At 42.1% G+C, this 144,179-nt stretch overlaps 2 protein-coding genes across 10 annotated transcripts; one reads left to right on the top strand and one right to left on the bottom strand.

Moving 5' to 3' along the window:
* The first annotated feature begins 58,600 nt into the window (after nucleotides 1-58,600).
* On the top strand, nucleotides 58,601-88,595 carry LOC137255934 (sodium- and chloride-dependent creatine transporter 1-like). 8 transcript variants are annotated; one of them, XM_067793542.1, is made up of 17 exons: nucleotides 58,615-58,638; nucleotides 58,834-58,953; nucleotides 60,199-60,294; nucleotides 62,571-62,673; nucleotides 73,070-73,197; nucleotides 73,571-73,702; nucleotides 76,379-76,628; nucleotides 77,609-77,741; nucleotides 78,447-78,581; nucleotides 79,051-79,154; nucleotides 80,296-80,420; nucleotides 80,847-80,959; nucleotides 81,538-81,666; nucleotides 82,729-82,828; nucleotides 84,833-84,933; nucleotides 85,671-85,841; nucleotides 86,116-86,317. In XM_067793542.1, the coding sequence occupies exons 5-17, from the start codon at nucleotides 73,083-73,085 to the stop codon at nucleotides 86,137-86,139; spliced, it is 1,632 nt and encodes a 543-aa protein (XP_067649643.1). In that variant the 5' UTR covers nucleotides 58,615-58,638; nucleotides 58,834-58,953; nucleotides 60,199-60,294; nucleotides 62,571-62,673; nucleotides 73,070-73,082; the 3' UTR covers nucleotides 86,140-86,317. The 8 variants fall into 8 exon arrangements, with proteins under 8 accessions (XP_067649638.1, XP_067649643.1, XP_067649635.1 ...); XM_067793538.1 differs by lacking the exon at nucleotides 86,116-86,317 and adding an exon at nucleotides 88,077-88,595 and having other exon boundaries at nucleotides 58,631-58,733; XM_067793537.1 differs by lacking the exons at nucleotides 60,199-60,294; nucleotides 86,116-86,317 and adding an exon at nucleotides 88,077-88,595 and having other exon boundaries at nucleotides 58,601-58,638.
* Nucleotides 88,596-95,530: 6,935 nt separating this feature from the next.
* Nucleotides 95,531-142,748, bottom strand: LOC137255656 (uncharacterized). 2 transcript variants are annotated; one of them, XM_067793132.1, is made up of 6 exons: nucleotides 142,485-142,748; nucleotides 141,756-141,849; nucleotides 99,296-99,417; nucleotides 98,469-98,556; nucleotides 96,884-96,956; nucleotides 95,531-95,890 (listed from the first exon to the last, which is right to left on the bottom strand). In XM_067793132.1, the coding sequence occupies exons 1-6, from the start codon at nucleotides 142,625-142,627 to the stop codon at nucleotides 95,880-95,882; spliced, it is 531 nt and encodes a 176-aa protein (XP_067649233.1). In that variant the 5' UTR covers nucleotides 142,628-142,748; the 3' UTR covers nucleotides 95,531-95,879. The 2 variants fall into 2 exon arrangements, with proteins under 2 accessions (XP_067649233.1, XP_067649232.1); XM_067793131.1 differs by having other exon boundaries at nucleotides 96,808-96,956; nucleotides 142,485-142,741.
* Between the last annotated feature and the right edge of the window lie 1,431 nt (nucleotides 142,749-144,179).

Here is a 144,179-nt window from a genome sequence, read left to right as displayed (position 1 = left end):
TTAGCTTTTCTTGGATACACCATGTTATTCGTTTCTGAGAGATACAGTGATTTATGTCAAACTAATCAAGTAACTAGCAGACAGAATTATAACAACATAGAAGTTAGACAAGAATCGAATGGTCGACTAATAACTACCATATTTTACGTATGTCTAGTTTCTGCATATATTCCTTTCGGTGGTTTACCTTTTGCTTACAGTGGGTATCTATCTGTGTATGGCGTTGAAGGTAGCCTTCATCTCAGTATACAAAGGATGGCTACCATGATATCTGTATTCTGGATGATGTTCACGTTTGGCAGGGTTCTAGGAAGTATCGTCAGCCTGTATATAAGACAATCAGTATTGATTTACACCTGTCTGATTGGGGTGCTGGCAGCATCGGTGTTAGTGCTGTTTCTGAACGAGCTTAATGAAGTTTGGCTATGGATTGGATCGATGGCCATAGGTCTATTTAGCGGTCCTCTTTTGGCTGCGTCTCTGGCCTGGTGCAAGACCTGCGTCTCCTTGACGCCAGGTGTGATTGGGATATGCACTTTAGGAGATGTATCCGGAATATACCTTTTGCAGTACTTTACAGGCCAAGTCATAGGTCACTGTGGCTTATATTGGTACTTGTATTTCATTATGTTCTTGTCCCTCTTGGAACTGGTGATATTTGTAATTCTCACAGCTCTGGGCTATTACATAACATAAATCTTTACAAAATAAGAATTTTACATACAATAAAAGCATAGTGTATCTTAAACAGTATATATTGGACAAACATTTGCGAATCAGTGCCGAGTTTGTCATTTTTACAGTTATCCACGTTTGAACTGGAATTGCGCCCAGCAAAAACACTATACTTCAAAACCGGGTACAAGTACGATGTATGCCAACAGCAACCTTATTTTCGTAAGGTGACAAAATGATTGCAACTACCGACAGACATGCCCACATCAGAAGACTCGTAAAGAAAATTCTGGAAAAAGAGGTGGGGAACATGACTCAATATTATGCTGATCTTACTCCTGGAGGTATTATATATAATTACTATAACATTATATTGAAAACAAAGCTGTTTCTACAATATAATTTCGTTACAGATATAGATCGTCTTGAAACAAACAATCTGAATAAGTTTGTATGGCTTTGATGAACCGTCAAGGAAGTATCGCTGCGTTGACCAGCAACTGACTTTTCAGAATCAGAATTATCATGGCTCAGTAAAGGGTACGTAGCTATCATTGCCAAGTGTTAACTTTCACAGAAGGATTTCCAAAATAAGTGCATCTCGTACAACAAAGCCTTTATCTTCAGCAATTTCAATCTCGTTATTGAATCACATCATTTCAAATGTAAAGAGATGCTGAAATATTTAAAGAATCACCTCTTTTCCCATCAACTCCTCATAGACGTGTCCTCTGTGAAGGCGAATGGCATGGCTCTAGACCATCTGGCATTCTTTTCAAGCTCACTGAATAGCATGACTATCAATGCTACATTCTATGACCCGTGAAGGTCCAGGGTAGAATAGGCCTTCAGGACCCGGGCTTGCCAGAAAAGCATGAGCATCGATTGGGAACCGATGCTGTCAACCAAATCAGTGAGCTTGACCAGCCGATCCCGTTAGTCACTCTGACGACAAGCATGGGTTAACGGGGGCCAACATTCTAACAGTTATAAAACTGTTGACGATGAACAGTATAACTACCAGTGTATCACAAATGGAGATATAAACTAGCATGAAACTTAAAACCTATACTAGAATTCAAAACAATACAATATAAAACTGGACTAGACATCCCCAGTACATGAAGGTAGATCATACCAGGGTCCTTAGAGACTTACATTACTTTTGATTACTCTTTTTGATGTTTGTTATCGCTCTTTGGTGTTATTGTTAATCATCATACTCTCGTGTACCCTGTCTATAAACTGTTACATCTTGTCATCCTAAACCGAAACGTGGCCATTGTGAACATTAAAATCTTATCTAAAACGTTCCTTGCGTCATGTAATCTACTGCTAAAAAGTATACCTAATATGGTATGTTACTTTCACTGATTTTATTGACTTACGAATGCCTCTTGACTATAACAGTTATATCTGTCATGCCTTTCGTTAACCTTCCCTGACCACAATTTCACAAGTCACAAGTCACATAAATGTCACCTTTGTTCAAAACATTCAACTGAAAGTACAAACAGAAAATTACTGGGTACCTACACGGTCTACATTACGAACTATACTAAGAGAGCGATGAAGTATGTATTTCTAACTGTAACTGCTGCCTGCTGTCAGAGATGAAAGAAGTCTTTGCTCAGTCACACAGCTGAAAACTTGTTCTGGTTGAGAAAAGCAGCACTTGAACCCCACCTTCAAACATAATCCATAACCCACACTCTAGTCTCCAGAGTCTATCTTCCGGTACTGAAAGGCCACAGGCCTGTACTACAAAAAACATTATTACATCGATATTTACACGCACATAAAATATACTTGAAAAACATACAGTAATCAACTGTAGGTTACATTGTGTTCTAAGATATAGTTTGTTCTAAACAACATGGCATAGTAAGCAAACATGGATAAGTTTTCAAGAATAGTACCGTTTGCTTTATTTAACAAAGCTGCAAATTTATCTAGGTTTGGATGGACAGAATAATATTTCTTAATATACAACTTCCTCGTGGAATTATAAGTAGAACAAATTAAAAGGAAATGATACTCATCGCAAGTTCTGTTTTCTGTTATGACATTTTCAAATCTTCCACTTTCGACAAATAAATCATGTGACGAGCATCTCAATCGGCTTAACGCTATCCTATATTTTTTTTATATTCAGACATGAAAGATATGTTTCGGCATCACAAGTACATTTAAACATCTTATAATTCAAACATTTACCGGAAAGTGTTGTTTTGCAAACCATTCTTACAAATATATATCTTTTAATCTTTATGTTAGGTCTAAAATAAACTTACCCTCAGAATCAACATACTGATCGTTCCATATGTACCCAAACCCTATCGAGAATAGAAAATGCCTAACAGAAGAAACCCAATTTGTATGTCCATTTTTATCGAATAGTATCAACATATTGTAACATTTCTTTGGTAACCTATAAGAAGGCATCGTCAGTAGTTTTAACCAGTATTTTATAACTCTTATATTCGTATACAAGTGCATCGGGTATTTACCACATTCTCCATACACCACTGTATTCATTGTATTGGACTTAACACCAAGACATTTTTACATGCTTTCAACTGGACTCTTTCTGTATCATTGTAATAATTCAAACCCCATATTTCGGCACCATACAATATAATCGGCTTAATGTTTGCATCACATATTTTAAAATAAGAACTGAAATGTATGTCTCCAAGTACATTTAGTTGTTTGAAGATACCTATCATGACTTTTTTGTGCTTGCAAACAAGCGTAAGTAACTTGTGCTGTCCAAGATAAACAGTTGCTGAAGAACATTCCCAAATATTTGTATGAACTGGTGCATTCTATTCCATTACCTTTATATAACTATTTCTCGGTTTTTGATAAACGCCCACCTTTTTTAAAAACTACTACTTTAGTTTTATTTCTGTTTACAGTTAATTTGTATTTGTCACAATAAGACTCACGTTCTTGTATAAGCCACAGTAAACCTGCAACATTATTTGAGAATAGCACGATATCGTATGCAAAAAGCAGAAGAAAAATCTGTACTAGGTCTGGGTGTAACTGTATTCCATACTCACAATTGCTTTCAATTTGGTTTGCTAGTTCATTTATGAAAAATGAGAATAAAAATGGGCCTAGTATGCAGCCTTGTCTTACCCGGTGTTGTAGTTCAAAGGAATCTGAGAATTCATGGTTATTCTTAATACAAGCTTTAACATTTTGATACATATTATGAATCATTTGTTTCATCTTAGGACTTAGACCATGGAATAGACCAGAACGTTTGTCTGTCGACTGAATCAAATGATTTTTCAAAATCAACGAAATGTGTATAGAGTTTACCCCCCTTTGGTGTTGATGTATCTCTGTATAATACTTTGTAATATAAACATGTTATCTGTAGTCGTATATCCATGTCTGAATCATGCCTGGGATTCATTTATTTTATTCAGTGCCACTCCCCAATTCACTAATCTTCTATTAATGATAGAAGTGAAAACCTTGCTAAAAATACTCAAAAGAGTAATGCCTCTATAGTTATTTGGGTTATCGATACTGCCTTGTTTATGGGGAGGGACAATAATACCGATTGGCCAGTTAGTTGGAAAAATACCATTTTCGAAAATTATTTTGAACAATAATTCTAAATACGGTGCTAAAATATCTGACGAATTCTTAATTAACTCGGTCATGTCATCAATGCCTGGTGATTTATTGGGTTTTAAACATTTAATGCTGTCCAAAATCTCGTCTCCAGAGTCATGTTGTTCCCTGTTCTTCAATGCACATAGCTGTCATACTGACATGGAAGCTCAAGGACTTGCCCACAAAGTGAGCCACATGTCTTCTTGCCAGACCGGAGACTGGTTACCTAATTCAACTGGTGTCTGTGTAATCCCCCGGTGTAGGCTGGCACCAGATTTGAAGACATTGGGAGCAACAGTCCAGTCTATGGGATATCCTGTTTGATATAAAAGTTTCGACAGTGCTCAAATTGTCGTGAGGTCTGTGTAATCCGTTCTAAGTGGGCTGTCATAAACCTTGAAGACATTATGTGGAACACGTCATGAGATATCCCGTTAACAAGAAACGGGACGTACGTACGAACAGACGCTGCTGAATACATGTTTGGGGCACAATACCCCATTTCTACTGTAGGTGCGGGTAGTGTGAGAGCATTTGATGCACTGCAGAAGACTGCAGGCGTGAAGAGAGGCCTTTGAAAGAAAAGTGTACATCGTCCCACTCAGTGTAGAAGCAAGAGAGAGAAGTGCATACCGTGAGACAGGATAAAATATAAATGCACAAATTAAATTTTTCGATTTGTATTTAGAAGTAATGATGAGTACTAGTGGATTTCACTTTTACCATTTTTTATGTATTTATTTATTTATTTATTTTTGAGGTCACAATGGCACATTGAAATATGCGACGGGTTATGACGTCCCCCTAGTGACAATGTCTGTTCGAATACTGGAAACAAAGTTTTCGTGAATTGAACTATTATAGCTTTATATATATATATATGTGTGTGTGTGTGTGTGTGTGTGTGTGTGTGCGTGCGTGCGTGCGTGTGTTATAACGCGAGTGTGTTTTAGGATGGTTCATAACCTGCATTAGGAATAAACATTGCATTTAGCGAGCCTTGGCGAGCTAAATACATAGTGTTTATTCCTAATGCAGGTACTGGTGAAAGCTTAGCTGGGGCAATGTTTAACATGATTCAGGTAAATGCTTCAGATCTTATCGTGAATGTTGTCAGCTCCTGTTGCTGTATCATGAGCTTGATTAAGGGCAGCATGGAGCTCTTTGCCATTCAGTTAAGTAAATGATCAAGGCAATGAAGACTATAAGCGCATTCGTAATGTCAAAGTGGAGACAATGAAGAGTATCCCTGCAAAGATTAAGGCAGGTTTCAAGAAAAAGTTGCACTAGAGCGTGCTCTTAAATACATAAATACATAGCCTCTGATATACATCGGTGAGTACATTCTTGATACCTAGGTTCATCACACTTTGCAAAAGGCTCCAGTAAGGTAGGGTGACCTTGACTTAAACGTTATACCTTTCTCTGAGAGATATCTAATGGACCCTTCATCAGGTTTTCTTCCTATACCACACCACACGCAGAAAACAGTTATGGTGACGTTCACTTAATTTTCAAGGTCATGACGATACTTCAATGATTTTTGCATGTATAAGCGAGATACCCCAAGAACTACTCATTGGACTCTGATCATACCCAACACCCAGGATTATCGGGAAGACATACAGTGTAGGGCCGATTTTGGTGATCTTAACTTTCAGTATCACTCTAATAGTAATTTTAAATATTTCAGCAACTTTATCTGCATGTTAAGAGTGTCAACGAGTTACTTCAAAAACCATTCACTGTACTTTCTTTTGATGTAACTTTATTACATCTAAAGACGTTGCAAGGCCTAGCTGATATTTTTGTTACCTGCACATAATCTCAAGGTCATGGCGACACTATGGAGATTTCAGCATATTTTCGTGTTACATTCCAGTCACCTAACAAGGGGGATAACTGAACTGGCAACTTTGCTTTGAATGAAATCCATGTGATGATGCATTCCCAAAACATCAATTATTATTGTATCAACATTGATTCAATCCTATATATCTCCCAATTTCGCAACATCATAAAAGTTTGAATCGTCATGTTTTTTTGTTGATATTTAACGTCATCTTATAATACGACCTTCACCTTCGTTAGTTATAAAACGACCTTCACTTTCGATAGTTATAAAACGACCTTCACTTTCGTTAGTTATAAGTTTAAATTGATAATATACAGCGAGGGATCATGTTGCCCTAATGACAATGCTTGTCAAATGTTCTGCCCCTTTTGACCACAGTGTGATCGGCAAGAGTAAGGTTAAGCATGGTTAATTTACGGACCTCGCATTTGAAACAGCGTTCGAAATAACTTCGAGGCCCAGCGCATAATGTTATTGTTTCGGGTCGGCTGTATCAAATATGCACAGGCCCTTATGGCCTTCAGTAAATAATCTGTCAATTAGTTTGCAACTGGAATGTTTCCCCTTTCTCTTTGGAGAAAGACACCAGCTTAAAGCAAAAACTAATTTTATAGATCTACAACTGAAAACATGCCAGAGGGATTAATGGCACTTAAGATAGGATTAATAGGATTAAAAACACTCCCCTCTGCCTGGTTATTCCAGTAGGTCACATCCCACTCAGTATAGTCGGTATTTCATTGGCTATTATAGGGCATACCAATTTTAACGAGCCATAATCTATTTTATGGTTTTAGTCAAGATAAACATTTCACCGATTCCAATTATTAAACAGAAGGGTTTAGACTCCAAACTCAGACCAGCTCCAGCTCCAGCCCTCAGGACAGAGGGTTTTACTGATTCTTATTCTATTTCTTGTTTAAAAAATTGTAATTAGCTTCTCTGGACTTCGGACTCTTTGCTGAGTTAATTCACCGACGCAGACCACCATGCCAGTTAAAAAGGGACTTCACTGGAACCCTCACTTGGACCCAAGACCCTTATCATAATACTACCACGGATCACCAAGGGTCGAAGTAAAGAATAACCCAAGGGAGACAACATTGTTCTGACTTTGATCCTTACACGTGCGTCTACGAGTGCTGCTCAGTATAGTTGCTAAAGCATTCGCTCCTCACACCTAAGAACCCGAGTTCGATTCCCCGCAGAGGTACAGTGTGAGGAATCAAATTCAAAGGTGTGTGAAAAACCACACTAGCATCCAAGGTCTGTGCCGTGCATGACATTGGAAGTGCAATCTCTGAATCACGGCCTTTACTCATGTCATGAATACTGATGTATTGAAATATGTCTTCAGATGAAGCACAGTTACATATTTCCGTTTGGATGCACCAGAGCAACATGAACACCTGCTAAAGATGAAGAGTGTAATTCGTTTCAGTTATGGTACTTCAACACATTTCATAACTTTAACGAACTTGTCACCTTTATCCTCTTTGACTATATGTAACCAAATACCATACAATGTCAACTATGACTGTGCCTTGCCGTCTTATTTTCATATTTTACTTTGATACTCGGTACATGTTACCATGACGATACAGATGACTGTTCATACCTGAGCTTTAATTACTTTCACCGACTGTGACGGTTCTGGTTCTGCCCTTGCTTCAACCAAAGTCGCCTGATTTGAGACGTGTGGTGGCTTGAACTGATTTCCATCACAAGTTCATCACTACATCAGAATTCTAATAAATACCACCTTCGCGGGAACAGCTGTGGTGCTACTTGAAGGTGAAGCGTATGACAAAGCGCGATTTCATTCTGTGCAAGACCTGCCCTTGATTACATCAGTACACGACCGTGGGTCATATTCTATTTTGACAGAGGTCTCTCAACACTCTCTGAACACATCTGTGAGTATTGCATACCATTTTCCTTACACAAGGTGTCATCACTGATTTTCAAGAATTCATTCATATAATTTTCAAAGGTGTTTGTTTTCCCTTTACGCCGAACAGAATTTGTCATTACTGATTTTCACGAATTCATGTATATAATTTTCGAAGTTATTTCCCTTTTGCACGAAAGAGAAATTGTTTCTGAGGATAGTAAATATATTTGAACCTTAATACCTTAAACAAATATTATCATGTAGTTTAGGAAGGATGAGGAAAGGCATGTAGCCAAGTTTACTGATCAGGTGACAGAGAGACTGTTTAAAGGGATGACGATTGGACACATTTTATACATCTGTTCTTAATCTAACATGTGTGCAGCTTATAAGGGCTATCCAACAATAATATCTGATTCGCATTCTTGCCCGAAAAGGCACCTTCAGATGATACAAACTCTTCACTTACAAATAACAATAAACTTTGAAAACTGGTAGAGATAACAATTTCTGTTCCATCCATACCAAAGACTCGTTTCTTGCTAAACCAAATAAATGGACGAAACTTTCAGGCATCTTACTTCGGCATTCTTGAGTTGGTGTCAAGTGTGTAGTGCGTGAGTGAGAGAGTTAAAATTTTACATCGCATCGGCAATATTGCAGCCATATTTCAAGGTAAACAAGGTAATTAAAAATAAATGTAAAATAGCTGCCGACAAAGGACAGTAAAACCAACTAGTGTATCGCAGATGTATATTAAACTAGTAATGAAATCTGAAATACTTCAACTGTAGAAGACAATATACAATCATGCTACATGTCGCCAACAAGTGAAGGTAGATCACCACACTAGGGACCATGGGGACTTACAGTACCTTTGCTACCTGCATGGATCCATAGGCAAACTGTACCGCAACTGGGTCGCGCAGCATGGAGAAAATGACCAGTCTTCTTATATACGTGCGAAGCGAGCAAAGGTTGTCAACGTACATTCCTCGCTTCGGTTCGAAGAATATTTTTCATGTCCAAATAAAATATCGCCACCATCAAAGGTATACATCCATTTCTTTACTTGGTTGTGCTCTCACATTTCCAACCCCATGTTGAACAATTATTCACGTGAAATATTCTTTATTCAGCATTTAAGCGCAACTCGTGGGTATATCAGACCGTTCTTCGCCTCAATTACCCCAGCCAGCTTCCGGTTCAAAGGAGTGAAGGAACAGGAGGGTATTATTCTATATGGAATACTTACAGTTATCTCCCCTGCTCATTTGCACACTGCGCAAGAAGTGGTTTTATGTAGAATAAATGTTACGAAAATTCTAACAATAGCGACGACAGATAAGACAAGTAAACTCCAACAGGTTCATGATAAAATTAGGCAATATGGTATTTCTTTTTAATTTTTGCTTACTCTTGTAGTCCGTTCAACCGGAAGCTGGCAGGGGTAATGGAGGCGAAGAAAGATCTGAATACTATGAGTGGCGTTTCAAATGTTGATTAAAACATATTTCGCGTGAGTAATTATTAAACATGGGGTAGGAAATGTGAGAGCAGAACCAAGTGAGAAAATGGAAGTGTACCTTTGATAGTGGCGATATTTTATTTTGATTGAAGACTTGTCATATTCTATATGCTGCGCAACCCCATTTGCGCTACAGATTGCCTGTGATCACAGGGACTTGTATCACTTAGAAACAGCGCAAAATCATGGATCACCAAATACGGCGAAAACTCACCTTTTAAATTAGTTTATTAATTCCAGACACGTTGACAGCACCAGCGCTGGGCTGGATTCGATCGGCCGCGGTATTCCGTGGGTCGGAAAACTTATTGCAACATCTACATGTCATTTTCTCGACAGTAAGCAAGCATTTTCACCAAAATCGCTGGCAGACCTACTCACTTGTCGGCCATAAGTGACCTTGACATTCAATGAACTGAGCAGATCCGCGCAAACAGACTCGAGTCATCCGATTGGCCACTGCCACTGTATATTTTTTTTCCCACCAATCGGATGGCCCGAGTCTGTTTGCGCGGATCTGCTCAGTTCATTGAATGTCAAGGTCACTGTGATGGACCCTAGCTAGATTTACATCATTCCGTCAGCTGGTGATTTTAAGAGACGCTAGCCATAATATATAACAAAAGAAATACTACGTTAAAATACCCTGTAAGTTTAAATTGACTTGGTAAAATGTTAGGACTTACGTACGCTCTCAGGAGGACAATAATTTTACAATACTTCACCCCGCTTTGAGGGTACAGCCACTAACAATCTAAGTTACTAACCTAAACCACGAATAGGAAAATCATTATCATTCAACACATCTAATTCTTATAAAAATGCAATAATTAAATGACGACTGATGTTACTAAAAACATCCTTCATAGTTCGTGCTTTAAAATTGTTATCCCTTGTGATGGAATATCAACAGTCTATCAATACATGCTTGACTGTGATTGTTTCATCACAAGGGATGCAGAACGGAGGGGCCTCACCTTTAAATAGGTATTCATGAGTATATTTTGTGTGACAATACGACATCGTCGCATGATTAACTCTTAAAATATGGACTGACAACCCAAGTAGATATAACCAACATAAGATTTTATTACATGTAATGTATTCACACCTACTTGGGTGTCCCACTTCTTCTGCATCAGATGACGGATATACGATCCAATTGTAGCTTTATAATCAGAGTATGGAATACGAAGTGGTGTCACAGATTTGTTTAATGTTGCCTTAGCAACCAGATCGACCACTGTGTTACCAGAAATGCCAACATGACTAGATAACCAACAAAATACGATGTCATATTGGCCAGTAGCAAAATCATTATAGTACTCAATAATTTCTATTAAAAGTGGATGTTTGCAAGACAAAGTTTTAATAGGCTGAAGACAAGAAAGAGAGTCAGGAAAGAGTACATTGTTCTGGATCCAATAGCAGTGACACAAGCGCCACCATCCTTGGATCCATCCGTAAATAAGGATATGTATGCATTGTATTTATGTTTTAATTGACTAAATTCTTGTTTATATCGTAATTCGTTAGTTTGTGACTTTTTAAAAGTAGTCACTGTAACGTCAACTTGTGGCCTTACTAATTGCCAAGGAGGAGAAGAAAGAAGGCAGACAGGAGCTATATTTTCCAGCTCAATGCCGGAAGCAGAAATGAATGGCTGAATTCTGAGACCTGTAAAGGTCCTCACAAAGAGGAGTAAACACTCAGTTATAAGCAGGGCTGGACTTAGAATATAGTTTTATGACATATTGTAATGATAATTCGATACGGCGCTGTATTAGGGATGGCTCATCAGCTCTCACATAAAGACTGTCAATAGGAGAAGTACGGAAAGATCCAAGACAGAGTCTGTAATGTTTGTCAAAATTTAATTCATATAACAGGGTGTTTGTAGGATGTAGCATTGCTCTGCGAAAGGTTCAAACTTGGCAAACAAATTCATAAACATTGCACACAATAGCGAGTAGTGTATGCACTCAATGTAAAAGAATGTAAATCCGATTTGTGATTCATTAATATGATCCAGATATCTGAACAAATGTTATTTTAGTTATGAAAGACGCTTGACGTGACATATACACATGTACACGCCACAAAGAAAATTGTAAACTAATTTTATTTCTCAAATTTAAAATTGTGTCCACTAAATATTTATTTGGTGCTGAGATTACGAGACAGCGCGTTTAATGTCGATCGCAATGTCGTTACGAATGTCAGGGCATCACAAGGGTAAAGCGACAACATCACAAAGAGCAACAACGTCACAAAGAGCAACAACGTCAATACCGGGTATAACCACTGTAAGGTAAATCGACACCGCACCGCTCTAGTCTATCACACGGGCTTACTGTGATTGTGGAATAGCTTGCATCGTTCATGTCTGGCTGAAATATTATAAAGGGGTCGTCAAATTGTATTTAGCTTTGTCGTTCAAGAACCTCTTGCTGTAAAGCACGGTATTTTTGGGTCCAGCTTTGATTATTCAGAGACTTTTGACCTGAAGTATTAACTACTGCGCCTTTACAGAGAAAACAAAAAACAAAAAACCACACTATACTTTAGATGCGCTCCGTAGTGTATCTTGAACTGCTCATCATACAACGAAACTTGTGGTGCGTGGAACATATTTTTATGTTCGTCATATAGCATGCAAGAAAAAATAAACAATTAACATGCATCCGCGAGTAACGACGCTCACGCATCCATACTCCGTTATATCATGTGCAAACTGCGACTCTGCTTGTCGTAAGAGGCGACTAACGGGATCGGGTGTTGTTGGTCACTGGATTGTCTGGTCCAGACTCGATTATTTACAGACCGCCGAAGTATAGCTGGAATATTGGTGAGTGCGGCGTAAAACTAAACTCACCCACTCACTCACTCCTTCACTCACGTGCAAACTATTTTGTATATGTATATTTTGTCATCTGAACAGGTCACGATTATCCTTCAATCTAACTACGGCAGCTATGATATCAACTGCAACAACGAAAGCGATAAAAGTGTCCTTGTGGATGTATGTTCTCTTTCTTGTTGTAAGTAACCGTAATTTGTTTTGCAACTGCAAGTACATGGATCACAAATAGTGAGTGACAACCGCTTCAAGGTGTCATTTGTATACTTGTATATACGGTAATTACACATGTGACTGTTACCCATTAATCACTACTTGCGTCATTCTGGATGGAATTGAAACCTTAGTATTTACAGAAAGCTAACAGATGTTGCCAGTATATTAGAATGAACAAGCGACTTTTTTCGACCAGAGTCGATTTACGATTTCGGCCTTATCATTAGCATGTGTTAGTATGAATCACTTTCAAATTGTTTACCATTTGAGTCATAATGGCTCAGTTGGTTAAGGCAAGTATAAGCTCTCTTTAATATTATTTTCACCACTTGTCCCCTTCATATTACAAGAGTAGTTGCAACTATGAGTAGTTGTAAGGATATGAGGTTTTTATGTCAGTGAGTTCCGTCTTACGCCGCACTCAGCAATATTCCACCAACATAGCGGCGGTCTGTAAATAATCGAGTCTGGACCAGACAATCCAGTGATCAACATCATGACTATCAATCTTCGCAGTTGGGAATCGATGGCATGTGTCAACCAAGTCAGTGAGTCTGGCAACCCGATCCCGTTAGTCGTCTCTATGGCAAGCATGAGTTGCTGAAGACCTGTTCTACCTTCACGGCTCTTTATTTTATGTCAACCCTAATAAGAAACGAGATAAGTCGGTGTATTTAAGTCATCATATGGTTTATGCTGTATGCTCATGTTGGTGCTAGTGAAGGCAGTTTGTGATGTCTAAAGTAAAGGTTAGGCAAAGTTATTCACTTATTTGACAAATCATCAAGACGAAGTTTCTTTTTCTTTTAATCATTTATCGCACTTTTTTATAATTTAGGTTTTATGACTGTTTGAGATCTGTGCCCCGTTGTTCAAAACAACCTTAGCTAAGATCAACCTTAAGCACTAAGGTTAGAGTTAGATCACCTTAAGAAAAAGATACGCCTGTTGCACAAAACAACCTTAGGGCAACCTTAACTTGAGGTCCAACCTAAGCGTAACCTTAACCCGTGGATGCCGATTTTTTTTTCAGGCGCACATTTTCATAAGGTTTGAAAAGTGAACGTTGTGCGAAAATTGCGCTAGCGTGGTCCTGGATCTGTGTACGGCTATAAAATTACACAGAAATGTAGAATATTTAATTTCCTATCCGTTAGTGTAAATATAACTGCGACAACCTCAGGGATTTGAGAAATAGATACTGCTAAATGTTGTCCAAAACTTTTGTGTGCATTAAAAAATCATTAAATTTCTCCGCTTTCATCGTGTACCAATAAAAGCACTCGCCTACGATTTTTTAATTTTATCATCTTTACGAAAAGTGTGAGCGAAGAAAATACAGCCTAATGTCAGAACTACATAAGTGTATATGAAATGGATTTATGTGTTAATGCACAACATTGTACGCTCAATATTAAAAATGGCCCGCCATAAATGTCAAAAATGGATTCTCTTCTATGACGTCCACAGGGAGACGATGCACGCATAAAGATAAGGGGGCATAACCCCGCTATGCTTTACATCAGGTCAGTGTAACTAAGATCACATGGAGAGAATTTGCTGTGAATATGGACAGTATATTTTCGTTATGTTTTGTACACAGTGAACAAACCTATTCCAATACAAAGTTCCCCAATGTGAGGGGAGACCTTTTGGTAGTTTCACAGTTTATAAGGAAAGATACCAATGTACTACATAAGAAATCGATTTGGATGGCAATAGATAATTTAGTTGTCAGATTCCAAATTCTCCTGTTTGTGTAGATGTATTTTGATTGATTTTGCATCACTGTTAACGGAGTAACAGACATATCTTTAAATGTAATGACATTTTATAACAACAGAACTGAAAATGATGCAACATTTTAGTTGACGTCATGGCATGTTTTGTGCATTTTGTGACGTCGGAAAAAGACGAGTCGGATTGCTGATTAGTATATATCTCACCTAATTTCCATTGAATATGTCAAAGGTCTCGGCTTCTATGCCAGAATTCAACACTCTTTAGACAAAACGAAATAATGTCCTGAATATATCAACAATTAGACGGTTTTACTATGTATCTTATTGTGAGCAACACGTGCACCTGCCTAGCATCAATTTAGCGTAAATGAATATTTTTTCTTTGTTTACATTTGAAATGCACAGTCTTTCGAGCACCGCGTTCGTTCTCGTTCGTTTTATGTAGACAGTTGGTGTTGGTGACAAAGACCATTTGTAATTTGATTCTATGATGTGTGGAGAATTCAATGATGCATTTGTCGCAGCAGACTATGAAGTATACGTGATATAATAGGCGTCTCAATATCGGCCTAGTCGAAACGTGATTTTGTAAACACTATCCAATATGGCGGAAACCTCACTTCGGCGTTCGTGTAAGTGTATTTTCGAAAACATCCCAACCTATTCTTGGTTCATCGGCGACGTTTCAGAATTATCATTATTGGTTTCAAGAAAACTTGATATCAGTGATCATTAATATGCTATTTTTGACATTCCCATTTCTGTACATTCTCTGCTTCCTCAAAATAAAAGCAGCTGCCATATTCCCTTTCCAACCTTAGAGACGCTAAGGTTGGGTCGAACCAACCTTAGTTATCAACCGTAACTTAAGGTTAACCTTAGTTGAGGTTGTTTCGTGCAACGGGAGGCTAACCTTAGTAAAGGTCTAAGGTTGAAATCTTAGAGATAAGGTTGACCTTAGAGATAAGGTTGTTTTGAACAACGGGGCACTGGGTCACTAAAATTGCCTTAGAATTCAAATTCTGTTCACAAATTTTCTGAAATAGTAAGCTTCCTGTTCATCTACAGCAACTAAGGTATGGTTTTGCATATTTTATCTGTGTAATTTCTAGGTTTGTACTGCAGTTTACATTGCCAAATGATGTAGTAAATGTGCAAGTTCAGGGGAAAGTGATAGCCATACACTAGGATCTCTCTATTCATTAAAGTCATTATAACGTTTGAACCTTAAGACACAAGAAAACAAAACTGAAATTGTGTATTGTTATCAACAGCAAGTCCCTGGGAAAATACCTGTCCTAAATAGAGGTGATCGAGTTGCTCCTTTCAATAAAGATGTGATTGGCAAATACTTTTGTGCTACAAAATCCAATCCTCGTCCGAAACCTACCGTAAAAACCAGAAATGCAGACAGGCGTTAAAATGGAAACTTCAATTTTCACTTCAGTGGAATTTATTTTTGTTTTCCAAAGGGTATCTTAGGTGGCGCCTTCGGACCAACCTTGCTCGATCTCACGGATGTCTACCATACCAGTCTTTTAGGAACGTCAGACATATTCCTTATACTTGGTATCGCTGAAGGTGCTGGTTGTCTTGGTTCGATGTTTGTCCTGAAGTTTCTGGATTCAAACTTAGTACTCATGGTGTGCATGTTATTCCTGGGGACAAGTGTTGTTGTGTTTGCAATGACGCCACAAATCAGTGCAGCTTTTGTGGCATTTGGAGTTACTGGCCTAGTCACAGCATTTGGCCTGAATTGTAAGTATACATTGTCATTTTTACACAGACCGTCAAAAAAAATACATTTGACATATAATGTGGGTGAATGAGAGAATTTAGTTTCACTCCGTACTCAGCAATATTCCAGATATATGGCGGCGGTCTCCAAGCACTCGACTTACCAAGGACTCACAAACAATTTCACTATCGACGTCCAGTCCCTTTTCATTTTGGGGAAACAACTGACTATGTTTCCAGAAGCCTTACCAAAATATTAACGGACGGGATCGGCTGACTCATCTGCAGACCACCCTCACAAGTGGAATGTTGCTGAGTGAGGCGTGATGATGCCCACTATAACTTGGCACGAACTGTCGAAGCAGAGCGTGTTATTTGTTATTCTTCGCTTTAGTAGAGCAACATTTGCCGATATCTATCATACAGTAGACATTTAATATTTTTGCTTCTTTGTACTACTGCTGTGTTTCAGGTATTGTCCACCAGTGTCACCTAACATTCCCTGCAAACTCAGCCATCATGCATTTCGTGTTCATATCCTCGTCTGTTGGAGGCATCGTTGGTCCTCTTGTTGCAGAGCCTTTCCTCGAAGTACGAAGAAGCACAAACCTGGATTTGCCTCAGAACGAAACACAACAGTCCGGTGGATTATCAAAGGAAAAAATAACTGGCTCCTTCACTGGCATAACAAACCTCTCAACTCTACCGACACGGGACAATGGACTGTATCGAGAGTTCCCGCTGACTACACCCAAACATATTTTAACAAATTCAACAATGAACTCTGGAGAATCGCACGTCTACATTCTCTACATAATAATAGGCTCGTTTCATCTTTTAGCTTTTCTTGGATACACCATGTTATTCGTTTCTGAGAGATACAGTGATTTATGTCAAACTAATCAAGTAACTAGCAGACAGAATTATAACAACATAGAAGTTAGACAAGAATCGAATGGTCGACTAATAACTACCATATTTTACGTATGTCTAGTTACTGCATATATTCCTTTCGGTGGTTTACCTTTTGCTTACAGTGGGTATCTATCTGTGTATGGCGTTGAAGGTAGCCTTCATCTCAGTATACAAAGGATGGCTACCATGATATCTGTATTCTGGATGATGTTCACGTTTGGCAGGGTTCTAGGAAGTATCGTCAGCCTGTATATAAGACAATCAGTATTGATTTACACCTGTCTGATTGGGGTGCTGGCAGCATCGGTGTTAGTGCTGTTTCTGAACGAGCTTAATGAAGTTTGGCTATGGATTGGATCGATGGCCATAGGTCTATTTAGCGGTCCTCTTTTGGCTGCGTCTCTGGCCTGGTGCAAGACCTGCGTCTCCTTGACGCCAGGTGTGATTGGGATATGCACTTTAGGAGATGTATCCGGAATATACCTTTTGCAGTACTTTACAGGCCAAGTCATAGGTCACTGTGGCTTATATTGGTACTTGTATTTCATTATGTTCTTGTCCCTCTTGGAACTGGTGATATTTGTAATTCTCACAGCTCTGGGCTATTACATAACATAAATCTTTACAAAATAAGAATTTTACATACAATAAAAGCATAGTGTATCTTAAACAGTATATATTGGACAAACATTTGCGAATCAGTGCCGAGTTTGTCATTTTTACAGTTATCCACGTTTGAACTGGAATTGCGCCCAGCAAAAACACTATACTTCAAAACCGGGTACAAGTACGATGTATGCCAACAGTAACCTTATTTTCGTAAGGTGACAAAATGATTGCAACTACCGACAGACATGCCCACATCAGAAGACTCGTAAAGAAAATTCTGGAAAAAGAGGTGGGGAACATGACTCAATATTATGCTGATCTTACTCCTGGAGGTATTATATATAATTACTATAACATTATATTGAAAACAAAGCTGTTTCTACAATATAATTTCGTTACAGATATAGATCGTCTTGAAACAAACAATCGGAATAAGTTTGTATGGCTTTGATGAACCGTCAAGGAAGTATCGCTGCGTTGACCAGCAACTGACTTTTCAGAATCAGAATTATCATGGCTCAGTAAAGGGTACGTAGCTATCATTGCCAAGTGTTAACTTTCACAGAAGGATTTCCAAAATAAGTGCATCTCGTACAACAAAGCCTTTATCTTCAGCAATTTCAATCTCGTTATTGAATCACATCATTTCAAATGTAAAGAGATGCTGAAATATTTAAAGAATCACCTCTTTTCCCATCAACTCCTCATAGACGTGTCCTCTGTGAAGGCGAATGGCATGGCTCTAGACCATCTGGCATTCTTTTCAAGCTCACTGAATAGCATATGACTATCAATGCTACATTCTATGACCCGTGAAGGTCCAGGGTAGTATAGGCCTTCAGGACCCGGGCTTGCCAGAAAAGCATGAGCATCGATTGGGAACCGATGCTGTCAACCAAATCAGTGAGCTTGACCAGCCGATCCCGTTAGTCACTCTGACGACAAGCATGGGTTAACGGGGGCCAACATTCTAACAGTTATAAAACTGTTGACGATGAACAGTATAACTACCAGTGTATCACAGATGGAGATATAAACTAGCATGAAACTTAAAACCTATACTAGAATTCAAAACAATACAATATAAAACTGGACTAGACATCCCCAGTACATGAAGGTAGATCATACCAGGGTCCATAGAGACTTACATTACTTTTGATTACTCTTTTTGATGTTTGTTATCGCTCTTTGGTGTTATTGTTAATCATCATACTCTCGTGTACCCTGTCTATAAACTGTTACATCTTATCATCCTAAACCGAAACGTGGCCATTGTGAACATTAAAATCTTATCTAAAACGTTCCTTGCGTCATGTAATCTACTGCTAAAAAGTATACCTAATATGGTATGTTACTTTCACTGATTTTATTGACTTACGAATGCCTCTTGACTATAACAGTTATATCTGTCATGCCTTTCGTTAACCTTCCCTGACCACAATTTCACAAGTCACATAAATGTCACCTTTGTTCAAAACATTCAACTGAAAGTACAAACAGAAAATTACTGGGTACCTACACGGTCTACATTACGAACTATACTAAGAGAGCGATGAAGTATGTATTTCTAACTGTAACTGCTGCCTGCTGTCAGAGATGAAAGAAGTCTTTGCTCAGTCACACAACTGAAAACTTGTTCTGGTTGAGAAAAGCAGCACTTGAACCCCACCTTCAAACATAATCCATAACCCACACTCTAGTCTCCAGAGTCTATCTTCCGGTACTGAAAGGCCACAGGCCTGTACTACAAAAAACATTATTACATCGATATTTACACGCACATAAAATATACTTGAAAAACATACAGTAATCAACTGTAGGTTACATTGTGTTCTAAGATATAGTTTGTTCTAAACAACATGGCATAGTAAGCAAACATGGATAAGTTTTCAAGAATAGTACCGTTTGCTTTATTTAACAAAGCTGCAAATTTATCTAGGTTTGGATGGACAGAATAATATTTCTTAATATACAACTTCCTCGTGGAATTATAAGTAGAACAAATTAAAAGGAAATGATACTCATCGCAAGTTCTGTTTTCTGTTATGACATTTTCAAATCTTCCACTTTCGACAAATAAATCATGTGACGAGCATCTCAATCGGCTTAACGCTATCCTATATTTTTTATATATTCAGACATGAAAGATATGTTTCGGCATCACAAGTACATTTAAACATCTTATAATTCAAACATTTACCGGAAAGTGTTGTTTTTGCAAACCATTCTTACAAATATATATCTTTTAATCTTTATGTTAGGTCTAAAATAAACTTACCCTCAGAATCAACATACTGATCGTTCCATATGTACCCAAACCCTATCGAGAATAGAAAATGCCTAACAGAAGAAACCCAATTTGTATGTCCATTTTTATCGAATAGTATCAACATATTGTAACATTTCTTTGGTAACCTATAAGAAGGCATCGTCAGTAGTTTTAACCAGTGTTTTATAACTCTTATATTCGTACAAGTGCATCGGGTATTTACCACATTCTCCATACACCACTGTATTCATTGTATTGGACTTAACACCAAGACATTTTTACATGCTTTCAACTGGACTCTTTCTGTATCATTGTAATAATTCAAACCCCATATTTCGGCACCATACAATATAATCGGCTTAATGTTTGCATCACATATTTTAAAATAAGAACTGAAATGTATGTCTCCAAGTACATTTAGTTGTTTGAAGATACCTATCATGACTTTTTTGTGCTTGCAAACAAGCGTAAGTAACTTGTGCTGTCCAAGATAAACAGTTGCTGAAGAACATTCCCAAATATTTGTATGAACTGGTGCATTCTATTCCATTACCTTTATGTAACTATTTCTCGGTTTTTGATAAACGCCCACCTTTTTTAAAAACTACTACTTTAGTTTTATTTCTGTTTACAGTTAATTTGTATTTGTCACAATAAGACTCACGTTCTTGTATAAGCCACAGTAAACCTGCAACATTATTTGAGAATAGCACGATATCGTATGCAAAAAGCAGAAGAAAAATCTGTACTAGGTCTGGGTGTAACTGTATTCCATACTCACAATTGCTTTCAATTTGGTTTGCTAGTTCATTTATGAAAAATGAGAATAAAAATGGGCCTAGTATGCAGCCTTGTCTTACCCGGTGTTGTAGTTCAAAGGAATCTGAGAATTCATGGTTATTCTTAATACAAGCTTTAACATTTTGATACATATTATGAATCATTTGTTTCATCTTAGGACTTAGACCATGGAATAGACCAGAACTTTTGTCTGTCGACTGAATCAAATGATTTTTCAAAATCAACGAAATGTGTATAGAGTTTACCCCCCTTTGGTGTTGATGTATCTCTGTATAATACTTTGTAATATAAACATGTTATCTGTAGTCGTATATCCATGTCTGAATCATGCCTGGGATTCATTTATTTTATTCAGTGCCACTCCCCAATTCACTAATCTTCTATTAATGATAGAAGTGAAAACCTTGCTAAAAATACTCAAAAGAGTAATGCCTCTATAGTTATTTGGGTTATCGATACTGCCTTGTTTATGGGGAGGGACAATAATACCGATTGGCCAGTTAGTTGGAAAAATACCATTTTCGAATAATTCTAAATACGCTGCTAAAATATCTGACGAATTCTTAATTAACTCGGTCATGTCATCAATGCCTGGTGATTTATTGGGTTTTAAACATTTAATGCTGTCCAAAATCTCGTCTCCAGAGTCATGTTGTTCCCTGTTCTTCAATGCACATAGCTGTCATACTGACGTGGAAGCTCAAGGACTTGCCCACAAAGTCAGCCACATGTCTTCTTGCCAGACCGGAGACTGGTTACCTAATTCAACTGGTGTCTGTGTAATCCCCCGGTGTAGGCTGGCACCAGATTTGAAGACATTGGGAGCAACAGTCCAGTCTATGGGATATCCTGTTTGATATAAAAGTTTGGACAGTGCTCAAATTGTCGTGAGGTCTGTGTAATCCGTTCTAAGTGGGCTGTCATAAACCTTGAAGACATTATGTAGAACACGTCATGAGATATCCCGTTAACAAGAAACGGGACGTACGTACGAACAGACGCTGCTGAATACATGTTTGGGGCACAATACCCCATTTCTACTGTAGGTGCGGGTAGTGTGAGAGCATTTGATGCACTGCAGAAGACTGCAGGCGTGAAGAGAGGCCTTTGAAAGAAAAGTGTACATCGTCCCACTCAGTGTAGAAGCAAGAGAGAGAAGTGCATACCGTGAGACAGGATAAAATATAAATGCACAAATTAAATTTTTCGATTTGTATTTAGAAGTAATGATGAGTACTAGTGGATTTCACTTTTATCATTTTTTATGTATTTATTTATTTATTTATTTTTGAGGTCACAATGGCACATTGAAATATGCGACGGGTTATGATGTCCCCCTAGTGACAATGTCTGTTCGAATACTGGAAACAAAGTTTTCATGAAGTGAACTATTATAGCTTTATATATATATATGTGTGTGTGTGTGTGTGTGTGTGTGTGTGTGTGCGTGCGTGCGTGCGTGCGTGCGTGTGTTATAACGCGAGTGTGTTTTAGGATGGTTCATAACCTGCATTAGGAATAAACATTGCATTTAGCGAGCCTTGGCGAGCTAAATACATAGTGTTTATTCCTAATGCAGGTACTGGTGAAAGCTTAGCTGGGGCAATGTTTAACATGATTCAGGTAAATGCTTCAGATCTAATCGTGAATGTTGTCAGCTCCTGTTGCTGTATCATGAGCTTGATTAAGGGCAGCATGGAGCTCTTTGCCATTCAGTTAAGTAAATGATCAAGGCAATGAAGACTATAAGCGCATTCGTAATGTCAAAGTGGAGACAATGAAGAGTATCCCTGCAAAGATTAAGGCAGGTTTCAAGAAAAAGTTGCACTAGAGCGTGCTCTTAAATACATAAATACATAGCCTCTGATATACATCGGTGAGTACATTCTTGATACCTAGGTTCATCACACTTTGCAAAAGGCTCCAGTAAGGTAGGGTGACCTTGACTTAAACGTTATACCTTTCCCTGAGAGATATCTAATGGACCCTTCATCAGGTTTTCTTCCTATACCACACCACACACAGAAAACAGTTATGGTGACGTTCACTTAATTTTCAAGGTCATGACGATACTTCAATGATTTTTGCATGTATAAGCGAGATACCCCAAGAACTACTCATTGGAGTCTGATCATACCCAACACCCAGACATACAGTGTAGGGCCGATTTTGGTGATCTTAACTTTCAATATCACTCTAATAGTAATTTTAAATATTTCAGCAACTTTATCTGCATGTTAAGAGTGTCAACGAGTTACTTCAAAAACCATTCACTGTACTTTCTTTTGATGTAACTTTATTACATCTAAAGACGTTGCAAGGCCTAGTTGATATTTTTGTTACCTGCACATAATCTCAAGGTCATGGCGACACTATGGAGATTTCAGCATATTTTCGTGTTACATTCCAGTCACCTAACAAGGGGGATAACTGAACTGGCAACTTTGCTTTGAATGAAATCCATGTGATGATGCATTCCCAAAACATCAATTATTATTGTATCAACATTGATTCAATCCTATATATCTCCCAATTTCGCAACATCATAAAAGTTTGAATCGTCATGTTTTTTGTTGATATTTAACGTCATCTTATAATACGACCTTCACCTTCGTTAGTTATAAAACGACCTTCACTTTCGATAGTTATAAAACGACCTTCACTTTCGTTAGTTATAAGTTTGAATTAATCATATACAGCGTGGGATCATGTCACCTTAATGACAATGCTTGTTAAATTTTCTGCCCCTTTTGACCGCAATGTGATCGGTAAGATTAAGGATAAGTATGGTTAATTTACGGACCTCGCATTTGAAACAGCGTTCGAAATAACTTCGAGGCCCAGCGCCTAATGTTATTGTTTCGGGCCGGCAGTATCAAATATGCACAGACCCTTATGGCCTTCAGTAAATTATCTGTCAATTAGTTTGCAACGGGAATGTTTCCCCTTTCTCTTAACGTTCGGGAATCATACACGATCCACCATGTTACGATAACTTACAGTCTTACTTCCTGGTGAAGGCGTAGGAATGTCACCACCAGTCTTACGAAAGAAAACTCCTGTGTCTCATTGGCTTCGTTTGATTCTGTAGAAACAGTGTGAAACTGTATACAATGTTTGTCTAATTTGTTTTAATGGGTTTGACGTTAACGTAAGGGGCCTGCAGATTTCGTTCGGGGCATGTTGATTTAAAAGCCTACAGGTAGCAGCAGGCCCTGAAGCCATCTCTTGCATCCCAAGTACTTTGTCGTCAGGATCCCCATTGTTTTTTGTACTTTTATTTTGTACCTGCTGACCGCTTGGAGCAGCTGAGAAAAGTGTCGGGAACACAGACCGTCTACTACTCTAGATAATGCAGATGTCTGCCGTGTTGGGGAACCTTAATATTCTCCGGAAAGTCGTTGGTGGGTTGACTAGGTAGCTTTTCCATTCGCTGTCTAGGCTGCGTGTAGAGCGGGTCCGGGCACTGAGCCGATGAAGATGAGCATTACCAGCCTGACTGTGCCAGGATCAGCTGAACCCTCTATGCTGCATATTATCTTAATTTGTGTAACAGACCCGTAAAGGTCCCGGGATAGAATAGGCCTTCGGCAAACCATGCTTGCCATAAAAGGGGACTCTTGTCGTAAGAGGCGACCAACGGAATCGGGTTCTCAGGCTTGATGACTTGGTTGACACGTCATCGGTTCCCAATTGTACATACCGATGCTCATGTTGTTGGTCACTGGATTGTGTGGTCCAGACTCGATTATTTACAGACAACCGCCATTTAGCTGGAATATTGCTGAGTGCGGCGTAAAACTAAACTCACTCACTCAATGTGTAATATAAGAGGATATTCATAAACTCATGGGCAAAAGAAACTTATCACTTTAAAATTTCCATTTACGCTTCTAAACAAAACTGAACTAGGTAAAACATACTGAGAAAACATTCGCTAAAACACATTTTTAAGCTGAGTAGCAAGCAAAAAACCCGAGATATTGTGATTTTCGTGAAAGCACGAAAAACAGTGAAAAAGGTTTTTTGAGTGTAACCAAAAGTTCTCGTGCACATTGGTTGCATAAATACAGCTGTTCGACAGTGCAATCATGCATTATCAAAAAGCATATCAAAGTTATGCCACGACTGTCATCGGAGCAACGCAATAGGGCCATCGGTATGGCCCATATGGGGGCGTCACAACGTCAGATTGCCAGAACATTCCACTGCAGCCAGGCAACAATCAGCAACCTCCTGAGACGTTTTCAGCAGACAGGTCAGACCACTGACCGTCCAAGATCAGGTAGACCAAGGGTTACGACGCCCGCCGAAGACCGCCATATCCGTACGATACACCTACGGAACAGATTCGTCACAGCGACGTCAACGGCGACCACAGCCTTGGGACACCGCATCAGCAGACGAACCGTACTAAGACGTCTCCGTGCTGCTGGTATCAGAGCTCGCCGTCCATTCCGTGGAATGCCCTTGACCCGCCAACATTGTCAACGTCGGCTGCAGTGGGCACGAACAGTACGTCGGTGGCAGCGACGTGACTGGCAGAGAGTGCTCTTCACTGATGAAAGTCGTTTCAACTTGTACAGAAATGATGGCCGAGCCCGTGTATACCGACGTAGAGGTGAGCGATTGGCGAGGAACTGCATTCAAGAGGTGCACCCATTTGGAGGAGGTGGTATCATGGTGTGGGGTGGGATTTGTGCTGATCAGAGGACACAGCTTGTCATCCTGCATGGAAATCTGACAGCCCAAAGGTATAGGGACGAAGTCTTGAGGCCAGTTGTTTTGCCCTTTGTGCGTCAACAGCCAAGAGGTGTTCTTTTGCAACAGGACAATGCACGTCCGCATACTGCCAGAATCGTTGAAGATTACCTCAACAACGCCAACATCAACGTTTTGCCCTGGCCAGCACGTTCCCCAGACATGAATCCCATTGAACACCTCTGGGATCATCTCGACAGACAGCTAAGACAACGACAGCAACCACCAGCAAATCGCCAACAATTGGAGCAAGTTCTCTTGGAACTGTGGCAGAGGATTCCTCCTGACGTCATCAGGCGTTTGACGACATCAATGCGGAGACGTGTACTAGCGTGCATTGATTCAAGGGGTGGACACACTAGGTACTGAGTGCTCAGACACTTCCAAGATTCAGTTTTCCACACACTCTGTGAATGCAATCCTCTGTGTAAACTTTCACGTCCACCCCATGTGTCATCTACCTCACTTCCTGCATGCATGAACATTGACAGGGCATCAACAAATACAGTTTTTGCTGTGTAAATGGCTTATCTTTCTTATATAAACATTCTTTCTGACATTTTTTTGTTTTTGTCGTTTTTAACACAAATAATGTCGGGTGATAAGTTTCTTTTGCCCATGAGTTTATATCCATATTTACTTTTCGTTTCCGACCAAATTAAATTTAGTTTTCTTGGCTAAATCTACCACATACGACTTACTGATACGGCTTTGTTTATTTTCCAGCTGTAACAATGTCCTTAATAATAATAACATCCTTAATAACATCCTTTAGATGATGCTTGTTATAACGTTCCAAATCGCAAACTTATCTATTTTTGGTTCTGTTTTGAGTATTATATGGACGTTTCACATGATTATTTGCACTATCTAGAAGGCACCAGACGGAGTTGTCTACCCGATAAGCGGGGATGTCGGCATGGTGTTGCTGTATTCGTGTTTCATTCCAGGGAGTTATCAGGGATAAGCTAGTATATGGAAAACTACACTTTTCACGTCTGTTTAACCATGGTCCTTCATGGATTTGCTTGATGTTTTGAGTAGATTTGAAAGCTTGCTGTACTCCTTTTCCCTACCTAACTCTTATCAAATCCTTCTCACGACAGTTTCTTAATGTATTCATTCTATTGTAGCATTAAGATAAAGGTGGGGCATTTGTCTAATGTTGCTAGATTTTGCTTTCAGCGTGTTCATCGTAACACTGCAACTATCAGTTTTAGCGTTGTGAATCCAGTAATTGTTGCTCTGAACATAGTTGGCGCTTATTACTCATAAGTGATCAGTACTTGCATTTATCATCATTTTGCATTTTACCACGAGGCAGCTTTATACATCACAACATGTAAGTTTAAAAAGAGCGAAAACTTCACATAAAGAAGACAGCGGTTGAAATATTGTCATACAAACACTGCTCAACTGCATAAATGATGGTTGTTAATTTCTATACTAATTCGTGGTGTTGAAGGCCCGTACACATTTTCCATTGTACAGTGTAGCATGAGTTCATGAGATAATTATAAATTAGTACATGTTATCAGACTTAGCCCAAGACGTCGTACTTAAACATATAAATTGCACTCACCTGCTACGCCTCATGTTGGTTTGCCGGAGTCACACCCGGTCCGAATTGATTACCTCGATTACTTTCTTTCTCTCCTTCACCAGTTATGCTAACTGCAGACATTCTCCTTAATTAGCTTTTCTTTTCTTGCTCGTATCGGTATCGGCAATGCTAACAGTTGTTTTGGTTGTTTTGACGTTTTTTGTGTTTTGATTTGTTTTTTGCGGGGTTTTTGTCGTCAGCGGTCCGTTGAAAGGAGGGAATCCCCGGCGTGACGTCACTTTTTCTTGCAATGAAAAGCTCCACCGGAAGTTTTCCGCTGCCGGTATTTTCCCCATTTGCAACGAAGTTTTTGACTAAGAGTATTCGGGAAAATGTGAATGTTCTCAACGTACTGAGTACGTCTATACGGTGGCATAATGGGGCCATCTGACTTTCTCTTTTTCCCTCTGACAGCGGTGTAAATCCAACTACCCAGTGGGCACATAAACGTTGTTTCGACGTTGACAGTAGGTAGGTTCCAACGTAGAAATTTGTTTGAGAATAGGTTGGAAATGAAAGCTTTTTGACGTATATATCCAACGTGGAATCAACGTTGATGATTTACCTATTACCTTGCAACATTGATAATAGGTTGGATATGAAAGGGTATTAGACGTATATCCGACGTCGAGTCAACGTTGATGATATGCACGTTAAAAATAGGTTGGATATGAAAGTTTTTATCACGTATAACAGTTATTTCACCATGAAAGGAGTCCAAGATGACCACGTGTGACACCTGAAGACAGAACATAACAAGTATCTTTTTATAAAATCTTTATTAACAAGAGTCATCAGAAGGTGACATATCCCGCAGGTGAAACCAGGAAAAATAAAAATGCCAAAACATTGTAAATAGCGAGATGCACCACTGTGTTGTCTGCCGCAAATATCTGCCGAGTTTTGCTGAAAGATATTAAAAGGTTTTCGAGTTGTGCTCCGCAAACGAAGCCCATCCTCCACTTTGAGACTAAGTCCGAAACGTTTCCATGGAAACTGCGAAATTAATGATAAATCACAAAAATCTGTAAATAGCAAAAGGCACCATTTTAGTGTCCCCCCCCCCCCCCCCCCCCCCCAAAGTGGGAGAACCCCTCGTATGAAGTATACGAATGCCTACAAGAAAGACAGGAAACATTGATTGTATTCATCTCATTAGTTTATTTCAGTCTTTGTTTTCATCATCCTAATGATATCATCAGGACATCATCAACATTTCTTATCTCAATAGATGATTTCTTTTTCATGATACCGTGATATGTTATATACAGCAGATACACGTTGCAAGAAGTTCATGTTCAGTGTCAGTCATTTGGACTTTCATGAAAGCTGAGAGGAACTCCATTGGTGTGTTAATGCCAGTTGTCAGCTGTCCATTCAGTCTTGTCAGTCTCTGATCGATCTCTGTGTAGATCCTCTTAAGGGGTGGTGGACGGGCACCATGCAGCACCTGGACCAGCTTGTTCCTCTCTGACTTCTCCATCTTCTGCAGCACTTTCACAAATGCGAAAATGTTGGGCTTTCTGGACTGTCTTGTTGAGATGGGAGTGCCATCTCTCGAGATGGTTGTCTTCCGAGGATGGCGATCCAAGCGTCCTGGACCACTGTCACTGGAAGGAGGGGGAGTGCAGCTGTCCTTCGCACCCATCTGTGGACTTCTGGATCCTGCTGGTAAATGTCACTGAGGCCAATATTCTGCCCCTTCCTCCACAGAGCCTGCGTGTAATGGGAGTTCCACGGATATCGCATTTGGGAAAGACGGTTTCAACAGCGTTGATGGCCGCAAGCTCGAAGTCAGTCTGGATCACTTCAGGCTGAAGGGGTGATCCTGTGATCTGTACCTTGTCTCTCAGCAGGCGTAGAAGATGTTCATACGTGCGGCGTTGACAGTTCTTCTTCACGTTGCAGAACTCTATTTTGAAATCCTGAAGCAAAATAATCAGGATAATAATGATAATGTGTCTGTGCGCGCGCACGTATGCATGCTTGTATTTGAGTGTGGAAGGTAAAGGGATATACATTAATTGAATTATTTTGTTTCTTTGATACAAAGTAAACCTTTCTCTTTTGTGATTTGTCCTTTCAAATATTTGGGGGCCGGGAGGGATATGTCATCTTCTGATCGATGACTCTTGTTCACTTTTCATTGTGGAGACCTACAGTTGTTGCATACTATCATCAGCTTTTCAGTCACAGGATAGACACCAGGGGGTGAAGCATAATACAAATAATGGAAATAATAAACAGCAAACCAATAACAGTTGGTAAAATGATGTGCCTGCATGTTTTAAGGTGGCTTCCAATAAATAAAAGTAAACTGAAAGCAAAACATCAAATAGAAACAAGAAAAAAAGACAGACGTATCATTTGATATATATAATAAACTAAAAACTACCAAACTTACAGTTTCTCCACAAATTAATCAATTTTGGGGTAGTGAAATTCACATTGTCTGATTTTCAGTAATAAACATGTGACACATGCTGAACAAAACTGCACACAATGCATCTTTTGTTTTTAATCACTGACAAAACTACAAATCTCAAAGTGTCTGCGACAACTTTCTATGCAAAGTTGAGAGTTCAAACCACATGATACTCCCCATATACCCAGATTGTTTTCGAACAAACAAGAATAAAGACTTTTCACCTGTGATACTTTTTTCAAGTTTGCAAGTGATGCAGACATTTGGATACATTTCCACCCACTTCCTATTCATTACCACCTTCCAAACCTCTTGACAATTGAGTTTACACTTTGGAAATGTAGAACTTACGAGCATCAGTCATCGGAAATCTTGGTTTCTCATCACCATCATCGCTGTCTGAAGGTCTGTGACGAGATGTGTCGCGGTTGAACACATCCTTTCTCCTGGACTCATGTCGAGGACTGTCCTCTCTAATATTGCCCTGCTCATGACCCTGTCTGTTGTCAGTCTGGGATTCCTTTTCTGTAAAGGCTATGGCGATCTTGATTTTGACATCAGATGTGGCTCCAACAATGAATCGTTCATAGGACTGGGACTAGGGCTGTGACTAGGGCTGTGACTGCGACTACACCTTCCTCTATCTTGTGATGGAACAACTGTCTTGAGTGCTTTGTACAGTGCCAAAGTTGATCTTTTTACATTGTTTCTTTTTTCTGGAACACATATTGAAATATAAATGTTTCATTATTTAAAACATGCAAATGAATTGAGAGTCACCGATTCTTTATGAACTTCCAAACTGGGATAAATAAAGGTATTTCCTATTCATTGAAGACTTCTTGTTATTGGGAATAAATAACGTGAGTAAGTTGGGTTTTGCGCCTCAATATTCTAGCTATTTGGCGGCAGTAAATGATGTGTGATCAACAGCATGAGCATATATCTGCGCAATTGGAAACCAACCAAGTCAGTGAACCTGACCACCTGATCCTGTCAGACGCCTCTTACCACAAGCATTGTCACCTTATATGGCAAGCTTGGGTTGCTGAAGTCCTGTACAACCTCTGACCTTCATGGGTCTGGTCAATGTTCAATGACACTTCTTCCAGTATTTAACAGAGAATGTTATATCATACCATACTTACTTAGTGTTGATTTATTGTTGTCCTTGCCGGCACTAAACACCTTTTCTGGGGGTTTAGGAAATGACTGCTACTGTAATACATCATAAGTTCCCTCAGTGAATATTCATGGTTTAGTGAGGTATTTGTGCTAAGGTTTGGAAAGTAATGATATTTTGCAGAGTGTCTTAGGTACAAATCCAACCAGAAGCTCGGCATCTTTGCAACTGGTCAAGAACAGTTTAATACATTTTAGAGATATGGTGCACTGTTGTGAAAGCATAGCACTCTTCTTAGGAGGTACATATTGTTAACAGGCCTTTAAACCCCACACCCAACTAAACGTTTCTGTAATTGCAATACAAGTTAATAGAAACAGGTAGTCCTTTGTGGTTTTCAAAAACGTACCCTCAGATTCATCAGGATTATTATCACTATGGGTGCCCTGCTGTTGAGAAATGGATTTCATGAAACCAGTTAATGTTTTATTGCAGATTAATACTGTACATATAACATTTAAAATGTAGCTGTAATAAAGTCTGTGTATTGTTTCTTTTTGTGTTGTCGTTTTGGAATACCTTCAACCTCTGACAGGTCTTCGGTAGTGGTGTAGTTGCATTCCTCACACTCTTGATGTGAATCTGTAGATACTAAGTTGAAATATAGGGAACACAACTGGAAAAAAACCATGGCAGAACTTTTGTATCAGTATGTGAACTACACGCCTGAGGTCTTTCAGTACCAGATGACTCAACCAACCAGTAAAACATAAAGTGGAGGTTTTTCTGAAACTCTGCAATACCGAATGAGTCATGTTCACAAATAGTGTCATTTTCTGTCCCTCATAAACAAACTATTCATTTTGTTATTTATCTAACTATTTGAAGTTTTGATAATAAATACACCATTGAGAGTACATATTAGAAGTGCACAACAACAATTTTGTTTGATATTTTAACTTTTTGGGAGGATGTTTGTGTTTTACTGAAACCAAGGTGAGTTTTCAATTTTTCTCACTTCCTTTTTCTTAGATATGAAAGCAGATTTTCCTGAATGGTTATACTGCCATAAAGTAAAACATACACTGTAACAAGACACTTGAATTTTATTTTTAAGATTTTATCTGACTTTATGTTTGTCTCACAGAAAAGTGTCCTTACTGTTACCAGAAGGAAAACAATTTAATAACGATACATCTCCAGGCCAGACACTAAAGCGATTCCTCTCTTCAACCTTCCAGTTCATATCTTTAAAATGGCACGGGATATGTTTCGTTGTATAGAATAAGTTTATGAAAAAAATCAATATGCATGTTAACATGTGCTTTTAAAGGAGTTGAAGGGAGCATCCACTAAATATGTAATTGTTTCTAAAGAATTGTCCTTACTGTTACTGTCCTTATTGTTACAATATGCTCAAGTAATAATAAGGGCAACTTCAGTAACAGCAGGGAATTCATCTTTTTAATTAAGGATTTCAAAGACATTTTGCCACTGTGGTTTGAATCCTTCATTGATATTATTTAGAATAAACATTTGAAACGGTTTTTCTTGTGAACAAAATAAAAAAAATCACAAAAAGTTTGTTGATTTTTAAACACACTCTAACAGTATGGACAAATGTCTACAAAAAATGATTGAAACTGAAAATCATTGCTATTATTTACATACCAAGTTATCTATGACCCTATATATATACCTCATGTGCCGCTACATTACAAATGATGTTCTTCAATGCTCTTGATTTTGTCAATAGTATGATACCAGAAAGGTAACTTTATTTGGACAAATTTAGTCAAAAGCAACATTTTTTATATACAAAACGCTGATAACATTTGAATTCAGCTGATACTTTTACATAATCTACGGACAGATCATCATTACCTCACAATTATATGTTCTGCTTTTCAATTTTCAGTTTTAAACTATTTGTGATAATGACTAAAACAATTTCAAGAAAGTGTCTATATGATATGTTATGACTATCTGCTCTAGTATCATAATCACTGAGTCCAGGAAAACACTGACCCACAGGCCCAGAAAACATTCACAGTGATGACAGCATGACATGAAAAGTAAAACACTCCAATTGAGGCTTGGTTCCCGCCTCTTTTGTCAGAGCTTTCTTTGCATTTCCACCATTTGGCCAGAAAACATATTTTCATTTGACCCAAGAACTTAGAATCACTCCTTCTTCTTCCTGTGGTTTTTCCTGCCACACTGCTAGAACCCTTAACTTCTTAGGCTCCATAGCATTCAACGTAATGAAGAACTAAACTAGGAAAAATTTACATAACTTAGCATTCTGAACATATTTGGCTTATGAAAATAATTCATAACTATATCATAGATAAATAAAGTTAGAAAAATGAAAAGTCTGTTGATGGAGAACAATTACACTAGTGCTTTGTAGCACAGATATCCACTTAAAACTAGTAATTTAATCGACAAACATTTTTACTAGAAATGATAAGACAAAATAAAAGCAGGCTATACAACTGAAGTTAAATCACCATACTGGGAACCATTGTGATTACATAGTCCATAGCGGTATTTCCAATATCCCTTCAACTGTTAGCAATCCAGGAACATATGACCATGCAAGACACATATTCTACAGTGAAAAAGAGTGGATAGATTTAAATAGACTTGGAAGGATATGTGACTTTTGTGTCCTCTCTATATGACACTTTAACCCCCATCATGAAATGATAATTCATACCAAAATTCATTATTAATTGTAACCAGTACAAGCAATACATTAGCATTCAAATATTAAGAAAATATAAATATAGAATATTAGTTTCATCATGTATCAGTAATAGCTTAGACAAAGACTCCTGTCAAAAGCAGTAAAACTTATCTCACAGACATCCTATTGAAAAAGGCATAACTTATGACCACACAATTTCCTTGCCTGAGGTAATCAGAACTCCACTGTAAGACAAACCATTCACTAAGACAAGGGTTATGTCTAGACAGGTTAACAAACTGCTTTGATGAGGTAAACATGCCATCACCTACAGTAAAATAACAATATGCAAACACCAGTTAAGGGTCGTTAAAGATACAGCACAGAGTAAGCAATCAATCATCCAGTAAATGTGCCGACAAGATAAATGCCACTTAGGATAACATTAAAACATTAAGTACTTCCCCAGTCTGGTCACTGAAGTTGTTCTGGTAAGACACACCCCATTTTGTTTATTCTGTATTTCATTGGCTATTGTAGGTTACACCCATTTTTTTATCAGACAGCAAATCAATCTTTGTATTGTTTCAGTATTAGTTAAAACTTAAGTAGTCTCCACCTCCATTTGTCATATCAGTTGGGTTTAGTTTCACAACGCAGGTCAGTTCTAGTCCTCAGCCCAGAGTTGTAATTAGATTCCTGTGACGTCGCACTCTTTGCTGAGTTACTTCCCCCAAGTATACCAGCACGCCAGTTAAAAAGGGATTTTCACTGGTACCCTCACTTGGACCCTAGACCCATATCATAACACCCCTTTGAGGATACAACCACTAACGATTTCAGATACTGATTAAAGCTTCCAATTATAAAACAATATATCAAACAATATATCTATCTACAACACACATGACTCTAAATTTATCAAGCCATTCAATTTCTGCTAAAAATTTGTTAACAGGTTTGTTAATCACTGTGGCATTTTTTCATTTCTTTAAGGCACAAATCTCTCCATAGCACGTTGTGCTTTGACATGGGGACATTTCCAAACAGTGAGACTTACCCCTGATTAACGTCTTTCAAAACCATGTAGCAAATGAAACAGGAGGACACTCCCAGCATTTGGTAGACACGCTGCTTTTCTGTCAATGTCCGCAGCAGTGACTAATTGCCTTTTGGTATGTCTGGAAAGGGTACTTGCTATGCAATCACATGGGTACTGAAAGAAACTTCCCAGATTTCTAAATCCAATCACATCACAAACATGCTTCTTTCCTGGTCTTCTCTCTTTGACAAAGGCACGTTTTTGATTTCTGAATAAAACACAAATGTCTTTCCTCTTTGTAGATATAAAAGAATTACTAATTGGTAGTTTTGACTGGAATCGAAATTTTGAATTTTCCATTTCTATGCAATAGGATTTTGGGAATCCCGTACACTTTTTTTGAATTTATGCAAATGGTTTTCAAATTTGAATGCGGATATGTCATTTAATGATGTTTTAAAGTGATGGACATAATGTGCTAGATGGATTAAAGAATGAACAAGATAAGAATGAGGGACCATAAATATCCTTAGTGTTTTTCACAAAGTAGCACAACAGCTCTCTTGCATAATCCAAATAGGCATTTCTGGTATCATTGTTGGCATCAAGCAGAATAGATAATGCCACAGTCAGTGACGGAAAAAAATGTACAACAATGTACAAGAACAAGTGGTCCAGTATACAGTAAAAATTGTCTGAATTCTGCCGCCTTCCATCGGTCCAGTTCATATAAAGACCGGAGTGATGTATTCGATTTGTTTCAATATTTCATCAATTCGCAATGACGATTCACCTTGCAATTCATCAAAGACAAGCCGTCCTTGCCATGACCCTCTTGCAGTACATCTTCAACAGCCAAAATAAAAATTGTGTCCTTTGGTACACTTTAGAAATGCTCGAGCAGGAGCATAACATATGAAAGCATTTAACTTGACGGCAATAGTTTGTTCGCCAGAATCAACACCAGTTGAAATCAAGCTTTCCATTTCTGTTATAAAATCTGAAATAAACTCATCCACTGAAGTTGGTTTTCTTTGTCCATAGTATATGGCAACAACAAAGGGTTCAAAAGTATTCACACTACAAAGAATCGGCCAAAGTTTACCGTTGGATGATTTTAACAAAGGAACGCCATCTATATATACATTTAACAGTGCTTCTTTCTAATGTTGGAAATAATTTGTGTACAGCGCTACTAGCTTAAGAAGCCCCTTTTCTATTCCTAGATACAAACACTGTCCACCACATGTTTTCTGTGCTTTCAATGAAACGTGGTGTCTGAAGAATGGATCTTAGAATCCCATGGTGAACGATGCCCATGTTTCCTTCTAATGCCACATTCATAAGCAATTACTATTTTTATTGTCAAAATCGATAAACAAATTTCATAACACACAGAGGACAGTCAGCAAATAACAACACTATCGCTACACCACACCGTCAGACCATTTTTATTTCAAGCTACGTAACTGTTTCAGAATTCGCGTGACAGGAAGTTGTGGCTCGCACTGCGCTTTCATATTTTTTTATATTCTTGTCAAGTTCCTGCACACCACACAAATACTCTCGGAACGACTACTATTTCAAAAACGCTCAGGTTTAGGGTGCATTTTCATTCACATATGTGTCAGACGACTCCAGTCGTGTCGTGCACTGCCGCAGTGCGGAAAGCTGTTCTTTAAGGGCCACTTCCGCGAGTTGATGACTAGGGAGAGTATGTTGAGTTTAGAGGTGGAACTTGTAAGAATAATCAAAGTGGACTGAAACAAGGTGGCAAAGTTTCATTCCGGTAAGTTGTACGGATTTAGGACCCGAAAACATTTTGTCAGGGAAAATGAGAAAATATAAGTTAGGGAAATGTTTGTTACACTGGCATGTTAGGACGTTTTCTTAATGTTCGGTCTTAATAACAGACGTTGCCATGTGCATTTACCTGTCAATTTCTGACCTTTTTAATGTAAGACAATGATGTGTTCCGAATGGCATGTTGTTTACTCATACTAAACTCTCTTTACAGACAGATAAGGCAGTACGCACAACCTACGAACAGTAGCTGCTACATCACACTTCTTCGCAGCTATCTGCTATTTATACCGGAGTTTCCACCGTCGACCACTGTTAGCAAAGGGGGACCGGAGCATTCGCTTTCCACAGCAGAAAGATGGGGTGCATACGTTTGATAAGTTGCTCCGCAACATGTGCTTGTCAGCTGGTTTAGAGGAGAGACATACCCGCCATTCGGGAAAGGTACTGTATCTGTATTGTGCAAACATTTGATAATATTCACCTTGCCTGTCATTTGTGTTTCATGTCTCATACCTGTAAAACATATAGCAGACCACTGCTACTAGACTCATCAACCAGAAGGTGGATGAAGCCATTTGTGATGGAGAGGACCGGCCACCGGAGTTTACACGCCTACAGGGGGACATCGTCTGATATATTGCAACCACCATGTCGGAGGAAAAGAATGGCAACTCCCCGAAGCCAAAAATCACAAAGATAGGGACAAGTTCAGCAGTTACCCCAGAAGTGTGTGTGTGTATTAAAGATACACCTACACTTCTGACATATGTGTCGGTCAATACACCTACACTTTTGACGTGTGTTGATCAGTACACCTACACTTTTGACATGTGTGTCGGTCAATACACCTACACTTTTGACGTGTGTTGGTCAGTACACCTACACTTTTGACATGTGTGTCGGTCAATACACCTACACTTTTGACATGTGTTGGTCAGTACACCTACACTTTTGACGTGTGTTGGTCAGTACACCTACACTTTTGACATGTGTCGGTCAATACACCTACACTTTTGACGTGTGTGTCGGTCAATACACCTACACTTTTGACGTGTGTTGGTCAGTACACCTACACTTTTGACATGTGTGTCGGTCAATACACCTACACTTTTGACGTGTGTTCGTCAGTACACCTACACTTTTGACGTGTGTTGGTCAGTACACCTACACTTTTGACATGTGTGTCGGTCAATACACCTACACTTTTGACGTGTGTGTCGGTCAATACACCTACACTTTTGACGTGTGTTGGTCAGTACACCTACACTTTTGACATGTGTGTCGGTCAATACACCTACACTTTTGACGTGTGTTGGTCAGTACACCTACACTTTTGACATGTGTGTTGGTCAGTACACCTACACTTTTGACGTGTTGGTCAGTACACCTACACTTTTGACGTGTGTGTCGGTCAATACACCTACACTTTTGACGTGTGTTGGTCAGTACACCTACACTTTTGACGTGTGTTGGTCAGTACACCTACACTTTTGACATGTGTGTTGGTCAGTACACCTACACGTTTGACATGTGTGTTGGTCAGTACACCTACACGTTTGACATGTGTTGGTCAGTACACCTACACTTTTGACGTGTGTTGGTCAGTACACCTACACTTTTGACGTGTGTTGGTCAGTAGACCTACACTTTTGACATGTGTGTTGGTCAGTACGCCTACACGTTTGACATGTGTGTTGGTCAGTACACCTACACGTTTGACATGTGTGTTGGTCAATACACCTACACGTTTGACGTGTGTTGGTCAGTACACCTACATGTTTGACATGTGTGTTGGTCAGTACACCTACACGTTTGACATGTGTGTTGGTCAGTACACCTACACGTTTGACATGTGTGTTGGTCAGTACACCTAAACGTTTGACAAAGGAAACGATGTCAACGAGACCGGACGTGGAATATAAACTGACGATATATATTAGTATAAACTGGTATTCAAACAGAGAAAGCGTCTTCAATGTAGTGTTACGGGTGTGTATTCTCTGTAGATTTTGTTATTAATTCCGTAATCATTGTTATTGGGTCACGATGTTTAGTGTTTTGAATACTCAATGTGATGGGTCACATTTCGTTTTAATAGCTGGTCAACACTTTTAGCATTCTGGCATTCCGGAATTTATCTGCGCCTAGTTTTCGATGTTCACTTCCGGGATACTGTTTCGAGACCATTCTACAGTGTTGACGACGTTCGTTTGTGCCAGAACTTTTTCGGGAAATGACTTTGTAAATATACTGAACATCATTGAAAACGCACCACCCCTAAAATTGTGGATTTCTAAGAGCAGAAGTGAGCAATCTATGTAAATTTTACATATTTGTGTAGACCAATGTTTGATAAAGAAAAGAAGCAAAAAACAATCAAGCAAAACAGTGAAGATTTAAAGCAGCTGACAATGAAATAAAGATGGGGTCAAAATGGAAAGTCAGTAGCGTGTATGACCCCCGTTAGCAGCAACACAAGCTGTGCAACGTCTCCTCATTGAACGGATAAGTCTCTGAATAAAGTCCTGAGGCACTGCATTCCACTCTTGCTGCAAGGCATTGTCGAGTTCCCCAAGGTTGTTGATCTGCGGACGACGTGCGAGGCGTTGGCCGATGTAATCCCACAAGTGTTCGATGGGTGACAAATCTGGTGACAATGCAGGCCAATGAAGTAGAGGAATGTTGTTGTTAGACAGATACTGTATCGAAACACGTGCAGTGTGGGCTCGTGCATTGTCATGTTGAAATGTGTGCAGATCTTGATGCTGGTGAAAGAAGGGAACGACGTTGTTCTGAAGAATGTTGTCACGGTAGTAAACGGCATTCACTCTGCCACGACAAACAATCAGAGCGGTTCTGTGGTGATAACTTATCCCTCCCCACACCATAATGCTGTCCCCACCCCACCGATCGGTTTGCACAACACAATCCTGATGATAACGTTCACCCCGTCGACGCCATACCCGTAGACGCCCGTCAGCATTTCGCAAGTGAAAACGCGACTCGTCGGAGAACACCACACCATGCCAACGTCGTAACAACCACACACGATGCTGTTCAGCCCATTGTCGGCGTTCACGGCGATGCCTGTCAGTCAGGATGGGTCCAACGTAAGGGCGTCGACAACGTAACCCTGCCGCACGGAGACGGCGTCGGACGGTGGAAGCGCTGATCAAACCACGTCGACCCTGGACAGCGTTGGCGGTTCTGGCAGCGGGCAAGGTTCGATCCCGAATATGGCGCCGTACAATGTCTCGATCTTGACGAGGGGTGGTAACACGTGCCTGACCTGGGCGTTGCCGGTCCCTGCTGGTTCCTGTTTGTTGGTATCTGTTAGCAAGCCTCAGAATCAATGTCTCGATCTTGACGAGGGGTGGTAACACGTGCCTGACCTGGGCGTTGCCGGTCCCTGCTGGTTCCTGTTTGTTGGTATCTGTTAGCAAGCCTCAGAATGGTCGAATGATGACACCCAAATCGTCGTGCAATGTTTCTGCTTGAAGCGCCGACCTGCAACATACCCAAGGCCTGTTCTCGTTCCTCTGGTGATAATCTTGGCATGGCGAAAAAACTTTACTTACGAAAGTACTGCGAAAATGAGAACGGTTTTGTGCCGAAGGTCATTTATACCCCTGAACAGCATGCTTTCTGCATGCAATTTGTGCCCTTCGTGTGTGATGTGCATGAATTTTGTTGTTTTCATGTGATGTGTTCGATGATGTGTTCGAACGATCCGTTTTTTACTGTAGAGCGTTATTTACGATCTAGTGTGTTATTATCAAAATTCCCACCATTAATTTTCCCACCAATAATTAATCAATGATGTTCAGTATATATATAAGGGCTGGTTGCTGTGCAGAGAGTGACACTCCCACTCACATTCATTCATATTTGCTGGATTTACTGCCAACATGCTTGAAATATCGTCAACGCCTGAATCTACATTATCTGCTGTTACACCGATCGCTGTGTTTACATTTTGCCATAACTGTTCCCTTTCACACCATGACCTTGGTGAGTTTGATATATTTTATTTTTGTGACCCACTGACTTAGATTTTGTTTCTCTTGAGTTGTACCTGAAATCTGCATTGTTATATTGACTTGTGACTTTGTGTACCTTGCTCTCGTGGTATAACAATAACAGAATTTGAACGTAAACAACTTGGATTGTTCTGTTTTGCTGGTTTACAAGTGGATTTCTTAAATTGTGGTCACGGTAAATTCTTAACCGTAACAGTAGTCACAAAGTATCCCACTGAATTTTGTGTGTTCCAGTGTAATGGTACAGAACTGTCAAAGCCATAGCTTATGGTGCATGTGACAATAGCAATGCTTATCCCGAACAAGTACTCAAAAAAAGGAAGGAGTTGTGTGTGTGAAGCCAAAAAGAGACAAGAAGAAAATTGAATTGAGTGCTGATAATTGGGAGTGAGTGAATGAGTTAATATTTAACGTCACATCGGTAATATCTCAGCCTTTTCGTGACGAGAACATTTAACAATGAAAAGTACTTTATGTATGTTGTATAACCTGTCGACGAAGCACAGTAAAACAGCTAGAATATCACAATTTGAATTAAAACTAGCGTGGAAAGTTAAAATTAACATCACTACCTGGACAAAACAATATGAAAACAGGTTATAGATGATCTCCAACAACCGAAGGGAATTCTACTGTGGGAGGTATGTGAAATTAAAGCTTTTCTCCTGATTAATATCATTAAATTTTCTCAGAGTCCATCATGTTTTTGATTTCTTAGCTAACTACTAATTATATTGTCAGTCTTGAATGTTAAAAGTACTATTTGCAACACTTTGGGGTTGGCAAATCTCAGCACTGTGTAACGATGTTCGAAGTTCCATACCGGAATTTACGTTTCGAAGAATAAAAAATAGGCAACGGGAATATGATTGACCGAGCAAAATAACGGCGAAGCCTTTCTGAGTAAAATAGATGTAAACATTTTATCATCTCTAATCGTAGAGGTGGAGCAGGATGCGATGATTTTTAATCGCTGCAGATGAATTTGAGGGTGATTTTGTATAGCAACTGATGTGAGATCGCAATATCGCGGCCCAGGTCTTACTTTGTCAGTGGTGCCAGATGGAAGAAAACAATGTCGAGGAATAGGGCTCATTATATAATACACAGTATTGAGACAAAACATTTCAGGTTATGAATGTGCAGTTGTTAGTGAGAAATGTATGTATAAGAAAATGGTTAAAGGTTAATACCCATGTATACAATCTGTACACCTTTGAGAATGGATGAATAAATCTTACCAAACAATGATTGCTTTATATATTTTTTTATATATTTATGGGGGACAAAAGTGAAACCTATTCATTCGTTACTAATTTCATCATAACTTTTTCTGAAAATTTTCCAGTTGTAGGAAATTCATAGCGGATCATTTTCCACATAAACACGTCTTGCAAAAGATGTTATATTTTGGGATTTCACTTTCTTAGTAAAGTACAAATTCTAGTACTTTTTTGGTCGAGTCCCTTCCGGGATCCGAACCCGCGCCCTCAGAGTCCGGTACCTAATCGCCAGCACACAAAGTCATGTCTATAAACATGTCCTGTCTATCTTTAATGGTTGGTCTATGGAAGTCAGTTTACATCATGACAACCGAAAGTGAGAAAATCGAGGGACATTTTTCAACACAGTTGACATATAGTGAGTGAGTTTAGTTTTACGCCGCACTCAGCAATATACCATCTATATGACGACGGTCTGTGAATGATCGAGTCTGGACTAGACAATCCCGTGACCAGCATACGCATCGGTCTGCGCAATTGGGAAGCGATGACATGTGAACCAGACCACCCGATCCCGTCAGTCGCCTCTTACGACAAGCATAGTCGCCATGTATGGCAAGCATGGGTTGCTAGAAGGCCTATTCTACCTCAGGCCTTCACGGGTCGGCTGCCATAAAGACAAAGTCAGTAAACTGTGTACGAGATCATGCCATGTATTAACACTTCTTTAAAGGAATGAAGGTACAAACATACACTATGGTTACTGGTAGTATCCTATATGAATTAACATCACATTAGCGTTAGCAGTGTTACATTGATTCGTCAAGTGTCAAGGATTCATGTTAACCAAGGTTTCACTTGTGTTTGTATTTTCCAGTGCCTCTAGCAAACTACTTAACAGTTACAACAGTAAGACAAACAAGAAAATTATGCTTCATACGGAACCGACATATGAGAAGTTCCCATTAATGTTGTTTATGAGAGTGGATGATCCCTGCATGGAAGATGGCTGGGTGTGCGAAATGAAGACGACGATATGTCAGTAGTAGTGGTGATAAAGCTAGACCGTGAAGTCGCTCTTCCGGTTGGGGGAGTGGGGAAGGGTGTGTCATGGTGGCAGCTGACGTCGAGCCACTGATGATGACGACAGTAGTGGATGGTAGAGTCCGCCTGTAAGTGTTTGAGAATGTATGGCTCCAACACTGCTGGCATTAGTCGTGCGAGTTGTCTGTGGGTTGGTGGTAGTGATCAGTGTCATGGTGGTGGGGCTGGTGACAGCAGTCTCAGTAAACGACGTCGAAGTGTGTGTATTCGTGGTGGTGTCTGTACCAAAACTATTCAGGTGTAAAACATTCACGGTTTTTGAAATTTTGTAAAAACGTACAGAAATGCTCACTTTTACCCTTCATGAACAAGTTCCCAATGTTACTTTTTTTCCCTTAAAGTTTCGTAATATACTCTCCCTTTGACATGTCGTTCATCTCCATCATCAACTACGACACAGTTAAAGTACACCGCACGTGTTCGCATTTACCTTTTTAAAGTCCAGTCTCAGAGGGGAAGGGTATTCTATGCTAAAGTTACTTGCATACCGTTAAAAATCTCGAAGGAAATAGGGTTAATGCATATTTCAAACTATGTACTGTACATACCGCTGGTAATGCCAACTAACGACTGGATTCATTTGATTGATATATAACGTCTGCTCAAGCAGCATCTCCCATCTCAAATCGAATTGAGATCAAGAAACAAAGAAACTAACTCCCGCGAATAGACAAGCTGGTGTGGTTTGGTTTCAGTTTTGACTGCACCTTTGTAGACACATCGTTGTTAGATGCACATAGTGAACGTTTGTTTGAAGGCACAACAGGACCTTCCCTTGATGTGAGCATCTCGAGGAGGTATCTAACAACAATCAGGACAGTGATTAAAGTGCGACACCGGGCCATTGCCATTCCGTCACTTCATATTAACAGCCTTAAAATATAACTAAAAATACCCAAAATACAATCAATAAATAATATATTGAGACTCTCTTTTTCGCCTTCAGGTCATTAAATCTTTCTTGCTAACATCCACTTTTAATATATAGAAATTACTGAAATGTATGTAATGATGACAGGCCAATGCAACATCGTCCTATATTGGTTATCAAGCCACCTTGGCATCTCTTATCGATAACACGATGGCCTCTCTCGATGCCACAGCTGCACTCCACAAATCGGTGACACCACTTCTAATCCTTTACTCCAGGTAGCATTAGATTTTATATCCGTGATCTGATGCAGAAAAATGGAACACTCAAGCAGGTATACATTAAATAAAACTCTACATTGGTCTACATTTGAAGAGGTCATCATGCGACGATGTCGTTTTGGCCATACTGGATATTATTGCAAATACTTGTTAAAAGGTGAAGATCCTCAGTTTTGCATATCGTGCTTGACTGTGTTGAATTCTCCATCACAAGGGATAGATATTTTACTGTAAAACAGTTAAGGATTTTTTTAGTACTGTAAGTATTTTTAATTATTGTTCTTTAGTTTTTGTTAAGGGAATATATTTCATCTATGGTATCTGATCGATATGTTCTGTATATAGATGCATTTTCATTATTGGTAGGATAGCTTAGTAACTGTTTGTTGCTGTATCGTCGAAGGGGGTAAAGTACTGTAAAATACTGTCCTCCTGAGAGGGTACGTAAGTCCTAAACCTTTCAAAGTCTATTTAGCTGTACACACATTTTAATAGTAGAGTATGTGTTGTTTTATCATGGCTAAATATCAGTGCCATCGCCAATGGCTGAAGGGATGGTATAAGTCCAGCTAGGGATTATGCAGGTGGCCACAGCAATGCAAGTGCAAATGGTCCTTTCTACTTTCAGTTGTTGGTGATCCTTCCGTTGTTGTCTTAATTTGCAGTCTTATTTTAGAGATAGATGCTGGTTATTACTTCATACTGTGACATTCTAGTCGGTTGTACTGTCCGTCGATGGCAGTTTTATGTAACATTAACTTGCTGTGTAACACAGTTAAATGTCCTTGTCAAACATTGCCGATGTGACGTTAAAATTCTTAACTCACTCGCTCACTCATTCAGTCACTTTGAACATTTCCAGGCTCCTGACCCGACTATTACCGTGCGTAGAAAGTAGAAACTCTTTTTTTCCCAAATCCACATATACTGGATTCTGTGTCAGGGTTACTGAAAAACTGTAGTCGAGTGGTAAGTCAAGTTTGTCTGTTCCGAATGACAAGAACTCAACCGGTTTGCATTTAAGGCACGAAGTGGAGAACAGTCACTTTCCGTAGCGAACGAAAATACGTTTCCGTGTGGTGCATCTCTCCATCCTCTGCTTCGTCTGAAAACTGAACATGTAGCCGCAATTCCCATTTGAGAGGTCATGTTTCCACGATTTCCTTCTATATTCTTTTTCGTATGGATGCTAAATACAACAAAGGGTCGCTACCCACACTAGTCGGTATGAAATCAAACACCCTAACTCCACAGTCAAACGGCGCCAGCATGAGGTTTCAAACGCCCATATATCTCCTAACTGAGAAATATCAGAATTCATTGTGATTTGGGTTTCTTAATTATGATTTTGGTTAGTTGACATAGATAAATCATTTGTACTAATAGTCACTGATTGGTCAAGCTGAAATGAGTATTTGGAAGGGTAAACACGTCACATGACCGTGGCACAACGGTAACTGGCGTTGATTAGATCCGATTTATTTTAAAGTGTTATTTCAGTATCAATAACTGATTAGAATGAAAGTGGCAGATATATAAAAAAATATATACATACAGAAAAAATGTACAGTTAAAAAGAATTTAATCACGAAACTGCAGTCACAATACCAGCCTGGATGTCCCACTGTTGTATTATAGATCATTAAGCCGAGATGAGATGGTTTCACGGATTTGTTGAGTGATGTCTTAGCTTAGTTTGATTTTCACTTCCGATACAGCAGTGAGGTCATATCTAAGCCAACAAACATTTCAAGAATAACACACTGAAGCATGTTAAACCTATAACGTCAGTTATAAAGAGTGAGTGAGCGAGTCAATATTTAACGTCATATCGGCAATATCGCAGCCATATCGTGACGAGAACGATTAACTATACAATTACAAATGAATTAATAGCACACACATTGTAAAAACCTGTCAACGAAGGACAGTAAAACTAACTAGAATACCACAGAGAAGAATGTAAAACTAGTGATTAAACCTAAAACAATGTATCTCTAGAGGACAGTACGATATCAAAATGAGCTATAGGTTGCCAACAACTGAAGGTAGATCACCATACTGAGGACCATGGAGACTTACAGTACATTTGCTTCCTACATGGACCCTAGCTGAATTTACATAATCCCTCCAGCTGTTAGCAATTTAGACAAATCTAGCCATACAGTAAAAGAGATATCTGATTCAAGAAATATGATGGAGCAAAGTTTAGAACGAAATGAAACTTCATTTTAAAGATTTTGAGTACCACATGTTTGCAAAACTATGTATAATACCCGTCAAGAACATCACTTCAACCACATGTACCTTAATTTAAACAGCATCGTTAAGGAAATTAAAGGATATCACTCCACTTCCAGATTTTGGGACACCGCTCTTTCAAAATTAACACCGCATCATCAAGAAAATTAAAATAAATCCTTTACTTCAAACGTTTTAAATTTAATAAGTCCAAGTAAAATGGTCAAAGAAGTCAACGTAAAAGTGTCCCTGTTACTTCCATACTTTAGGACCACCTGTAACTAGGGATAAGTAACGTGGTCAAAGGATTTTAACGTTTTCCTGCTACCTCAATAGTTTGGAGTACCACTTAGACGTAAATAGCATCGTCAAAGAAAGTTCCTGTATGGCATTCCCTACATCGCGTAATTCGAATGAAAGTGTTGTCTATGCAGTGATAATGGAAAGAAAAACAAGTATATATGTCATATTGATCACATGATGTCAATTATCCGAATGTCTTAGTGATTGAGTTTAGTTTTACGCCCCATACAGCAATATTCCAGCTGTATAGGTGATGTCTGTAAATAATCCAGTCTGGACTAGACAATCCAGTGATCATCAGCATGAATTTCCATCTGGAAACCGATAACACTTTAGTGTCCATTTCTCGCAAAAATCTATTCAACAGATTTGCCACTGTTGCTTCATTGAGTGAAATGTCCCCGGAAATTTCAGTAACTTCACAGCGAAGGGGAAAGATCGTTGTTTATCCACACTGAGAGGCCACAGAGTTGGATTAATTTACGACCATTATTTCTTTATGTGCAATTCACATCCAGTTAGATAGCCTGTCTTATCTATGGCAACTCGTGATGAGTCTTCCACCTTGTTTTACATGGTTGTCCTGACGGTAGAAAGTACGTGCATGTGCAGAATACATCCAAAGGGAAGACGCCAGGAACCTTTCCCAAGACAATCACTTCATCGTCGTAAATGGTTTTAGACTAGGTTAGTTTCATTCATTGCCCGACCCAGAAGTGTTGTCTTGAAATCGTCGCTGTGAAAGATGTGTAATCCTGTGTCCTGCATAGAATGCAAATATACCGTCACAAACATTGGGAAGCTGTTTCAAATAGCAACACGCATACATGCTAGTTCTTGTTATTCTCGTGTTAGGTGGAGACGGAATTATGTCAAACTTCTTGTAAATGAAGGTGGAGAATGGAACAGAATTATATCGAACTTCTTGTAAGTAATATGCTATTTAAGTAAGATTACCAGAAACTAGTTGCTTGAATCTACCCAACCTTAACGTTTTCACGGTAACCTCGACGGACTGATCAGTGGTCTCTCCCACTGTCCTTTACCCAATGGCCAGTTACCTCATTTTTCATGTTGTGTCGGCATATCCTCTTTAGGTTAAATGTTTTGTTCAGATGCATTGTAGTCCAGGTGGGCTGTAACCATTTTATTAGGCCGCCTTCGCATAAAGGATGTGGCGTCGGACGGTGTTGCTTCCGCTTTTTCTCTTTGTTGTCTGCACTAATCAGTAAGAACGAGGTCTCATTCGTGACCAACTCGTGTTATTCGGGAGGATTGCATATTGGTATATGGACATCAGAGCTACAAAATATATATGTTACATTCCACCAGGAACAAGCATTGCCGAAACACCCGAAAACTGCTGCTGTGAAAACGTGGATACTTGTTGATGATGTTCTAAGCATGTTGTAACGTAGTTATTTTTCCAAATGTATATTTTTAATACGATTTAATAATGGCAAATGTCATATTTTGCATAAATAGACAATTATACTAACAGTTGATCGCAACTGTTGCTTGTAGGCAGATCTGCAATATCAACAATTAAAGTACATTAAGTGCACATAGCTTTTAAAATTGCAGTACTTAACATAGGCAGCGCATGTAAAACTCCAAAACATGCATGGTCCGAAGTATGGTGATCTACCCTCATTTGTTGGCGATCTATGGTCTATTTGAACATTGTATTGTCCAAAGATGTTTTACTATTTTTAACGATATATACTAGCCAGTTTTAACTCAATCAGTGAAAATCTAGTGGCTTTACTGTTCTTCGTCGACAGGGTGTTATATATTAGTTATCAATTTAGAAATAGTTTTATTCAGGATATGGCTGAAATATTGCCGATGTGACTTTACATCTTAACTTAAATCACTCGCTCCAAATAATGGTCTAAGAGCGCCCGTGGATTCCGTTCACTGCCCTAACAATAAAGGGCCTGTAGAGACTCGACTTACGGCACTAAGTTGTTTCCCAGCTCTCGTTTGCGATGCTATTACCTCCGGTACCATATTTGCGACAAAGTATAGCATAATGAACCAGTTCGATTTTCAAATTACGCGACCGACAAAATGTATATGTCTTTACTAAAACCGGACAAAGGGTGCAAACAGGCTTGGCTGTCCCAACTGTTGACAATCGTTGGTTTTCAAAATCTGTTGATTTAAACATTGATATGAATTACCCTGTCAGGGTATAGCTAGAGTATATGTCCACATGGCGTTAATTATTAACTCACTCGGAATAGGTCCCAAATTTGGGGGTGCTCGGAACGGGAGTATGTTATTCGTGCAAGGATAATCAGTTCCTTACTGTCATCTGACAACCATGAACCCAGTTGAAAAGGCATGAACGTTTTTCACCGGAAGTCAGAAACAACGGAAGGTCGCCTTAAGTGATGTAGTAAAAAGCATTGATGTTAAGATTGTAGTTATGTTATTCATAAATTTAGAATTACGATGTTCGTGATATTTTAACAATTGCGTAAACGATTAAGAACTCCGGAATATTTTCGTCAAAGTATCCACGCACATACCATGTTTTAGATAATGTATAGGAAAAGGTTTGAGTGATTACCGCTGTCGGAACAATCTAGTCTGGACCAACCAGTCCAGTGATCGACATGTACGTGTAGTTACGTGTTAACCAATGTCCGAGCCTGACCATTCCATCCCGTCAGTCGGTTATTTACCGACTAAATAACCGTATCCTCTCTGCAATAGCAGGCGTATTTTTAACGTTTCTTACGATCGCCAGCAGCTTAAGGGATGGCGTAAATCCAACTAGGGTCCATGCAGGTAGCAAAGACTGTAAGTGCCCATGATATATAGCCTGTTGTATATTGTATTGTCCTATATAGTTAAAGCGTTTTAGATTTCATGACTAGTTATAAATTGTAGCCGTGTTTTCATCGCAGTAATATTACCGATGCGATGTAAAATTTCAACTTACTCACTATCAAGCGTAGTTTCAGTTTGGATGGATTTCGTAGGTGGCGTGTCTTGCCGATGGGTCCCTTTTCAAATGTTCAGGGGGTGGTTGGGCCTGGGTGTCCTCTATCGCAAACCTTCTGTATTTCTTCGTTCTCAATCAGGGGACTGGGCACAAGAACGATAAATTAATGAACACTTCTTCTTCAACTGACTGGTTCCACTTCTGATAAACTTGACCAGTATCATGGAAACTTGGTCAAAGCATCAGGGACCACGTCGACAGCTCCTTTCACAAAACTTACCCATGTAAGTACATTTGCACATATTTGAATATGCATACCATTGTAACAGTGAATCTTCTTTGCGTTCACAGTTTATTTCGAGTTAGTAGCTGAGAGTGTAAATAATAAATGTGTTATGTTGTCTCATGTTTTGTCTGAACTTCTCTGAAAGGCGTTCCGTTATCGCTGGCGCTTAAGAAGAAAAACTTTTCATTGTTGAATGTTGTCGTCACGATATGGCTGGTGATGGACGGGAAAGAGTGGTCCTGGTTTTGTTAATTTTGAATGTGTCACGCGTAGCCTTACCACTGAGAAAGAGACAATAGTAGCGAGTCCACACCATTTTTATATTTAAGGGTTAGGTTTTAAAAAAAAACTATTTCCAAAGTTTGTTGACAACCCCCCATTACTCTTAATGTCTTCATCTTGAACAAAGTCACGGCCTTTGTGAAAGTAGGCTGTTGCCTTGGAAAATACACCATACTCAGGTGAGGATAAAGTCTGACCGCCTTGCTGAACTGTTAGGGCACTGACTACATTGAAAGCAGTAAGTTGGTGGGATGACTGAGATTGATTTATAGGCACTTGCCTACTCACAACATACACACTGTTATTGTCTTCAACCAGAACTGGTTGCTGGGTTAAGTCATCATCATCACCATCATCATCACCATCAGATGATTCCTCAAACAACAGTCTCAGCCACTGGAAACAAGATAATTATTACAATGTGAGGTCACATGTGCATACAATGTTCAGTGTATATGGACAAAAATATATCATACTGCAAAGATGTGACAAAGACAGTTTCTCATGGGAATACCTTAGAAATGTATTGTGTATCATAGTTAGAAAAGGACTCGTCATTAACTGACAGCAATATTCTAATTTATATTTTCAAGGAGAATAACCACACCTTTAACCAATTGCAGCATTCACTTAAAACCTGAGTTAGTGAGTAGAGTAGGCATGTTGTGATGTATTGAGAAATACGTGCAAAAAATACTTACTACTCACTAACCCATATCCACATCATGTGTTATAAGTGCTGTGACATCCACAAATGATCATTGCTGAATCCTGCTGAAATTTAAATATCAATATAATATAGTCAGTTTTCAAGAATTAGCGACTGTCTTCACTTTAGGATAAAGACGAAAAACAATATGTATGTAAATCTGATTTATCATTGCTTAACAGTCAACTATCACAAAAGGCTTTTAATGAAAATAAGATACAAGTGAATTTTACAAGGTATTTTTTGATCATAAATAATGTTTTCCTACCTGTTTCAATAATTACCAAAGTAAACCCATTTGAACACATTAAAAGATATTGAGCATGTTAAGTATATTTACTCGATGAATGAGTCCATGACACGATCTCGTTGACCATTGTCTGCCGGATTCACACATGGAGCTATTTGCTCTTGGCAACACACCCCGCCCTCCCATAAAACTATCGGAAATTTGCATCGGTGGTTGAATTAAATTAAATTTTGTTTTATTACTGAGAGGATAGATGTGTGCAAACAATAAACATAATCTAAAGCGTGCCATCGAATGATAAAAACATTTCAAAGTTCAGCAGTATTTTAAAGGGATGAAAAACAACGAAAGAACAGAGCAAAGCAACCTTTTTTCGAATGGCGCCAGCCAGTCATTGCTTTCCACTCAAATACATCGTGGTCAAAGCCAGAACGCGTAAAACAAGAACCCCTCCCGCGACCAGAAATGGACCAGGTTTTCATAAGTACTACAGAGTTACGTTACTTGGCAACTCAATGTTTTTTTCTGGCTGAAAATGTATTATGACTTCATGATACTGCATGTATGTTTTTGCATTATATCATAGTAATTCTGCAAGATGTTTCTGATGTTATTCATATCATTACATGTTATGTTCTTATATTAGTTATGTTGCTATGCTTGTAACAGAAAGTTTCTCCGAAACGTTCGTTTCCCTAAGGGGGAGAGTGTTACGAGAGTGTATTTTCCGTAAATTGTATTATTGATTAAGTAATAATTAATATTTGGATCACAATGTTTAAGGTTTTGAGTGATAGTTATTATGGGTCACATTTCATATCATAAATGTTCAGTGCTATTAATATTTTAGTGGCAGACCTTTAAGGTAGTTATCTACAGTTACCTCCGTTTGAGAATGTTTGACTAAGATAAACACGAGGCTGGCCAAGGAAATTCTACGTTAATGGCGATACTCGTATTGTGCTCGAATGTTCAGGAATTAGTGACTTTGTATATAAATCGTGTTGGTCTGACACATTGACACACAATCAGAGAGAGAGAGAGAGAGAGAGAGAGATTAACTGGAGTACACTAAAAGGCCTACCTTTTTCAATGTTTGACATACATACCTACATAACCGCTGCCTGACCGCTCGCCCCGTGTTACCGGTTGCTGGCAGGGGTGATGGAGGCGAAGAACGGTCTGAATACCACGCGTGGCGCTTAAAATGTTGAATAAAACATATTTGATTTGAGTAATTATTAAATATGGGGTTGGAGATATGATTGTACAACCCAGTGAGCAAGTAGGAGTGTACCTTTGATGGTGGCGATATTCTACTTTGACATGAAAAATATTTTTTGAACCGAAGCGAGGGAAGTGCGTTGCCAACCTTTGCTCACTTCGCACGCATATAAGAAGACATTTTCTCTACGCTGCGCAGTCTCATGTGTGCTACGGTTTGCCTGTGGCCGGATGAAACTACTTCTGCAAACGTGGATTCTTGGGCTAGATTTCTTCTGATCGACTCCACAGACTTACTGTCAGTCAGACTGAATCTCTGATTCTAAAGTATTACCTGGAATTTAAGGAGAAGAAAGAAACGACGTTCTCCGTAGTGACTCGTTTCTTGTGGAGTTGGCAATATGAAGGTTGTTGTGTCTCCATACACATCACATTTAACTCTTGCCATGGAATTATACGAGACAGGAAGGCATTGCTGCTTGAAGTGTTATGGCGTTGACACGTTTTTCTTTCAAGAAGGACTAAAACAACTAAATATCACTGAAATATATACCTATTTTTTTCTTTCCGCTATCACCCCTTTCATTCAGCCAAAATATACTACAGACAATACGTATCGGAACACCCAAATCTCAAAGTACACGAAATGACATATAAAATGTCATGAGCAGATACGACAGACTGAAATTCCATCTGAAGAGCATAGGGGTGAAAACTGAAAGAAACATGCCCTAGACGCCGGTTAATGCATTGAGTACATCTGCGCCTTGTGAAACTTATACGGGTGTGTACTGTGGAGGGTAGCTTGTGGAATCGACTGCAATACCATCTGGAGCAATTGTACAAGAGTCTGAAGAGTCAGTACCATTTCATGATTGTGTCTAGCACGTCGTCCAAAAATGTATCATGGATGTTCAATTGGAGCCAGATCCAGTATATAAGCTGGTCACATTCATTATTTTCATGCAAGACGACTCGAGTTCGATGTGGTATTGTTATCTTGCAAGTGTGACCCAAATACCAGTGGTGGTCAAAGCTGGAAAACCCAGAGGAAGCAGAATTTCATCCCGGTTCCTCAATCCAGTCAACTTACCCTATACATGGTATAGAGGAGTAGGGTGGTGTATGCTGAAGCCTCCACAAACCATCGTAGAGTCACATCTGTTTCTCTTACTCACAGTACCATGATGGTAACATTCCCCATGCCTCATCACCTGACCTTGTTTTTCGTGGCCATCCTGATCGAAGTCGGTCCTGTACCCAGCCAGTGCTTTTGAACCGACTCCTGAAGACAGCGAGGCTTCAACTCTGTCTGCAGCTTCTCTTAAGGGAAACGTTGCCACAACAAGGTAGGACAACACAACGTTACCGGTAAACCAGTATAACCCGGTACAGTATCTCGCGGTACACTTAACGTGATATAGTTCAGATTCTGAAATATATTGGGTCATTCAGAGTCTAGATAGTAGCTCCAAAAGTGGACGTGATTATGGAACCGTACACTAACTAGCTGTGTTTGCAAAACCATGGAACTCGTGATAAACAATCGATTTGTTTGGTCTTGGAAACAAATAACCTTATAACAGATATACATTGTGGTTTCCTTATAAACAAGTATTGTGGAGCGCCAAGTGCGTGTGGAATCATTTCTGAAAAACGCTCTAATTAATAAACAACACGCTGTGTCTGTCTTTTGTGATTTTGAAAAGCATATGACACAACTTGAAAACATGACATTTTAAGAGATTTACATGACTTTGGTCTGCGAGGTCGTTTGCCACTATTTATAGCCAACTATTTAAATGACAGACAATTTCAAGTCCGCGTGGGTTCTACCCTGTCTGATCATTACAATCAGGATCAGGGTGTCCAATAAGGTAGTGTTTTGTCTGTGACTTGATTTAGTATCAAGATTAACAGTTTGTCAAAGGTGTTAAACTATTCAATCGATGGATCATTACTTGTGGACGATTTTAATATTTCTTGTCGTGGGAAAAAATGCTATTGAACGGCAACTACAGTTGTGTTTAATCAAAAATAAATTAATGTTGTCTTGAAAACGGCTTTGAATTTTCTAAATCGAAAACTAGTTGTATACACTTCTGCCGTAAATACAAACCGCTTGAAGACACAGAACTATTTTTAAGTGGCCCCCCCCTTCAAAGTTGTCAAGGAGACTAAGTTCTTGGGACTTATTTTGATTCACGTTTGACCTCTTTGCCGCATATTAAGACCCTTAGAACAAAATGGCTGAAGGCACTCGATTTATTATAGGATCTTTCAAATTCAAAATGGGGAGGGGATCAAACTATAGTCCGTTTGGTGGAGGTGAACTGAATCAAGTAGTTTTAGGTTGCTTTGACAGGCTCCACCATGTATAATGGAACATAATCAAGTTTAGATCGCACCGGTGATCTATATAAGTGAAGGAGGGTATAGTCCGTTTGGCTCAAAAGCGGACCGATGAATTGCAGTGTAACTCGAAAACGAAGAAGCATAACATACTCAATGAAACTCTGGTCATAATCAAAACATCATACCAACTCTGTGAGGTTTTTGCAGAATTTTTTGTCCTAATAATAATAATAAAGTTGTTTAACAATCTATCATTAAAATATTGACACAGTTCACTGTTTATTAGGATGGTGTGCAGAGAAAGGCAGAGCCAGGTGTTCCAGAAGCACGTGCACAAGTGCCGAGAAAGTAATTTATTCTTTAACCTGTGATGTGCTTTCTAAATTGCTTTCTCGCACACCTGGCTGTCCCTTGGTTACTTGGACTGTCAGTCCAGATTTGAAGAGGTTATTTTACGACGATGTCTTATTTGCCATACAAGATATACTCACGCGTACCTGTTAAAACTTGAGGATCCTCCATTTTGTATCCCTTGTGATGAGAGAATCATGGTCAAGCATATCCTGCTTGACTGTGTTGAATTCTCCATCATAAGGGATAAACAGTTTACTGCAGAAACGGCATAGGATGTTTTTAACACAGTTCTCATTTAGTTATTGGAATTTTAAAGGAAATTGATTGGTAGTTTAGGTTAGTAAGTTGTACCCTCAAAGGGGGTTTAAGTACTGTAATATTATTGTTCTCCTGAGAGGGTATGTAAGTCCCAAAACATTCGATGCAACTTTAACGTCTAGCGAGCTCTTAATCGTAGTATTCGTTATATTGATTTTGGCTAGCATTTCTTACAAAGGCCAGCGGCTGAAGGGATGGTGTAAATCCAACTAGGGTTCAAGCTTTATCTGTATTGTATATACTTGAGTAAGTGGTTTATAGTTGTCCGCAACTGAAGTTTAATATCACATGTGATATATACCATGAGATCTGTCTGTTCGATATCGCTGCTATGGCTGGCATACGCAGAGTGGAATTTATTCAGTCTCAGAGAGGAACCCAGCAAGTATTTCTTGATGGGTTCACATACTCCAAGAATAAGACCAGAGGCGAGACCACACACTGGAGATGTATCGTCAAGACATGGAGAGGGCAATGTTCCACTGTTGGGAACAATACTCAGTTACTGTCATATGTGTAAATAGTAAATAGTGCTATACTTTTGTTAAATAATAAAGTTGGCACTTACATTTCTTAACAAGATATGTAATTAACATTTAAAGTTGGTGCTTTCATTACTTATAAAGATTGTGATGTAAAATCATCAAATCACCATATTTTACATTTGATATGTAAATAATAAAAGAGCAAAGGTTACTAAAACTTTCCTGGGACTACTAAGGGTTTTTTTTGTTGTGGTCTGTTCCATGCTACTGAAAGGTAAACAGGTACCTAATGCCTGACTAACCAACCGTGACTAATCTGATAATGACCCGTGTGACAATCGACGCGTCTGAAATTTGGGAAGATACCGTTCATGTAGGCAAAGGTACTCTAAGTCCCCATGGTCCCTAGTATGGTGATCAACCTTCAGTTGTTGGCCATCTATAGCCTGTTTCTATATTGCGTTGTCCAAATAGTGATATTAGTTTTAACTTTCCTCGCTAGTTTTAATGTTAATTGTGATACTCTAGTTCTTTTATTGTCCTTCATCGACAGGTTTTTGTAATGCACATATATTACGTTCCAGTGTTATTTTTTCTTGTCACGATATGGCTAAAATATTGCCATTGTGAGGTTAAATATTAACTGACTCACTCACCCAGTCTAGTCTTATATCCATATCTGTGATACCCTAGTATTTTTACTGTCCGTCGTGACAGGTTATATTTTCAAAATGTTTTCATTCTTCTCATATAAAATGTTTTCGTCATAATATGGCTGAGATATTGCCAATGTGACATTATTTATGAACTTACTCACTCATGTGTCTTATATCTATATCTGTTATACCCTAATATTTTTACTGCCATCGCTACATGTTATATTTTTCAAATGTTTTCATATAAATTGTTTTCGTCACAATGTGGCTGAGATATTGCCAATGTGACGTTATAAATGAACTCACTCACTCACTCCGTTTCCTTACAATTCTATCATTTTTGTCATAATGAGATGTCAATTTTCCAAATGTTTGTAATGGCAATCCTAGTAAACTAGATCGACCTCATTTGCATGACGAAAAGATATATTCCATCTTTGCTTGTCAATGCGAGGATACACCTTTGTACAATCAAATAAACGGTTGGCCCAGCATATGTGGCGAAAGAAACAGGATTTATGTTTCAAGGATACCTTCAAATTGAGAGAGACTACCGAAATAATTCTGCCTTCACGATGAATACCCTTCACGACTTGAGAAAACAAAAGGAATAGATACACAGTCTAGTTTAAAAGGGGGCGTGGGTGGATGAGGTAGCCATGTCACCCTGCAATGGAGTTCTAATAATAAATTTCATTGTCGCTCTCGACAGGGCGTAGAACTTCAAACTGTTGTTAACAATTTGTGAAGAAGGTGCTGAATTATTCAGCCATGTCCCGACTTAGATAGTTCAACCAGATTTAATGATAATGATATTTCATGTTAGCCTTTTCTTTTAAATGTAACGTTTTATGATGTTAACTGTACAGTTCGACTTTAACGGTGTAAACTACAATATGTATACAGTTTTAGTTTTACTACACGACTGTATTCAGAGCGTGATGCTTTACGGATAAATGGTTCGTAATACACATGGAAACGCATACAGTAGAAGCTGTCTTAACCGGCACTCATTGGGACTGAAGAAAGAATATGGTTTACACAATGGGCCGGACTGTAGTGAGTTGGTGAGTTTAGTTTTACGCCGCAATATTCCAGCTATAGGGCGGCGGTCTGTAAATAATCGAGACTGGACTAGACAAGCGACTCCCGTTAGTTGCCTCTACGACAGGCCTAATCGCCTTTTATGGCAGGCCTTATCGCCTTTTATGGCAAGCATGGGTTGCTGAAGGCCTATTCTACCCCGGGACCTTCACGGGTCGGCCGAATTGTAGAGCTGATGATAAATGTACAAGTCACAGATGGGACTGAGATTTTATATCAGTGTGGACAACTTGCTGACTTGGACAGATGCCGGTTTTGACAGCTTCCACTGTATATCTATGTTAAACAGAGAACTGTTTAGTCATGTCGCAGCACGAAGGTAGGTTTGTTAGAAAGGTTGAAAGTACATCATAGCACAAAGACGGACGGGTTGTGTCAACATTATGTACGACTAGTAATGTCCGAGAAAGGTAAGTGTAGCTGAATCTATTTCCTACAGAACGTGCCATGACCCAATGTTTGATATTCTAATAGTATCATGTAAACTGAGGGGCGGACACAGCCTTTTCAGCGGGAGGGGGGGGGGGGGGGGGGGGGTACACACTATTGAAGAAAGGGGGATGCACACACTTTTATTTACGCCCACGTTCCAATGGTCATGTAACAAAATTTCAGGATGACAGAGGGAGTGCACACCCTTGCACCCTCCTCTGGAACCGGCTATGAAACTAATATAGTCTTATGGTGTCTTATGGCTAAGTCTGTTGGCAAAACATATCACAGTGGACGCACGAGACTCTGTGTGTGTTTGCGTGCGTGCGTGTAGATGTCGGTTTCAGCAATATCTGCTGAGATTCCGTCCTAAATATATCACAGCTTGTAGAAAACCTTATGTTACCGTGGACTGACTGACAGTTTCAGATTGGGCAGCTAGGGTTTAAGGCGTTCTTGTTCACCATGGAGAGAGGAGATTTACCTTTAGAACATCACGCTCTGAATGCAGTCCTGAAGTAAAACATATTTAAATTTACACGGTTAAAGTCCAACCGTAGAGTTTATTTGCCATAACGTTACATTTCAAAGGAAAAGGTAGCAAAACATATCACTTAAACATCTGGTTCAACCATCCAAGTCGGGACAAAATTCAGGGCCTTCTTTACAAATTGTTGACAATCGTTTCAAATCATACGCTCTGCCGAGCGCGAGTTATTTGAAATCCGACTTCATTCAGCTCTATAGTCAATGCATGACTGCCTCATCCTTGCGCACACCTTTTTGAAAGAGACTGTGTATCTATTCATTGCACTTTTCTTTTCGTTTCTTAAGTCATAAAGGGTTTTCTGCATGACAGTCTTTAAACACACCTTTCGTTGACCTTTCTTCACCTGTGACGCCCTGTTTATGCATGAGTCATTCTATCTGATCACGTGACTTAGGTGAGCCAATCAACATCTGCTTCGGCAGGAGGTAAGACTGCCTGATGACGGCCACAGAGTACTACATTGATAGCTATTGTCACAACTACGTGTAGAAAACCTTATCCCCCTACTGGATGTTTCTATGTAAGTCTGATATGATATGATTAGTCTACTTACAAATACATGTATATCATTGCTCTCACATCGTGGTCACACATTGTGCATTGTTCTATCTTGCGTCTAGTTTGTACGGCAGGCGTCTGAGCTGCCTTTGCGCCAACAGATGTTCACCACATATCCCGAGGTCTGTCCAGTGTAGAGAAAGAAGCTGTAACTTGGTGGTGGAACCTTACGCAATAGTCTGGTGAGTGAATAGTTTTCACTACTAGCCTTTTAATAAAATCTATTCTTACAGCCTTGAGTGAACACAACCGTCTGTCTGCGAGTGCGTTTGCGTAAACGTTGAAACCACTACTCTTACCCCACCGTCCCAAATATGATCTTGAAAACCAAAGTCCTCTTTGCCTGTTTTTTATAATACCTATATCTACAGATGGATCCAAGGATGTTGGCACAGCTGCTAGCGCAACAGGCATTGCGTTCCCTAATAGATTACCGTATAACGTTACTATTTTTACAATCAAATCAAATCAAAATTTAAGAGATCTCAGATATATCAAACAATCATAAGGACTGGTTGTCCTGCCTTCAAGCAATAAAAAAATCATATCGTCCTCCAGTTTTACTTGATATAATTGAACTACATGACAATCTTACTACTGGCCAACACGACATCGTCTTATGTTGGTTGACCAGTCTTGCTGGAAACATTGGCAACACAGTGGGTGATGCTGCTGCAAAATCAGCTCTCAAAAACTCTGTGCCGCCACCTGTTATCCCCTACACTGGAAATAAACCTAGTCTAATGAAAGTACCCAGAAGTAGTGGGTAAAACCATTCTCCTGAAAGGGTACGTACACACCGTTAAATGTGTTTGTTATTGCCTGAGTTCTAAAGGTAGAGTTTGTCATGGACAATTTGCCATAAAAATCGCCAACACCTGAGGGTATGATGTATACCCAGCTTGGGTCCATGCATGGTGCAAAGTACTGTAAGTCCCCACGTGTGTCAGCCTCGTCAGTGGGTCTAACCACCCGATCCCTTAAGTAGCCCCGGATCTTGGTCCCCGGTCCGTGAAGTAGAGCAGGACATGACACAGGCAATGTTGAAATATATGTTGGAACAAGGTCACCCGATGCTAAATGAGATACTTCACAGCTTGATAAGCTTGTACAATCTTTGATTAAGTTCCAGAGTTTCTGTGATAAATACTTTAATAGATATATAGTACTATAAAGTAGCGATGTTACATATTTGAATTGCATATATATTGTGGTATTTATGTTCCAGTGACAACTTCATTTTCAATACATATATGCACATCGCAGTATTGAGTGGCATGTACATACGTAACCACATATATTTGGGACAAGTCAAACATAATGTATGACAAATTAAATAACAATAATCGGTATTCAGTTATTCATATCATATCAACACAATTGCCTCATTAATGTGTACATCAGATATTTATCATTCATTGATTCAGATACATTTCACATTGTGCCTAAAGCAAACTGAGATACAGCGAGTCCATCCATGCAACAGACTGCTCTTCATGATCACCAGGCTGCCAGCCATGACCGTATGCATGTTCTGCCCTGAGCTCTAAAGGTTACATACGTGATAGTGATAATAGTCGAGTGTGCAGTGTGCATAACGCAGAATGGAAAACTCTGTATTCAGTAGCGTTCGTACGTCCGTATGTACGTACATTTGATGTTAATGCGACATCTCAAGAATTGTTGTACCCAGTGTCTTCAAACTTGGTGACAGCATACATTGAGAGATCACACAGACAGCAAGTGATTTCGATGGCCTTGACCTCATCCTCAAGGTCACCACAACGCTTGAACCATTTTTCAAACTCTAGATAGCGCGATATCTCACGATCCGTTGCACCCAATGTCTTCAAATTTGGCTTCAACACAGACAGCAGTTGATTTTGGAATAAGGAAGTTCAAAAGGTATTGCCTAGACTAATCACTCAAGGACGTTCAAGCTGAGGTGTCTTGTATGGTGTCGTTGTGGTCACTTTTGTTCAACTTGACTGATCATCAGGTGTGTTGTCTAAATACATTGACGTGACCACATCCCTCAGGCTTTGCATTTGTAGTTTCCACTAGTTTCCATTCATAGGCATTAGTCACCGTGACGATAGTATAGAATTTATTCTATGCCACATGTCGTTCGCTTATGGACTAATAATACTGGCTTTGAAAATGGTTTTATAAGATTGTTATTGGCATAACTAATTATTTCTGCAAACAATTATAGTTATTGATGTCATTTTTAACGGTGTTGACACTCGGTGGTTATCGGGGAGAAGGTTCTCTGGGTAATATTCTCCATGTCACAAATAACAACTCGAAATGAAAAATATACGCCTGTAAAATGACAGTCAAGTGCTACTGTTTCTGAAAACATATGTTCACGGGTCCAATTCACAAGGATTGAGGCTGACCATGAAATGCTCATGTTGAACCCATTTGCAATATCCGTGGCAGCTTGAGAGTTTGTTTTGAAGTTATGAATAGTAAGCGTAATGGATCCCTTCTTTGTGAAATGGTCATGAAGAGAGCAATCTCTGAATATTAAATGAGGATAACACTTATTGATGAAAAATGTGTTTAGATTCATTAAGGATCGTCGCTTCGGTGCAGATGTGAACACTGTTATCAAGTAAGCGATATACAAGGAGGTAAAACGAGGTGTAAGGAGGTATAAACATGAGTGAGTGAGTACGTTTAGTTTTACGTCGCACTCAGCAATATTCCAGCTATAAGGCGGTGGTCTGTAAATACTCGAGTCTGGGCAAGGCAATTCTGTGATCAACAGCATGAGCATTGATCTGCGCAATGGGGAGCAGATGACATGTGCCAACCAAGTCAGCGAGTCTGACCACCCTATCCCGTTAGTCGCTTCTTAGGACAAGCAGAGTCGCCTGTTATGGCAAACGTGGGTTGCTGAAGGCCTATTCTATCCTGGACTTTCACGGGTCGGTATAAACATGGATACAACAGGTCATGTAAATAGATCACGGCACTTCGCGAGATCTGAGTACTTCGCACTTATTCGAATGGTCTAATGGCTGCCAATGTGGTAGTGGTAATCCTTATAGGAATAGGTATTCCATCTCGGATAACCAATTCCAAATTTGCTCACAGCCAAACATAACTGCCATCTTGTTGGTCCGGTCAAGTAAAGTCATATGTGCGATTTGGTTCTTGAATATATGTCACAGGAAATCTGGTAGCGGAAGTAAGCTAGGCCACGTCTCGCATATCGCAAGTTGGTGCACAAAAGAGGCGGGAACCGGCTTAGTGCCGGAGAGAGCGCCTCACCAAAGGTAGAGGCCCATCAGAGCAGAAACGACTGTTAAATAGACAATGCCGAAGATGTAAGGTATATATGTACATCTGGTCATTGCATATGAACCTAATAGTGAACACAGGAGGATTATGCCTGTCTGGAGTCTTATGTGTTGCTGGTAGTCCAGAGGTATACTGTTGTCGTGGTCAGAGTTGACGGTTGAGTTTTTTTTATGTGTATGAGCTCTTTGAGATTTCTGATTTTGATGTCTTGGATTTGTGGTTGACGGTTCCATTGTTCCATTGTCATTCCTCATTGGAAATAAAGCTGTGTATCCATATACCTTATCCTTACATAGAAATCCAACCTTATGAATATATGTACCTGTATATGTACACTGCTGTTCTATTGATCAGAACTGTTTCACGCGCATATTTTAACCTGTGTTCAATAATGTATTATAGAGAACATTTACCTGTGCTCAGCGTCGAGTGAGTTAGTTAATATTTATCGTCATATTGGCAATATTTCAGTCATATTGTATTTCAGCATCGACAACGGCTTGACGATCTCAGCAGTTTGCTGATTTCGGCAAGCGTTGTTCGTCTCCACCGCCGCCTTGCTCTTCGTCAGATCACCCTTTACATACCAGGTCAGTCTTAATGGTCAAGTCATCCGCATCTCAATGAATTCCATATAACCAACGTATGCAAATCGAGCGGTTGGGTAGATACTTAACCTCAGTTTTAATACCACCACGAACATGACGTGTTTGTCGGTCACAGGTGTGCTCGAACTTTTATGCGCCTTAAATCACCACGTCCACATCAGTTGTTAACTACATTCTTAGTGGTCACTTCGCTGGCACGTTCAACGGGTGCAGGCTAAAACGTCACCACAGCAAAACGGCACCTGGCGAAAACGTTTGGACAGAACGGCACCTTCCCTTGGCGAAAACGGCTACAAATGTTATGGCGAAAACGTCACCATATACAATTTTAAAAAGGATGAACATTGATATGATGACTTTATTGTATTGTGAACTTTGGATAAACATTTAGTGTTTCGTAAATAGACTTTGTGAAATAAAAACATATATATTAGGTAAGTAGACGTTACTGGATTGTGAACTTTGGATGAACATTGATATGATCACTTTAGTGTTTCGTAAATAGACTTTGTGAAATAAAAACATATATATTAGGTAAGTAGACGTTATTGGATTGTGAACTTTGGATGAACATTGATATGATCACTTTAGTGTTTCGTAAATAGACTTTGTGAAAACATATATATTACCTAAATATAAATAAATAATATATCAGGAATATATCAGGTAAGTATGCCCATCAATATATAACACTAACACTCACCAAGCTGCTTGCATCATGTTTAGATAATAAATGCGTCTACTCTGCCGACAATGTTTGGAAAGTAAAAACATCGCACCCTTCAAACTGCACAGACATGTACCTGATACACATCATGCTTGATAACTTGAGAAATAAACATGTAAACATTACAAACAATTAAACAATAAAGTCAACATAATAATAAAGTCAATGTAACAATGTTTGATATATGGTGACGTTTTAGCCCTTTAATCTGTGGTGCCGTTTTCGCTATAACCCCGTTCAACAGACAGACCGGAGACTGGTCCATGTCGACCACGGAAGGTGGTCACTTCGCTAGCACGTTCAAGAGACTGACCGGAGACTGGTCCATGTCGACCAGGGAAGGTGGTCACTTCGCTGGCACGTTCGCTGGCACAGTAAAGAGTCTGACCGGACCAATGACAGTTGTCATTGAATATGTTACATTTGCCCCAATGTAACTCAGAGGTTTTCTTCCAGAAAAAAAAATCTTATAAGTAGTATTCATGTTCTTGCATTATTACGTCCAGAGCTTACACTCGTGGTGTTTAGAACGTCTACTTCTGTTTGCGTTGTGTCAATGAGTGGTCAAAAATATTTTCGCTAACATGCCAGAACGCAACTATTGCTATCACCAACCAAATACTGATCAATGATAACTATATCCTTCATCGCATTCAGCTGTGGGTGATATGCCATTTTGTATGTATTATCTTAACTGCTATCCTTCATCAAATGGTGATGGGGGTTTTGTTACCACGTCAGCAGTCAAATACTGATCAAATATAAATAAATCCTTAGTCATATTCAGATGTAGGCCATATGTCATTTTCAAAGTATTAGTTTAACTTTCTCTGTCTTTTCTCTTGATATCATGGCTTGTTTCCATTTTGTTTGTTCCTTCCCTCGAGTGATGAATTGTAGTTAAGTTGCACCTCAGATTTCACCAGGCTTAAGAAGCCATTATATGTGGAGTTCTTCTTATTGGGCAAAACTTCATAAACCAAAGGCCACATCTTGTCTTCCACGAAAGCACGAATAATGTGTATTTGTGAAAAATCCATAGTTCACGGACAGTGATGATACAATACGTTAAAACTTATGTCTGTCGATGTCATGGTGAACTGCTCTCAACAAACTAATTACCTGAGCTAATCCCCCATTTTGTAAGGCTATACTTCATAAATATTTACAGTATTTGCATAGCCCAGCAAGCATTAATGTTAATTAGTGTTAATCCCCCTAAGTTGCTTGGTGGAGTGCAACAACCGTTTCAATTAATGAGGCGTTGATAATAATAATAGTTTATTATAGTGCCACAAAGACAGCATAGTACAGCATATAAACTGCACACACCGGGCCTCGTGAGGCCGAGATAACACTTAAAAGAGATAGTCAATAATCATATCACCACAGGTGAATCTGTACAGAGATTTAGAGGCAAAGGTTGGTCTTCAGTGCATAATCATTGATTTACCTTTGTTTATGGTCAGTTTTCATTTGGTTGTCCTGGAGCAGAGGCAGTCTAGGAGTTGTTGCAGCTTGTTCTTGTCAGGAACTATTAACAGGAACAAAATCGTCGGCATAAAGTAGTAGAAACACATTGATGTCGCCAATATCCACCCAACATTGTACTTCGGTTATATCACTGGCACGATCATCTATATAAATAGAGAAAAGAGTCAGGGATAAACAGCAACCTTGTTGGACTCCACTATTCACATCAGATCTGTCAGTCATTTCTGTGTAAACTTTAACACTGCATTTCATTAACAGTATGTTTAGTTTTACGCCGCTTTTAAACTGTCCTTTGTCCACCGGTCTTTATAATACACATATGTTCCATTTCAGTGTTAAATGTTCTCGTCCCGATATGGCTGAAACATTGCCGATGTGACGTTAAGCATTAACTCACTCACCCACTCGATCATTGCACCCATGCGGAATCTTCGGCGTGAGGAGCCAATGCTTTAAGTAGGCTACACATTCACCCGTGAAGTGAAGCTCAGACAAGGACAGCTGTGTACGTAGTGAGCGATGGTCTGTGTTGAAGATGCATGCTAGGAAAGACTACTTTATGTATCTGCTTCACTGAAGTCGTGTAATACAGCCAGGGAGTATATAAATGCTGATTTGAAATTTTACAACCATTTCCAAATCATACGTGCGTGTCAGCGTGGCTGCTTCTCTTGTATCTTTGACTGATGTGAGTATTATAATTTCATGTTATACTTCGATATGTCAACGAATTGTTTTCATATATAGAGTTTATAAAGAAGAAGTATGTCAAATGTTATTGATGTAGTTGATTCTCATATGATGACAATGTGATTTATGTTTGGGTTTGTTGTTGTCTAACGCCACGCTCAGCAATATTCTAGCTATATGGAAGCAGCCTATAAATAAACGAGTCTGGAACAGACAATCGAGTGGTCAACAACATGAGCATCGAACCATGCAGTTGGGAACCGATGACCTGTCAACCAAGTTATTGAGTCTGATCACAGTATCCTGCTAGCATGAGTTACTAAAGATCAAATCTAAACCAGATCTTCATATGTCAAGAAAGGATTGTTAATTTCGTGTCCCGACATATTTGCGCAAATACGCTGTCGTAATGTTATTACCATCACAGACATCGGTGTTTTCAGATAGGTAGAATATACATACATAGTAATGAGTGCACAATGCCAATGCCGTCGTCGTTCGTCGATAGATTATTTCCGTATTACATAATGGCCCCGGAAGAAAATCGATATCAACTTACCCAATACACATCATTTGTTGTCAATATTGTACTGTGTTATACGTATGCACACTTGTTGCTTATTTCTATGCGTCACTATGCAATAGTAGGCTACATTTGCTTACTTTATCAACAATCACATTTAAATTACTAATGTACTAAGTAAGTGCTTGCAAATCACGTAATACCATGTAGACATTTCCCCTAAGCTTCTTTTCATGACTTTTCAATGTACTTTTGTCATATATGCTGTGACTATGTTAAAAGTGCAAACTATCTATCCGTGGTAGACACACTTTCTCAGCATCCCCCTGTGGCCAGGGTACTGGGGATTCGAATCAGGGACGGATGTATATGTCATTAACATACCTAAACGATCTTATTTTAACCCTTACATGCCCTGTGTGAAATGATATTTCCCATCCTTTCCTTTATTACCATGCATATGTGCAAGTGGGTTTTCGTGAAGCTGGCAAATGAATAGAATCGTCACAATAGTCTAGGTTAGAAGTGTACTTGTATTCTCGAAGGATATAAGGAGCTAGTTTGTCCGGGCTTACCGCCTCAGTCAACATCAAATATTTCTGTGTCGGCGTATATTCGCACCAATAGATATGTATAGAGCTCTTCTGTTCGTGAAAGTCAGTAGTGAAGTCATGAAAGTCACGTGATTACAATTCTAAGCGGCCGTTCATAATTTATGTATAAGGGGGCGATGATCGCTTTTGTACATGGCATGAAGTCGTGACGAGTCATTGACATCGTGTATGCTTCTCCAGAAAATGATTCGCGATAAATCACAGACAACCTCTTAAGATTGATCATGAATAGACAGTGATGACCAGGATGCTTAAGGAACGTCGTGGAATGTGTCTTTTCTTTTGTTATTTTCCAGTGCAACTGTGACGCAGCATATGATTTACACAACATTTAGCCACTAACTCCAGGCAACTGTTCTATATCATTTTTTCTCAAAATATTCCTTAGATCACCTGTGTAAAGGTATTGAAAACTGGCGCATTCTGAACAAAACGTTACACACCAACCGCAGTTGTTCACATGCGCGATGATGCATGATCATCATGCTGTTAATCTGCATAAGGTTTGTAGTTGTTTCCCCAAATTAGAGGAGAAATCAATCTTTGATACATACTGTAAACCAGAAATATCCTGCGTCAGTTTATATTTTGCAAATTTTGCTCACGCTAGTAATATTAACTCAGTAATGTTAACTCTTTCAATGCCAGTCAACCAGATGCATTTAGTTATTATAAAAGATTTCTCAAATGGTGTGTATGGTCATCTGTTTCCCGATATCAGTGGCTTTCCGCTCGGTTACAGGGAAAAATACCCCCGGTTTGGAAGCTTCGTACCAATCACATGCAAGGCATCGTTTAATTTCGGTATCGTTCGAAAGTTCTGACCATCAACAATATCACTGTACCCTTGCAAAGAGTATTTTCGCAGTTTCAAGAAGTGATTTTATTGGATAAAGATTGCTTTCTACTTAAGCTTTGCTGTCTCAGTCTGCTATGAGGACCGTGATTGGTCAGGATCATGCACATGTCCTTAGGCATCCAATCATATTACAGCAATGATTACCGTCCTCGTAAACAAAACAACTTTAGCTTCAAACGAAAGTTGTGGGTGAAACCATGCAATTCTGAACGTTTATCTTGAGTAAAAACATCACCACTCATAGTATATTATGGAAGTAAATGTACGTATCGTGCTAGGTTATAACCTGTGACAAAACTTGTATGAGTACTGTAATTAATTTTCTTCTTCAGTTTATTACATTTGTTTAATTATTATATGGAAACATTATGATGTAAACGAAGCAATGTTGTTTTAGTTAACTATGTTGTTTGGGGTAAAGCCTACAGTCTTGCAAAAATATTTCGTCGCAGAAGAGACTAGGACTCACGTAATGAATTTGTAGGTGAGTCTAAACTTTGATGGTAAGTGTGTTTTCAATAGTCACATGTAATCTCACCAACAGCCTTGGCTTTTGTCCCACCCTGCCTACAACTGCTGTGGAATAGCCATCGTAACGTTTGTTTATGGGAAAAAGTAGCAAATTCTGCCCCACCATGGCAAAGACACACTGGTAAATCACTAACCATTTACAAAAGCCGGAATCAGTACAAGCATGTTACTCCATTCGCAAATTTGGCGGATGTGACAAAACAATGGATTTATACTTTTCAAACAGCTTTGATCTGCAAGTTGATTTGGGCATCGACAAAAGTTGCCTAATATGGGAGAAATTCGGGAAAGTAATGTCGGAGAAATTGTCCTAGCAATTACTGGAAAAGCCGTAGGGACCACCAAGTGATATCAAAAGCCTCTTTTTTCTACTTGAACATATCGCAACTCAGTGGACATCGGCCCTGAAGCAAGCATATAAACGTTGTCAGTTTTGATGATTCTTCAGTTAGTTTACTTGATGAACTCCAGAGTTCGCATCTAATCGACTAAACACATTTGCTCATGCCAGCTGTCCAAGAATCTACTAAAGTTCTCTTTACCACTGGCATTGAGGTTAGTCAAGTCAGCTCACAGGCAGACTTAATCATTTCCTTTTGGAACAACCACAAGTCTGAACAGCAATCAGTTGACTCTGTGGCCAATCTTATGACATCCAGATATCCATCTAATATTTCTTTAACCTTTTCAAGAAGAGGAATTGGGACTCGTCTTGGTGCAATAAGATCACCTGGATCAATGCTTTGTTTAGGCTTTGTCTTGATATCCAAGACCTCCACACAGCTTTGGGTACCATATGCTCTGCAACCTTTTTGCAAGTTTGATAAACTCTGTTGACAGCAAAGGTTGCCATCTGGTGAATTAGTCTTTCTTGCAGTCAGATCAACATTGAAGAATTTGTTTTCATCTTCGTGTTCAGCTTCACATCAGGCAACATTTGAAATTGAAAGGTTGGACTCATTTGCACAATGTCCTTTTCTCTTACACATTTCATTTCTTGCCCGGGACTGGTTCCATACTGGCCTGGGAAAGCACCATATCTTGGGCATGATTTACTACAACGTTTTCCACAAGCTTCCGATTTGGGAAACTTCCTTTCTGTTGACATTTTCTCTGCGCAAACGTTTGCATAGGTCTGAATTAACGTGTCCTTCTGCCTGCTGTTTTTCTGCAGTTTCTTTCTCCGAGCCATTCAACAGTGCCTGTTTATTGTCTCTGTGCACTGAGATAATGGTATTAATCTCGTATTTGGTAACTCTGTTAACTGTTAATCTCCAGTACGACCATCAGTCAAGTTCCATATTCAAAATGGTATTTTTTCTAGAATGTGTAGGTCTGATGTGAAATAATTAACAGTTCCACCTTCTCCCTGCATTCTCCTGTTGAAAACAGCCCTCTTGTATATAACATCTCTGCTTAGATGAAACGATATGTCAGCATGTTTATAACAGCCTTGTTTTTAACCACTGTGAACTCTAGAAAGATTAAGTCAAATCAATACATCTTCCGCTTCATAACAGTGACAGATCTGTGCATTTACCTGCCGGCCATCAGGCTCTATATCAAGTTCCAACGTCTGACTACATTGTTCAAATCGGAGGAGCCATTTTGTCAACTCTTCCGATGGCTTTTTTCTGAAAGATATCTGCAAATGCACGAACTGTCGTTGCTTCGAATCATTTTCAGTTTTCTTCACACTGCAACGTTTCACACGTTTCATTTAGGAGACAAACAGGTACTCAGTAACACCATTGACCAACACATGATGTTTATCGACATAGTAAACTAAAAAGTAAACCAAAGGGTTTTACTGTCTGCACTCGTTTACATCGACTACGGGTGCAGCAGTCAAGTGTCATCAGCTGGTTGTTTCGGCTGGTTCCCAAGGGTAGCATCTGGAGCTGCTTACTCTCACTTTACGTCACAATAAGATATGAATGACGTCAACACTGTGGATGACGCAATAAAACAACTGTTTGCGATGTTTCTACGTGTCAATAGTCTTGCAGTTTCCGGGAATCGAATACCATTTGATCATGTTTTTCAACCAATCAGATAACAGAACACAGTGACTTTTGGTTTACAATCAGCTATACAACATACATGCAGTACTTCGCCTCGAACAGTGAGTGAGTGAGTTTAGTTTCACGCCCCTTTTTTCAATATTCTAGCAATACCAGAAATGGGCTACATACTTTGAACCCATGTGGGTAATCGAACCCGGGTCTTCAGCGTAACGAGCGAACGCTTAAATTTAAGGACTAGTCTACCCTACCTCCAACACTTATATAGCAATTACATGACATTGATTAGAGTAACATCCCAACGACCCCATGTTCTGTTTCATTTAGGGACACAACAGGGGCCTCGCCAAAGCACGATCATAGCTACATGTACTTTTAGTACATTTTACTTTTTTTCTTTAATGACAAGGGATACCACTCTCATTTGCATAATAAGATAATAGTAACCGTACAGAATGTTTTAGAAACCGATATGACCATCCCTATAAATAAACCCGTGAACGTCTAGGGTAGAATATGCTTTCAGCAACCCATGCTTGCCGTAAGGCGACTATGCTTGTCGTTAGAGGCGACCAGTGGTCAGACTTGCTGACTTGGTTGGGACATGTTATCGGTTCCCAATTGCGCAGATCGACGCTCATGATGTTGATTACTGAATTGTCTGGTCCAGACTCGATTATTTAAAGACCACCGCCACACAGTTGGACTATTGCTGAAAGCAGTGTGACTCACTCACTCACTTCTAAAAATAGCATGACGCGGGGTTTTTTTGTAAACACTCCTTTTGTATTTGACCTATGTTTCCTGCTACAGCTATGCTTACCCGAAGCATATCTTATTTTCTCAAATAGGAGAAAGAAATCAGCGAGTAATCTCTAACTACATGTAGTGCATGAACCTGCTTTGTTTTAAAACAGTAGAGTAAGTACAACTGAAATGAATTTGGAACCAAATGACAGCATGACGACAAGAGCTCTTTGAAGCTAGTGCTGTCTTGGAAAGCAGTATTTGTACAATGGTACGCCATCTTAGATGAGTGAGTGAGAATTTGCCGTCACAACAACAATATTTCCACTTTGTAAAAATTTCAGCCATATCTTAAGACTGTACACTCGGTCTCTTGACTACTTCCAAATTGGAATGAAGATATCCATACAAATCTTCATTCCTATGTATTTCACTTCTAAATGCCCTTCAAAGACTTGTTACTTCCAAATTGTTATTAAAAGACATAAAGTTCCAGACTTCTCAACTTACGATCAGAGAAGAAAGCCCGAAGTGTGATGCAACTGAACTGGGCATACGTCGCTAACCTTTGTTACTGGCTGTCTAGTGGTATTGACAGTCCATTTGCTTCTGGTAAATTGCATGAAGCCAGATGGCAGCCAAGACATAATCTCTTTCAATATTAACCTGCTGATGTAGCGGTACATGCACATAGTACAGTTAAGCTGCGTTTGTCCTTGTCAGTTTCCCGAAATACACATTGCAGCTGTGACCCAACACGCAGGTTCGTGCGTCTTTGGCATAATAGTGCACGAGATCTTATCATGTTGTAAGGGCATTGTGATCTGGCGACTTTGCTGTGACTCGTAATGATATCGGATAAATGTTTCCCAGTTCCCAGGACCTTTGTAAGAACACAAACACATGCAAAAAGGGCTTTCTTGGACAATGTTCTATTTTACATATGTCAACTTGATCATCTACCATGATCACGGACTAAAGTGGTCGCTGTCCAATATGGCACGTATGTAATGTCGACTTGGTGTCTTTCTAACACGAGTCGTTGAACGATCGTCCACTGGAAACAGTGTAAAACAAAGAAACTATTATACCGTTCTGGTGGCTCTTTATGGAGAAATGTCCACGCTTTCGGTGTACTGAGACGCACGGCTGTTCTTTGAAGAGGCTGAAATCACGGTACTCTGAAGGTAGTGGTTGATAAACGGGGCAGTGAACCTGTAATGTTAGTAATTCAGTGTTTGTCATAGTACAGGAACGAGAATTTATCGTAACAGCTTCAGTTTGTTCTGGCTTTGATTGTTTATCTTTCCTTCAGAAACAATTCTCTCAAAATACTTTTGACCACACACGAGTGAAGTTAATATTTATCAGATAGTTGCGTCTTGAGCGTTCCCTTCCGTGGTGCGGAATTCAGCGCATTACAAATTCTGTTTTTAATATTATCAGTGTTCCTTCAAATGACGTTAATGATGCTATTTTAATAACGTCACTATTGTGCTGTTGCCACTGATGCTGCCCAAATTCTCATCAAACTTTCTTCTTCTTATTTTTTGGTTAATCAATGAATCAGTAATCAGGTAAATTACATTCAATGTCCAATGAGTAAATGTACTAATACAAGTACAAAACATGTCATCGTGTCCCAATTGTGTAGAACGATGCTCGTGTTGTTGATCACTGGATTGTCTCATCCCGATTATTTACACATCTCCAGCATTTCTATAATCATTAGTGTAAATGGGTTTGCTTTTATGCAGCTTACTAGCAATAGTTCAACAATATACCAGAAATCACACGTGCTAATGTGGGGGTTCAAAGCTGGGTCTCCTGTTTGACGAGCGAACGCTTTAACCACCAGGCTACCCACCACCCTCACAATCATGAATTATCACTATACGCTCGGTTCACATGAATGATCTATGAATGACTATATTATGATCACGATCTGTTTTGTTATGACAAGACTTGTCGTTTAGCCAAAATATCACCAGCAAGTGAACTGAAAATCACTGGAGCAAATCATGTGAGGTATGCAATAAAAATATGTTAATGTCCTTTACATGTCCAACATAAACATTTTCAGCTGAAAACAGTTCTCGGTGAACCTGATACAGCTATCTCCTGTCTAACCATTTTTGCATACCTTTTTCACTGATTGGACTCGGGAAGTACGGGAACAACGATGACTCGCGAACAGTGGCATAATCAGCTGGACTACATCATTTCTCTTCTTGGATACAGCGTTGGAGCGGGCTCGTTAATCAAGTTCCCCTTCTACTGCATGCGCAATGGTGGAGGTATTCTTTATTAGACATCAGATTACGTAAGAGTGTATTCCACGCCAAAACTAACCTTTCACCTGTGATTTTTAAAAAGAGACGCAAAGTATTATATTACTCTCTTCAGTCTTCAAATGGAAGTGGTCATGTTTCAGTCTTGTGAAAACACTGTCACAAGACTTGTGAAAAGAGAACTTAAAATGTACACACCTCAAAAAGTGCAGTATTTAACGTCAATGGCGTGTCGAAAGGTATGAGCTATGCAGTGCCAAAAACGCTTCAAGGAGATTAAACGTTTTTGAAATAGAAATGTAATACCAACTGCATCATTTTACAGTTACATGTGCTCAACGGTTAGCTGTGTTTGTTTTGTTTGGTTTGTTTTAATTAGGGGCGTTTCTGATTGTCTATATTATCTTCACGCTCGTTGGGGCCATTCCCATCGTGTTCTTGGAGATGACCATTGGACAGTACAGTCAGAGCGGAGCAATCAACGTCTGGAACATGTGTCCCCTTTTTAAAGGTAAGACTGTCAATGACGTCAAAGGTCTTAACCAGTGTGATTGTTCGTGTAACAGAGAAATATAACCTATCTCCGATCAAAGGGATGCCAACAAGATAACAGGTGAAGAATTCGCATGCAATACAAACCCCCTTTGGAAAGCAGTGTTGTTGCTAGTTTAATTGACCGATCCTGATTTTGAACACAGCTGTCATCTGTGAACATTTTATAGCATTACACAAACAACTTTCTCAGTAAAAGCAGGGTTAGAACTTCACAACCTTAACTAAACATGTTAAATAATGACGCAAGTGTCAAGACGTGATACAATGAACATTCCACATCTCTCTCTCTCTCACTGTCAGATAATGAGCCGGTATCAACAGAAAATACTTATCTAAGTATGTGGATCTAATATTTTCTTCAACTTTTGAAAGGAGACATTAATTATCTGAACTAAGGGGTAAGCGGGCTTTACTGGAAGTAATTACTAATCTCACTAAAACTTGGAATTATAGATCTGAGTGTATGTTTAATATATTTGATAATGAGATATCATTCAATACTTCTGTATGGGACTGAAATATGGGGAATGCATAAATTTGATCAAATAGAAAAAGTCCATTTGACAGCTATTTTTACATTAGATAATGTCACTCCAGATAATGTCACTCCAGATAATGTCACTCCAGATAATGTCACTCCAGATATTCCTATCTGCGTTAAAAGTGTAAGGTACGCTCTTATAAACACTCTGTGTGAATCCTTGAAATGTTGCTTAAAAATCACTCGCGTGCAGACGGAATTCCCTTAAAAGTCTATAAAATGCAACTGTACTATGATCACTGGGGATAAAATACATATGCTTCATGTAAGAAATATTCTTTTTTCCTATGGGTTTTGGTTATGTTTGGATTTCTCAGACGGTTGGTGAGAAAGTTTTTAATTAGTACAGATAAGTTGCAGTCAATATGTTTTTGTTCGGCCATGGACGTTAATATTAAATAACAGCTCATGATGATGTTTATATGGAGAAGTCTTTTTGATCCAGAAAAATAGTTCTCATGTACAGTCGTCAGGAAAAGAACTTGATTAAGTTTGGTTAAACTATAATTAAGGTAGATGGCAAAATATTATTGTAACGGAACGCAACTGTCCATTATGCAATTTAGGAGTACCAGCTTTCATTTGTTTGTAATGTTTACAATGCTCTTAACTTTCTCCGTTCATGAAATTGCAGAAGCAAATACTTTGTTTTACAAAAAAATGTGTTAAACATCTTGGTAACGCATAGTTTGACCCAGTACTTCATGGACATTTAAAGAAAACATCCTGGTCATAATCTGTAATATTATGAAATGCTTTTGACGTTTAACTAGCATTACGATTGGATTAAGATGATTTATCATTTTACGTCTTGAATTCAAATGAAACCAACTTTACTGAAAACTACTGATTTCTAGGTTGTTTGAATTTTGGAAATTGCTTGTCATAGCCACATATGCTTGCATATGTAACTCCGGATACCGAGAGCGCATTTGGGGGTCAAATATGAGAATATGTCTGATGGTAACGTACATTTCAAATGTGTTGCAAGCAGATGGAGAGGATAATGAAGCAGAAACGTACTTTTTGTGAGAAGTGAGGAAGTGAGTGGGCTGGGACATAAGCTTTTTGGAATAATTCTGCAATATTATGACTGGGCACACCCGCTTTGCAATCCATTGTGCCATGTAGAGAATCTAGCTCGTAACAAAGTAATGCTTCATACACCGGCAGGTCCTACCGCCCTTTGTTGGTGGCGGGGGAAAACAGATTCTTCAGTGGCCTAAACGAGATGATGTTACACTGATTTTGATGTCTTGTGCAAGATGAACAAGTAGTCAAATGCTGTAGTCAAATGCTGATATTGGATGCTGTTGAAAAACAGATAGTTAGGTTTGTTTGTAGTTAAGTATTTACATTATTTAAAGGGTTATTGCTTTTTTCTCAGTCAAACCTTAACGATCGCATGGAGTATAGCAATTCATAAATCCATAATCATATTTTAAAATGACCGGTACGAATAAGAATCATAGTAGGATAATAAACTTGATAGGCACATATAAACTAAAACGCGGCCACGTGTTTGTGCTTAATGGGCACTTTAAACAAGATATCGGAACGTACAGTAGAACAAACGTTGAGTTTGAGTGAAATGAGACATTGTCAAAAAGCACACCGAAACACATCCAGCACCACGTTTGATTCCTACGACCAGCCAAGTGCTTATGGATGACAGACATCCCTTGCTGCTTGTGGCAACATTTCCTTTAAAAGAAACAGCATATAGTATTGAATCCTCAGAACCTCTTCACCCGTGCACCAACGCAGACAGTTAAGAGCCCACGAAAGAAGCAGGACCATTGAATGAGGTGTCGCTCGCTGTCTTCAGGTTATTCACAGACTGAGGGACAGGTTCCAGGCCACTAGCAGACGTCGCTCTGGAAGACCCAGAAAGGCATGATGGACAGATAACCAATATGTTCTCCAAAACCTTCGGAACCGATTAACAATTGCCAGTGCCCAGTTGTCACAAGCAGCCTGGGTAGACTGCCTTCCACAAGCACTAGGGTGTACGTTGTGTTGCATTTGGTCCTTTACAGAACACTGGAAAACGTTTCATCTGTAGTGAAATGTGGCCTTCTATCCTTTCAGGTATAGGCGTAGGGTGTGCAATTGTCGGATGGTTTTTCTGCAGTTACTACAACATCGGTTTTGTCTGGTTTATGTATTACTTCTACAACTCGTTTTTCGACAAATTACCCTGGGACAACTGTGATAATGCATGGAACACTCCAACCTGCATTTCCAACCGAATCTATTTCAAGAATGCAACAGGTGCGCATTCGAATATTACTGACCAGGTCAATGCATCAGGGTTGACCGCCGCCGAAGAATTCTGGAAGTAAGTCACAGCAGTTCAACCATCTGGCTTTATGTCATGTTTAGTGACAGATACTGAATGTCCGTCAGATATACACATGCACAAACGTTTAAGTGCCACCCACTATTTTTGTGACCTGCTCTTTGGATACTCATTGGTAAGTACCATAACGAGATCTATGCCTGTCATTGACATCACTGGTTTGATTATGTTTGGCAACTACATGGGTGATGACCCCGTGATGGCGACCCATTTGCCTTGCAATGCCAGGATTTTCATGCCTATCACCTGTCATCTCTCAGGGCTAGTTAACATTCTTCTCGCCATGACTGATATTTTAACTCGAAGGTGAAAGGAGAATCACACAGCAGACCGGTGAAACCATGTGTGTGAAACTTGATTTTCAAGATTCAGATGATAGGGAAATGGAGTTGCACGTCCAGAACGTTTTCCTTGTCATATCTTGGGAATCTTAGGTTCAAGAATCTGTGGAAGGTTAATTTAGTCATAAGCATTTATATTTTGTATTTCTGATCTTCAGTGGTGATATAAAGATACTATGAAAATAGTGGCGCTTATTTTTTGTGCATGTGTATATGTCATCATGAATATAAACCTCCTGAGTGGTCGTTTCTTAAAGCACCGGTTCGGCAGCCTGGATACCACGTCCATTCTTGATGTCTAGTTACTCATGTACTGATTAAGAAGTAAGAAATTGTCCTCATTCTTCATCTCCTCAACTTCTAGCAGGCCAATCAAAGAGGTGTTTAAGATTTTGACTGTAAGGGAGTGCGATCTCTAGATTGTTTACAGTTTGTCACATTTTAGTGTTGATCAAGAAAATAAAGGAACGTCAAAAGAACTGTCGACCTGTTTTGAAGAGCCTTCACATATATCACAGGTTTTGACTTTGACGTTGACAAGTATAGGATGCTGAAAAATATGTTCTTTGAAAAGGAGATGTGGATTGGCTGTGACACTGAGCGGCTTTCCTTCTTCAGGATCAATGTTCTTGGAGCGACGGATGGTCTTGAGAATCTTGGAAGCATAAGATGGCATCTAGCTGGATGTTTAGCCGTCACCTATGTCATTCTATTCTTGTGGATATTTCAAGGAATAAAGGTGTCTGGGAAGGTAATTTAATTAACATGATCAATCCCAAACAGAAGACAAAATACCAGTGAAAACAGGTTAAAGTTGGTCTTCAAGTGGTCAGGTTTGCTAACATGCTTGACATATATCCCAGTTGCGTAGATCGATGCTCATACTGCTGATGGCTGGGTCGTCTGGTCCACTAGTTAGAGACCGCCGCCATCTAGCTGGAATATTGCTGGTTGCAGTTTTAAGCGAATAAACAAAGACGAAATAGATAATGCACAAGAAGGCATACATACGGGTCCCTTTTTTCTCGTTATATTATATGTATTGGTAAATAAGTCTGGATTTTATCATATGTGTTGGTAACTATATAAATAGGTCTTGCTGGGATATAATCACTACATATATCAAGATCTGGACAGTAACACCAGGTACACGGTATTGCAATTATATGACGTCAAGCCTTGTCAGTTGTATAAATGACATAACTGTGTTTTGATTCCTGTTTTTAATTGGACACAGAAGCGATACCTTAACGATTCTCCTGAAAACCACACACATCCGCCATTATTTTAAAAAGAACGATTGCTCACTTAGGGCAGGACTTCCAAATACTTGTTTATGTACAACTTCAGTATGTCATCATGGCATGCTTCAACACGGTTTGTTTCTCATTCAAGGAGGGGTATTATTTCTATAACAGCTGTGATTTGTTTCACTGATATTCATTTTATTTTCCAGCTTGTCTACGTGACGGTTTTCATTCCTTTCATCCTCGTAACCGTCTTCCTCATCCGGGGATGTCTACTTCCGGGTTCCTTTGAAGGAATGCATTACTACATATTTCCCAAGTTTGAGAAACTTACAGACCCTTATGTAAGCCCCTAAACTAACACGTGTCCATGCATTTCCAGGGGGTTTTCCCAACTTTGCCATCATGGACAAGATATATAATTAGATTCTAGTTGAAAACCAGCTTTTAGAAACTTTTTTCATTCTGCCTTTGTCATACATCGGACACTTAATCTGAAGTTGAATAATTCATTGATCTCCAAATACACTGAACACATCGTCTAAATGATAACCGACAAAAACAGCTGATAGTATGATTGTTAGAAGTATCCAGCATGATTGTAATGGTTCAAACATGTACGAGATCCTTCATCTTGAGGTGCATCATGCCACATCATCAGGTGTGTCATTGGCTAGTCTAGTCACGTAATCGTAAGCAGATGGAGCAGGGGTCCATGCTGGTGGCGATCATATTGGAATGGAATGATCCAGTTGAATACAAGAAATGGAGACAAACAGCATTAGTCGAAAAATAGCTACTTTCTCGTTGTAGATGTGGGTTCAATCCTGTAGCTTCTCCCTGTATACAATGGGTATTGGAATGGGGTGCATCATCACTATGTCCGGCCACAACAGGATGGAGAACAACTGTTTCAGGTATTTCTATTTCCCCGAGTTTGGTGAGTCGACTTAATATCATATCAACCACTATATTGGGATAGAATAGACAAAGTTACGAGTTTCGTTGAATAAAGATTTTCCCCTGACCCACCTGCCGTGGACTCAGTGGAACGAAACTTGGGGCACTCAATAGTCCTTCTCTGAATAGCAACTACCAAGAATTACACACTTCTCCCATTGTTTTATGCACCTATCATCATGGGCTAACTGACAAGCAGTAATACAGCGATCTCCCAAATTGGATGTCTCCTCTTGACAGACATTGTCTTCACAATGGCTGAGTGAGGTCATCCTGGATTGGGAGCAGTTTCCACAGATTTCTGAACATATTTAACCCGGCGATGCCAGTGTTTAACTATGTCATACGGTCGTCCCAAAGGTTGCTTTCATTTCATCAAAGGTCTCTTTTGGTGTGCGACCTTTCAAGTACAGCAACGTGATCACTGTTTGGCACTGAACTGGCTCCACTGCCACACCTTACTTCAATACAACGGTTGTAAAAGAAGCATAGACACATGTGTCATTACTCACATGAAGTGTCAGCCACATGTGAAAACCAGAAGTGAATCGGGGCAAATCTTTAATGAACGCCCCTCGTAATATACCTCACGTTTAAGATAAGACAAACAGAGTGAGAATAGAGTTTTATGCCACTTTATCAGTACTACAGCAATATCAGGGTGGGGCCACCAGATATGTGTTTTGCACATTGTGAGCATGTAAAGAATAGAACCCAGGTCATTTTCGTGACGAGCAATTGCGTTATTCACATGGCTACCCCACTGCCCCCAATTGTTTTCAAGATGATATGTACTTTAGAGAGGAGAATAAAAAGTGTAAGAAAAGGGAGCATCCTTGCACACTGCGTCGTAATATCTTTCTTGTAATATTTCGCTTCACAGCTCATCAAAACACCCTCTCGAATATTCCCAGATACAACAACCGTTAGGAGTAAAGGCTCAACGAACCAGTCAGACCATATGTTACTAATTAAATTAAGAGTACATTAGACTCAGTACATATTTCCAAACATTACACATATTAACAACTGCTAACTATTTACAGTGTTTAGCACATTAATATATATGTTGTCTGATTTCGACTTTTCGCCTTCTAGGGATGCTATACTAATTTGCCTAATGGACTGTTTCGCCAGCATCTTCATCGGCTTCGCCTTCTTTGCCTGTGTAGGCCACGTTGCCTACTTACGTGGCGTAAACGTGGAAGCCTTCGAGTCATCTGGTAAGTCAATCAGGAAAGTATGTGTAACACTGCATTCAGCAATATGGTGGTGGTCTGCTAACAATCGAAACTGAACCAGATAATGTAGTGATCAACATCACTGGTATGACATGAGTGAGATTGACCAGTCGATCCCGTTGGTCGCATCGTACTTATCGACAAGCGTGTGTTGCTGAAGACCATTCTCACTCGAAGCTTTACTGGTATCAGTAAAGTTAGTAAAGCCTTTACCTGGCGTGAATCCTAGGTCAGAACAGATCCACAACAAGCTGTTCATTACCTGTAAGAGATCCACATATTCATATCCATCCGTTTGGTTCGGATGTTGTTATGGTATAAGAACGATACATGATGTTCAGTACTGTTTTTAAACTTACAGGCAATTGTACAATGTGCTGGGCTTGATATGGTGTTGTGTGTTATCAGGATACAACCTAGCATTTATAGTATACCCAGATGTCCTGGCTTCCCTCCCGTTCCCCCAGTTGTGGTCTGTGTTGACGTTTGTCACAATGATGACCCTGGCTATAGATTCTATGGTAAGTGTAAAGTGAGAGAGTATGTTTGGGATACTGATCACCCTGGCTACAGATTCTGTAGTAAGTGTGGAGTGAGAGGGTGAGTACGTTTGTGATAATGATCACCCTGGCTACAGATTCTATAGTAAGTGTAAAGTGAGAGAGTACGTTTGTGATACTGATCACCCTGGCTATAGATTCTATGGTAAGTGTGGAGTGTGAGCGTTTGTCATACTGATGACACGGGCTAGAGATTCTGTGGGAAGTGTTGAGTGGATGAATTTGTCACACTGGTGACGTGGCTATAGATTTCATAGTACATTTAGAGTGTGTCATACTGATGACACTGGTCATAGATTCTGCGATTAGTGTAGAGAGAGAGTGTGTCATACTGATGACACTGCTAGTTTTTAGCCTGAAAATGCAATATATTCCGTCTTATTCACCTAACTCTTTACCGAAATGATGGAACTTAAATTTTAACTCACTAAGTGTATAAAGACCTCAAAGTTCATATCAACCCATACGTGCATATGCGCCTTGCATGCTTTATTTGGTGATCATTCTGTGTTGGAGTTTATCCTATTACGTCTCCATAGGTCCCAAGCATCGAACTCATCGTAGCTGCAGTCGAAGACCTGCTTCCCCACCTTACAAGGCGGCACTGGCTGCGAAACGCTGCAGTAATCCTTAGTCTGATGTTGTTCAGTCTAATTTATGTGTCCCAAGTAAGTTTAACTCACTCACTACTCATGACCATAATCACGGGACTGATATGACCAGCTTCGATTATACACTGACGTCCTATGATTGCGTGGTTCGGCGTTATGCATTTTCCAACACTTAAACTGCTTAACCTCAAGGGGGGTTAAAGTATTGTAAAATTATTGTCCCCCCTCAGAGGGTACTTAAGACCTACAGAGCTCGAAGTAAATTTCAAACGTGCCAGGATTTTAAGCGAAGGGAGTTTGTCATTTGAATTATGGCTAGCTTTGACAATCCCCTGCTGCTGAAGGGATGATGTAAATCCAACTAGGGTCAATGTAGGTATCAAATGTACTCTAACTCCCCATGGTCCCTAGTATGGTGATCTGCCTTTAGTTGTCGGCGATCTATAGCCTGTTCTTATATTGTATGGTCTAAATAGTGAAATCAGCGGCTGAAATGATGGTGTAAATCCAACTAGGGTCCATGCAGGTAGCAAAGGTACTGTAAGACCCCATGGACCCTGGTATGGAGATCTACCTTCAGTTGTTAGCCTGTTCTTATATTGTATCGTCCTCTATAGTTAAAGTGTTTTAGATTTCAGTACTAAAATATATATCTGCGATAGTCTAGTTTGTTTTGGTGTCCTTGGTCAATGGATATTTTAAATCGATTACCTTGTTTTCATCGCTATATGGTTGTAATAGTGCCGATGCGATGTAAACCTTTAACTCATTCACTAAATTACATAGAGTGACTTTACTTTTACACCGCTTTTGGCAATATTCACGCAATATCACCGCAGGGGACACTAGAAATGCTCACCATGCTGGGAGTCGAACCTGGGTCTTCAGCGTGACGACCGAACCCTCTAACCACTAGGCTACCCCGTCGCCTTAAATTCCATCGAAGTTTCATGCTGATCAAACTCGCCAGAACGGTTTCAGCACTGATTGGCCGATCCACTAATTTGTTTCCACTTCTGATCAGCCTGGCTTTAATATGCATGTTTCAGACAGATTGGAGTGTGCGTATCACTTGTATCACCATTGTATCAAGTGACCCAATAACAGAATGTATTTTAGGGTGGTATATATGCCGTGACGCTGGTCGACTGGTACGCCTACTTTCCATCTGTCGCTGTGTTCGCCATGTTGGAGTGCATCGTTGTTGGCTGGTGCTATGGTAAGACAGTATTCTTCCATTCTCTGATTGAAAACATGACTTGTAAGGGCATCAGATCAGACGATAAATATTAACTCACTCACTCACTCCTTGTCTTGCAAGTCATTTCGTCCAATTCTAAAAGCGAAAGATAAATTGCGTTTCCGTGTCCATTTAAAGGCACTCGCTCTCCCAATAAAGTCATTCAGGAGATTACCAGTGGAATTATTCCATATCATGTTATCTTCTGCTCAGGGTGTTTGATATCCATTGTTTGTAGTACTCTATGTTCGTACAGTTATCAAATCTAATATTCATGTTATGCTATTCTCTGTGCTGACAATCCATCAACCAAAAATATCCCACGAACACTTCCCTATGCATGGATCAAATAATTTGAGACAGTAAGGTAATACAGCGTACAATTACATTTTATGCCACTTATGCGTAATTGTTTCTGGTGTACATCTCATGGAACAAGGGATGTATATTCGAGGTCGGCTATACTACCACGGCAGCAACATCCTGGGCTGATTTCAGTGTTGACGATCTATAACCTGCCTTTATCTTGTATTGTCATGTCTAGTTGAAATGTTTGGGATTGAATTATTACTAGTTTTACAGTTACATCTGTGACATTCTAGTTGTCTTAAAGTCCTTCGTTCACAGCTTTAATAATTTACATTTAATAATCATAGATCTATTACTTGATTTAGTCACGATGTGACTGTGTGAGTGAGTTAAAATTTATAGTCACATAGGCAATATTTCAGCCACATCGTGACTAAATATATATTATAGTTGAACAGTAACTAAAATTAAATAGAAATATCTGTCAACGAAGGACAGCAATACGACTAGATAATTATATATATTAGTATAAAACTAGTAATTGTATCTAAAGCAATTTTTCTGTACATGATGATAGAATATAAAATTCAGGCTATAGGTCACCAACAACTGAAGGTAGATCACCATGCTAGGGGCAATGGAGATTTAAAGGTACACATGCTTCTTGTATGGTCTCGATATGGCTGAAGTACTGCCGATGTGACTGACTCACTCTTTACTTGTCATAGATGTTTAACGTTTGGTTCAGGTGTACCGATGATGCAATAACCATGAAATTGCCACTTGCCTCTTAATGGTTAACTTGCCTGAACTTGAAATAAAGAAAATCGCCTCGTGAGTTTCATGTTAAGATCTACAATGTATGTATAATAATTCAGATGGACAGCAAACTCTTTACAAAGCTGAATGACAAAAACAGAATTTGAACTTTCTACTAGCCATCTTTCCCTCCACGATGAGCAGTAATCCTATTTGTTTAGTGGGATTATCTGGTGTTTAGTTAACGCACAAGGGACAGAAAATTGATGTTGCCCCATGTCTTCTAACACACGTTCACTACTTCTCGACGACTGACAAACCTTTCCATATGCGTATGATTAGTGCTACCGGTGGAATTGCATCCATTTGCCTTGTCTACCTCTTGTCATTTTTTCAATTGTTAGGTAATTGTTAGTATATGATTTTAATTTGATCTTGTTTTAACAAATCTGTGATAGTCTTGTTATTTAATGTCCTTCGTTGACAGTTTTATAATACATATGTATTTATCATAAATTTAGGGCTAGATTTAGTCACGGTATGACTTAAATATTGCTGATATGACTTTCAAAGCGTAACTCAGTCCCCTTTTTGCGAACACCTGACATCATGACTCTTTTGGATCAGATTCCTAGCACATGATGCTATGGAAATATACAAACAAATCTGCTTTCAACAGAGGTTTCTTAAAGAAGTGGAAAGGGTTTGTCTCTTTCATTCTTGTAACCTTACAGCCGTGAAATATTGTTGAGGGCCCGTTTCACAAAGCTCTCGTAGCCCCACGACTGTCGTAAGTCAATGTGACAGTACTAGAGGTAAGAATGCTACAAGAAGCGTTGCGAGATCTTAGGTTACGAGAGTTTTTTGAGAAGGATCCCAGGGCTGTGTGACATCCATCTCATCCATCACTTCTAGGAACTACGAGGCTGCAAGAAGACATCAGCAGCATGTGGGGACAAAGAATTCCAAGGTTTTTGGACATCAGTATCAAGTTCGTGTGTCCTTTACTTCTGTTTGTAAGTTAGATTTTGCAATGAGCAATCTTAGACTTCGAGTCACACACAATGATGGTCACACACTAATTGACTATCTTTAAAAATAGTTTTGCGAAAATACTGTTTTCATAGTATTTCACAAATGAATAAATTTTGTTGTAAGTATGGCACATTGTCACATTTTCTCATAGTATTTGCATTCATCCTAATGATTCAGCATTTGTTTATGATGAATTGTCTGGCTCAGACGCCATTATTTTCAGACCGCCATATAGCTGAAATATTGCTGAATACGGCGTAAACTGAACTCACTCATTATTGTATGAAGTGACTGGTATAGAAATCAATAACCTTCGATTCCAGTCCTACAGCTTGTTCAGCTTGACCTGGTCAAGTGAATATTGATGCTTTGCGTGCCCGTGTCACAACTGGTTAATCTTATTGTGAAGGGTGCACCCTTTGTCAGTTGATTGTCAACACGCCTGAACAGCCCAGATAAGGTTGCCGTTTGGCATCTAAGTGTTGAGAAATCTTCAGCAATGTCCCAACTTTCTTGAAAAAGGAGGCTACAGATGGTTTAATGTTTCCGATGCATGCATGCTTCGCACGAACCCAACATTAGTAACATTCTCTGTTCCCCTACTTAATGAAGTTATTTTAAGCTGCGTTTGTGTCCTTTGACCTCCCGAGCTATGCATATCTATATTAGATCAGGTCAATCTGACATGCTGTACCACATCCAGTGTTTCGTGACCTAGGTTGTGTTCTGCTACTCTCTGTATTCCTATCGGCCACCCAAGTACGGGGACTACATCTACCCTACCTGGGCAACAGCTGTGGGATGGCTCATATCTCTGGCTTCACTCCTACCTCTAGCCGTAGTCTTCATCTGGACCATTGTTAGCCGACATGAAACAAAGATTAAACAGGTGGGCATAAAGGACAGCTGTATCCTTGAAGACAGGTGCGATTACACATGTGTATATGTGGGCTGACACAAACGGTCTGGATCTGATAGTGATACTGCATGCTAACACGTTGTCAAGTTCAGTTGTATTTCAAATGCTTACAGGCTGTAGTGAAACCATGTAGATAGTAAACTTCCATACAGCTTATTTCTGTGTGGGTGATCTCTTTGATGAAAATGAACAGAAGTTGACACCGTGCAATCCGAAGGGTGAACTTAAACAAACATTCTTACAGGCACTCTTACTGGACCACGGGTGAGAAGTAAGACGGGATGTACAGAAAAGGATTAAACAGCCAGCTCCAAGAATAAAATGGTTGTGTCGTCCTGGAAAACCAGTTTAAAGGAACAATTACACGCGTTTTCGACATATTTTGGTCTAATTTATATATCGGGGCATGTGCACTCTCCACTGATGCAATAAAAGAAGTATTATCAGATACGACTACTGAAACTTCGAAACGAACAGCTTCCAAACAATAACACTTGCCATATATGGAATGTAAACGATTGTTCCGTAAATCGACAACTGTCGCACGCGGTGTTGTCGGTGTTTGCCGATCTGGCCTCAGTCATAATTTGCATAACAGACGATTCGAAGAAATATACGCAATGGTGTTCGCTTGAAATAAGGTTGAAGTAGAGAGTCGATTTAATGCAACGATGCATTAATTCATTCGAACTCTTTAATCTCATATTGTAATCTTAATATGTATTTGTTTTCAGGATAAATAATATGGTAGCTTCGCTGTGGGCTAATAGAAAGAGAAAAATGCAATATTGAGAAGCGTGGCGTGATAGTGAGCCTTTAAGTTCAATTTTCGGTACGTCTAAGCCGAGGTGAAAGTGTATCTAGTGACACGTGGATGAGTCTTTACCCATAGTATTAAGGTGCACCTGCTTTAGGAGAAAACACCCCTGACATAACTTCGTGTAACATGTCATAGCTTTTTCATGAGTAGCAAACGTACTGTAAGTCCCAAGGTCCCTAGTAAGGTGATCTATCTTCAGTTGGCGATCAATAGCCATTCTTTATATTGTACTGTCCAAATAGTGCTATTAAATTTACATTTCCAAACTGTTTTCAATTCTAATTGTGATATTTTCGTTGTTTTACCGTCAACTTCGTCAACTGGACTTTTTTACAATATACATATAGTAACCCGGCCTGTTCTATGTCAACCATGTTCCCGTGGCGATTTGGCTGAAATATTACTAAATCACTTACTCTTTTTCATGTAACATTGACGTCTACTACTGATTGCCACTGTCATGATGATAATGTAGTTACATACTAATTTGCCGTGTGTAATCTGTAAACTATCATTTCTATACGTATCAGGTGTCAGGGTAGCCTCCTCTGTCATTCAACCTTACTCTGTTGCCAAGGACCTTGGTGTGTACATAGACTCTAATCTCTCACTAGAGGGCCACATTAACCATCTACGTAATGCCTGGCATCACCAGCTCAGAATCACCAGCTCAGAATCATTAGCTCAATCCGCCGATACATCACCACAGACTGAGTCCATGCCTTAGTGAGATCTCGTGTCCTTTGTAAACTTGACTATTGCAATAGCCTTCATGCTGGATTGAACTCTGTGCAATTACAAAAACTCCAAACAATTCAAAATGCTGCTGCCTTTATTGTATATCAAAACGCTAAGCGAGACCATATCGCTGCATCACTCATTTTCCTACACTGGCTTCCTCTTAAGTACAGTGTGAACTTCAAAATATTGTGTCTTGTATGTAAATGTCTCCATATCAAGCTCCAGAGTACCTATCTGAACTTTTTACACTGTACACCCCTACAAGATGTCTCAGATCCCTGAATCAGCATTTACTTACAGTCCCCAGAATCAGCATTTACTTACTTACACAAGTCAGACTTGTCTCCTATGGTCAGAGGACCTTTACCTACACCGCTGCATTGATTTGGAATTCACTGCCAGCTGACATCAAATGTGGCGAATCACTGAAATCTCTCAAGTCCCTTCTGAAAACCCATTACTTCTCCACAGCCTTCTCTTAGATATTTCGTCCTCTTTTAATTCTAACTTTTAGTAACGTCATGTATACCTTAAACATACAGTCACTTTTTTGTAGCGCCTTGGGCGAGCATCGAATGTACGCATACTGGCGCCGTTACAAATACCCACTATTATTAAACACCCACTATTATCACATATTTCAGAAACTGAAGAAATCACTGGAGCCCAATGAAGACTGGGGTCTCACAGCCCGACAGGAACGTTCCAATGGTGTGCTACAACCAATGGTAGATGGTGAATTAACACACGTGTAATCAGGGTATATGCATGTGATTGGCTGGCATCTGACAGAGCAGCACAAGTCAAGTGAGAAGTGGCAAGGTCAGAAAGTGCCAGAACATTACTGATGTCTTTGTGTTCTACCAGATCCTTAATTGTTAGTTATAAATGAATGAATGTTCACTCCCAAGAAGACTCGGGATGGGCCCCAGGGTGAAAAATGTAGAATGAGTTACACGTATATCAAGAGTAGTGTGCACGAACTAGTTAAACCCAAGAACATGGTGCTCAGTACAGCTCACAAAACTAAAAAGCATATGGACTCACAGCAACCATTCTATTTGGGCATTAACTTCTGTGTATATTAAACAACCGAAAAATGGTAACTATTCATGAACAATTGTGTAGAAGACAGTTTATTGGAAATACACCATTTAGATATTGGTTTGTGTTTTCTGATTATATATTCCCATAGATGATGGTACCTTTACTATAACATGCTGGTATTAATCGACATCTACAAAACTGATTTTACTGCCCTTTGACGACTGGTTTCTATGATATTTATTTGTTTAGGTTTAGTATGCAGATTGTTCTCGTCACGGTTCAGCTGAATTGCTGGATTTCTGGCGTTAAATATTCAGTCACTCACTCGATCCGTGACTGGTGACATGAAACAGAGCAACACGCCCCTAAACAACGAAGTTGTAATAACTGAATTTTTAAAGTCAATATCTGCTGTGTCTAGCATTTGCGTTGACACAGGCGACACAAACGTTACATACAGATTTACTAACTCACTCACTCACACAGAATGGGATGCACATATTGCAGTCCTTTGGGGAATCGAACCCCGGTCTTCGGCAGTACGAGCAAACGCTTTGCCCATTAGGATACACCCCCCCCCCCCCCCCCCCCAATACAGTATAAATTGATAATAACAATGCACATCCTGAAGTAGAATCTTTCAGTAAAACCATGTACATACTGGAAACGACTGGAGGAACCATCGATGTGTGGTCAGCAGTTGAGAAAGTATTGAAGATGATGTTTTGCAAAAGAGCGCGCTGCAATAGCCAAGCTTTGAGAGTATCGGTGTTTGCATGAAGAACTTTGTTGTCTAGATATTTACGTCACTGCTGCAGATGTGAAAGAAACATGACTTGAAAGGGGACTTGGCATATTCATCTAGGATATGGTGGACTGGATGATGATTCAGGATTTCTGGCTAAGTTTGAGGTCCTCATTTCCTGTTGTGAGTGTGACCACAGGGGCTTGTATTGCTGAACATGATGCGTCCTAGGTCCAACAAGCGCACACTGATATCCACACACATAATTGTTAAAAAAGGAAAGGGATGTAACGCGCACAAAGTTGCCGAACACCCCACACTCGATTATAGGCGAATTTGGGTTGGGAATTGTGGAATATACAGCCGCGATTCTTGCTGAAATAAAGCCAGATAAGGTCCCTCCTCTTCGCGCAAGAGAAGATGAGTCAAGAGCATGATGGGTATGGAACACCGCATCCAATGCAGGGCACGTGGGAGCTGTTCGTTACATGTACAGTTGCAAAGGATCACGTTTGTCGTCACTGCACGGAGGGAGGTTAACAACGAACGTCATTCTTGATTCCATAGAAGGTACTTACAGCAATACCGTCCGTTACAAACTGCACTTGTCGCTTAAACACAGCTGTATATGTAGAGGCAACCTTACGGTTGAATAACGATCCTCCAGGTGCTAGGTCTCATTAATGCGATACCTGGGAGACATATCACGCGGAGGTCTTTTTCGCAGGGCTCATTGTTATGAGGCTGTGAAGTGAACACATCATGAAAAGCTGTAACAGGCATGACATAGAAGATACAGTGCTTGACTTGACTAGCGTCTCAAGAAGAATGTGTAAGTATAAGTATGTAAGAGTCTCGCAAGCCAAAAGCATTATACAAGTGACCGGCAGCAGAAGAAAATGTAGTTAGGGACGAGCGTGGACTCTACTGTCTGCAGTCTGACACAAAAGCTCCAAAGGCTGAAACGAGTGTGAAGGTAGGAAATTATTGCTTCTCGCCCTACAAAACTCATGAGGTTCAAGATGCACCAGTTCAAAACCCTGGCATGACAGTAACTACTCTATGGACCGATCGGGCCACTAAAGATTGCTTAGAGAAGTCCGCCATATACTCTCCAGCTGCAGGCATATACCTTCCGTTTCTTCTTCTTCGTTTTAGACATGCTCCAATTGATTCGGTATGCGCACTGCCCAGTAACCTTGACATTATTACTCTTGGCACGCTCTAGCACATCACTGGTATGCAGCTGGATTGAGATAAGACTGAATTGTGGCGTGAGCATACTTCCGGCAAGTATAGCACCTTAAAGGGTTGGGAATAATAGTATCAACCTTTAACTTGCAATATCCTACTTTCAGAGATTGGGGATGCACCGGGAAACAAATTGTTAACAGTAAAGTTTTGATTTCGAAGACATCATTATACTTGTTACTTGTTACACGAGAGAGGGTTAAAGTTAAATTATTGTCCCCCTGACAGGGTACGTAAGTCCAAAAGCATTCACAGTAAATTTAAACTTTCCACTGTTCTTAATCGTAGCATATGTGTATTGTTTTATATTGTATTTTCCTCTTAATTACACTGTTTTAGTTTCACATGTTAGTTTTATGTTCATATGTGTGATAATCTAGTATTTTTACTGTCCGATGATTTTTTTTTATTTAAAATTCATAGAAATTAAATTGTTCTCGTCATGATATGGTTGCAATATTGCCGATGTGACGCTAAATTGTAACTTACTCACTCATGACATGAGTAACGCTTTGGGAAGTTGGAATTGCAGTTCAGTAGCTATCTCAGTTTCATTTATGTCTCAAAGGTAACTTTCAGTATCTCGGCCGATGACTTTTCTGGTATTCTATGTCCTGTGAGGGGACAACTACACAGGAACATTTGCTGAAGACTTTGTTTTGAGCATAATTTTGGATTGTATTTCTTTCCTGCATTCGATTAGCAGGGAACCAGATCTCAAGTTCTTAATTTCTTTCACCTCTCTGGTCAAAGCTTCAAAGTGGCATAGCAAAGGGATTTAATTTGAGTGGACCATGATCAGGGCACAAATTACAATGAAACGAGGGCAATAATCAGGATTGGTGAGGGTTGTTTGTGCTTCACCATGTGAAGACAACAAATCACCCGATTCGTGTGAACGTTCTTCTATGATTACACGATACCATTTATAAAGTGGTTAAATGCAACATATGTCATATTTGGGATTTTACTTTCTCAGCAAAGTACAAATTCTAGTACGTTTTTGGTTGAGTCCCATCCGGGATTCCCAGACATAGGTAACAGTTATATTTAACGTTCTTCTAGTGGGGGTTCGTTCACCTTCCACCCTCCCCACCCACCATGGAGTGTCAACAAGGACTCTGCCTCATGTCTGTGGATCTCCAGCAGACAGCACCAAGGATACTAGGAGGTATACCAGTACTCGAGCCGGAAATATCTGAAAACGATACCAGATTTGCCCATGAGCCACAGCCGTCTTGGCATTAATGCTATAGGCAAAATTCACGATAACTTTGGTCGCCTCTTGCAACCAGCAATGGAGTGTTGTGGACATATTCTGTAGCTGGTCCACACTGGAGAAGTGCGCTTGCTGTGAGACGAACTAATGAATAAATCCGACCTGGCATTTGAACTTTGAATGTGAACAGCGGTGCAGTCCATTTTACCATTAAGGGGCCGAGGGTATGTAAAGTGATCAACTGCTGTAAAGCGTGTCAGTCTACTCTCGCTCCACTGAACGGGTTCTATTTGCTTTTTGGCGGTTGATGATACTGCACGCGAAGTTTTTTGTGTGTTTAAAGATGAATAGAAAATACCCAAAGGTTCATTTCTGTCCTAGCTTGATTCTGTGTGTACATATTTCATGGATAATACGTTTGTGCTGTCCTCGAGGGGAATGAAATAAAATTATGTAAATGCAAAACGGTGTACGTATAAATAAAACAGACAAAACTAAGCAATCCGATTGCTCACTGGTAGTTTATCTGCTATTTGCTACATGAAAATCTCTTGAACCTGCTTCTCGTCGGTATTATCACTGATACTACTATTATCAAAACAGTTCGATGACAAGTTTTTCAATTTCATCCTCTAGGGCACTTTTTTGATGACAACAATTTCTATCACATGCCTGCAACAGTCTGACCATTCCTTCTGGTCAACAGATGACAATCGTTCTTAGCAAGCCCACCATACAGAAGCCATTTTGAAATCTAAATTCTTAGACCCATTCCAACTTTTCAAATTCGCCCAAATTAATCCTATGGGATTGTAATCGGCGTGAGAAAAGATAATCTGACAACAGTGTGCCCGTGGTTGTTCTGAATTTCATCAACATGATAAACGGGGACAAGCAATTCAGCCTGCTACACTGAATGCGTTGAAGGTATATCATGCCACGATTTGGTTTCATCTTTCCGATTGACAGTTGTTGGAGCTTTGTCTGTTTGTTTGCTATATACGGCATTGTCCATTGAGTTTGGGGGCAGATTAGGAATAAGGTTTTCTTGCAACCATATAGAAAAAATTTTGAAATTTGTTTCGTCATGGTAATTGCCGCTCTCTTCTTTCGTTCTAAATATCAACGAAGCATTAGGAATAAACCCTTCACATGTGCCAGCATGGACTACTATTGGACCTGTCTTGGACCTGTCTTGGACCTGTCCCTGATGGTACCCGAACACCACCAACTGATCCCTTTGCCAACACTTTTATATCGTTTGATGGGATTGTACCCATGTTTCGTCGATGTACACCATATAGCCATGTTTCGATCTCAAACGCCACGCAACAATATCTTTTCGCTCCATTAAGGCCTGTCTGTCTGAACGAGTTTTCCGCCATTTGAAACCCAATTTCTCTTAAACGTTTACTCATCGCTGCCTTTTACTCCCTGTATACTCCAAATCAACAACAGCCATTTCATAATGCTCGTCAGTGTTGGCATCGTCTTGGTTACTGTGACGCAGTGTTGAATGTACTGGCGAATTGCGCATTTATCAAACTCAATTGTCCCGTCGGTAGGAGTACGCACTTTCCCTGGGCTTGTGAACTTATTGGTACCCATCACAGGAATGCATTTACCTTCGTCCTTTATTTTCGCAAGGCACTGACATATATACAAGTAGTATCGCGGGCTCTTTTAGTGCACTGTGTATGTGCTGTGGGAAATACTACACATGTAATAAATGACATTGAAGGCAACATCACGTGTTTGTGTGAATGAATGAATGACTTGACCTCGTTTACCCAATTTAGAGTGCGACATGATCAGTTCAAATACATGCAGATTTTAATACTCGTTTATCAGTCCACTTTACATGATATTAGTACACAAATCACAAAATCACGACGCTTCCGAGTCATTGCGTAAAAGTGAATACTACACGGTTCACACGAATCACGTTCAAACCAGTTCCCCCTTCGAGTAGATAGTGGATCTGTTCACATCACGCTCCATCCTCTCTGTTCACATCACGTCTTTCACGCAATGCGGAGTGGACAGTAGCGCCACCCAGCACCCACGAGGAAGAGGTGGCTCTGTACGGGTACCTTACTGGTTTAGGAGAAACAGGAGATGTACACGAAAAGAGACATGTGTTTGTCTGATGGGTTTGAGATTTTTGACGTCAGTAAAAAATCGATCCCTATCCCTCGCAGTACCTTTTTTCTATATTTAGCGTTCGGTGTGCAGAGACTGCCACGGGGATGTCAAAAACATGAATCAGTTGGCATAAGACTGGATGCTTCTTGTCTCTTGGTACGTTCAATCAACAGTGCCCCTGAACGTAAGCGTTAAATATTTTTCACACCTCCTGTGATGCCTTTGAATGCCCTTAGATGCTGCAAATGGATTTAATTTCAAAGGCGTTTATCAAACGTTTCAGTCACAGTTAAACGGGTCAAATAATCGATAGTTTAGGTTTAATGTACGGATTTTTCTCCTTTCGATATAGCTGACATAATAGTATGGCCGATGTGACCATAAGTATTAACTCACTCGTTATTTTACTGATTGTTTTCAAAAGGTTTCATAATATAAAACAGAGAGTAATTCTTTCTATTTACCACCTGCAGATACAATTAAAATGCTAAACATACCTGATTTATGTAAATTTTCCACAAGGAATATATATTGCTGTGAATTATATTTCTAATAATGTTGATCACCATTTTATCATCCGAGTTTCTAAAATATAATATTTGTTGGTTCATGCCTGGCGCTCGCCATTGATGGTAGCAACAAGGACTGCTCAGCATGATGTCAGTACAATTTTGTCTGAGTGGGCTATTCATGCATAACTGATGCATGAATAGCAGTGAGGTAGAACTATAAAGCCAGCTACTACAAGCGGCCACACATGCACGTCGTCATTAAATATTCTTAAGTGCGACCTTCAACCCCAATTCACCTCACCTCCTGTACCAAACGATCCACATTCCTGCCTCAGAGTTACCTCAAGTACGCTTTTACAGAGAAACGTTAAACAAAAGGTAACAGCAACCGCAAACACTTGATGAACTATTTAGGGACCCGAATGAGAAAACAGCCTGTGAGTAAGTTTAGTTTTACGCCTCTTTCAGCAATATCACGGCGGGGGATACTAGAAATGGGCATCACACACTGTACCCGGGTGGGGAATCGAACCTGGGTCTTCGGCGTGACGAGCGAACGGCTTCACCACTAGGTTACCCACCCGCCTCACCCAAACAACCCGTACTGGCTGAATGAGGCGAATGATGACGCCACTTCGAGTCAAACCGTTACGGATCACAGTGATATCACGCTGGGCTATTGCTGGCAGCAAAATATCTAACAAAGTATGAAAGGTTATTCATCTACTGGCTTCTTGGCGTGACAATTATTTATGTGGGATAAAGTGAGTTGGAAAACTGTTATTCATCATTCAGACACATTGTTCCCTCGTTTGTTGCGTTTTTTAACATTACACAACACGTATGTCACGTATGTCACAGGCTAAAATCTGTTTTGTCATTAACACTGCACCTTACTTTCCAGCATGATGTTGGCATAGACAGCTCACCTTACTTGTGGTCTGACAGGTACATCCTGGGCATTGGCACATGCAGCCCATGCAGGTGTTGCAGAGGCAGCTCATATGACTGCTCTCTATAACGACATGTGTCAGGGGCCCAGCACACACCATGTCAGCGACAACTATAGCATGTTGTTGTGGTCCACAGGTATGATGTCAGTTTTGGATGATTGTGGTAATAATGCAAAAGATATTTATTCTCACGTATGACTTGTATTCAACATAATATCAAACCATGTTTTGGGAGGACTGCAAATGATAATTTTAATTGTATAAAGTACAATTAATCCCACCAAATGTGTTTTGAATATTTGATAATTATTTAACCTTAACATTGTCTATGGACACACCATGTCAGGCAACAACTTTAGCATGTTGTTGTGGTCCACAGGTTTATCGATCTTCAAATAAAACACATCAGCCAGAATCAACTGTCTGTAGTTCCTGCGACACGTATAATATGCCTTACTGTTTTAATCGGATTTTGAATTACGAAATCAATTTCTTCTTGTCATGAAAGGGGGGCAACTCTTGCTCTGATGATCTCCTGGTCACAAGTCCAACAAATACAAGGCATATCAGGATGGCTAGACAGCCGCTGAAACATCAACAAAAAGAGTCATCGTCAGTTCACTGGGGTGGAAATAAAACAGGGTGGCTCAGATGAGGAAAAACGCAACAATTCAACTTAAAACCATTGGATTTGAATGTTTTATAGTTACTCTTGTTTTCTTGGTTTGTCTACAAGCATCCTCGACATCTCCATGGTATATGTTCCGATAGGTCTCCACTCCTCTCCACTCCACTCTACTCCACTCCACTTTGCTGGCTCCACATTCTCCTATCTCTTTCAACGTACCTCTGCACCATAAGTGTTCAATCGGTTACATAATTTAAAAAGCGAAAGTGAGTTGTGACTGGTTCGCTGAACTTCCCAGCAAATACACTTGACTGGATTAAAAGGCAACTAGGGAGGTAATAAATTCATCAGGCAGATCCGTAGATGCATCCAGAATATAATGGAGACTGATCAGAAAGTACACCCTGGAGATATCGAGGACGGTCTTCAACAGGCCTCTTTTTAAAGACATACGAGCATTATGGCGGCGTATTTCCAAAGCAGAGTTCTGCTTCGTCCTGATATATGAGGCATGTACAAGCGTATCACTTCTGGCACTGGACACAAATAAAGCGAACATCATAACGGGCATCTGTAAACCCTGACAACATCCGGGTTTTTTTTATATTCTATAGAGATTTAATATTTAGATTACAAAACTGTCATCGTACCCAAATTCTGTCGATCCATGGTGCTGGGGTTGATTATTGGATAGTCTGATCGAGATTCGATTATTTACAGACCGCCGCTTTACACATGGAACTTTGCTGAGTGCGACATAAAACAACAAACAGGTCGAGATGGTCACAGAAGATGGACTTTCTAGACCATCCAAACAAGATGACAACTATCTTTAGTGTACAGAAGGGAGATGGGATTGGAGAAAATGGACTTGCATGACACATCCAAGCAAGATGACAACCATCTTGAGTGTAAAGAAGGGAGTCGGGGCTGGTCTTGGTGAAGGAGTACCTGTAGTCGTCGTCGTGGTAGTGGTGGTCTGAAGACCTCCAGGGCACGCGAAGACACTCCTCAGCGTGAAATACTGGAAGCGTTCAATAGCATCGATATAAAGGATTATCTTCGTCCCAGTGTATTTATACTTCCCATCAAAAGTTTAGATTCAGTGTGAGTGATTCAGAGTGATTCTCTACTAACCTGCCGCAACCAGCAGCAAACTTTATGCAGGTGAGCAAGGATGGCGCGTGTGTGCGTGCCGGTGTAATGTTTTGTTAAGACTTCGACAATTTTCATCGATCTTTTCAACGATTCAATTTTTGACAATAGATCAGTTCATGTGTAAACAGTACCTGTAAACAGCATGGAATATATTGCAAAATTTAATTCAGAACAGCTGCCTGAAGTAAGTGGTTATATTTTCGCTAGTCTAAAGTTTTGAAAGGCAGTGTAGTTTGTGGACATCTAGTATGTATTGTTGTAAGTAATGTGTGTATTTTTATCTAGCTGTATTCCATACATAATGCATCCTCAAGATCAACACTACGAAGAACATACAAATTACCAGTGTTCAATGCCTAAATGAATAAAGCAGCTGAAGATTATGAATAGACTTTGTAACATATCCGAAAAATGGAAGACGTGAAACAGTAAGTCAAAGCTCAACTGGCAGGCGGTTATGTAACTGCATAACTGAATGATCAAAGTCCAACTGATTTTAGTTTAGACGCTACATTGTCAATAAAATCTGCAGACCCTAGGGCTCGGGATGGGTCGTGGTTTGTGCAAAATTCATTGCAACCTGGAGCAGTCTCATGGTAACATTAGTGAACTTGAATTAGGATTTATACTCCACCCTGGCTCTGACAGACAGCCGGTATAAAGTTAGGAGTACCGGTGTTATGTACACTCGAGTTGACACTCTGCTGACTGACCCGTGAAGGTCCCGGGGTAGAACAGACCGTCAGCAACCCATGCTTGCCACAAAAGGCGACTATGATTGTCACTCACTCACTCACTCACTCTGCTGACTACACAGGCTCCGGTGTTTTGGACACGTTGACGTTTGGAAAATACAATCGCCGCGACAAAAGCCTATCCTGGAAAGTACTAACGATCTAACAAATGCTAATGCTTGTAATACAGATCTTGATTATCCTGTCATTATTATCATTATCATTATAAATGCTCTACATACTTCCGATACCTTCTTTCTTGTATTGTATTATTATTTTTAAAAATTGGTAGGGAATGTCATGAAAGGGGAGTCAGTGATTGTTTTCAGCACGTATTCATAAATTTCACGAGGAACACCAGAAATCATTCCCTTTGCCGATGTGGGGAATTGAACTCGAATCGACGAACGGGCGCTGTTACAACTATGCTGTGGAGAGTGAAGTAGTCTAGTGGTTAAGCTTACGCTCGCCACGCCGTAGTCCTGGGATCGATTCCCCGCATGGGTACAGTTTGTGACGCCCGTTTCTGGTGTCCACCGCAGTGATATTGCTGGAATTTTTCAAAAGCCCTGCTCGGCGTAAAATCACACCAACTCATTAAGTGATGTATGACAACATAAGAACAATTCATTCGCTTAACTTACATACAAAGCGCTTCCAGGAGGGTTTTCGCCGTCGACCGTTAGAGTCCCATTTGTAGTCCGGTCACATATGAGTGTCACATAGGCTGTTCTGAAATGCCCAAGTTACATTTCATAAATATACGACTCTTCATTAACAGGAGACCCGTGAGGATAATGTTACGTTTTTTTAGAAAATAATCTGATTTATTAATCAAAAGTATTCTAATAACATAGTATTTGATTATTAAAAGATGTTTGGGTTTTTTTAGATTAGCGTAGAATTACTGTCTCCCCTTTCCAGCTTGTACACTACCAGCAGATGCTAAATGATGTTAAATGCTCGAACACAAAGGGCACTGTAGCATTGTGTTAACAGGTTGAATGTGGTCCATTCCCTGCAGAGCAATCACCATGAGAGTTCACTGTCCCCGAGAAAATCCAAGATAGAATTGGCCTTCAGCAACCCATGCGTACGCGGCGGGGAAGGGGATCTCGTTGTCTTGGTTGACATATGTCATGGTATCCTCAGTCTGTTGATCACTCGATTGTCGGGTGGACAGAGATTTAGTGAACTTGTGTACGATACTGGGTATCCAGTTAATGCTGGTTTGTTGGTTGGTTGTTAAACGCAACACTAATAATCTAGGATGGCGGCGAACCATTTATTATTGCTTCTGGACAATACGAGCCAGCGATCAACGGCGTGAGCCTCCATCTACGCAACTGAGTGTTACTTTCGTCTTACGACAAGCATGTGTTGCTAGAGATCAATTCTAACCCACATCTTCACTGTTAATATTATATTATATCCTGAGGAAATTTAAAAGAAGTAAAATAAATTGCCTCACCTTCTTGTATCAGTAGTGGCGCTGTACTGCAACTGGAGCCCAAGTGTGGGGTCAGTTATGAACGTTGAAGACTGTTGGGTTCCCAGGCTGAAGTAATTTGACATTTGGTCTGTCTGACACACCTGCAGAAATCCGGACCCATGAAATCACAAAGTGGATCAGTTAAGCTAATATCAGATCTTTGTGCTCCCTAGAATATTCATAAAAATCATCGTTTTAATGGTAATATATTTGTACACTTCAGAGTCAAGAGTAACATTGCATACAAGGGCTAGCCTCTGAAGGCATTCAGCTCGGGAACTGTCCCCAAGGCCCCTAGTAGGTAGCCTCACTTTAGTTGCCAGTGGTCTCCAATTAATTAGAAAAATTAAGATTTATTCATAATTTATGAATTTCTGTCGGCACGACATGACTGTAATATTGCCGAACTCACTCACTCTCCGTACCGCGACACAAACGTCTGCAGGAGGTTGCAAATGTTGATCAGGTCACATCGGCCTATATCAGGGAGCAAGAGACGTAGGGTGCCGTCACTTAACGGCCGCCTGGGCGCTGACCATGCACGGCCCATTCCTATGTTGCACATCGACGTAAAGCTGGTTTCCAGGGCTATCTGGCGGTGTCATCAGAAATGACCTGCCGTCGACAGGTTCGACGTCGGGACGCTTTAAAGTCCGATGTAACTCGATTTTTGGCAGCTTTTCACGCTGCGGGTACTTGTCATGTTTCGTACATCGACCCCAGGGTTTTGATTTGACTCTGGATCGGAAGCCCTGTGTCTTGGCTTTCACGTCATGTGCGACACATGCGGGTGCAGTCATGTTTTCCCACCCTTAAAGCCACCCAAAGCTAAGCCCCGTGCGCGTAACGGGGGCCAAAACAGCTCAGATTTGATATCACCAGGGTTTGATCTATGCATCCTGCGTTCACTAATTGTCCCATCCCGGGAGAAAGAGACATACTGCACACACATCATACATGAAAATTCGGCCACGTGCATGAAGCACCTGGGGTTATCACGGGGTCGACATGGGGTGCCTGGTTGGGCGTCCACGCCCATTTTCCCATCTGTTATAGACCTGTAATTTTACCAAGACAAAAGCCTTACTCGGAGAGCATCTTTTAAACGTCACTCGAACGTTGAATATTCACATCCTATTGACAGGTTTCACATCGACGTGAAGCTGGTCCCCAGGGCTATCTGGTGGTAACATCAGAAGTGACAAATCTTTACCGGGTTCGACGCCGGGGCGCTTTTAAGCCCGATTTATCCCGATTTATGGCAATTTTTTCACGCTGTAGGTACTTGTCATGTTTCGTACATCGACCCCAGGGTTTTGTCTTCGACATGGGTCGGAAGCCCTGTGTCTTGACTTTCGCGTCATGTGCGACACGTGTGGCTGCCGTTATGTTTTCCCACCCTTAAAGCCACCCAAAGCCAAAGCCTGTGCGTGCGGCGGGATGCAAAACAGCTTATTTGATATCACGCGAGTGAGTGAGTGAGTGAGTGAGTGAGTGAGTGAGTGAGTGAGTGAGTGAGTGAGTGAGTGATTAAACATACCTACACATACACTTACGAATTGAAAGCCAGAACTGCCCATTAGCTTTTGGTGTCAGGTGTACGCCGTCCTTGGCTAGCAGCGCAGGTCCCATCCTCATGTGCTGGCTGTGTTCCCAAAGGGTGGCATCCAGACGGCGTCGCAACATCTTCTTCAAGCGCCGGTTCGCCTCCTCCACCTTCCGCTTGTAGGCAGAGACCGTCATGTTCCTTGGTTTTACCCTCGGAAACAGACTCCCTATCACCGCCCTGGAGCCTGGCCGTTTCCACCGAAGGTAGTCCAGAAGATCCAGCAGGTCTTCGACCAGGTCCCGAGGATCAGTAGAGGCCGACACGTCGTTCTCTCCCACTTGAAAGAACACAATGCCCTGAAAAGCTGCATCAAGGGCATCCACCTCAGCTTTCATCCGAGCGACGGTCGCCCCTCCGATCCCACGCACGGTAGTGAGGATGCCATGTGGAGGGGGACAGACTTGAACAAGTCGCCGCACGAAACTATGCCCCAGGATGGCAAAGTGCAGTGGCTTTGAAACAGGAGCTTCAAAAAGTGCGCAGGCCATGACTTGAATGAAGTTAGTCTTCAAAAACGATTTCTGACAATGAGTTGTGTCAAATAATATCAGCACAAGTGCCGTGATGCTCGTATCTGACTGCTAAGTATATATAGCCTGGGTCATTGATACGTGTTTGTACTGAGCTCTGCATTGAACTCACGGGATCAATCGTTCATGGATTAAGACCTGTTGTTAGCTTAAGCCTGACACGACTCACTCATCTCGTTCAGTTATGGGATAAAACAACGAGTCAATGATTGGTGTTTTCAGTCGTAATTGCCGCCACTTTGGTTGGCTTCTCACTCAGAAACTCACGGATTAGGCATTACCATCAAAGCATCAGAGCCAAGCTTGTGTGTCCCACCCCAACAAGTGCTTCTGCAAACATGACACCAGTCACGGCACAATTCCAGACAATGTAGTGATGTGATGTGATTGTGTTTGTCTTGTGTGAGGGTGACCTGTAGTAACGCTAAGAATCACAAAGGCAGTGTCTTCGCTTTCTCTCCAGCTGGAATTAAAGACAATGCCAAGGCTACATTTCCATACAACATCAAACAACTTCCATACAACATCAAACTATCGGGAGTACGGATCACACCAGCTGGAACTAAAGACAATACCAAGGCTACATTTCCATGCAACATCAAACTATCGGCAAACATGGAAACCCGGTACTAAGCATCACACCAGCTGGAATTAAAGACAATGCCAAGGCTACATTTCCATACAACATCAAACAACTTCCATGCAACATCAAACTATCGGGAGTACGGATCACACCAGCTGGAACTAAAGACAATACCAAGGCTACATTTCCATGCAACATCAAACTATCGGCAAACATGGAAACCCGGTATTAAGCATCACACCAGCTGGAATTAAAGACAATGCCAAGGCTACATTTCCATACGACATCAAACAACTTCCATGCAACATCAAACTATCGGGAGTACGGATCACACCAGCTGGAACTAAAGACAATACCAAGGCTACATTTCCATGCAACATCAAACTATCGGCAAACATGGAAACCCGGTACTAAGCATCACACCAGCTGGAATTAAAGACAATTTTTCCGGGCCAGTTTGTAGGCATTGAAAATATGGCACCTTCACCCGGTAACATATTATCAATGCCTCGGCCGAACGACTGATTTTGTAGACCTTGATGCAAGTATACCATTTCACTTGGGTCAAGGGTTACATCATCTACCCTTTTCCACCTACTTTGTTTATTTCGCGCTTTTAGCTTTTATTAGTGGTGTTAGGTGTTTTTGTTTTGAGTTGGTAATGTTTGAGTTTCGTAGTCACCTTCTCTCTCTCTTGGTAATTTTTTCACGTTAATTTAATGTTTTTGGTTTGGGGTTAAGTGGTTTAGGCGGTTTTACTTTTGTCCTTTTAGTTTGGCATTTATCACCAGTTTTACGTTCTGTCATTGTCAGTGTTTATTATTCAGTTATACGCACCGCGGTATTAATGGTTTTAGCTTTAAATTTATGTCATTTAGGTTTGGGTTAGCGGATTAGTTTTAACATTGTCGGTATTGATGATTTTAGCTTTAAGGTTATGTCATTTAGGTTAATTCGGAATGGGTTAGTGATTTGGTGTAGAGAGAAGGACGTGGACTTTCCGTTTTAAATTTATGTTACTTTGATTGGAGGTTAATGGTTTGGATTAGAAGGGAACAGCGTTAGGTTGTTCTTTTAATTTAGCATGCACCATGATAACCATAGCTCACGAATTATTGAATACCCATACAATTGCCGTACATAATGGACAGATACCTCAAATATGTTAACACAAATGTATCATACAAATCATGAAACCTGGAAGGAAACAACTTTCATTCCAAAGTCTGATTGCTGTGAAGGCACACTTGAGTCGACGTAGGAAGGAGGTCGTGGTTCTTCAAGTACTGTTGGCAGTTGAGCTGCTACACGTGAACAACACACACTACGCTTTACATCAACATGCATAACAAAACGTCAATGTCAGTCTGGCATGTCATGCCGTCGCATCTACCCATCAAGTAGATGTCTCACGTAGCTGTAGACACTACAGCAATAAACCGCTCATTTCCCATATGCCACACCTTAGGGAATCGCAAAGACTTGACACGGCAAATCATGAACAATTACCACCAATTCGACCTAGAGTCTCCTGTCAAGACTCGAACGGGTGTGCCTGCGCCAGCTACCGTTTCACCATCATCGACTCTCCTCTCGGGATCGTCCCCTCGCCTGCTATGCAACACCAGCATGTCGATCTGCTTCCGACACTATCACCCATCTCTAGGCAAAAGTCAGCAGAGTCTACACTTGCTCACGGGCAAATCAAGACTCGAACGGGTTTGCCTGCGCCAGCTACCGTTTTACCATCATCGCCTCTCGTCTCGAGGTCGCCCCCTCAACCTCTGTGCAACACCAGTGTTTTGCCTGCTTCGTGGCTGAGACATCGCCTGCTTCTAGGTAAAATCACCGGCGTATGCACTTGCTTGCGGGCGAATCAAGACTCGAACCGGTTCGCTGGGCCAGCTACCCTGTCACCATCATTGCTTATCCTCTCGGGATCATTCCCTCGCCTCCTATGCAACACCAGTATGTCGCTCTGCTTCCGACACTATCACCCATCTCTAGGCAAAAGTCAGCAGAGTCTACACTTGCTCACGGGCAAATCAAGACTCAAACGGGTTTGCCTGCGCCAGCTACCGTTTCACCATCATCGACTCTCCTCTCGGGATCGTCCCCTCGCCTGCTATGCAACACCAGCATGTCGATCTGCTTCCGACACTATCACCCATCTCTAGGCAAAAGTCAGCAGAGTCTACACTTGCTCACGGGCAAATCAAGACTCGAACGGGTTTGCCTGCGCCAGCTACTGTTTTACCATCATCGCCTCTCGTCTCGAGGTCGCCCCCTCAACCTCTGTGCAACACCAGTGTTTTGCCTGCTTCGTGGCTGAGACATCGCCTGCTTCTAGGTAAAATCACCGCCGTATGCACTTGCTTGCGGGCGAATCAAGACTCGAACCGGTTCGCTGGGCCAGCTACCCTGTCACCATCATTGCTTATCCTCTCGGGATCATTCCCTCGCCTCCTATGCAACACCAGTATCTCGCTCTGCTTCCGACACTATCACCCATCTCTAGGCAAAAGTCAGCAGAGTCTACACTTGCTCACGGGCAAATCAAGACTCGAACGGGTTTGCCTGCGCCAGCTACCGTTTCACCATCATCGACTCTCCTCTCGGGATCGTCCCCTCGCCTGCTATGCAACACCAGCATGTCGATCTGCTTCCGACACTATCACCCATCTCTAGGCAAAAGTCAGCAGAGTCTACACTTGCTCACGGGCAAATCAAGACTCGAACGGGTTTGCCTGCGCCAGCTACCGTTTTACCATCATCGCCTCTCGTCTCGAGGTCGCCCCCTCAACCTCTGTGCAACACCAGTGTTTTGCCTGCTTCGTGGCTGAGACATCGCCTGCTTCTAGGTAAAATCACCGGCGTATGCACTTGCTTGCGGGCGAATCAAGACTCGAACCGGTTCGCTGGGCCAGCTACCCTGTCACCATCATTGCTTATCCTCTCGGGATCATTCCCTCGCCTCCTATGCAACACCAGTATCTCGCTCTGCTTCCGACACTATCACCCATCTCTAGGCAAAAGTCAGCAGAGTCTACACTTGCTCACGGGCAAATCAAGACTCGAACGGGTTTGCCTGCGCCAGCTACCGTTTCACCATCATCGACTCTCCTCTCGGGATCGTCCCCTCGCCTGCTATGCAACACCAGTATCTCGCTCTGCTTCCGACACTATCACCCATCTCTAGGCAAAAGTCAGCAGAGTCTACACTTGCTCACGGGCAAATCAAGACTCGAACGGGTTTGCCTGCGCCAGCTACCGTTTCACCATCATCGACTCTCCTCTCGGGATCGTCCCCTCGCCTGCTATGCAACACCAGCATGTCGATCTGCTTCCGACACTATCACCCATCTCTAGGCAAAAGTCAGCAGAGTCTACACTTGCTCACGGGCAAATCAAGACTCGAACGGGTTTGCCTGCGCCAGCTACCGTTTTACCATCATCGCCTCTCGTCTCGAGGTCGCCCCCTCAACCTCTGTGCAACACCAGTGTTTTGCCTGCTTCGTGGCTGAGACATCGCCTGCTTCTAGGTAAAATCACCGGCGTATGCACTTGCTTGCGGGCGAATCAAGACTCGAACCGGTTCGCTGGGCCAGCTACCCTGTCACCATCATTGCTTATCCTCTCGGGATCATTCCCTCGCCTCCTATGCAACACCAGTATCTCGCTCTGCTTCCGACACTATCACCCATCTCTAGGCAAAAGTCAGCAGAGTCTACACTTGCTCACGGGCAAATCAAGACTCGAACGGGTTTGCCTGCGCCAGCTACCGTTTCACCATCATCGACTCTCCTCTCGGGATCGTCCCCTCGCCTGCTATGCAACACCAGCATGTCGATCTGCTTCCGACACTATCACCCATCTCTAGGCAAAAGTCAGCAGAGTCTACACTTGCTCACGGGCAAATCAAGACTCGAACGGGTTTGCCTGCGCCAGCTACCGTTTTACCATCATCGCCTCTCGTCTCGAGGTCGCCCCCTCAACCTCTGTGCAACACCAGTGTTTTGCCTGCTTCGTGGCTGAGACATCGCCTGCTTCTAGGTAAAATCACCGGCGTATGCACTTGCTTGCGGGCGAATCAAGACTCGAACCGGTTCGCTGGGCCAGCTACCCTGTCACCATCATTGCTTATCCTCTCGGGATCATTCCCTCGCCTCCTATGCAACACCAGTATCTCGCTCTGCTTCCGACACTATCACCCATCTCTAGGCAAAAGTCAGCAGAGTCTACACTTGCTCACGGGCAAATCAAGACTCGAACGGGTTTGCCTGCGCCAGCTACCGTTTCACCATCATCGACTCTCCTCTCGGGATCGTCCCCTCGCCTGCTATGCAACACCAGCATGTCGATCTGCTTCCGACACTATCACCCATCTCTAGGCAAAAGTCAGCAGAGTCTACACTTGCTCACGGGCAAATCAAGACTCGAACGGGTTTGCCTGCGCCAGCTACCGTTTTACCATCATCGCCTCTCGTCTCGAGGTCGCCCCCTCAACCTCTGTGCAACACCAGTGTTTTGCCTGCTTCGTGGCTGAGACATCGCCTGCTTCTAGGTAAAATCACCGGCGTATGCACTTGCTTGCGGGCGAATCAAGACTCGAACCGGTTCGCTGGGCCAGCTACCCTGTCACCATCATTGCTTATCCTCTCGGGATCATTCCCTCGCCTCCTATGCAACACCAGTATCTCGCTCTGCTTCCGACACTATCACCCATCTCTAGGCAAAAGTCAGCAGAGTCTACACTTGCTCACGGGCAAATCAAGACTCGAACGGGTTTGCCTGCGCCAGCTACCGTTTCACCATCATCGACTCTCCTCTCGGGATCGTCCCCTCGCCTGCTATGCAACACCAGCATGTCGATCTGCTTCCGACACTATCACCCATCTCTAGGCAAAAGTCAGCAGAGTCTACACTTGCTCACGGGCAAATCAAGACTCGAACGGGTTTGCCTGCGCCAGCTACCGTTTTACCATCATCGCCTCTCGTCTCGAGGTCGCCCCCTCAACCTCTGTGCAACACCAGTGTTTTGCCTGCTTCGTGGCTGAGACATCGCCTGCTTCTAGGTAAAATCACCGGCGTATGCACTTGCTCACGGGCAAATCAAGACTCGAACGGGTTTGCCTGCGCCAGCTACCGTTTCACCATCATCGACTCTCCTCTCGGGATCGTCCCCTCGCCTGCTATGCAACACCAGCATGTCGATCTGCTTCCGACACTATCACCCATCTCTAGGCAAAAGTCAGCAGAGTCTACACTTGCTCACGGGCAAATCAAGACTCGAACGGGTTTGCCTGCGCCAGCTACCGTTTTACCATCATCGCCTCTCGTCTCGAGGTCGCCCCCTCAACCTCTGTGCAACACCAGTGTTTTGCCTGCTTCGTGGCTGAGACATCGCCTGCTTCTAGGTAAAATCACCGGCGTATGCACTTGCTTGCGGGCGAATCAAGACTCGAACCGGTTCGCTGGGCCAGCTACCCTGTCACCATCATTGCTTATCCTCTCGGGATCATTCCCTCGCCTCCTATGCAACACCAGTATGTCGCTCTGCTTCCGACACTATCACCCATCTCTAGGCAAAAGTCAGCAGAGTCTACACTTGCTCACGGGCAAATCAAGACTCGAACGGGTTTGCCTGCGCCAGCTACCGTTTCACCATCATCGACTCTCCTCTCGGGATCGTCCCCTCGCCTGCTATGCAACACCAGCATGTCGATCTGCTTCCGACACTATCACCCATCTCTAGGCAAAAGTCAGCAGAGTCTACACTTGCTCACGGGCAAATCAAGACTCGAACGGGTTTGCCTGCGCCAGCTACCGTTTTACCATCATCGCCTCTCGTCTCGAGGTCGCCCCCTCAACCTCTGTGCAACACCAGTGTTTTGCCTGCTTCGTGGCTGAGACATCGCCTGCTTCTAGGTAAAATCACCGGCGTATGCACTTGCTTGCGGGCGAATCAAGACTCGAACCGGTTCGCTGGGCCAGCTACCCTGTCACCATCATTGCTTATCCTCTCGGGATCATTCCCTCGCCTCCTATGCAACACCAGTATGTCGCTCTGCTTCCGACACTATCACCCATCTCTAGGCAAAAGTCAGCAGAGTCTACACTTGCTCACGGGCAAATCAAGACTCGAACGGGTTTGCCTGCGCCAGCTACCGTTTCACCATCATCGACTCTCCTCTCGGGATCGTCCCCTCGCCTGCTATGCAACACCAGCATGTCGATCTGCTTCCGACACTATCACCCATCTCTAGGCAAAAGTCAGCAGAGTCTACACTTGCTCACGGGCAAATCAAGACTCGAACGGGTTTGCCTGCGCCAGCTACCGTTTTACCATCATCGCCTCTCGTCTCGAGGTCGCCCCCTCAACCTCTGTGCAACACCAGTGTTTTGCCTGCTTCGTGGCTGAGACATCGCCTGCTTCTAGGTAAAATCACCGGCGTATGCACTTGCTTGCGGGCGAATCAAGACTCGAACCGGTTCGCTGGGCCAGCTACCCTGTCACCATCATTGCTTATCCTCTCGGGATCATTCCCTCGCCTCCTATGCAACACCAGTATCTCGCTCTGCTTCCGACACTATCACCCATCTCTAGGCAAAAGTCAGCAGAGTCTACACTTCCTCACGGGCAAATCAAGACTCGAACGGGTTTGCCTGCGCCAGCTACCGTTTCACCATCATCGACTCTCCTCTCGGGATCGTCCCCTCGCCTGCTATGCAACACCAGCATGTCGATCTGCTTCCGACACTATCACCCATCTCTAGGCAAAAGTCAGCAGAGTCTACACTTGCTCACGGGCAAATCAAGACTCGAACGGGTTTGCCTGCGCCAGCTACCGTTTTACCATCATCGCCTCTCGTCTCGAGGTCGCCCCCTCAACCTCTGTGCAACACCAGTGTTTTGCCTGCTTCGTGGCTGAGACATCGCCTGCTTCTAGGTAAAATCACCGGCGTATGCACTTGCTCACGGGCAAATCAAGACTCGAACGGGTTTGCCTGCGCCAGCTACCGTTTCACCATCATCGACTCTCCTCTCGGGATCGTCCCCTCGCCTGCTATGCAACACCAGCATGTCGATCTGCTTCCGACACTATCACCCATCTCTAGGCAAAAGTCAGCAGAGTCTACACTTGCTCACGGGCAAATCAAGACTCGAACGGGTTTGCCTGCGCCAGCTACCGTTTTACCATCATCGCCTCTCGTCTCGAGGTCGCCCCCTCAACCTCTGTGCAACACCAGTGTTTTGCCTGCTTCGTGGCTGAGACATCGCCTGCTTCTAGGTAAAATCACCGGCGTATGCACTTGCTTGCGGGCGAATCAAGACTCGAACCGGTTCGCTGGGCCAGCTACCCTGTCACCATCATTGCTTATCCTCTCGGGATCATTCCCTCGCCTCCTATGCAACACCAGTATGTCGCTCTGCTTCCGACACTATCACCCATCTCTAGGCAAAAGTCAGCAGAGTCTACACTTGCTCACGGGCAAATCAAGACTCGAACGGGTTTGCCTGCGCCAGCTACCGTTTCACCATCATCGACGCTCCTCTCGGGATCGTCCCCTCGCCTGCTATGCAACACCAGCATATCGTTCTGCTTCTCGCAAACTCGCCATTGAGCCCCCTGTCAAGACTCGATAGTTTTCCGTTTTGCTACACCATGGCCGCTTATAGATCGAGCGTCTTCGGCAGAACGAATGATGAATAGTATGAACAACGTCGCGCGCCGTTGCTCACGCTAACCACCACGTCAACCAAGTGCTTGATCATGGTGGAGGTCGGAATTATCCCCCTATGCACAACCTTGATACTTTCCAACCTCCGTGGGCAGACGTAGAGGGCAGCGTCGCAATTTCCGCATCGCCGTTCCGTTCCCGTCCCGTCTACGTTCGTGCCCGGGGAACGTAGGCATTTTCCGAGCAGTGGCCAAGCTGGCTCGGGTTCCCCTTGTGTAGAAAAGTACGTAAATACGTTGGATAGTTAAACTTTCACCTGACGATAGTACACATTTTAAAAAGTTTAGATTTACTTTATTTGAAAAGATAGAGCAACGAAATTTTGCTGTACCTCCGCCATTAAATGGGCTTTCTGGCAATACCATCCAATTTGACATCTGACTTTTAGAAAAGAAGTTACATAGTATTTTTTAAAAAAGTACAGTAAAAAACGACTATTTTTTCGAACAAATTGTGCAATATACTTTACAATTTTCAGAATAGATGAAATCTGCTTATACCATTGTTGCCGTCACCAGAAGAGCTTTCTAATGATACCAAAAAATGTTTGCTACAGACTAGAGTACTGCAGTTAGAAGCAAAAAAGACGCAATAAGGCAACACGAGAGCAAATGCGCCATTGAAAGGCCGTAGACGCAAAAAGCGGCGGTATATACGGACGTGTGTAGCCTCTCCAAAAACCATTGTATATGTACATATGATACCTCGTTAGAAGCAGATTTGAAAGGGCATTCATACGCATTATGGACATTTAGGAACGAGAAAACGATATAAAAATTATCAACGAAATTAACTTCCGATTACCGATCCGTTGAAACGGAAATAGCATGCGGCATTACATGCGGACAGCTATACACAACATTGCAGACGTGCATGTTATACATCGCTAGAAACCCCATGGAAAGACCTTTCAAATGAATCATAGATATAAGAAATCCAATGAGGGATAACGAAATTAGAACGAAAGTCTACTTCCGCTAACGGCGCCTTTGCGACGGAACTAACATGCGGCATCAAATCTGGACAGCTATACACAACATTGCAGACGTGCATGTTATACATCGCTAGAAACCCCATGAAAAGACCTTTCAAATGAATCATAGATATAAGAAATCCAATGAGGGATAACGAAATTAGGACGAAAGCCTACTTCCGCTAACGACGCCGTTGGGACGGAACTACCATGCGGCATTACATACGGACAGCTATACACAACATTGCAGACGTGCATGTCATACATCGCTAGAAACCCCATGGAAAGACCTTTCAAATGAATCATAGATATAAGAAATCCAATGAGGGATAACGAAATTAAAACAAAAGTCTACTTCCGCTACCGGCGCCGTTGCGACGGAACGGACAAGCGGCATTACCTACGGACATGCCTAGCATCTTTGCTCAACGTCGCACATGCACATGCCATACACCACCAGAAGCGAATTGAAATGCTCTTTCTAATGAATATAAGATACTGAAAGTCGCATCAGACATGTACACATGATTAACCAAGAAATAACGCACTGATGGTGTTGGCGACGCACGGGACACGCGGCATGACACGCAGACGTATGTAGCTTGCCATGCCAGTGCACATGGGCTTGCCGTACATCGTCTTGAAGCCCATTTGCATGGGCTTTCACATGCACTATAGATGTTAGGGATCTTCGAAAGGAGAGAGATATTATAAGGGGTTATTGGTGGGGTCGACATGAGTCGGCGGCGGAAGTCAAGCCGGATAGAAAAGCGGCACAATATGCAGACGGTTGCAGCTGTGCACAGCATTGCAGACGTGCATGTTATGCATCGCCAGAAACCCCATGGAGAGACCTTTCAAATGAATCATAGATATTAGAAATCCAATGAGGGATAACGAAATTAGAACGAAAGTCTACTTCCGCTACCGGCGCCGTTGCGACGGAACGGACAAGCGGCATTACCTACGGACATGCCTAGCATCTTTGCTCAACGTCGCACATGCACATGCCATACACCACCAGAAGCGAATTGAAATGCTCTTTCTAATGAATATAAGATACTGAAAGTCGCATCAGACATGTACACATGATTAACCAAGAAATAACGCACTGATGGTGTTGGCGACGCACGGGACACGCGGCATGACACGCAGACGTATGTAGCTTGCCATGCCAGTGCACATGGGCTTGCCGTACATCGTCTTGAAGCCCATTTGCATGGGCTTTCACATGCACTATAGATGTTAGGGATCTTCGAAAGGAGAGAGATATTATAAGGGGTTATTGGTGGGGTCGACATGAGTCGGCGGCGGAAGTCAAGCCGGATAGAAAAGCGGCACTATATGCAGACGGTTGCAGCTGTGCACAGCATTGCAGACGTGCATGTTATGCATCGCCAGAAACCCCATGAAAAGACCTTTCAAATGAATCATAGATATTAGAAATCCAATGAGGGATAACGAAATTAGAACGAAAGTCTACTTCCGCTACCGGCGCCGTTGCGACGGAACGGACAAGCGGCATTACCTACGGACATGCCTAGCATCTTTCCTCAACGTCGCACATGCACATGCCATACACCACCAGAAGCGAATTGAAATGCTCTTTCTAATGAATATAAGATACTGAAAGTCGCATCAGACATGTACACATGATTAACCAAGAAATAACGCACTGATGGTGTTGGCGACGCACGGGACACGCGGCATGACACGCAGACGTATGTAGCTTGCCATGCCAGTGCACATGGGCTTGCCGTACATCGTCTTGAAGCCCATTTGCATGGGCTTTCACATGCACTATAGATGTTAGGGATCTTCGAAAGGAGAGAGATATTATAAGGGGTTATTGGTGGGGTCGACATGAGTCGGCGGCGGAAGTCAAGCCGGATAGAAAAGCGGCACAATATGCAGACGGTTGCAGCTGTGCACAGCATTGCAGACGTGCATGTTATGCATCGCCAGAAACCCCATGAAGAGACCTTTCAAATGAATCATAGATATTAGAAATCCAATGAGGGATAACGAAATTAGAACGAAAGTCTACTTCCGCTACCGGCGCCGTTGCGACGGAACGGACAAGCGGCATTACCTACGGACATGCCTAGCATCTTTCCTCAACGTCGCACATGCACATGCCATACACCACCAGAAGCGAATTGAAATGCTCTTTCTAATGAATATAAGATACTGAAAGTCGCATCAGACATGTACACATGATTAACCAAGAAATAACGCACTGATGGTGTTGGCGACGCACGGGACACGCGGCATGACACGCAGACGTATGTAGCTTGCCATGCCAGTGCACATGGGCTTGTCGTACATCGTCTTGAAGCCCATTTGCATGGGCTTTCACATGCACTGTAGATGTTAGGGATCTTCGAAAGGAGAGAGATATTATAAGGGGTTATTGGTGGGGTCGACATGAGTCGGCGGCGGAAGTCAAGCCGGATAGAAAAGCGGCACAATATGCAGACGGTTGCAGCTGTGCACAGCATTGCAGACGTGCATGTTATGCATCGCCAGAAACCCCATGAAGAGACCTTTCAAATGAATCATAGATATTAGAAATCCAATGAGGGATAACGAAATTAGAACGAAAGTCTACTTCCGCTACCGGCGCCGTTGCGACGGAACGGACAAGCGGCATTACCTACGGACATGCCTAGCATCTTTGCTCAACGTCGCACATGCACATGCCATACACCACCAGAAGCGAATTGAAATGCTCTTTCTAATGAATATAAGATACTGAAAGTCGCATCAGACATGTACACATGATTAACCAAGAAATAACGCACTGATGGTGTTGGCGACGCACGGGACACGCGGCATGACACGCAGACGTATGTAGCTTGCCATGCCAGTGCACATGGGCTTGCCGTACATCGTCTTGAAGCCCATTTGCATGGGCTTTCACATGCACTATAGATGTTAGGGATCTTCGAAAGGAGAGAGATATTATAAGGGGTTATTGGTGGGGTCGACATGAGTCGGCGGCGGAAGTCAAGCCGGATAGAAAAGCGGCACAATATGCAGACGGTTGCAGCTGTGCACAGCATTGCAGACGTGCATGTTATGCATCGCCAGAAACCCCATGAAGAGACCTTTCAAATGAATCATAGATATTAGAAATCCAATGAGGGATAACGAAATTAGAACGAAAGTCTACTTCCGCTACCGGCGCCGTTGCGACGGAACGGACAAGCGGCATTACCTACGGACATGCCTAGCATCTTTGCTCAACGTCGCACATGCACATGCCATACACCACCAGAAGCGAATTGAAATGCTCTTTCTAATGAATATAAGATACTGAAAGTCGCATCAGACATGTACACATGATTAACCAAGAAATAACGCACTGATGGTGTTGGCGACGTACGGGACACGCGGCATGACACGCAGGCGTATGTAGCTTGCCATGCCAGTGCACATGGGCATGTCGTACATCGTCTTGAAGCCCATTTGCATGGGCTTTCACATGCACTATAGATGTTAGGGATCTTCGAAAGGAGAGAGATATTATAAGGGGTTATTGGTGGGGTCGACATGAGTCGGCGGCGGAAGTCAAGCCGGATAGAAAAGCGGCACAATATGCAGACGGTTGCAGCTGTGCACAGCATTGCAGACGTGCATGTTATGCATCGCCAGAAACCCCATGAAGAGACCTTTCAAATGAATCATAGATATTAGAAATCCAATGAGGGATAACGAAATTAGAACGAAAGTCTACTTCCGCTACCGGCGCCGTTGCGACGGAACGGACAAGCGGCATTACCTACGGACATGCCTAGCATCTTTGCTCAACGTCGCACATGCACATGCCATACACCACCAGAAGCGAATTGAAATGCTCTTTCTAATGAATATAAGATACTGAAAGTCGCATCAGACATGTACACATGATTAACCAAGAAATAACGCACTGATGGTGTTGGCGACGTACGGGACACGCGGCATGACACGCAGGCGTATGTAGCTTGCCATGCCAGTGCACATGGGCATGTCGTACATCGTCTTGAAGCCCATTTGCATGGGCTTTCACATGCACTATAGATGTTAGGGATCTTCGAAAGGAGAGAGATGTTATAAGGGGTTATTGGTGGGGTCGACATGAGTCGGCGGCGGAAGTCAAGCCGGATAGAAAAGCGGCACAATATGCAGACGGTTGCAGCTGTGCACAGCATTGCAGACGTGCATGTTATGCATCGCCAGAAACCCCATGAAGAGACCTTTCAAATGAATCATAGATATTAGAAATCCAATGAGGGATAACGAAATTAGAACGAAAGTCTACTTCCGCTACCGGCGCCGTTGCGACGGAACGGACAAGCGGCATTACCTACGGACATGCCTAGCATCTTTGCTCAACGTCGCACATGCACATGCCATACACCACCAGAAGCGAATTGAAATGCTCTTTCTAATGAATATAAGATACTGAAAGTCGCATCAGACATGTACACATGATTAACCAAGAAATAACGCACTGATGGTGTTGGCGACGCACGGGACACGCGGCATGACACGCAGACGTATGTAGCTTGCCATGCCAGTGCACATGGGCTTGCCGTACATCGTCTTGAAGCCCATTTGCATGGGCTTTCACATGCACTATAGATGTTAGGGATCTTCGAAAGGAGAGAGATATTATAAGGGGTTATTGGTGGGGTCGACATGAGTCGGCGGCGGAAGTCAAGCCGGATAGAAAAGCGGCACAATATGCAGACGGTTGCAGCTGTGCACAGCATTGCAGACGTGCATGTTATGCATCGCCAGAAACCCCATGAAGAGACCTTTCAAATGAATCATAGATATTAGAAATCCAATGAGGGATAACGAAATTAGAACGAAAGTCTACTTCCGCTACCGGCGCCGTTGCGACGGAACGGACAAGCGGCATTACCTACGGACATGCCTAGCATCTTTGCTCAACGTCGCACATGCACATGCCATACACCACCAGAAGCGAATTGAAATGCTCTTTCTAATGAATATAAGATACTGAAAGTCGCATCAGACATGTACACATGATTAACCAAGAAATAACGCACTGATGGTGTTGGCGACGTACGGGACACGCGGCATGACACGCAGGCGTATGTAGCTTGCCATGCCAGTGCACATGGGCATGTCGTACATCGTCTTGAAGCCCATTTGCATGGGCTTTCACATGCACTATAGATGTTAGGGATCTTCGAAAGGAGAGAGATATTATAAGGGGTTATTGGTGGGGTCGACATGAGTCGGCGGCGGAAGTCAAGCCGGATAGAAAAGCGGCACAATATGCAGACGGTTGCAGCTGTGCACAGCATTGCAGACGTGCATGTTATGCATCGCCAGAAACCCCATGAAGAGACCTTTCAAATGAATCATAGATATTAGAAATCCAATGAGGGATAACGAAATTAGAACGAAAGTCTACTTCCGCTACCGGCGCCGTTGCGACGGAACGGACAAGCGGCATTACCTACGGACATGCCTAGCATCTTTGCTCAACGTCGCACATGCACATGCCATACACCACCAGAAGCGAATTGAAATGCTCTTTCTAATGAATATAAGATACTGAAAGTCGCATCAGACATGTACACATGATTAACCAAGAAATAACGCACTGATGGTGTTGGCGACGCACGGGACACGCGGCATGACACGCAGACGTATGTAGCTTGCCATGCCAGTGCACATGGGCTTGCCGTACATCGTCTTGAAGCCCATTTGCATGGGCTTTCACATGCACTATAGATGTTAGGGATCTTCGAAAGGAGAGAGATATTATAAGGGGTTATTGGTGGGGTCGACATGAGTCGGCGGCGGAAGTCAAGCCGGATAGAAAAGCGGCACTATATGCAGACGGTTGCAGCTGTGCACAGCATTGCAGACGTGCATGTTATGCATCGCCAGAAACCCCATGAAAAGACCTTTCAAATGAATCATAGATATTAGAAATCCAATGAGGGATAACGAAATTAGAACGAAAGTCTACTTCCGCTACCGGCGCCGCTGCGACGGAACGGACAAGCGGCATTACCTACGGACATGCCTGGCATCTTTGCTCAACGTTGCACATGCACATGCCATACACCACCAGAAGCGAATTGAAATGCTCTTTCTAATGAATATAAGATACTGAAAGTCGCATCAGACATGTACACATGATTAACCAAGAAATAACGCACTGATGGTGTTGGCGACGCACGGGACACGCGGCATGACACGCAGACGTATGTAGCTTGCCATGCCAGTGCACATGGGCTTGTCGTACATCGTCTTGAAGCCCATTTGCATGGGCTTTCACATGCACTGTAGATGTTAGGGATCTTCGAAAGGAGAGAGATATTATAAGGGGTTATTGGTGGGGTCGACATGAGTCGGCGGCGGAAGTCAAGCCGGATAGAAAAGCGGCACTATATGCAGACGGTTGCAGCTGTGCACAGCATTGCAGACGTGCATGTTATGCATCGCCAGAAACCCCATGAAGAGACCTTTCAAATGAATCATAGATATTAGAAATCCAATGAGGGATAACGAAATTAGAACGAAAGTCTACTTCCGCTACCGGCGCCGTTGCGACGGAACGGACAAGCGGCATTACCTACGGACATGCCTAGCATCTTTGCTCAACGTCGCACATGCACATGCCATACACCACCAGAAGCGAATTGAAATGCTCTTTCTAATGAATATAAGATACTGAAAGTCGCATCAGACATGTACACATGATTAACCAAGAAATAACGCACTGATGGTGTTGGCGACGCACGGGACACGCGGCATGACACGCAGACGTATGTAGCTTGCCATGCCAGTGCACATGGGCTTGTCGTACATCGTCTTGAAGCCCATTTGCATGGGCTTTCACATGCACTGTAGATGTTAGGGATCTTCGAAAGGAGAGAGATATTATAAGGGGTTATTGGTGGGGTCGACATGAGTCGGCGGCGGAAGTCAAGCCGGATAGAAAAGCGGCACAATATGCAGACGGTTGCAGCTGTGCACAGCATTGCAGACGTGCATGTTATGCATCGCCAGAAACCCCATGAAGAGACCTTTCAAATGAATCATAGATATTAGAAATCCAATGAGGGATAACGAAATTAGAACGAAAGTCTACTTCCGCTACCGGCGCCGTTGCGACGGAACGGACAAGCGGCATTACCTACGGACATGCCTAGCATCTTTGCTCAACGTCGCACATGCACATGCCATACACCACCAGAAGCGAATTGAAATGCTCTTTCTAATGAATATAAGATACTGAAAGTCGCATCAGACATGTACACATGATTAACCAAGAAATAACGCACTGATGGTGTTGGCGACGCACGGGACACGCGGCATGACACGCAGACGTATGTAGCTTGCCATGCCAGTGCACATGGGCTTGCCGTACATCGTCTTGAAGCCCATTTGCATGGGCTTTCACATGCACTATAGATGTTAGGGATCTTCGAAAGGAGAGAGATATTATAAGGGGTTATTGGTGGGGTCGACATGAGTCGGCGGCGGAAGTCAAGCCGGATAGAAAAGCGGCACAATATGCAGACGGTTGCAGCTGTGCACAGCATTGCAGACGTGCATGTTATGCATCGCCAGAAACCCCATGAAGAGACCTTTCAAATGAATCATAGATATTAGAAATCCAATGAGGGATAACGAAATTAGAACGAAAGTCTACTTCCGCTACCGGCGCCGTTGCGACGGAACGGACAAGCGGCATTACCTACGGACATGCCTAGCATCTTTGCTCAACGTCGCACATGCACATGCCATACACCACCAGAAGCGAATTGAAATGCTCTTTCTAATGAATATAAGATACTGAAAGTCGCATCAGACATGTACACATGATTAACCAAGAAATAACGCACTGATGGTGTTGGCGACGTACGGGACACGCGGCATGACACGCAGGCGTATGTAGCTTGCCATGCCAGTGCACATGGGCATGTCGTACATCGTCTTGAAGCCCATTTGCATGGGCTTTCACATGCACTATAGATGTTAGGGATCTTCGAAAGGAGAGAGATATTATAAGGGGTTATTGGTGGGGTCGACATGAGTCGGCGGCGGAAGTCAAGCCGGATAGAAAAGCGGCACAATATGCAGACGGTTGCAGCTGTGCACAGCATTGCAGACGTGCATGTTATGCATCGCCAGAAACCCCATGAAGAGACCTTTCAAATGAATCATAGATATTAGAAATCCAATGAGGGATAACGAAATTAGAACGAAAGTCTACTTCCGCTACCGGCGCCGTTGCGACGGAACGGACAAGCGGCATTACCTACGGACATGCCTAGCATCTTTGCTCAACGTCGCACATGCACATGCCATACACCACCAGAAGCGAATTGAAATGCTCTTTCTAATGAATATAAGATACTGAAAGTCGCATCAGACATGTACACATGATTAACCAAGAAATAACGCACTGATGGTGTTGGCGACGCACGGGACACGCGGCATGACACGCAGACGTATGTAGCTTGCCATGCCAGTGCACATGGGCTTGCCGTACATCGTCTTGAAGCCCATTTGCATGGGCTTTCACATGCACTATAGATGTTAGGGATCTTCGAAAGGAGAGAGATATTATAAGGGGTTATTGGTGGGGTCGACATGAGTCGGCGGCGGAAGTCAAGCCGGATAGAAAAGCGGCACTATATGCAGACGGTTGCAGCTGTGCACAGCATTGCAGACGTGCATGTTATGCATCGCCAGAAACCCCATGAAAAGACCTTTCAAATGAATCATAGATATTAGAAATCCAATGAGGGATAACGAAATTAGAACGAAAGTCTACTTCCGCTACCGGCGCCGCTGCGACGGAACGGACAAGCGGCATTACCTACGGACATGCCTGGCATCTTTGCTCAACGTTGCACATGCACATGCCATACACCACCAGAAGCGAATTGAAATGCTCTTTCTAATGAATATAAGATACTGAAAGTCGCATCAGACATGTACACATGATTAACCAAGAAATAACGCACTGATGGTGTTGGCGACGCACGGGACACGCGGCATGACACGCAGACGTATGTAGCTTGCCATGCCAGTGCACATGGGCTTGTCGTACATCGTCTTGAAGCCCATTTGCATGGGCTTTCACATGCACTGTAGATGTTAGGGATCTTCGAAAGGAGAGAGATATTATAAGGGGTTATTGGTGGGGTCGACATGAGTCGGCGGCGGAAGTCAAGCCGGATAGAAAAGCGGCACTATATGCAGACGGTTGCAGCTGTGCACAGCATTGCAGACGTGCATGTTATGCATCGCCAGAAACCCCATGAAGAGACCTTTCAAATGAATCATAGATATTAGAAATCCAATGAGGGATAACGAAATTAGAACGAAAGTCTACTTCCGCTACCGGCGCCGTTGCGACGGAACGGACAAGCGGCATTACCTACGGACATGCCTAGCATCTTTGCTCAACGTCGCACATGCACATGCCATACACCACCAGAAGCGAATTGAAATGCTCTTTCTAATGAATATAAGATACTGAAAGTCGCATCAGACATGTACACATGATTAACCAAGAAATAACGCACTGATGGTGTTGGCGACGCACGGGACACGCGGCATGACACGCAGACGTATGTAGCTTGCCATGCCAGTGCACATGGGCTTGCCGTACATCGTCTTGAAGCCCATTTGCATGGGCTTTCACATGCACTATAGATGTTAGGGATCTTCGAAAGGAGAGAGATATTATAAGGGGTTATTGGTGGGGTCGACATGAGTCGGCGGCGGAAGTCAAGCCGGATAGAAAAGCGGCACTATATGCAGACGGTTGCAGCTGTGCACAGCATTGCAGACGTGCATGTTATGCATCGCCAGAAACCCCATGAAAAGACCTTTCAAATGAATCATAGATATTAGAAATCCAATGAGGGATAACGAAATTAGAACGAAAGTCTACTTCCGCTACCGGCGCCGCTGCGACGGAACGGACAAGCGGCATTACCTACGGACATGCCTGGCATCTTTGCTCAACGTTGCACATGCACATGCCATACACCACCAGAAGCGAATTGAAATGCTCTTTCTAATGAATATAAGATACTGAAAGTCGCATCAGACATGTACACATGATTAACCAAGAAATAACGCACTGATGGTGTTGGCGACGCACGGGACACGCGGCATGACACGCAGACGTATGTAGCTTGCCATGCCAGTGCACATGGGCTTGTCGTACATCGTCTTGAAGCCCATTTGCATGGGCTTTCACATGCACTGTAGATGTTAGGGATCTTCGAAAGGAGAGAGATATTATAAGGGGTTATTGGTGGGGTCGACATGAGTCGGCGGCGGAAGTCAAGCCGGATAGAAAAGCGGCACTATATGCAGACGGTTGCAGCTGTGCACAGCATTGCAGACGTGCATGTTATGCATCGCCAGAAACCCCATGAAGAGACCTTTCAAATGAATCATAGATATTAGAAATCCAATGAGGGATAACGAAATTAGAACGAAAGTCTACTTCCGCTACCGGCGCCGTTGCGACGGAACGGACAAGCGGCATTACCTACGGACATGCCTAGCATCTTTGCTCAACGTCGCACATGCACATGCCATACACCACCAGAAGCGAATTGAAATGCTCTTTCTAATGAATATAAGATACTGAAAGTCGCATCAGACATGTACACATGATTAACCAAGAAATAACGCACTGATGGTGTTGGCGACGCACGGGACACGCGGCATGACACGCAGACGTATGTAGCTTGCCATGCCAGTGCACATGGGCTTGTCGTACATCGTCTTGAAGCCCATTTGCATGGGCTTTCACATGCACTGTAGATGTTAGGGATCTTCGAAAGGAGAGAGATATTATAAGGGGTTATTGGTGGGGTCGACATGAGTCGGCGGCGGAAGTCAAGCCGGATAGAAAAGCGGCACAATATGCAGACGGTTGCAGCTGTGCACAGCATTGCAGACGTGCATGTTATGCATCGCCAGAAACCCCATGAAGAGACCTTTCAAATGAATCATAGATATTAGAAATCCAATGAGGGATAACGAAATTAGAACGAAAGTCTACTTCCGCTACCGGCGCCGTTGCGACGGAACGGACAAGCGGCATTACCTACGGACATGCCTAGCATCTTTGCTCAACGTCGCACATGCACATGCCATACACCACCAGAAGCGAATTGAAATGCTCTTTCTAATGAATATAAGATACTGAAAGTCGCATCAGACATGTACACATGATTAACCAAGAAATAACGCACTGATGGTGTTGGCGACGCACGGGACACGCGGCATGACACGCAGACGTATGTAGCTTGCCATGCCAGTGCACATGGGCTTGCCGTACATCGTCTTGAAGCCCATTTGCATGGGCTTTCACATGCACTATAGATGTTAGGGATCTTCGAAAGGAGAGAGATATTATAAGGGGTTATTGGTGGGGTCGACATGAGTCGGCGGCGGAAGTCAAGCCGGATAGAAAAGCGGCACAATATGCAGACGGTTGCAGCTGTGCACAGCATTGCAGACGTGCATGTTATGCATCGCCAGAAACCCCATGAAGAGACCTTTCAAATGAATCATAGATATTAGAAATCCAATGAGGGATAACGAAATTAGAACGAAAGTCTACTTCCGCTACCGGCGCCGTTGCGACGGAACGGACAAGCGGCATTACCTACGGACATGCCTAGCATCTTTGCTCAACGTCGCACATGCACATGCCATACACCACCAGAAGCGAATTGAAATGCTCTTTCTAATGAATATAAGATACTGAAAGTCGCATCAGACATGTACACATGATTAACCAAGAAATAACGCACTGATGGTGTTGGCGACGCACGGGACACGCGGCATGACACGCAGACGTATGTAGCTTGCCATGCCAGTGCACATGGGCTTGCCGTACATCGTCTTGAAGCCCATTTGCATGGGCTTTCACATGCACTATAGATGTTAGGGATCTTCGAAAGGAGAGAGATATTATAAGGGGTTATTGGTGGGGTCGACATGAGTCGGCGGCGGAAGTCAAGCCGGATAGAAAAGCGGCACTATATGCAGACGGTTGCAGCTGTGCACAGCATTGCAGACGTGCATGTTATGCATCGCCAGAAACCCCATGAAAAGACCTTTCAAATGAATCATAGATATTAGAAATCCAATGAGGGATAACGAAATTAGAACGAAAGTCTACTTCCGCTACCGGCGCCGCTGCGACGGAACGGACAAGCGGCATTACCTACGGACATGCCTGGCATCTTTGCTCAACGTTGCACATGCACATGCCATACACCACCAGAAGCGAATTGAAATGCTCTTTCTAATGAATATAAGATACTGAAAGTCGCATCAGACATGTACACATGATTAACCAAGAAATAACGCACTGATGGTGTTGGCGACGCACGGGACACGCGGCATGACACGCAGACGTATGTAGCTTGCCATGCCAGTGCACATGGGCTTGTCGTACATCGTCTTGAAGCCCATTTGCATGGGCTTTCACATGCACTGTAGATGTTAGGGATCTTCGAAAGGAGAGAGATATTATAAGGGGTTATTGGTGGGGTCGACATGAGTCGGCGGCGGAAGTCAAGCCGGATAGAAAAGCGGCACTATATGCAGACGGTTGCAGCTGTGCACAGCATTGCAGACGTGCATGTTATGCATCGCCAGAAACCCCATGAAGAGACCTTTCAAATGAATCATAGATATTAGAAATCCAATGAGGGATAACGAAATTAGAACGAAAGTCTACTTCCGCTACCGGCGCCGTTGCGACGGAACGGACAAGCGGCATTACCTACGGACATGCCTAGCATCTTTGCTCAACGTCGCACATGCACATGCCATACACCACCAGAAGCGAATTGAAATGCTCTTTCTAATGAATATAAGATACTGAAAGTCGCATCAGACATGTACACATGATTAACCAAGAAATAACGCACTGATGGTGTTGGCGACGCACGGGACACGCGGCATGACACGCAGACGTATGTAGCTTGCCATGCCAGTGCACATGGGCTTGTCGTACATCGTCTTGAAGCCCATTTGCATGGGCTTTCACATGCACTGTAGATGTTAGGGATCTTCGAAAGGAGAGAGATATTATAAGGGGTTATTGGTGGGGTCGACATGAGTCGGCGGCGGAAGTCAAGCCGGATAGAAAAGCGGCACAATATGCAGACGGTTGCAGCTGTGCACAGCATTGCAGACGTGCATGTTATGCATCGCCAGAAACCCCATGAAGAGACCTTTCAAATGAATCATAGATATTAGAAATCCAATGAGGGATAACGAAATTAGAACGAAAGTCTACTTCCGCTACCGGCGCCGTTGCGACGGAACGGACAAGCGGCATTACCTACGGACATGCCTAGCATCTTTGCTCAACGTCGCACATGCACATGCCATACACCACCAGAAGCGAATTGAAATGCTCTTTCTAATGAATATAAGATACTGAAAGTCGCATCAGACATGTACACATGATTAACCAAGAAATAACGCACTGATGGTGTTGGCGACGCACGGGACACGCGGCATGACACGCAGACGTATGTAGCTTGCCATGCCAGTGCACATGGGCTTGCCGTACATCGTCTTGAAGCCCATTTGCATGGGCTTTCACATGCACTATAGATGTTAGGGATCTTCGAAAGGAGAGAGATATTATAAGGGGTTATTGGTGGGGTCGACATGAGTCGGCGGCGGAAGTCAAGCCGGATAGAAAAGCGGCACTATATGCAGACGGTTGCAGCTGTGCACAGCATTGCAGACGTGCATGTTATGCATCGCCAGAAACCCCATGAAAAGACCTTTCAAATGAATCATAGATATTAGAAATCCAATGAGGGATAACGAAATTAGAACGAAAGTCTACTTCCGCTACCGGCGCCGCTGCGACGGAACGGACAAGCGGCATTACCTACGGACATGCCTGGCATCTTTGCTCAACGTTGCACATGCACATGCCATACACCACCAGAAGCGAATTGAAATGCTCTTTCTAATGAATATAAGATACTGAAAGTCGCATCAGACATGTACACATGATTAACCAAGAAATAACGCACTGATGGTGTTGGCGACGCACGGGACACGCGGCATGACACGCAGACGTATGTAGCTTGCCATGCCAGTGCACATGGGCTTGTCGTACATCGTCTTGAAGCCCATTTGCATGGGCTTTCACATGCACTGTAGATGTTAGGGATCTTCGAAAGGAGAGAGATATTATAAGGGGTTATTGGTGGGGTCGACATGAGTCGGCGGCGGAAGTCAAGCCGGATAGAAAAGCGGCACTATATGCAGACGGTTGCAGCTGTGCACAGCATTGCAGACGTGCATGTTATGCATCGCCAGAAACCCCATGAAGAGACCTTTCAAATGAATCATAGATATTAGAAATCCAATGAGGGATAACGAAATTAGAACGAAAGTCTACTTCCGCTACCGGCGCCGTTGCGACGGAACGGACAAGCGGCATTACCTACGGACATGCCTAGCATCTTTGCTCAACGTCGCACATGCACATGCCATACACCACCAGAAGCGAATTGAAATGCTCTTTCTAATGAATATAAGATACTGAAAGTCGCATCAGACATGTACACATGATTAACCAAGAAATAACGCACTGATGGTGTTGGCGACGCACGGGACACGCGGCATGACACGCAGACGTATGTAGCTTGCCATGCCAGTGCACATGGGCTTGTCGTACATCGTCTTGAAGCCCATTTGCATGGGCTTTCACATGCACTGTAGATGTTAGGGATCTTCGAAAGGAGAGAGATATTATAAGGGGTTATTGGTGGGGTCGACATGAGTCGGCGGCGGAAGTCAAGCCGGATAGAAAAGCGGCACAATATGCAGACGGTTGCAGCTGTGCACAGCATTGCAGACGTGCATGTTATGCATCGCCAGAAACCCCATGAAGAGACCTTTCAAATGAATCATAGATATTAGAAATCCAATGAGGGATAACGAAATTAGAACGAAAGTCTACTTCCGCTACCGGCGCCGTTGCGACGGAACGGACAAGCGGCATTACCTACGGACATGCCTAGCATCTTTGCTCAACGTCGCACATGCACATGCCATACACCACCAGAAGCGAATTGAAATGCTCTTTCTAATGAATATAAGATACTGAAAGTCGCATCAGACATGTACACATGATTAACCAAGAAATAACGCACTGATGGTGTTGGCGACGCACGGGACACGCGGCATGACACGCAGACGTATGTAGCTTGCCATGCCAGTGCACATGGGCTTGCCGTACATCGTCTTGAAGCCCATTTGCATGGGCTTTCACATGCACTATAGATGTTAGGGATCTTCGAAAGGAGAGAGATATTATAAGGGGTTATTGGTGGGGTCGACATGAGTCGGCGGCGGAAGTCAAGCCGGATAGAAAAGCGGCACTATATGCAGACGGTTGCAGCTGTGCACAGCATTGCAGACGTGCATGTTATGCATCGCCAGAAACCCCATGAAAAGACCTTTCAAATGAATCATAGATATTAGAAATCCAATGAGGGATAACGAAATTAGAACGAAAGTCTACTTCCGCTACCGGCGCCGCTGCGACGGAACGGACAAGCGGCATTACCTACGGACATGCCTGGCATCTTTGCTCAACGTTGCACATGCACATGCCATACACCACCAGAAGCGAATTGAAATGCTCTTTCTAATGAATATAAGATACTGAAAGTCGCATCAGACATGTACACATGATTAACCAAGAAATAACGCACTGATGGTGTTGGCGACGCACGGGACACGCGGCATGACACGCAGACGTATGTAGCTTGCCATGCCAGTGCACATGGGCTTGTCGTACATCGTCTTGAAGCCCATTTGCATGGGCTTTCACATGCACTGTAGATGTTAGGGATCTTCGAAAGGAGAGAGATATTATAAGGGGTTATTGGTGGGGTCGACATGAGTCGGCGGCGGAAGTCAAGCCGGATAGAAAAGCGGCACTATATGCAGACGGTTGCAGCTGTGCACAGCATTGCAGACGTGCATGTTATGCATCGCCAGAAACCCCATGAAGAGACCTTTCAAATGAATCATAGATATTAGAAATCCAATGAGGGATAACGAAATTAGAACGAAAGTCTACTTCCGCTACCGGCGCCGTTGCGACGGAACGGACAAGCGGCATTACCTACGGACATGCCTAGCATCTTTGCTCAACGTCGCACATGCACATGCCATACACCACCAGAAGCGAATTGAAATGCTCTTTCTAATGAATATAAGATACTGAAAGTCGCATCAGACATGTACACATGATTAACCAAGAAATAACGCACTGATGGTGTTGGCGACGCACGGGACACGCGGCATGACACGCAGACGTATGTAGCTTGCCATGCCAGTGCACATGGGCTTGTCGTACATCGTCTTGAAGCCCATTTGCATGGGCTTTCACATGCACTGTAGATGTTAGGGATCTTCGAAAGGAGAGAGATATTATAAGGGGTTATTGGTGGGGTCGACATGAGTCGGCGGCGGAAGTCAAGCCGGATAGAAAAGCGGCACAATATGCAGACGGTTGCAGCTGTGCACAGCATTGCAGACGTGCATGTTATGCATCGCCAGAAACCCCATGAAGAGACCTTTCAAATGAATCATAGATATTAGAAATCCAATGAGGGATAACGAAATTAGAACGAAAGTCTACTTCCGCTACCGGCGCCGTTGCGACGGAACGGACAAGCGGCATTACCTACGGACATGCCTAGCATCTTTGCTCAACGTCGCACATGCACATGCCATACACCACCAGAAGCGAATTGAAATGCTCTTTCTAATGAATATAAGATACTGAAAGTCGCATCAGACATGTACACATGATTAACCAAGAAATAACGCACTGATGGTGTTGGCGACGCACGGGACACGCGGCATGACACGCAGACGTATGTAGCTTGCCATGCCAGTGCACATGGGCTTGCCGTACATCGTCTTGAAGCCCATTTGCATGGGCTTTCACATGCACTATAGATGTTAGGGATCTTCGAAAGGAGAGAGATATTATAAGGGGTTATTGGTGGGGTCGACATGAGTCGGCGGCGGAAGTCAAGCCGGATAGAAAAGCGGCACAATATGCAGACGGTTGCAGCTGTGCACAGCATTGCAGACGTGCATGTTATGCATCGCCAGAAACCCCATGAAGAGACCTTTCAAATGAATCATAGATATTAGAAATCCAATGAGGGATAACGAAATTAGAACGAAAGTCTACTTCCGCTACCGGCGCCGTTGCGACGGAACGGACAAGCGGCATTACCTACGGACATGCCTAGCATCTTTGCTCAACGTCGCACATGCACATGCCATACACCACCAGAAGCGAATTGAAATGCTCTTTCTAATGAATATAAGATACTGAAAGTCGCATCAGACATGTACACATGATTAACCAAGAAATAACGCACTGATGGTGTTGGCGACGCACGGGACACGCGGCATGACACGCAGACGTATGTAGCTTGCCATGCCAGTGCACATGGGCTTGCCGTACATCGTCTTGAAGCCCATTTGCATGGGCTTTCACATGCACTATAGATGTTAGGGATCTTCGAAAGGAGAGAGATATTATAAGGGGTTATTGGTGGGGTCGACATGAGTCGGCGGCGGAAGTCAAGCCGGATAGAAAAGCGGCACTATATGCAGACGGTTGCAGCTGTGCACAGCATTGCAGACGTGCATGTTATGCATCGCCAGAAACCCCATGAAAAGACCTTTCAAATGAATCATAGATATTAGAAATCCAATGAGGGATAACGAAATTAGAACGAAAGTCTACTTCCGCTACCGGCGCCGCTGCGACGGAACGGACAAGCGGCATTACCTACGGACATGCCTGGCATCTTTGCTCAACGTTGCACATGCACATGCCATACACCACCAGAAGCGAATTGAAATGCTCTTTCTAATGAATATAAGATACTGAAAGTCGCATCAGACATGTACACATGATTAACCAAGAAATAACGCACTGATGGTGTTGGCGACGCACGGGACACGCGGCATGACACGCAGACGTATGTAGCTTGCCATGCCAGTGCACATGGGCTTGTCGTACATCGTCTTGAAGCCCATTTGCATGGGCTTTCACATGCACTGTAGATGTTAGGGATCTTCGAAAGGAGAGAGATATTATAAGGGGTTATTGGTGGGGTCGACATGAGTCGGCGGCGGAAGTCAAGCCGGATAGAAAAGCGGCACTATATGCAGACGGTTGCAGCTGTGCACAGCATTGCAGACGTGCATGTTATGCATCGCCAGAAACCCCATGAAGAGACCTTTCAAATGAATCATAGATATTAGAAATCCAATGAGGGATAACGAAATTAGAACGAAAGTCTACTTCCGCTACCGGCGCCGTTGCGACGGAACGGACAAGCGGCATTACCTACGGACATGCCTAGCATCTTTGCTCAACGTCGCACATGCACATGCCATACACCACCAGAAGCGAATTGAAATGCTCTTTCTAATGAATATAAGATACTGAAAGTCGCATCAGACATGTACACATGATTAACCAAGAAATAACGCACTGATGGTGTTGGCGACGCACGGGACACGCGGCATGACACGCAGACGTATGTAGCTTGCCATGCCAGTGCACATGGGCTTGTCGTACATCGTCTTGAAGCCCATTTGCATGGGCTTTCACATGCACTGTAGATGTTAGGGATCTTCGAAAGGAGAGAGATATTATAAGGGGTTATTGGTGGGGTCGACATGAGTCGGCGGCGGAAGTCAAGCCGGATAGAAAAGCGGCACAATATGCAGACGGTTGCAGCTGTGCACAGCATTGCAGACGTGCATGTTATGCATCGCCAGAAACCCCATGAAGAGACCTTTCAAATGAATCATAGATATTAGAAATCCAATGAGGGATAACGAAATTAGAACGAAAGTCTACTTCCGCTACCGGCGCCGTTGCGACGGAACGGACAAGCGGCATTACCTACGGACATGCCTAGCATCTTTGCTCAACGTCGCACATGCACATGCCATACACCACCAGAAGCGAATTGAAATGCTCTTTCTAATGAATATAAGATACTGAAAGTCGCATCAGACATGTACACATGATTAACCAAGAAATAACGCACTGATGGTGTTGGCGACGCACGGGACACGCGGCATGACACGCAGACGTATGTAGCTTGCCATGCCAGTGCACATGGGCTTGCCGTACATCGTCTTGAAGCCCATTTGCATGGGCTTTCACATGCACTATAGATGTTAGGGATCTTCGAAAGGAGAGAGATATTATAAGGGGTTATTGGTGGGGTCGACATGAGTCGGCGGCGGAAGTCAAGCCGGATAGAAAAGCGGCACTATATGCAGACGGTTGCAGCTGTGCACAGCATTGCAGACGTGCATGTTATGCATCGCCAGAAACCCCATGAAAAGACCTTTCAAATGAATCATAGATATTAGAAATCCAATGAGGGATAACGAAATTAGAACGAAAGTCTACTTCCGCTACCGGCGCCGCTGCGACGGAACGGACAAGCGGCATTACCTACGGACATGCCTGGCATCTTTGCTCAACGTTGCACATGCACATGCCATACACCACCAGAAGCGAATTGAAATGCTCTTTCTAATGAATATAAGATACTGAAAGTCGCATCAGACATGTACACATGATTAACCAAGAAATAACGCACTGATGGTGTTGGCGACGCACGGGACACGCGGCATGACACGCAGACGTATGTAGCTTGCCATGCCAGTGCACATGGGCTTGTCGTACATCGTCTTGAAGCCCATTTGCATGGGCTTTCACATGCACTGTAGATGTTAGGGATCTTCGAAAGGAGAGAGATATTATAAGGGGTTATTGGTGGGGTCGACATGAGTCGGCGGCGGAAGTCAAGCCGGATAGAAAAGCGGCACTATATGCAGACGGTTGCAGCTGTGCACAGCATTGCAGACGTGCATGTTATGCATCGCCAGAAACCCCATGAAGAGACCTTTCAAATGAATCATAGATATTAGAAATCCAATGAGGGATAACGAAATTAGAACGAAAGTCTACTTCCGCTACCGGCGCCGTTGCGACGGAACGGACAAGCGGCATTACCTACGGACATGCCTAGCATCTTTGCTCAACGTCGCACATGCACATGCCATACACCACCAGAAGCGAATTGAAATGCTCTTTCTAATGAATATAAGATACTGAAAGTCGCATCAGACATGTACACATGATTAACCAAGAAATAACGCACTGATGGTGTTGGCGACGCACGGGACACGCGGCATGACACGCAGACGTATGTAGCTTGCCATGCCAGTGCACATGGGCTTGTCGTACATCGTCTTGAAGCCCATTTGCATGGGCTTTCACATGCACTGTAGATGTTAGGGATCTTCGAAAGGAGAGAGATATTATAAGGGGTTATTGGTGGGGTCGACATGAGTCGGCGGCGGAAGTCAAGCCGGATAGAAAAGCGGCACAATATGCAGACGGTTGCAGCTGTGCACAGCATTGCAGACGTGCATGTTATGCATCGCCAGAAACCCCATGAAGAGACCTTTCAAATGAATCATAGATATTAGAAATCCAATGAGGGATAACGAAATTAGAACGAAAGTCTACTTCCGCTACCGGCGCCGTTGCGACGGAACGGACAAGCGGCATTACCTACGGACATGCCTAGCATCTTTGCTCAACGTCGCACATGCACATGCCATACACCACCAGAAGCGAATTGAAATGCTCTTTCTAATGAATATAAGATACTGAAAGTCGCATCAGACATGTACACATGATTAACCAAGAAATAACGCACTGATGGTGTTGGCGACGCACGGGACACGCGGCATGACACGCAGACGTATGTAGCTTGCCATGCCAGTGCACATGGGCTTGCCGTACATCGTCTTGAAGCCCATTTGCATGGGCTTTCACATGCACTATAGATGTTAGGGATCTTCGAAAGGAGAGAGATATTATAAGGGGTTATTGGTGGGGTCGACATGAGTCGGCGGCGGAAGTCAAGCCGGATAGAAAAGCGGCACTATATGCAGACGGTTGCAGCTGTGCACAGCATTGCAGACGTGCATGTTATGCATCGCCAGAAACCCCATGAAAAGACCTTTCAAATGAATCATAGATATTAGAAATCCAATGAGGGATAACGAAATTAGAACGAAAGTCTACTTCCGCTACCGGCGCCGCTGCGACGGAACGGACAAGCGGCATTACCTACGGACATGCCTGGCATCTTTGCTCAACGTTGCACATGCACATGCCATACACCACCAGAAGCGAATTGAAATGCTCTTTCTAATGAATATAAGATACTGAAAGTCGCATCAGACATGTACACATGATTAACCAAGAAATAACGCACTGATGGTGTTGGCGACGCACGGGACACGCGGCATGACACGCAGACGTATGTAGCTTGCCATGCCAGTGCACATGGGCTTGTCGTACATCGTCTTGAAGCCCATTTGCATGGGCTTTCACATGCACTGTAGATGTTAGGGATCTTCGAAAGGAGAGAGATATTATAAGGGGTTATTGGTGGGGTCGACATGAGTCGGCGGCGGAAGTCAAGCCGGATAGAAAAGCGGCACAATATGCAGACGGTTGCAGCTGTGCACAGCATTGCAGACGTGCATGTTATGCATCGCCAGAAACCCCATGAAGAGACCTTTCAAATGAATCATAGATATTAGAAATCCAATGAGGGATAACGAAATTAGAACGAAAGTCTACTTCCGCTACCGGCGCCGTTGCGACGGAACGGACAAGCGGCATTACCTACGGACATGCCTAGCATCTTTGCTCAACGTCGCACATGCACATGCCATACACCACCAGAAGCGAATTGAAATGCTCTTTCTAATGAATATAAGATACTGAAAGTCGCATCAGACATGTACACATGATTAACCAAGAAATAACGCACTGATGGTGTTGGCGACGCACGGGACACGCGGCATGACACGCAGACGTATGTAGCTTGCCATGCCAGTGCACATGGGCTTGTCGTACATCGTCTTGAAGCCCATTTGCATGGGCTTTCACATGCACTGTAGATGTTAGGGATCTTCGAAAGGAGAGAGATATTATAAGGGGTTATTGGTGGGGTCGACATGAGTCGGCGGCGGAAGTCAAGCCGGATAGAAAAGCGGCACTATATGCAGACGGTTGCAGCTGTGCACAGCATTGCAGACGTGCATGTTATGCATCGCCAGAAACCCCATGAAGAGACCTTTCAAATGAATCATAGATATTAGAAATCCAATGAGGGATAACGAAATTAGAACGAAAGTCTACTTCCGCTACCGGCGCCGTTGCGACGGAACGGACAAGCGGCATTACCTACGGACATGCCTAGCATCTTTGCTCAACGTCGCACATGCACATGCCATACACCACCAGAAGCGAATTGAAATGCTCTTTCTAATGAATATAAGATACTGAAAGTCGCATCAGACATGTACACATGATTAACCAAGAAATAACGCACTGATGGTGTTGGCGACGCACGGGACACGCGGCATGACACGCAGACGTATGTAGCTTGCCATGCCAGTGCACATGGGCTTGTCGTACATCGTCTTGAAGCCCATTTGCATGGGCTTTCACATGCACTGTAGATGTTAGGGATCTTCGAAAGGAGAGAGATATTATAAGGGGTTATTGGTGGGGTCGACATGAGTCGGCGGCGGAAGTCAAGCCGGATAGAAAAGCGGCACAATATGCAGACGGTTGCAGCTGTGCACAGCATTGCAGACGTGCATGTTATGCATCGCCAGAAACCCCATGAAGAGACCTTTCAAATGAATCATAGATATTAGAAATCCAATGAGGGATAACGAAATTAGAACGAAAGTCTACTTCCGCTACCGGCGCCGTTGCGACGGAACGGACAAGCGGCATTACCTACGGACATGCCTAGCATCTTTGCTCAACGTCGCACATGCACATGCCATACACCACCAGAAGCGAATTGAAATGCTCTTTCTAATGAATATAAGATACTGAAAGTCGCATCAGACATGTACACATGATTAACCAAGAAATAACGCACTGATGGTGTTGGCGACGCACGGGACACGCGGCATGACACGCAGACGTATGTAGCTTGCCATGCCAGTGCACATGGGCTTGTCGTACATCGTCTTGAAGCCCATTTGCATGGGCTTTCACATGCACTGTAGATGTTAGGGATCTTCGAAAGGAGAGAGATATTATAAGGGGTTATTGGTGGGGTCGACATGAGTCGGCGGCGGAAGTCAAGCCGGATAGAAAAGCGGCACAATATGCAGACGGTTGCAGCTGTGCACAGCATTGCAGACGTGCATGTTATGCATCGCCAGAAACCCCATGAAGAGACCTTTCAAATGAATCATAGATATTAGAAATCCAATGAGGGATAACGAAATTAGAACGAAAGTCTACTTCCGCTACCGGCGCCGTTGCGACGGAACGGACAAGCGGCATTACCTACGGACATGCCTAGCATCTTTGCTCAACGTCGCACATGCACATGCCATACACCACCAGAAGCGAATTGAAATGCTCTTTCTAATGAATATAAGATACTGAAAGTCGCATCAGACATGTACACATGATTAACCAAGAAATAACGCACTGATGGTGTTGGCGACGCACGGGACACGCGGTATGACACGCAGACGTATGTAGCTTGCCATGCCAGTGCACATGGGCTTGCCGTACATCGTCTTGAAGCCCATTTGCATGGGCTTTCACATGCACTATAGATGTTAGGGATCTTCGAAAGGAGAGAGATATTATAAGGGGTTATTGGTGGGGTCGACATGAGTCGGCGGCGGAAGTCAAGCCGGATAGAAAAGCGGCACAATATGCAGACGGTTGCAGCTGTGCACAGCATTGCAGACGTGCATGTTATGCATCGCCAGAAACCCCATGAAGAGACCTTTCAAATGAATCATAGATATTAGAAATCCAATGAGGGATAACGAAATTAGAACGAAAGTCTACTTCCGCTACCGGCGCCGTTGCGACGGAACGGACAAGCGGCATTACCTACGGACATGCCTAGCATCTTTGCTCAACGTCGCACATGCACATGCCATACACCACCAGAAGCGAATTGAAATGCTCTTTCTAATGAATATAAGATACTGAAAGTCGCATCAGACATGTACACATGATTAACCAAGAAATAACGCACTGATGGTGTTGGCGACGTACGGGACACGCGGCATGACACGCAGGCGTATGTAGCTTGCCATGCCAGTGCACATGGGCATGTCGTACATCGTCTTGAAGCCCATTTGCATGGGCTTTCACATGCACTATAGATGTTAGGGATCTTCGAAAGGAGAGAGATATTATAAGGGGTTATTGGTGGGGTCGACATGAGTCGGCGGCGGAAGTCAAGCCGGATAGAAAAGCGGCACAATATGCAGACGGTTGCAGCTGTGCACAGCATTGCAGACGTGCATGTTATGCATCGCCAGAAACCCCATGAAGAGACCTTTCAAATGAATCATAGATATTAGAAATCCAATGAGGGATAACGAAATTAGAACGAAAGTCTACTTCCGCTACCGGCGCCGTTGCGACGGAACGGACAAGCGGCATTACCTACGGACATGCCTAGCATCTTTGCTCAACGTCGCACATGCACATGCCATACACCACCAGAAGCGAATTGAAATGCTCTTTCTAATGAATATAAGATACTGAAAGTCGCATCAGACATGTACACATGATTAACCAAGAAATAACGCACTGATGGTGTTGGCGACGCACGGGACACGCGGCATGACACGCAGACGTATGTAGCTTGCCATGCCAGTGCACATGGGCTTGCCGTACATCGTCTTGAAGCCCATTTGCATGGGCTTTCACATGCACTATAGATGTTAGGGATCTTCGAAAGGAGAGAGATATTATAAGGGGTTATTGGTGGGATCGACATGAGTCGGCGGCGGAAGTCAAGCCGGATAGAAAAGCGGCACAATATGCAGACGGTTGCAGCTGTGCACAGCATTGCAGACGTGCATGTTATGCATCGCCAGAAACCCCATGAAGAGACCTTTCAAATGAATCATAGATATTAGAAATCCAATGAGGGATAACGAAATTAGAACGAAAGTCTACTTCCGCTACCGGCGCCGCTGCGACGGAACGGACAAGCGGCATCACCTACGGACATGCCTAGCATCTTTGCTAGAAAGAAAATATAGCTGAAAAAGACGAATACTATGTTAGATATATAAAGAATTGTATGTTTGAACCAAATATATCATGAAATAGACTTTTGCGAAACCACATGAACGAAACATTGCATTGCATTTGAAATGACGTATGTAGCGCAGAACGGATATAGAAAAATATATCTGAAAAAGACATAACACATTAGATACATAAAGAATTGTATAACTGAACCAAATACATTATGAGCTATTTGTGTTAACCAGCACTCACCACGTGGAGGTTGCTCATTTAAGAGTGCCATTTTTCTTCTCCTGCACCATTCCCACAACAGCAAGTTCGAACAGCGAACCCCTTTACTACTGCTGTATAAACCTAATGGGTCGAAACTGACATTAGGTTATGGAATTACAGGCTATAACCTACTACTTCTATCCTACGGTTTTGGTTTGATCTACTCTCTGGTCTAGTGTCATGTAGCTTTTCCTGCACCATTCCCACAACAGCAAGTTCGAACAGCGAACCCCTTTACTACTGCTGTATAAACCTAATGGGTCGAAACTGACATAAGGTTATGGAATTACAGGCTATAACCTACTACTTCTATCCTACGGTTTTGGCTTTATCAACTTTCCGGTCTACTTTCACTTTCATCTGCTTGTTTCTCACCTTTTGGGCTTTATGAGCTTGCCTTTTCCTTTGTTTTTCCCTTTTCCCTTCCCCCTACCTTCAAGGTGTTGGGGCTGGGGCTGGAGCTGGCTGGAGGAATCTGTTGGAACTGACGCCGATGCAGATTCTTCAGCGTTTGATGTACCCGCTGCTTGTTGGATAACATCTTGCACAAAAGCACACTCACTAGCAGCCTGTAAGGGAGTCTTCTTAGCGTAGTACCTACTGACAGTCTTTTGGCCATGTGCAAGATAGTCACTGGCCATCTTACGTTTTGCAGCATCATCGGGATGCTGCCTTGCCACTTCAGTCTCCAAAGCTTTCCGAACATCCGTGGCCGTAAATGTCCTCCGTTCGTTTTCGAAGTTGGGTTTAAGGAAACCTCTTGTCCTCTGATAGCGGGCCAACTCGAGACACATATTCCCCACTTCAGTGCCGTCCACTCTCCTGAAGAAAGGCGATTTGTCCGGTAGAGCATCTTCAGGCATGTCACCACGTACATATTGACGGTAATCCCTGAACATGTCGTAATCCTCTTTGGACAAGCTTAGGGTGACCAGGAAGCTCATGGACGTCTTGTGGTCCATGAAAGAAAGTTGGTACCTCCCGGCAACACACCGTGCCTTATTGAAATCTGCCAACTTCATACACGACGGCACTGAAGGTCTTTGGGCATGTCCAAGTTGAATTATCCCACAAGACAAGTACCGCATCACCAGGCGCTGATCGTCCTCAGATGGAAGTTGATCTGCCTTGGCCCGGTCCAGGATGTCCCTCACCTCTTGTCTGGTTGCAGGATCGGTGTACCCCTTTTGAACAACGGAAATGGGCGGCGGTTGTTTGGTTTCATCTCTGAATTCTGTAACAGATTTACGGACCTCTTCGCGTTTATACTGGCTAGAGACACCTGTATATGAACAATGCGTAGCACTTGTAAACCTACGCAAATTATCGAAAACCCTTGGGGACATTTGAACGTACGTTTGGCAGTAGCTGAGAAAGGATTTGACAGCTGACATGTAATTTTTAATGCCACCTGCAGATACCCCATTTTGTGAAAGGACCGTGTTAAAATAATGAATTTCATCTACATGCTCAAATATATCAAAGTTGATACAAGCCATATTACTATTTGGGAAAACATGTTTTTGGATATAATAGAAAAACTTAGAAACGCGGCGACACGTGTCACCAGCATTACGCCCTGCTTTTTTAAGAATATTGGTTAAATATTGATAAAACCCTGAAAGTGTCGGCTCACTTTCAGGGAACCTATCGTATAAGCCAGTGTTTGTAAGATTAGCCCTGACTGTGTTTTGTTTGTAATTATACCGAGTACCACTTCTGGTAGACCCAGTTAAACCAGCACTGGTACTCGGCATTGGATTACTAGTTGAAGGAGAGGCTGCAGATGCGTCCTCTCCTTGAATTGTGTGGCCAAAGTGTTTAAGTACCCTGATGTAATCAGGGATTTGATTTTTGTTGACACTGTATGTGCCACAAAATGCCAATAGAGCCGACATTGACACCAGCTGTGTAGCAGTATAGGACTCGCTACGGCGGCGATTTTGGGCGTGTATGGCGTGTAGACCAGGAGTAGAGCTACCAGGATAACATTGCTTTAAATGCGCGATGCCTTTGTAATATGTTTTACACTTTTGACAAACGACCGAAATGTTTGTGGAAGGCATACTTGATGATAGTGCTGGGACACTTACTTTCTGGGAATGATTGGTCTGGATGTCACAGTCTTGGACAAATTAAGAAATAAACTGCTTATACGATATGTCTATTTAGGGAATAAACCTAGTAATGTTGAGTATCAGTTTGATAAAGTGAGCAACGTAAATGACTGAAAAATGCAGAAATTAAGAACAAACGAGAAGAAATAAAAGTAAAGTTCACTTGCCAATGGTGATTGCCAGCGCTGACTGGTAGTGATCCACTAAGACACTTGGTCTGTGATGATGAAATTGCAGTGACATGCATTCCCTTATATTACCATGTCGCGGTCAGTCAACCAATGGGATGGTTTAGATGAAGTTCACGTGGCCAAGCCGGATGTTTCTACGGGGGAGGAGGAAACTGGAAATTGTCCATCTCCATTACATGCGTGATGTCCATTTGGAGGGGCAAGAGCATGCCAAAAGGTGTGAATTGCACATGCCAAAGGAATTTTATACGCAAAGTTGAAGTCAGTGGGGCGACGAGGTTTAAAATCACAAAGTAGCGGCATGTCAAAAGGAAGTGACCCAAGCTGAGTGATTATAACCATAAGAGAGCAAGGCAGGTGACGAAATTACAATTGCTGATAAATAGCATCTCCAGGGTACGAAGATGTGAACACAGACGAGTGATAAGCAGCTAATCACGTAGTAATTAAGTTTACAGGAAGGTAGAGAAGACAATCAGTCCATGCGGACAGATCTGAAAGAAGTTATGAAAATAATGATGATAAGGAGTTGCGAACGCAACTCAGTAACTAAGTGGCCAGACAGAGGCGGCCTTTGTGATAATTTACAGTTGTCAGAGCATGGCGCCATCTTGTCTGTTTGATGCGCGTCGTTACATAAGGGAACGTTTATTCGAATGCACAGTGTACCTTGGCACATCCACATTGTCAAGGTATTACCGACCTCTTTTACACCATTGGTTTCTGATGCTGAAGTAACAGCTGAGGAAAGATGCGCGCCAGATCCCCAATTCTACCAGCCACACGCACAAGTACAGTTACATAATGCCGCGCATTCCTTGATTAAAAGACGTTCCTTGAATGCATATTATAACCTGGCATAGACGCACTTTCAAGGGCTTTCAGGTGCGTTTGAAACATTAAATGTTGGATGATTGATCGTGAAATTATAGGTGCCGTAACACTGACGGGAGACGTGCGCCAGACCCCCGACTTTATCCGCCATCAGCAGTTGCATAATGACGCGCATGGCTTGACTGTCTGAGGTGACACGAATATACGTCACACCTTGGCACAACCGCACTTTCAAGGGCTTTCCGATGCATTTTAAATCTTTCATTTTGGATGAAGGATAATGAAATAATAGCTGGCGGAAGGTACGCGCCAGATCTCCGTTTTTACCTACCAGTCGCACAAGAACAGTTACGTAATGACGCGCATTGCCTGATTATCTCATGTTCCTCGAACGCCCGTTATAATTTGGCAGAGCCGCACTTTCAAGGGCTTTCAGATGCATGTTTAACATTAAATTTTGGATGGTGGATCGTGAAATTATCGCTGCCGTAACACTGACGGGAGACGAGCGCCGGATCCCCGACTACTTTCCCCGCCATTGGCGCAAATGCAGTTACATAATGGCGCGCATTGCTTGACTCTCAGACGCGACTCGAATGCACATTGCACCTTGGCAGAACCGCACTTTCAAGGGCTTTCCACCACCGTAAAAGTTTATATATTAAGACCACAGGCGTTGCTTCTATGGCTTTATTCCAGTTCGTTGCAACTTTTGCTCTGTCACGTATATTGATTCCTGTGTAGAGCGAATGTCTAATGTTGCACACCAGCATGTTGCACATTTCCAGAATCCCACATGAATCCCCTTGCAAATGCTTTGTAGTTGTAAATATTAACGACGCCGGTATAGCCGGTGAACAGATTCATGTAAATTCCGCCAATCTATATCACCTGCGGTATTTGTTGCATTTCGCACATTAATACCCATGTAGCTCCACCACTAAATGCGCAACGTGTGCGTTTTATACACTGTCTGACACACGCTTTAACTGGCTTTCAAACGCAGTATAGAAATGCATTTTCTAAGGTGAATCGTAAGAGTGGTTGCCATTACATCATGACCGGACCATGGTGGCATGATGACTACTGTGATATAGAAGAATTGAAGTTCAACAAAATTACACAAACCATCATGTCGGAGATTCAATCTGGACTGGTTACCAGGGGCACCATTAGAATCACGTTTGCATTTTTGGAGAGAGCGTTGGATCGGGTTTCCAACCATGTATAACATGCATAGATATCACAAAGTAAAAGGCTTCCAAAATACAATGGCGCGAGCGACTTCCACCGGAGGCTGGGTGGAAGAAAAGTCTTCCACCGAGACTCCTGTGGAAGAAATTCAGAAGGCCTAAAATCACGGAAACCTTAATTGCTGGGCTATAAATTTGCCAAAAAAGAAACGGAAAAATTCTACGTGACGCGCAAGGGTCCCGCTATCCAATGACGTGCAGGATGCGCGTGTAAGGCGGCGAATGCAGCTCCCAAGGGAGCCGTGCTGCAATAGGTGATACAATCTGGGTGGACTTTTACAGGGCATTTAGATGTTGGCATGGTGAAGAGGAGCAAGATACTGGATTCATACCGTCTTCATTGCAACAGATGCTGAGACGGACGTTTCTGTGTAGATGCTAACATCACCCCCTTCATACAAGGGTGAACTTCTACACCGAAACGTCGCATGTATTGAAATAAGAAAGCTGTCAATGACATAAACTTCCTCTTTTTGAACTTCCATCGGACGATCCACTAGAGTACCGAGTCATCCTTTACGAGATGGCGAAAATGAAAGTGTGAGACTGTAACCCTGTTGCCACGAATATGTCAACACACGGCAATCCGAAGAACTGACAGGAGGCATTCCTAACGGTATCATCTATCCTATGACTCAACTGCACAGCAACAGACGTTTAGCTTCTTTGCGAAGCATTGTAGAAGTTGTAAAGGTGAAAGAAAAACCAAGTTCTATGAATAGCCAACATATTTATCGTAGTGAATTCGACGTTACGGTGTAGACTCTAACACCATTGACAGTCAAGTGATTATTGTACGGATAGGCCATATCTTCTTTTCTGCATCATTGGGTTGATAACGATGTTGCTATATGTATCTACACTGAAATGTCGCATTGGTTGCAGAGATATAAATTGGATATTGAGAATATGAGAATAAAAATTCAGGCATACAATCTTAAACATGTATCGGGTCATTTTTTTTTTTCGTGTGTGTTTGTGTGTGTGTGTGTGTGTGTGTGTGTGTGACGCTCAAATGAAGTTGAAATTCTCCCCTTTAATGAAGCAGAACTTGGCGTGCTTTATATATCGACACTATATTACTTACCGCTACGTTGTTACACCCCGATCCTTCAGAAAAGTCATTACACGGGTTGAAAGAGTAATACCATGTGCCTGTACCGTCCGCGTGGTCGGCATACCTGTGAGTGAGAGAGTTTAGTTTTACGCCACACTGAACAATATTCCAAGAGTACGACGGTGGTCAGTAAATAGTCGAGTCTGGACAAGACAATCCAGTAATTAATAGCATGATCATCGATCTGCGCATTTAAGATACCATACCCGATCCCGTTAGTCGTCACCTACGACAAGCATGGGTTACTGAAGACCAGTTCTAACCCGGATCTTCTATGAATTAGAATATACCAGAAATTAAGATCGGTGAGGAAATGAACTGAAGCAACAAACATCAAACGTTCTTATCGAATCTCTCATTGATTATCAGCATTTCTTATCGTTTGAAATTACTTACTCTTACGTTCAAACGTAGTTTGTAGAATTTGTTTTATTGTCATCAGTGTCATCATTCAGTACAGAAAACTTTGACTTTTTACACGTAAAATAGTTAGTTAACCAAATAATTGTTATTTGGACAAGCGTTCTTGACGTCGTTATTTATCATCACATATTTCGGAACATTCGAATAATTGTTATTAAACACAGTTTCCCACAATCATACTATACAATAGTACTATATTATTGATTTACCAGGGTCGGGACAATGATGGTATAGGCGTTAAAGGATAAAGGGTGAGTGTTAGATAGCTTTACATACTCAGCCGTCCCGTCAGCTTTGGCCAGAGGGGAGAGGTCGATCAAACCTTCCGAGGTCCGACATGAGCACGGTGAGACTTTTACACATGTGTCCAAGGAAGCACACGTAGACACCAGAACAGCAACGAGGAATAGTGCCAACATGCTGTGGGTCTTGTTGTAAAGGACAAAATGACCCGTGCTTTCATATACAGATGACAGTCACGTGACGATCAACGTAACATGACCGTCAGATACTTACACGCACATCTTGTCTATGTCAGACGTGTTGATACGCACCATATCAGTTTCGCAAGCGCTCTGATTGTTAGACATGTGATAATGAGGACTATCAGATAACACATGCTTGCCATCTGCTTCTCATAAGAAGCGACTAACGGGATCGGATGGTCAGGCTCGCTGGGTTGGTTGGCACATGTCATCAGTTCCCAACTACGCAGATCAATGCTCATGCTGTTGATCACTGAATCGTCTAGACCAGAATCAATTATTTACAGACCGCCGACATATAGCTGGAATATTGGGAGTGCTCGTAAAACTAAACTCACTCACTCACTGACAATACACAATTGTTTGATGTTTTATATTTCTGGGCGATAGTGAAGCATTTCCGTGCATTGTGATAAAATCACCACTTGTACATCAACATGACGTTCTTATCGGCGCATAGGTTTATGACTACACGATGCCTTTTATAAAGTTGCCAAATGTAACATACGTTATATCTGAGATTACACTTTCTCACTAGTACGGATTCTAGTGCAGTAGGTCCATAAGCGTCGGCACACAAAGTATGCGATCTAACCCACTCAGCCACTTTCTGAAAGCACATTGTGTATTCATCTGAGGGTGATGGCGGTCTTTCTGGCCTGTCGAGGTTTGCCAGTAGGAACTATAATATATGATATACCGTTTCACGAGCTCATCCGGAAACGAGCTCGATCGGTTCCTTATCATAAGGAACGTATGTCCGCCGCCGTGTATGGATAATGCTAAGATATTTTGGCATCATTTAAAGTTGTTTTCAGTTTTATGTGAGAAAGTGTATCTTAGACCTCGCTCTACTATGAGATTAGACCCGTGAAGATCCGGGTACTAACTGGTCTTCAGCAACTCATGCTTGCCGTAAGAGGCCGCTAACGGGATCGACTGGTGAGGCTCCCACTTGTGTAGATTGATACTTATAATGTATTAGCTTGAATAAAGTTGATTCGGATCCTCAAATCCTACAATTATCTTCATACTTTATAAACAGGGATTTGGGGAATAGAACTCACTCACTGACGAGAACAGTAACAAGCGAATATAAAGGTTACCGGCACTGCATGCGCAGGACTATTGAATCGACCGGTAGAATACGTCAGTTAACCAAATTGTTTGTACAGTTAGCATATAATCCAAGCCATTTTGCATGTTCACATTGAACACTTTGGGAATTTCTGCATTGGGAAATGCCCTGTATAAATGTCCTGTTCCTGCAGCATCCTTTTTGTAGGATAGGATAGGATAGGTTATAACATATTTATACAGCGCACATATCCACGCACTAGTGCATGCTCTTTAATCCATTGCGTTCCAGTGGCAACGCACTTCAGTCTCCACTTTGACTCGAGCAGCGATAACCACTCTTATTTCAGGAACAATCATATGAAAGCCCGTGCCTTTTTATTCCGGCATGTTCGCCCTTGTCAAACAA

This window comes from Haliotis asinina, chromosome 11 (assembly GCF_037392515.1).
Source record: "Haliotis asinina isolate JCU_RB_2024 chromosome 11, JCU_Hal_asi_v2, whole genome shotgun sequence".
Classification (NCBI taxonomy): Eukaryota; Metazoa; Mollusca; class Gastropoda; order Lepetellida; family Haliotidae; genus Haliotis; species Haliotis asinina.
This window is presented reverse-complemented; position numbering and strand designations above follow the sequence as displayed.

What these genes read in the sequence shown, in the direction of transcription:
- LOC137255934 (XM_067793537.1), top strand. Translation starts at nt 73,083, where the DNA reads ATGACTCGCGAACAGTGGCATAATCAGCTGGACTACATCATTTCTCTT. An exon ending in GCCGCCGAAGAATTCTGGAA is followed by an intron (nt 76,629 to 77,608) that starts GTAAGTCACAGC and finishes TTCCTTCTTCAG; the next exon opens with GATCAATGTTCTTGGAGCGA. An exon ending in ATGGAGAACAACTGTTTCAG is followed by an intron (nt 79,155 to 80,295) that starts GTATTTCTATTT and finishes TTCGCCTTCTAG; the next exon opens with GGATGCTATACTAATTTGCC.
- LOC137255656 (XM_067793131.1), bottom strand. Translation starts at nt 142,627, where the DNA reads ATGTTGGCACTATTCCTCGTTGCTGTTCTGGTGTCTACGTGTGCTTCC. An exon ending in AAAGCTGACGGGACGGCTGA is followed by an intron (nt 141,850 to 142,484) that starts GTATGTAAAGCT and finishes TCTCACTCACAG; the next exon opens with GTATGCCGACCACGCGGACG. An exon ending in GCCACTACTGATACAAGAAG is followed by an intron (nt 98,557 to 99,295) that starts GTGAGGCAATTT and finishes TGGGCATTTCAG; the next exon opens with AACAGCCTATGTGACACTCA.